Raw genomic sequence first — 130571 nt, forward strand, 5'->3', positions numbered from 1 at the left:
CATCATAACTTGGCCAAGTTGACAGATAAAATTAACCATCCCACCTGACGTTTCACCTCTGTGCTGTTTTCCCTATTCTTTTGCTAGAAATAGGCATCTGCTTACCTTGGATGACTCAACTCAGACACCTTTCCGCAGGAAGCTTTTCCTCAGCCCAACGGCCGCACTCCACGTAGACTTAGACCTGTCCACTCCCCACCCAAAGAACCTTCTGTTGACACCTGTAACACCTCATCTTTGCCTCAGTTTCCTCACATGTGATGATGGTGCTTATAGCGTTGTGAGGGAAAAATGAGCTCATATAAAGTCACTTAAAATAGTGCATTTAATAATTCTTGTCTTTGCTAGCTTATAATTAATTCACGAGGGCAGAAATTTTGTTTAATCCATGTTCTGTTCTAGCGTATGAATAAATACGGTTCAGTCAATGATTTTTCAGAAAGGCTTTACTAAAGTGGAAAAATAAAAATGCAGTATAAAATGAGACTGCCTGGTCTCACGTTCCCTGCCCTGTTTCATAATCTCTCCAGATATCTACAAAGCCCAAAGGGCTAAAACTTTGTTTAGGTTCTGTGCTCCTAAAGAAAAGCGATTTCCTTTATCCCAACAAAATTGTAAAATACTTCTAACACACTTCGTACATGTGCAATGAATAAGGAAAACCGAAGAGTTGATGTCTTTGAATAATGGTGTTGGCGAAAAACACTGAATATACCATGGACTGCCAAGAAAATGAACAAGTCTCTTGGAAGAAATACAGCCAGAATGCTCCTTATAAGGGAGGTTGGGGTGACTTTGTCTTATTTACTTTGGATGTGTTATCAGGAGGGACCAGTCCCTGGAGAAGGACATCATGCTTGATAAGGTAGAGGGTCAGCGAAAAAGAAGATCCTCAATGAGATGAACTGACACAATGGCTGCAGCAAGGGGCTCTAACATAGCAATGATTGTGAGGGTGGCACTGGACCGGGCAGTGTTCTGTTGTACATAGGGTCACTATGAGTTGGAACTGACTTGACAGCACCTAACAACAACAAACACACCTTTGGTAAACTCCCTACCAAAGACCTTTCTTCGTTTCTGGTCAGTTCAGTAATTTTGTTTTTGTGGCAGGGTAGTGGGGTGGGAGAGCAAGCAGTGAGCTGAGGTGAATGGATGTTGAAAGAAGTAATGTCTGGCTGCAGACTCCCAACTTCACGTTGTGGTATGGCATTGTATTATCTATTGTGGCATAACAAATTATCCCAAAAGTTGGTTGCTTAGAACAATTATTACCTCACAGTCTATGTGGGTCAGGAATCTAGGAGGAGTTTTGCTGGATAGTTCTGTATCAGGGTCTTCCAACATATTGCAGATCAGATGTTGGTCAGGGCTACACTCAAGTACTGATGGGCTGGAGGGTTGGCTTACAAGGCTCACTCAAGTGCCTGGCAAGTTAGTACTGGCTCTAGCTCCATCTTGTACCTCTCCAGTTGGAATTCTCTATAGGGCTGCTTCAATGTCCTCGAGACACAGCAGCCGGCTTCCGTCAGAGAGAGTTATCCGAGACAAAACAAGGAAGCCTTGAGGCCTTCTATGAGCTAGTCTCGGAGGTCACATACCATCACTTCCATTAGAAACCAGTCACCAAATCCAGCCCACACTCAAGGACAGGGAAATTATCCTCCACCTATTCCAAGGAGGAACTCATTGCCATCAAGTCAATTCCGACTTACAGTAACATAGGACAGAGTAGAACTGCCCCATAGGGTTTCCAAGAGCAGCTGCAGGATCCGAACTGCTACTCTTTTGATTAGCAGCCAAGCTCGAATACAAAGAATTTGCAGACGTACTTGAAAACCACCACAGGTACTTTCCTACTTCTCAATTTTTCACCTGTTATAATGAATGCTTAGGGCTTCTGAGTTAGGTCCTTAACTCTCCTTCCAGTTCTTCCCTATTGTATGATCATGACGGCTACTGGAATCTCAGGAAGCTTGAAGCCTTTACTAAGAAGTAGTATGACTGGAAAAATTACCTCTCCTTCTTTGGATTGGTGGTGTAAGGTGGGGAGTGAGATTGTGGAGAAGAACTTAGAAAGTCTTGAGTATTAATCTCCTTCCTTCCACCATTCTTTATGACAGGAACTGCTCAGAAATCTCATCCTGAGGCTCCCCTACTACCTACCCAAGTTCCTTTACCTATTTACTTGCTTGTGTCCCACTTAAAATAATTGCCTTTATTTTCCCTTCAGTTTCCCAGACCCACCTCCCTCACCCAAGACAATGGAATTATGTAGGTAAATCGTTCTTTGTGATCAAGAAAGGCAAAGATTAATTACAGCAGCAGCTAGTTCATGGCCTCAGGCAGAAGGAAGGAAAAGCCCCTCAGTTTCAAACATCTTCACCCAGCACTTATTCTGCCTCCACCCTCCCCTCTCTCCCATCTAACTAGTAGAGAAGAGAAGGAAATACTGAGTTTCCTGATAGAAGCAGGCCAGTTTATCAAGTGGGATTTTTTTCAGTTGTGATTAATTTGTATGCATTTTTTACTGTAATTTTTTGGCCAACATTTTAGCATTGTGTCACGGATTGAGTTGTGTCCCCCCAAAATATGTGCATCAGTTTGGCTAGGCCATAATTCCAGGTATTGTATGATTGTCCACCATTTTGTCATCTGGTGTGATTTTTCTCTATGTTGTAAATCCTATCACCATGATGTTAATGAGATGGAATTAGCAGCAGTTATGTTGAGATCTATAAGATTAGATTGTGTCTTGAGCCAATCTCTTTTGAGATATAAAAGAAGCAATCAGAGAGACCAGGGACCTCATACCACCAAGAAAGCAGCGCCAGGAGCAGAGCGAGTCCTTTGGACCCAAATTTCCTGTGCAGAGAAGCTCCTAGACCAAGGGGAGACTGATGACAAGGACCTTCGTCCGGAGCCTACAGAGAGAGGAAGACTTCCCCTAAACTGGTGCCCTGAATTTGGACTTCTAATCTACTAGACTGTGAGAGAATAAACTTCTGTACACTTGTTCACTTCTGGTATATCTGTTCGAGTAGAACTAGATAACTAAGATGCATCGTTAAAGTTCTGTGGCCAGTTTCATTGACTTCAGTTTGCCAGCATGACCAAACTTACTGGTTTGCCTGCAACTTGTCTAATTTATTAGTATTTTGGATGGGAGCATTTTAACCACTATTGAAGATTTTTATTTTGATCACTTTGTGTTCATTACGGCACTTTAGTGTTCTTGCCTTTCGGGTGGAGATATGGGTTCTATTCCCAGCCAGTGCTCCTCCTACGCAGCCACCGCCAGTCCGTCACAGAGGCTTACCTGTTGCTGTGATGCTGAACAGATTTCAGCGGAGCTTCCAGACTAAGATGGGCTAGGAAGAAAGGCCTGGTGATCTACCTCTAAAATTAGCCAGTGAAAACCCTATTAATCACAACGGTTCGATCCCCAACAGATCATGGGGATGGCGCAGGTCCAGGTAGAATTTAGTTCTGCATGGGGTGGCCATGAGTCCGGGCCAACTAACAACACAGGTTGTCTCTACCCCAGCTGAGGCTGCAGCTGAGAATATTGGGGCTGAGAGAAAGGTTTTTTCTGCCGGGAAAGGCTGAAGAGAGATCTGTATGTAGCCCAGAATGTTTGCACACAAGTGTACCTTCATAAAGACCCGGAAGGCTGGGTTCAAACGTCAAATTCCTAGATTCTTTTAAGTTGTGTGCCATCGAGTTGATCCCAACTCATAGCGACTCTGTAGGACAGAAGAGAACTGACCCATAGGGTTTCCTAGGCTGAAGTGTTTATGGACGCAGATTGCAACATCTTTCTCTGGTAGAGCAGCTGGTAGTTTCCAACCTTACTGTTAGCAGCTGAGCACTAAATGCAGAAGCTTGGGAAAAATAGCCTGCCACCACTGGCCCGCTGCCTGCAGCCAAGTTTGAGAACTACTGCACTTTGCATATCCTTCTGCCTTTCCTCCATCCCCATTCACCATCTGTGAAAGTTCTAAGAATTGTACTTCAGCAGAATGCCAGAGACTCTCAGCTTCCTTCCTACCACCCATCACTGGGCCCCATTGCCAACTGGATGGTGAGTAATCCAGCTTCACAATCCATGTGGACATCAGCTTCTAGCTCCATTCTGGTTCCAACTCTCTCAGGTCAGCTTCCCTGGGAAGCACTTAGAGGCAGCGCTTTGCATGCAGATGGTTTAATGGGGAGTGTTCTCTGGCATCAATGGTCAACATCTAGAATCAGCATCTGGAAGGGAGCGAGGCAAGCAGGTTGGATAGAGCAGAGCCTCTCAGCCTCCACACTACTGACATTTTGGGCCAGTTAATTCTTCACTGTGGGGGGCTGTGGTGTGCAGGGTGTTTGGCCTCTACCCAGCAGCATCCTCCATGCCCTGCTCCCAGCTGTGAAAACTAAAATTGCCCCAGATATTGCCTCAGTCAGGCCTCTGGGGAGCTCTTCAGAGGTGTCAAAAATGAGGCAAGAGGGCGAGTCTTTGCACCCTGGTGTTGACCAATTGCTGAGTCCCAACAGCCCTAGGGGAGCGAGCAGAACCTCATGCAAGGCAGCTCGCTCAGACTGAAGGTAGCTCTTGGGAAGGACACAGTGTCCTCCGCCGGGCAGCTGGAGAAACAAACCAGTGCCTTCACTTGAAGGGGGTGTCTGGGTGGCCCACCACAGCGCCCCCTATATTCAGTATCTAGTTGTGTGGTAATTATTTCATCTGCCATGGTGCCCAAGTTTCCATTTCATCTGTCAAATGACAAAGCTTTTCTGCAAAGACATTTGTAAGAATTAAATATAATGCATATAAAGCACCTGCCACTTAATAAAAAACTGTTGCCATTGAGTCGACCCATAGAGACCCTATAGGACAGAGTAGATCTGCCACCAAGGTTTTCCAAGGCTGTAGTCTTTACAGAAGCTGCCTGCCAAATTTTTCTCCCACAGAAGAGCTCATGGATTCAAACCACCAACCTTTTGGTTAGCGGTTGAGCACTTAACCACTGTGCCACCAGAGCTCCTTCTGCTGCTTAATAGAGGCCCAGTAAATGATATATATTAAAAAAAAAAGTTGCCATCGAGTTGATTCCAACTCGTAGTGAACCTATAGAACAGAGTAGAACTGCCCAATAGGATTTCCAAGGAACAGCTGGTGGACTTGAACTGTCAACATTTGGGTTAGCAGCCAAGCTCGTAGCCACTGCACCACCAGGGCCATGTAGATCATGTCCATTTAAAAAAGGAGACAATAGTGTTTCTCACCACCACCTGTCTTCAGTTTGTGATGGCTTTTGTGTTGCTATGACGCTGGAAGCTCTGCCACTGATACCTCATACCAGCAGGGTCACCCACGGTAGAACGGTTTCAGCGGAATTCCCAGACTAAGGATAGAAAGAAAGGGCTGGCAGTCGAATTCCAAAAGTTAGCCAGTGAAAGCTTTATGGCTTTATTGTCCAACTTGCTTGCTTTAGACATGTCATCAGAAGGGATCAATCGCTAGAGGAAGGCGGCATGTTTGGTTGAAGTAGAGGGCCAATAAGGATGAGGGAGATTTTAGGTGAGATGGATTGGCACAGTAGCTGTAATGATGGACTTGAGCAAGCTGTCAATGGTGAGGAAGCCAGGAGTTGTGAGGATGTTGCAAAACTGGGCAGTTTCATCTGTTGTACATAAGGTCACCGTGAGTTGAAGCTGACTCAACAGTAGCTGTTTACCTACCTACCTAATCTTATCTCTCTCTCTCTCTGTTTTTAAGCAGCAGTGATGGTCCATAAATTAACTTCCAGAACTCCTGAATATGTATGAGAGTCATTGTGGCAAACTTAGTGCTACCTGCTCTCTAGCGAGCATATCTCCCCCGGCTTTGTGGAAGAGGATCATAAACCATGAGTAGAAGGAGGATACTTTCTAGGTCTGGGTGTTACGGCATGTGAAGAGTGTTTGGGGTATCACGGAGAGGTTCGAAAGGATGTTGGCATATCTTAGCCCTGTGAGAAGTTAGGAAGCCAGTGGAATCTTTAGAGCCTGCTCCTTTGACCTAGCTGGGCCAAGCTTGCAGGGCATCAACCTGCCTTGATTCACCTTTAAAGTTTCATGCTTTTTACCTTATTCCAGGGAAGCCATAGCTACCTAGAGAAGGAGTTCTTCCCTTAGCAAAACTTGACACTGCCTGAAGTGATGAGGCTGTATAATCTGAGTAAATTAGCAGACTAGAAATGTTTATTTCCAGGCTTCGTTTTTGCTGATGAGGCAATCCAAAGAGCCCTACTTGTGTATACTTCCGGGTGTGTTACAGCTTATACAGTCCTGTACAGACTGGAGGCTAAGGGCACAGGCTCGGTTTCAGATTTCTTCTGTTAGTTATTAGAGGCAGCCAGAAAGCAGAAGTATGTACGAGTTCAAACACAGCAGACTGCAAAAATTAATAACACAAAAAGGAGCCTTACCTCTTAGCCGCCGCTCCCATCAATTAAAAGTGGAGGTTCACGTATTTCTTCATCCACATAGTGAGTTTTGTTGTTGCCGTAACTGCATAATTTTGTTCACTCAAAACAAGCATGCAGTGAACACCTTCCATGGTGACTCAGCTTGTGACGGGACCAAGGATGGCTGGCTACGTCCACGCGTTCCCCCGCCGTGGGGTTCCCAATCCCCCAGGCTCTGAGCTCCAGGAGGACAGGATTGTCTCTTGTCCATCTTTGTAAAGATGTGTCTGTGTTTGTATCTACACAGTGCCTGGCACACGTCTGTACATTTCATCCTAAACACACAGAGCATATTACTCAAGACCTTGGATTTCATCCCAGGGCATCTTATAATAGAGTTCATTTTAAGAAAGAAAAACCCCAGTTGAGCAAGGCTGTTTCTCTCTGTGTGTGTCAATATATATTAGATAGAAAGAAGAAAAAAAAAATAGCCCAGAAAATTCAGTAAAATGTCCACATAGGGGAAGTTTTCTTCTACTTACATGGGGCCACAGGGAGTGCCGTACCTTGAAGTGTACTGCTGGGTAATTCTTTCTTAAGGCTTCACTTGATTATTTTTGCTCTTAAATAAGTCGACTTAAATTACATACTAATCTATTATGTTTATACTAGCCAAACTGTTTACTGAACAGTCTGAGCTTGGGGCCGGGGAGAGGGGGATAAAAACATAGCAATTTAATTTTTTTTAGTCTCAACTGCCTTTAATCATGCTCTGTCAAGTTCTGCTTTCCCTGATGTAACGACACGTGAGAGAGATAGCAAAGTTTTCCAGTCACTCACAATTATTAGAAAGTCCAGTTCAGTCCAAATCAATACAATTTAAATTTTCTGCTTTCTCCCTGCCCTCCCCCAATTTAATGTTCATAGCCTAATGTCTTGCGAGACAAGCCCGAGGAGAAAGGAGTCTTAGACCTCTCTTTTTCTCTTCTATTTTATTTGAGGTGAGGCAGAAAAAACCCATTGCCGTTCAGTCGATTCTGACATACAGCGACTCTACAGGACAGAGTAGAGCTACCCCACAGGGTTTCCAAGGAGCAGCTAGTGGATTCAAACTGCTGACCTTTAGGTTAACAGCCCGAGCTCTTAACCACAGTGCCACCAGGGGAAGGGAGAAGTAGAAGAAGACATGTATTTGTTATTTTTCTAATGTTGCTTTTAATCATAATAACCAAAGACAGCTTGCTATATGCCTGGTTCTTCTGTTCTAGGCAATTTTTACTTAGTTAATCCATTTCGTGTAGGCTTGTTTTTTTTTTGTTTTTGGCTGTTACTGTTTCTCTGGTTGTCACTGACCTTGCTGTGTTGTTGTTAGGTGCCCCTCAAGTCGGTTCCAACTCATAGCTGCCCTAGGTACAACAGAGCTGTCATGGATTGAATTGTGTCCCCCAGAAATATCTGTCAACTTGGCTAGGTCATGATTTCCAGTACTGTATGATTGTCTACCATTTTGTCATTTGATGAGTTTTCCTGTGTGTTGTAAATCCTATCACTATGATGTAATGAGATGCATTAGTGGCAGTTATATTATGAGATCTACAAGATTAGATAGTGTCTTAAGCCAATCTCTTCTGAGATATAAAAGAGAAAATCAAGCAGAGAGACATGGGGACCTCATACCACCAAGAAGTGTGAGGCTCCTGTGCTGAGATGTTCCCAGACCAAGGAAAGACAGATGACAAGGACATTCCTCCAGAGCTGACAGAGAAAGAAAGCCTTCCCCTGCAGCCAGCACCCTAAATTCAGACTTCTAGCCTGCTGGACTATGAATAGCGTGTGTCAACAAAGGACTTATTTTCTCTGAGATGAAGGGCCAACTTATCTCCATTTTATGACCTCTTTGTTTTCAATGTCCAATGTGCTACTTTAAGTGCTTCTTTAAAGATGGTATAAAAATTAAGAAGATTTTCTAAGAACTGTACCTGGATTCCTAAAGTTGTTCACGCCATTTAACTTTTCATTCTCAAACTCACTTCCTTTCCAAATATGTAACTACCTTTATATTATATTGAACTTGCTGTAGGTTGAAAAACTTTTTTAAATTTTAAAATGTTAACATACAGTAAGAGAAACAAATGTATACATAAAGATATGACATATTCATATAACACGATATTCATTGAGACTTTCCTATTGTCTAAAGACTGAAGACAAGTACTACACTTTCTAAAGAAAGCCTAAATACTTTGAGTTCAGATACCCCCTCCAATGTTTATGAAGAGACAGTGCTGCCCAGAAGCCATTACCCTAGTCCATTCCCCTTCCGTGGCGCTACCGAGTGGGTTCAAACCCCCAACCTTTAGTTGGTAGTAGTGCAAACCATTTGCGCCACCTAGGGACCTACTATTAAATACACTGTTAAATACTTTGGGGCTTATAAAGATGTATAAAATATGGTTTTTAGAGTGTTTCCAAACTAGTAGCCAGACATATACACAGGTAAGTATATTGAGATAGGTTTCTATCTATTATGAGATAGATAGAAACCAATAAGTGCCATAACAGGATCAAGGAAGTGCCATGAACATTCAGAGACTAAACTTCTTCCAGCAGGGGTAATACGGGAAGGCTTCGTAGAGGAAGTAGAACTGGAGCTGTCCCTTAAGGAATGGGTAAAATTTACATTTCCTGTGACCAGGAGAATTAGCATTCCAAATTGAAGCGTTACGGTAAGTAAATGTATGTTGTTGTTGGGTAACAGTGAGTTGATTTGGACTCAACTCATAGCTACCACATGTGACAGAGTAGAACTGCCTTATAGGGTTTCCTACGCTGTAATCTTTACAGAAGTAGATTGCCTTGTCTTTCTCCCACAGAGCCACTGCATATGTGGTTTCAGACCTCCATTCTTTCGGTTAGCAGCTGAGCACTTAACCACTGTGCCACCAGGGCTCCTTAAGTAAATGTAAAGTGGAGAGAAAAAAAATGGGTTAAGATAAACTGACTGTAGATAGTTTGATAAAAGGGTGTATTCATTCAAATCACGGTAGGTAGACAGACAGATAGGTTGTGACCATACGAAGGTGTGTGTGTTTGTGGCGTGGAGGATGGCATTGGGGAGAGGGATTTGCATTCCAGGCTAAGGACTTTAGACCTTGGGAGCCCTGGTGGCACAGTGGTTAAGAGCTTGGCTGCTAACTAAGAGCTCAGTGGTTCAAATCCACCAGCCCACTCTTTGGAAACCCTATGGAGCAGTTCTACTCCATCCTACAGGGTGGTTATGAGTCAGCGTCGACTCGACGGCAATGGGTTTTTTTTTTAATAGACCGTGTACAGGAGAAGAGCAAAAGGTTTTTAGCAAGCAGGAGGGAGAAGAGGGAGAGGTGAGTTAGCGTTGTTTGAAAGAGTAATCTGGCAGTAACTGAGGGATGGTGGAGGAAAGAAGAGACTAGAGGGGGATGCAGCCTTTATTTAGCACAGGAGAGACCAAAATTATAGCTCAGAGACGGGACACTTGAGGGAGCAGGGTTCCAGAAGTCATAAAGAGAGACAGTAACAAAAGCCTGAGATAAAAGGATTGAAGTAGTGACAGGATAGCCAAGCGGGCCAGAGAGTAAATGGGAGTTTAAGGATGGGGAGACTCAGGAAGGGTGGTGGCGGTGATGGTGGAGATTAAATGTATTCATTATGGTTAGCTTCTTTTTTTAAAAAAAAAATAAGGTTAGAGATTTGGTCATGGAGAGTGAGGAAGAGTAGGAGAGAATGAAAGGGCCCACTCTGGACATGTTGTCAGGAGGGACCAGTCCCTGGAGAAGGACATCATGGTAAGGTAGAGGATCAGCAAAAAAGAGGAAGACCCTCAACAAAATGGACTGACACTGCAACAATGGGCTCAAGCTTAACAACGTTTGTGAAGATGGCGCAGGACCAGGCAATGTTTTGGTCTGTTGTACATGGGGTCACTGTGAGTCAGAACCTACTTGACAGCACCTAACGGCAACAGGGAGTAAAAGAAAGGCAAAAAAAAAACCAAAAAACAAAAAAACTAAACTTATTGCCTTTGAGCCAATCCTGACTCATAGTGACCCTATAGGACAGAGTAGTGCTGCCCCAGAGGGTTTCCAAGAAGCGGCTGGTGGATTCCAACTGATGACCTTTTGGTTTGCAGCCTGGGTTTGTAACCACTGCACCACCAGGGGGCCAAAAGATATGCAGAAAGGTGTTATAGGCTGTGAGACTGGGTTTGACAAGCTGGAGATTACTGAGGATGAAGGGCAGGTGTGGTGAGAATGAAGGACATGAGGACTTAAAAGGAAGGAGTGTTGAGTGCAGAGGAGAAGTATTGGGTGTCCTGGATCAGACAGACCAGGGTTTACACCGAGTCTTCACCCTTCAATTCTGAGACCTTGGCAAGTCACTGTCTCTGAGTCTGTCTCATCTGTAAAATGACAACATTGCCCACTTATTAGCCCTGTTGAGATAAATGCGATTTTATACACCTTTACCCCCACTTGCTCTGACATATATAAAGTGTTCAATAGTCTTTGCTTTTCATTTTCAGAGCAGTTTTTCAGAGTTTGAGAGGTTGGCAGGCATCCAGACTGAGAGAAGATGAGATTCTAGTCTTCAGCAGGTCAGGAGCTAGCCTTGCAGCTACCATGGTAAGAGGGTGCAGTTTCCTGGGTTTTATTTAACAACAATTGGTGGATGATATGCTCCCTGCACTGTTTAATGGGGCTAAAACTTTAACAAGTTCAGCTATTTTTATTAACGCATTTAATACATTAATCAAATAAAACCACCTGTGAGATGAAGGAAGCTCTTTGCAAAGTTGTATTGAAAAACAATCACTCGTTCCAGATTTAGTTAGGTTAAACCCCCAACTAAAAATAAGTTAAATCTAGTTACAACAGCAACAATAAAGATTTTTTTTTTTTTAAACAAAACTTGCTATTAAACATTCCAAAGCCCTAATCCTTATACAACACAATTTCCTTACAGGCAAATAAAATCAAAATGTCTTTAAGGATTACAATGGGATTTTACCAATTGTTAGAGTTCAAGTCCTTCAAATAGAAGCAAAAGGAAAGACAAGTCCAGACACCGGTGACTCACAGTGGACATGCTTTTAAAAATTAGAAAGCCAGTGCTCAATACTGTGTCCTTTCGGTGGGAGAAAGTGGTTTTTACACAATGATTTTCACTTAGCCGAATACAATATTTTTACCATAATGTATAGTATATTTTCGACACAAAGAAAGCGTTAGATGTTAGTACTGCCTAAAATGAATCCTCTGGCCTATAACATATTAAAAACCAGCTTTTCATCTATTAGTAAAGCTAAGGCACTACATTTTTTTCCCCTAGAATGTAGATTTGTGGAATTGAGATTGAAGAAGTTGATCTTGTGTGATAGTAGGTATGCCTGAAGAGGCATCTCTGAGACTCACATATTCCCTTGGCACTTGACAATGCAAGAAGAAAGCATTCCTCAAACCAAATTCTTCACTCAAACCATGAACATTTCACTGATTTCTTACTAAAATATATATTTTTTCATGGTTCAAGGCCACATGATGAGAAACTATGCTTGCAGACCAAATCCTGTCTGCTGCTTATTTTTGTCAATAAAGTTTAATTGGAACACTGCCACGCGCATTTGTCTAGTGTCTATGGCTGCTCTCATGCTACAAAGGCAGAGTTGACTGGTTATGAGAGAGAACTTATGGTCTGCAAAGCTTAAAATATTCACTCTGGCCCATTACAGAAATCATTTGAAGCCTTCTGACTAATGTGGTGATAATTTGACCTTTGGGGATGAGGCACGTTATAGAAGCCAGACCTTTATTTAGAAAGAGGTCAGAAGTCTATTGAGGAGTATCAAATGCCACAGACAAGTCAAGGGGGGCTTCTGACAACAGACATCTTGCCGGTGACCTGGGGTCCACACTCAAAGCTAGGTACCCAGTCGGTGCGATCCATTCACTTGTTCGGTGAATCCTGGGGATTTGCTTTGCCTATTGAGCTGCAAGATCCCATTACATGAAAGATGAACTCTTAAAAACAGCCTAACTGTGCTCCAGGTTTGTCAAAGGCAGTGAGTGACCTTTTCATCCAGATATGCCTAGAAAAGCAGGAAATGCCTTAGCCATATTTTGTTTTGAATATGAAATGACTAAAATAAGTTATAAATGAGTATGCTTTCGATGTTGTTAGTTGCAGTTGAGTCGATTCCAACTCATGGAGGCCTCATGTGCGCAGAGTAGAACTACTCCGTAGGGTTTCCGATGGCTATAACCTTTCAGAAGCAGATTGCCAGGCCTGTCTTCCAAGATACCTCTGAGTGGGTTTGAACACCAACCTGTTGGCTTGTAGTCCAGCGCTTGACTGTTCACACACCCAGTGACTGACTATGCTTTTTAACATAGAGTCATTGTTCTCACTATCAATATGATCACTGGTATTTTCATTTTTGAGTCAGAATCAACTCAATGGCAACAAACAGGTTTGTTTGTTGTTTTATTTTTCTGGGAGGGGGGGCTTTGTGATTAATCAGTTGAGAAACCAGATTATTACACTCATTTTTCACTTCAACTGCTGTCACTTATGTGCCCACTTCGTGTCAAGTGCAGGGAACCACAATGTGTTCTTTCATCTCATTTTACTTGTCCAACAATACTTTCTCCCCTACATATCCTTGCTTCGCTACAAGCAGGATTGTCAAATGTCTTGCCCTAACAGAAGGGGCTCGCCGGCCCAGAATTTCACTTTATGGTTCTCAGAGACAGGAAGACATGCCATCACCGTTCACGCAGGGAAAGTTATCTGCAGGGTTACATGGAGGCTCCAGTCGCGCAAATTCCAAAGTCGAGCTCCAGGCCATTGTGGGTACTCCAAAGCTCACTGATCCTTTTTAAAGGGGCTTGAGAGGGAAGGAAATAGCAACAGGCAGTCCCAGGGGTGAAAGAAGCCGCTTGGGTTTGTGTTTGACTCTCAAAATAATGTTTAACGAAGAAATAAACAGCAGACACCAGACGAGTCCTACACGGCGCATCTTGGGAGCGCCGGCCAGGAGGTGTTTTTCTCCATGTTGCTTTCAGTTCTCAGAAATGAAAGTAAACAGAGCACAAATCCTTGGAAATAAGATACAATCCCACTACTGCCCTTCAGTGGATATATTCGTGATAAATGAGCAGCAGAACAAGGATTATTTAGGGGAGAAAAGAGGATTCTGGTAGAAACTAGACCAGACATTCTTTCTGCATCTGTCAGTATATTTTGAATGCCTTAAATCAGACCCTTGCACAGGGAATATGTACAGTTGCTCCCTTCATGTTCTGTTGGATTGATTTCACAGACAGTATGAGATATTTTAGTAGCTTTTTCTAGAAGTTAGAACATTTGTTAGCATTTCACAAACCCCAGTATATTACAGAGTATTTTGGTGCTCTTAACATTCTCCAGACACAAGAAATTAGACAGTATTTTAAGGGTTCACAGAGCTATTTGTTTAAAATGATAACAATTTCAGGTGATTTAAAAGTCACAAAAATTATAGTAAGATACCAATATCATTTCTTCATGTACCTCTTTGCAAATGTAAGACAAAGTAAAGTTTTATAATCTTTAAAAACTCATATAGTAATTGTATTTTTGTTTTGGCGTAGCTCAAAGGTGCAGTTCTTTTAAATTATAAATGACTTTGTGTGCTTGAAATCCTAGGGGAAAAAAAAGAAAACCAAATTTAAATATTATGTATTAATTCATATTTAAAGAAATGAGTATAAAGTTATATCTACTGTGAGAATCTCATAGGTACAAGCCAACATATACTTAATTAAATCTATTTTATTAGGAATTAAGTAAATACTGGGACTCAATATACTTTTGAAACTTTGCTCAGAGAGTAAAAAACTAGGACTGAAATTAAAGCAAGAGAAGTCGTGTTTGTGTAAATCTGGTCTCCAATTGTTTTCATTTGTAGATTTCCTTGCATAGAGCTTTTATAAGCAAGCTTTGAAGATATACACAAGAGATAATATATTACACTTGGAAGTCATCTGTGATAGTGTAGACTGGTTCATCAATACCCATTCCAACCACCTTTTCTACTATGAAAAAAAAAAAAACAACTAGCCAAACCTGTTGCCTTCAAGTCTATTCTGACTCATAGCAACCCTATAGGACAGAGTAGAATGCCCCATACAGTTTCCAAGGAGCACCTACCTGGTGGATTCGAACTGCTGACCTTTTAGTTAGTAGCCATAACTCTTAACCACTACGCCACCAAGGTTTCCTTCTCCACTATAGAACTATAAAAAGTGAAAACACAATATCCCAATATCTTTCTCACCTAGAGGTGGCCATGCGTTATAGTTCAAGCAAATGATAGGTAAATAATGTCTGTTGGTATAATCACTTCCCTTTCTCACCCCTGAACCCTACCCTAGTCGTGCAGTGGTCAAGCACTCGGCTGCTGACTGAGAGGCTGGTGGTTTGAACCCACTAGCCGCTCTGCAGGAGAACGATGTGGCGGTCTGCTTCTGCAAAGATTTACAGCCTTGGAAACCCTATGGGGCAGTTCTACTCCGTCCTTCAGGGTTGCTATGAGTCGAAGTCGACCTGACAGCAATGGGTTTGGGGTTTGGTTTCTTACTCTTTGGAAAAGAGATGTAATTGTTGGAAGTACATCAGCCATTTTGTGATCCATAGAATAAAAGCCACAAAGCAAAACAGATGGAGCAGAAAGATGAAAGTTTCCATCATGGATTTGCTGCATCAGACTAGGACTGCTCACCTCAGATTTCATTCTATTAAAAATACATAAATACCTCTCTGTTTAAGCCATCACTGTGGGGTTTCCAGTTATCCATGGCCAAATGCAGCCCTAATTCATGTGGTACCACTGAGGCATCTACTTAGTTTTGCCCAAGTCCTTGGTGAAATAAGGTTCACAACAAATAAATAGACATACACATAAGAAGATTGAGAACCAGAAAAACTAAGTGATTGGCTGAGGTCACACAATGAATTAATAGCTAAGCTGGGACAAGAACTGGGCTCATTTGCTTTTTAATGCAATGTTCTTTTCACATATACATTGCTTCCAACTCTGCTCAAGCACTTTTTTCCTTCTTCTTTTCACAGACTATTAGATAAAGACCAATTTTCTTCGTCTTTTCTTTCTGATTTCCTCTGTTAACCACACTCCCCTTCCTCTTTTCAAGTTGCACGCACTGAAATTTTGTTTTGGAAGGCTCTTTCATCAATAATAGGCATTCCTCTCCCTACCTAAAGTTTAAAATCCCTGTAGCAGTAACCAAAGAATACCAAAAATACAATACTCCAAGAATGAGTAATTTCATTGTGTACTGAGTTGGTGATGAAATCATACCTACAGTATATTAAGTGACTTTAAAACACAGTAATTTGACTTCCCTCCCTAGTGGGTTATAACTAAAGGAAAAAAAAAGTGCTACATAAAATTCTTAAATTGTTTTCAGTTTTATATTGTTAGTGGTAATGTTGGTATTGTTATTCTGAGACTGTTGGTGTGTATTGTGAATACAACAAATGAGAATGACACTTGTGTAGCTGAGACCTGAGATGCTTGCCGGGTACCTTTGAGAACACTAGGCATTCAATTCCTTATTTTGAAAACTAAAAAATAAAAATCAAATATTTATTCTTTCTTCTCGTAACGATTACATCTCAGATTAACCAACCATGGATGAAGAAAAGTTTCTCTTTACAGAAGTATTCCAACTGGTAGATGAAGAAGGAATGAAAGAATTGGAGGATCACCATTTAGCAATGGTAGCAATGAGCATCAGTGGCTGCTAACATCACAAAACCAAACCAAACCTGTCTCCATCAAGTTGATTCTGACTCATAGTGACCCTCTAGACAGGGTAGAACTGCCCCATGGGGTTTCCAAGGCTGTAATCTTTACAAAAGCAAACTTCCAAATCTTTTCTTGTGGAGTGGCTGGTGGGTTCGATCCACAACCTTCTAATTAGCAACCCAGTGCTTAACCACTGTGCCACCAGAGCTCTGACATCACAAAAGACACCCGGATCGCCTATGTAAGTACATAACACCAATTATTAAGTTTTCCTGATTGGGGGAAAAAAAAAGTCAAGCCTGAGTCTGACGAAGCCTCTAGATCTAACTGTATGCAATTTACCGGGGAAAGAGAAACATATTAAATGACATGAGGGGATGCAGTCAGCAATATCCAGGTGGCATTCAGACTGTGGGAAACTCTTCCATAAAAGCAACTCATTTTCTTCAAGAAATTATATTGTAATATTAAAAAGAGAAAAGAGATTTAGGAGACATATCAACCAACTGCAATGTATGGATTTTATTTGGATCCTGATATTAACAAACTTTACTACCAAAAACAAAAAAGTTTCAATCAACTGTGAGAAGCTGGAAGATTCGCTATCTGTTAATATTAAAGTATGAATTTTAAGTTTTAGTTGTAACAATGGTAGTTTGGCTGTATTTTTAAATATCCTCATTTTTTAAAAGGAACACACAAAATATTTATGAATAAAATGATGTGATGTCTGGCATTTGGTTCAAAATAATTCTGGAGATAGGCGTGGAGAAAGTGGGTTGAGATTTAGATGAAACAAGATTGGCCTTAAGCTCATACTTGTTGAAGCTAGGAGATGGATAAATGGGGGCTCATTATAATATGCTATCAACATTTTTTTTATCAACGTTTCTACATTTATGAGATTTTCTATAGCAAAAATAATAATAATAATAATAATGAGCCAGAGAGAATATTATCACTAAGTAAAATGTATTTTTTATGACTCACAAGTCATTGACAAAAATATTAAGATAAAATGGCCTACAGACAAAAACAGTTGAGTAACTGGGATCTTTCAAGTCAATTCAAGAATAGATTGGACACATTGAACGTTAAAGACTGAAGAATAGATGAGTTATGGAATGACATCAAGGACATCATACATGAAGAAAACACGATGTCATTAAAAAGACAAGAAAGGAAGAAAAGACCAAAGTGGATGTCAGAAGAGACTCTGAAACTTGTTCTTGAACGTCGAGTAGCTGAAGTGAATGGAAGAAATGATGAAGTAAAAGAGCTGAACAGAAGATTTCAAAGGATAACTGAAGAAGACAAAGTAAAGTATTATAATGAAATGTGCATTCAGCATTTCTCAAGCTGAAAGAACAGAATTAAAAATTCAAGCCTCTAGTTGTAACACTGAAGGATTCTATGGGGAAAATGTGAAACGACACAGGATTCATGCCAGTAATGCCCAGGTGAGATGGTATCTCATTGTCGTTTTGATTTGCATTTCTCTAACGGCTAGGGATCGTGAGCATTTCCTCATGTGTCTGTTGGCCACTTTAACATCTTCTTTGGTGAAGAGTCTGTTGGTTTCCTTTGCCCATTTTTTAATTGGATTGTCTTTTTGTTATAGAGGTGTTGGATTTTCTTGTTGATTTTAGACATTAGACCTTTGTCTGATTTGTAATAGCCAAAACTTTTTTCCCAGTCTTTAAGTTCTGTTCTTACTCTTTTAGTGAAGTCTTTTGATGAACATAAGTGTTTAATTTTTAGAAGATTCCAGTTATCTTCTGAAGTTTGTGTGTGGCTGGTTTATGGTTCGTATCCTGTTAATGCTGTGTATTAGGACCTCTAGCGATGATCCTATTTTTTCTTCCATGAACCTTATAGTTTTTGGCTTTATATTTAGGTCTTTGATCCATTTTGAATTAGTTTTTCTGTATGGTGTGAGGTATGGGTCTTGTTTCATTGTTTTTTTTTTTTTTTTTTTTTTGCAGATGGACATCCAGTTTTGCCAGCACCATTAGTTAAAAAGACTGTCTTTTCCCCATTTGATGGACTTTGGGCCCTTGTCGAAGATCAGGTAACCCTAAGTGGATGGATTTACATCTGGGTTCTCAATTCTGTTCCATTGGTCAGTGTATCTGTCATTGTATCAGTACGAGGCTGTTTTGACTACAATAGCTGTATAGCAGGTTCTGAGGTCAGGTAGTGCGAGTCCTCCTACTTTATTCTTCTTCTTCAATATTGATTTACTTATCTGGGGCTTCTCCCCTTTCCGTATAATGATTGGTTTTTTCCATCTCTTTAAAGAATGTTGTTGGTATTTGAATCGGGATTGCACTGTACTTGTGAATTGCTTTGGGTAGAATTGTCATTTTCACAATGTTGAGTCTTTTCATGAGCATGGTATGTTTTTCCATTTATGTAGATCTCTTTTGGTTTCTTGAAATAGTGTTTTGTAGTTTTCTTTGTATAGATCTTTTACATCCCTGGTTAGATTTATTCCTAAGTATTTTATTTCTTTAAGGGCTGTGATACATGGTATTGTTTTCCTGATTTCCTTTTCATCGTTCTCTTTATTAGTGTATAGGAATTCAACTGATCTTGTATCCTGCTCCCCTGATGAATCTATTAGTTCCAGTAGTTTTTTCATGAAGTCTTTTGGGTTTTCTATTGATAGTATCATATTACCTGCAAATAGGGACAGTTTAACTTCTTCATTACCAATTTGGTTGTCCTTTATTTCTTTTTCTTGCCTTACTGCTCTAGCTAGGACTTCCAGCACAATATTAAATAGGAGTGGTGATAAAGGGCATCCTTGTCTGGTCCCTGTTCTCAAGGGGAATGTTTTCAGCCTCTCTCCATTAAGAATGATGTTGGCTGTTAGTTTTGCATTACATCAAGAAATTTCCCTTCTATACCTATTTTATTGAGAGGTTTTTTTTTTTTTATCAGGAATGGGTGTTGGACTTTGTTGAATGCCTTTTCTTTATAGATTGAGATAATCATGTGATTCCTTTATTTATGTCATGGATTGCATTGATTTTCTGATGTTGAACCATCCTTGCATACCTGGTATGAATCCTACTTGGTGTATTATTTTTTTGATATGATGCTGAACTCTATTGGCTAGAATTTTGTTGAGAATGTTTGCATCTATATTCATGAGAGATATTGGTCTGTGATTTTCTTTTTTTGTGGTGTCTTTGCCCGGTTTTGGTATCAGGGTTATGCTGCCTTCATACAATGAATTTGGAAGTACCGCTTCCTTTTCTATGTTCTGACAGAGTTTGAGTAGTACTGGTGTGAGCTCTTCTCTGAATGTTTGGTAGAATTTTCCAGTGAAGCCATCTGGGCCAGGGCTTTTTTTGGGGGGGGAGTTTTTTTTTTTTTTTTTTTTTAACCTTTTCAGCCTCTTCTCTTGTTATGGGTCTGTTCAGACTTAAAAATCATTTTGTGTTAGTTTGAGTAGGTAGTGTGTTTCTAGAAATTTGTCCATTTCCTCTAGGTTTTCAAATTTGTTGGTGTATAGTTTTTCATAATACTGTGTTATGATCCTTTCTATTTCAGTTAGGTCTGTTGTAGTGTCCCTCATTTCATTTCTTATTTGGGCTATTTGCATCCTCTCGTGTTTTCCTTTTGCCAGTTTGGCCAGTGGTTTGTCAATTTTGTTGACCCTTTCAAAGAACCAACTTTTGGATTTGTTGATTCTTTCTACTGTTTTTCTGTTCTCTATTTCATTTATTTCTGCTCTGATCTTTATTATTCCCTTCCTTCTGGTGACTGTGGGTTTTTGTTTTTGCTGTTCTCTTCTATTTGTTCGAATTGTGTAGGTAATGTTTTGATATTGTCCCTTTCTTCTTTTTTGATATGTACATCTATTTCTATAGATTGACTTCTGAGGAATGCCTTTGCTGTGTCCCAAAGGTTTTGGTATGATGTGTTTTTATTCTCTTTTGAATCTAGGAATTTTTTTATTCCGTCTCAGATTTTTTCTATTACCTAGTGGTTTTTAAGCAGGGTGTTATTCAGTTTCTATGTAATTGATTTTTTTTTCCTTGCACTTCCTGTTGTTAATTTCTACTTTGATGGCATTGTGGTCAGAGAAGACACTTTGTATTATTTAAATGTTTTGGATTTTGTTGAGGGTTGCCCTGTGGCCTAAGATGTGATCTATTCTGGAGAACGTCCCATGTTCGTTGGAAAAGAATGTGTACTTTGCAGCTGTTGGGTGGAGTGTTCTGTATATGCCTGTGAGGTCAAGTTGGCTGATTGTGCCCTTTAGCTCTTCTGTATCTTTGTCGAGTTTCTTTCTAGATGTTCCGTCCTTTACCAAGAGTGGTGTGTTGAAGTCTCCTACTATTATTGTGGAACTGTCAGTTTCTCTTTTCAGTGCTATTACAGTTTGTTTTATGTATTTTGGAGCCCTGTCATCAGGTGCATAGATGTTTATTATGGTTATGTCTTCACAATGGATCATTCCTTTAATCACTATATACCCACTGCTGTCGAGTTGTTTCCGACTCATAGTGACCCTATAGGATGGAGTAGAACTACAAACCGCCGACCTTTTGGGTAGCAGCCGTAGCACTTATTAATCACTATATAGTGCTCTTCTTTTTATGGTGGATTTTGTTTTAAAGTCTATTTTATCTGAGATTACTATTACCACAAGATGTTTGCTTGATATATATATTTTTTCCATTCTTTGATTTTTAATACATTTACATCTTTGTTTCTAAGGTGTGTCTCTTATAGACAGCATATTAGTGGATCCTGCTTTTTAATCCATTCTGCCACTCTCTGTCTCTTTATGGGTGCATTTAAGCCATTTACATTCAGTGTAATTGTTGATAGGTGTGAGTTTATTGTTGTCATTTTGTAGTGCTTTTTTTTGTGTGTGTGTGATGCTGACGTTTTCATTATTTCTCTTACTGTCCTGTACAGAATTTCTTTTGTTTATGGATTTTTTGTAGATTTTGCTTTTACTGAGACTTTACGTTTTTCTTCTTTATTTTGATGAGTAGGTTTGTTCAACTTTCTTTGTGGCCACCTTGAAATTGACCCTTATCTTCCTAGTTTTGAACCAGTGTATTATTACTCGGTATCACCTTGCCTTCCTCTCCATTAGAAAGTTCTATAACTACACTGTTTATTCCCTCTTTTATTGTTCTGATGTTGTTTTCATTTACAGATTAACCTCTCTGGTTCCCTGTTGAAAATCTTTCGGTTTTGGATAGTCCTTGTGAGTTCATTTCCTAGGTTGGTACCTGGCTGGTACGATCTTGTGTCCTGGGTTCAAGTTGTGCTCTGATGTTTGTTCTGAAACCGAAGGATTCCCTTTCATAATTCATGTAAGTTTGGTTTGGTTTTTACATATTCCCTTAATTTCTGTTTATCTGGAAATGTTCTAATTTCACCATCATATTTGAATGAGAGTTTTACAACATATATAATTCTTGGTTGGCAATTTTTTTCTTCCAAGATGTTGTATATTTCATCTCACTGTCTTCTTGCCTGCATGGTTTCTGCCGAATAATCAGAGCTTAGTCTTATTGTTTCCCCTCTGTATGTGACTTTTCATTTTTCTCGAGCTGCTCTCAGGATTCTTTCTTTGTCTTTGGTTTTAGCAAGTGTGATTATGATACACCTTGGTGATTTTCTTTTGGGGTCTATCCTATATGGTGTTCATTGAGCTTTTTGGATGGTCAGTTTTTCATCTCTTATTTTAGGGTAGTTTTTTGTCAGCAATTCTTTAGTGATCCTCTCTGTGTTTTCCGTTTCCTCCCCCTGTTCTGGATCTCTGATCACTTGTAAACTTTTGCTTTTGATTGTATCCCACATAATTCTCAGGGTTTCTTCAGTCTTTTTTCTGATTTTTCCCAAACAAAGTTGGAGCCAAGTATTTGTCTTCAATTTTGCTGATCCTGTCTTCCATTGTTTCAAACCTGCTCCTCAGCCCTTCAATGACACTGTCCATTTCTGAAATCTTATTGTTTATCTTTTGGATTTCTAATTGTTGTTTGTATATGATTTCTAGTTGTGAATTTATTTTGGCATTTTGTTCCTGTATTATTTCCTGAATTCTTCCATTTTCTGTCTGTATTTTCCATGAATTTGTCTATTTTTTCCTCATTTTTGTCTACTTTTTTGCTTCAACTCTTAGATAGCTCTGAATATTAGAGATCTGAATTCCCTATCAGGTAGTTCTAGTGCCTCTTCTTCTACTGGCAAGTCACCTGGTGTTTTATTTTGGATGTCTACTGGAACCATCTTGTCTTGTTTGTTTTATATGTTTTTATATTATCTGCTGTCTATGGGAGATTCAGTAGTTATTTTCTTCATTTATTGATTGTAGATTTGATTGTTTTGTCCTGCTTTTTTTTTGTTTTATTTGATATGTCTGAGCAGGTGGGCTGTGCGTTCTTTGTTATTTGCTTATCTGTGGACATGATACTTTTCACCTCCTTGTCTAATGGGCAGGGCCAGTCACTCAGCTGTGGTGCAGCAGGGCAGGCACAGCTGAAGAGTAAGGGCTGGGATGGGTTGTTTGTGGCATGTACTAGGGCTGACAGGGCAGGATGGGAGTCAGTGCAGGGCAGGTTCCAGTAGGCTGTGCCTGTGCTGCTCAGGGGTGTGATATTCAGTGCATGGTGCAGGTAGGCAGGAAGGAGGGGAAAGGTTGTGATGTGTGGACAAAGAAATGGCACTGAGGTAGCTGGCCAGTGTGAACAGGGTAAGTCCAAGCACCATGGAGCTGGAGCTGGTGCCTCCCGGCCAAGAGCCTGTGCCCGGCACGAAGCGGCAGAAGCTGAGCAGAGGGAAGAAGGGTAGGGGTGGGAAAGCATATATCGTTGGTTACTGGGTGCTCTGTCTCCTGCTAGGAGCTCTGTGAAGCTGCTTTCCCATATTCCCTGCCACCGATCTCCAGTGTGGGCAGGGCAAATCCAAGCAGGATGGAGCCTGCACTTCTTGGCTGGCTGAGCAACTGCAGCCAGCTAAGAAGCAACAGAGGCTGAGCAGGGGGGAGAAGGGCAGGGGGTAGGAAAGCATATATTGCTGTTTACTGGGGGGTCTGTATGTCTCCTGCTGGGAGCTCCATGAAGCTGCTTTCTCGTACTCCTTGTCCACTGATCTCTGACAGGAGTCCAAGATGGTGAATCCGTGCTGCGTTAGCTGATACGGGGACCTCTGTTTGTATCTCTCCTCGCTCTCCGTTCTCTGTCAGTTTCTTATTCCATTCAGTGCTTGGCTGAGTTCTTTATCTCTTCGTTTGATGCTTAGGGTTCCAGGACTGACGTTTGTCTCTGTTTTACTTAGTTTTTCAGGCCTTTGGTGTGAAGGGACGACATGGTGCTGCTATCTATAGTGCCATGATCTCTCTGCCTTGTTACTCTCTTTTTATCTTCTCCAAAACCATCATTTTGAATGGTCACATATTTTTTGGTATGATGAACTTCCTTTTACATTTCACTTTTAACTTTTGATGACTTATTTGAAAAATAAAGCCTATTAAATGGGCTTATGACCCAGCTAAATACTGATAAGAATTTGGTTCCTCTTGAAGACCCAACTTTCAAACAGCCATGGACCATCTGATACACCCTGCCCATTCCCAAACATGTGGATCCCAGCTGAGACCAACTTAAGCCTTGAATCCCAGTGTAATTCTAACAACTTTGACCAGAGCCTGGTGTCAGTTCAGAAAAATCTCTGAGTGATTGGATTAATTCTGAGGTTCTGTGAAAACTTCTAAGCCATTCAGAATGAATCTCGTGGATTCAGTTTAGTTTCCCAATAATTTTACTTCAGCTCAGATCAGTATCCTAGTGTTGCCCCTTTCTTCTCACTAGATCTTCTAAATATGTGGTTCTCAACTACGTGCAATTTTGCCTCTCCCCCCACCCCACCATCACCCCACTTCCCCAGGGGACATTTGGCAATGTCTGGAGATATATTTGGTTTTCACACCTGGTAATGGTGGATGTGCTATTGGCATCTAGTGGGTAGAAGCCAGGGATGGTGCTAAACATCCTATAATGTACAAGATGGCCCCACACCAAGATTATCTGGTTGAAAATATCAACTGTGTTGATGAAGTTGAGAAGTGCAAATCTAGGGCAAAACTGGAATTGAAGCGGCTGATGAAGGCAATGCAGAGGAAGACAAAAAAAAGTAAAAGGCTCTGTTCTTCTGCTTCAGCACAAAGTGCCTCCTTAATGTTTGATGGGATGGAACTATTTTACTCTACAACTGAGGAGTACGTTCCATAAATTGTAGAGCAAATATGGGATTACATGTTGCTGGTTCCCAATTAAAGAACAATATGCTTTCAAGTGTAGTAATCTACAGAATAAAGTGACTCCTGTGATAAGACAGATCCTGGAGTAGACAATAATGTTTAAAAATTCAAATTCAAGAGAAATTTCAAACATCGGTGACCATAATAACCATCTAAGGAGATTATTTTAGATACTGATGCTCACAACAACCCCAAAGGAAATCTAAGAGAATTCTTGCCACTAAGTACTAAGTACTAAGGAATTCTGAGAGCCATCACTCTATTTCTCAAGAAAGGCCTTAGGCTTCTAATGACACTGGACTCCCCTCCCTCTCATCCATTGTAATCCTAAACAAATACTCAGAATATTGAATATCCATTTGTATTGGGTTGAATTATAGCCCCCCAAAAATATGTCCTCCTGGAGCCTCAGAATTTGACCTTACTTGGAAAAAGATTTTTGCAGATGTAATTAAGGTAAGGATCTTGAGAAATGATCATCTTGAATTAGGGTGGGCCCTAAATCCAATGACTAATGTCCTTATGAGAGATAGAAAAGGAAAAGACATAGAGACACAGACAGAAGGCCATGTGAAGATAGAGGCAGAGATTGGAGTTATGCAGCCCCACGCCATGAAACACCAAGGGTTGCAAACAGCCACCAGAAGCTAAGAGGGAGGCATGGAATGGATTCTCCCTTTGACCCCCAGAGGGTACCAACCCTGAGGACACCTTCATTTTGGACTCTTGAACTCCAGAATGGTGAGAGAATAAATTTGTGGTGTTTTAAGCTACCCACCAAGTTTAATTTGTTATGGCCACCCTGGGTTAATACACCATCCAAGAGCCACCCACCCTGAGCAGTGATGTTATTTAGTGCTTCATTGTAGTGTATACAAATGCAAAAGTGCATAAGGCTCCAAATGTCTAAATTGTATTCCCTACACCTTCTGTGTCAGATATTTATTGCATCTTTTCAAGGGTTCCTGAAATGCTCTCTTCAGCAGCAGCAGAGGCTATTCCAAATCCCCAAACTACGCAAATGTTCTGATTAACCAAAGGAGAGTCCTGGGACCACAGATCTGCTGGAAGTGGTATTAAATGATTGCCTGATCAAGCTGGGTCCCAGCTCCACCACCATTTTCCTATGAAAACATGGGCCTCATTTTCTCGTTTATAAAATGGAGCTGGTAATGCCAGACCTAGCAATATTATGGCGTCAGAATAACAAAGCATCATGAGAGAAAATAATGATATGGTAAAGATCACTTTCTATAATTGCTCTACAGATACTAGGAATTTTATCATGCCACCCTAGACAAGAGAAGGAAGCTAACATTTACTTAGTGTCTTCTAAACACCAGGAATAGACAGTAATACAAAGGAAAAGTCCACCATTGCTGTACAGTTAACTTCGCTTCCCAGCCTTCTTCCCTAAACACATCCGTTCCATAAATACACTTAGAAAGTACTCACATTTTCACTCGTAGTGGTTTTAGATGTAGAATTATTCTTCCTGTTTGTGGAACATAAAAGACAATATTTACCAGATTATCACTTTCAATTCTTGAAACACATACACTCTGTTAGGTAATGTTACCCCCAGACATTTTCCCAGCAGGAAGACAAATATCTATCTTAGCCAGGTAGAACAAAAGCCAGCAATCTCTCATTAAATTTCTTATATTTATGGATAATATTGACAGAGAAAGCCATGCATGAAACATCCATGCATCTAAATGTAACCTAGGTTAGTACAGTAAACCAGAAACCAGACATGGCTTTCAACTTATTAACATTAAACATTTTGGATGCTTAATTTTAAGTTGATTATTATAATCTCAAAATTCAATTTTTTCCATGGAAACAAAGCTGTAGGTGGCAGCTAGGGTTCCAGTCATCTAATTAATCATTCAACACATTTTCAGAGCTGTGGGTTTAAGGACTGGGAGGAGTTGTGTCCAGGAATAAAGATATCACATCATAGATTATTGCCGGGGTTGGTGGAGACACAGTAACTGAAAGGAAGACTAACCCTCTCTCCCAGCAATGCCCACTTTCCTCTTATGGAAGATGATGTCTCTTCTCTGCTCAAAACTCCCCAGTGAATTTCCGTCTTCCTCAATGAAAGTAAAAGTGCTCACTATTACCTGAAGGGAGTGTAGCTACACAATCAGGCCTGCCCTACTTTTCTGAACTCACTTCCTTTGCTAGTGCTGGTCCCAATGACTTGGATTTCATATTTAGACTTGTACTGGGATATCATAAGACCTAGAGACCAGGTTGAAGAGGAAGTCTGGGAATAGGAAATTAATTGCAGTTAGGTCTTCAAATCAAGGTTCTTAAGCCATAGCAGCTGAGAGTAGAGGGGAATGTCCATAGGCTGAATTTGGGTCTCCCATTTCTGTATGTATATGGACAGCCACAAATCAAGGGCATATAAATTGGGGACCCTGGTGATCTCATCCATATCTCATGCACCAATGATTCCCCTAAATTTCTATCTCCAGTTAAGATACTTCTCCACACTCCATAGTCATATATTCAGTTTCTCATTGATTACTTCTACTTGAAAGTTTAATAAGCATCTCAAATATTAAATTTCCAGAATACTCCAGACTTTTTCCACTCACCCCCACCACCATTCTCAGCCCTGCTCCTCCTAAAATCTCCCACACTTCAGTAAATGGTAACTCTATACTTCGTGTAACTTTAGAGCCGTCTTTGATTTCTCCCTTCTCTCATTACCTGCATCCTAACCTCCCACCCCCAAACCAAACCTGTTGCTGTCGAGTTGATTCCAACTCACAACAACCCTGTAGTCCACAGCAGAACCACCCCATAGGGTTTCCAAGGCTATAATCTTTAGGGAAGCAGACTGCCCCATCTTTCTCCCGTGGAGCAGCTGGTGGGTTAGAACCGCCAACCTTTCAGTTAGCAGCCACCTGCTTAACCACTACACCACCAGGGCTCATACCTGCATGCTACCAATCATCAAATTGTTAAAAATATATCCAGAATCCAATCACTTTCACCATCTCCAACACCACTGCTTTGGTCCCAGAGCCATCCTCTCTTGCCTAGATTATCGCAGTCACTTCCTGACTGATCTCCTCGTGTCTTCCCTTTGCCACCTTATAGTTTATTTGCAACGTAACAGCCAGTGTGAGCCTTTTCAGAGGTAAGATGATGCGACACCTGTGCTCAAAGCTCCCCAATGATTTTCCATCTTACTCAATGACTTTAAAGCCAGAGTCCTCACAGTTGCCAAGAGGGAACCCCTCACCATCTGGCCTTGCTTCTTCTGCTCAGCTATTTTCTCCCTTCCCTCACTCTTGCAACCCCATGGGTCCTCTTGCTGTTGTTCCTCAGATACTCCAGGCATGCCTGGCCTCATCATCTCTCCATCTGTTCTCCCCCCTCCGCTGGAATAATCTTCTCATGGTTATGACTTGTTCCCTCACCTCTCACAGGTCTTTCTCAAGCATCACCTTATCAGTGAGGCCTTCCTTGACCACCCTATTTTAAATGACCGTCTTCACTCCTACCCTGTATATTCTCTATCCCCACAACTATTTCATTTTTCTCCATAATACTTATCACCGTTTGACATGCTATAGAGTTTGTTTCCCTGTGCATTTTTTCTATTAGAATGTAAGCTCTAAAACGTGGAGTTTTGTGGGGTTTTTTTTTTCTCTGTTTTGTTCACTTCTTGTCCCCAGTCCTTGTAGCAGTGTTGGGCACAAAACAGGTATTCAATAAATATCTATTCATGAAAAAAAGTCAGTAAAATTTTATTTGACAATTTTCAATTTAGTGAAATGCAACAAATGCCTTTTTAAGAGAAATACCATGGAAATGCCTATGAAGTCAAATTACTGAACATATTTCCTGTCTAGGTAATCAAACATTATTTACAAGTAGGGGTGAGACATGAGTTGTGCTGTCTCTTTAGACGAACTTGAGTAACTTCCCAATGGATTAAACCTACACAAGTAACCCAACTTCCCACATTCTCCATTGAACAAATGATTAACAGAAAATTAGTTGTTACAGAAAAAAGGCATGCATTGGCACTGGGTTTTTTGTGGGTATCTTAAGGAAAGTATACTTACTGAAGGGTGGATTCTTCTGCAAAAGAATAAGTGGATACCATTAATGCAAGAGTTAATACGGCATGATACAGATTCATAGAAAAACAAGTATAGCTTAATTTCTTTTTCTCAATCTTGATCCTCATTTGCCATCTGTACCTTGTAAATCAAGGGTTGGCAAACTTTCTGTTGACAGTTCAAATGGTAAACACTGTAGGCTTTGCCGAGAGGCAACATCAAAGATATTACATAGGTTCTGATAAGAACAAATTTCCAAAAAAACTTTTCTTGATGAAATTAAAAATAATCATCATCATCAAAATTTTGTAATACATGTCTGCTAATGAGACGATTGGAATTCCTTTTGGGGGAGAAGGTTTCTCTCCATTGGAGTTCACAGTTAACGTGCCCTATCTTTTTTTTTTATCACCAAAGAGATTGCAAATGCTCGTCTGTAAAAGTCATCCTTAGCTCACAGGCCATAGAAAAACAGGCAGTAGGCCAGATTTGGCTCACGGGCTGCAGTCTGCTACCCCTGTTCTAAATGCAAGTTCAAGAAAATCATTCTTCTTGGGTAAGTTTTCTGCCATTTCAAAACAGGAGTAGCATTCTTAGCTAGCGGTCTCCTAATACCTAAGCCAACTCTTTAGTTAATTCAAGTATTTCAAGCAAAGTTTGTTTACCAAATCTTCATTAAAAACACTCTGACAGGTATTCTTTGAAAGTATAAAAATGACAAGAATTTTGAAAGAGCAATCTTATCTGTTTGTACTTCCCCTGGTGACCAGCAGGGGGGGCCTCAGCCGAATTCCGTTCATAAAATTACATTACATTGGGCGAGACTGGAGCACCATACACAAGAACAGTTACTACAATTTACAGAGCAGTTATTCTTAATTATAAGGAGTCCGCTTGAAACTATGTTCATGGACACATTTTATGACACATAATACATATTCATGTATATATTATGTACATAACACATTTTATATATAACATTAGAAACCTCTTCTAAATTTAAGTTTGGTATAAAATATTTTAAAACCTAAATTCCAAAACTAATGTTCATGGTGAACCTTAAATTTATTCATACTATAATTTTTTATACATTTATTATCCCATTAAAAAAAATCTACTTTATACACCAGTGCCACTGGAAGTGACAGAATTCTGCAGCTTTTGAGCGCTCAGATAATTTTAAAGATAGGGAGTGAAGACATGCATTAAGAGAATAAAATATGTTATTTTTCAGTCTCACTCATTTACATCAAACCTTCTACATCACTCAATGGGGGTCTGGAGATACAAGAGCTCTAAACTTGGAAAAAACAAAATCCTTGTTCAGAAGCAACTCTACTAATAGCCTCGGTCTGGTATTTCTTGAACAATTCTCTTCTAAATATAGTGCTAAATTTGCATTCCACATTTCACAGTTCTACACTGATAAAACTTTTCACCGATTTATTTCGATGAAATTTCTTATAAAACTAGAAATCAATTTTCATATTGAGATCTACAATTCCTACCCTAAAAACACAAATATCTTAACTACATGTATAAAAAAAAATTTACTCTGTCCCATAAGGTTACCAAGGAGCGGCAAGTGGACTCAAGCTGCCGACCTTTCGGTTAGTAGCCAGGCTCTTAACCACTGCACCACCAGGGCTCCAACTATAAAAATCCATCCATGTGGAGGTGCTCTCACAGGATTGCTGCACTACCAGGGTCCCTCTCACATAGTCTGTGGTGTTCCCTGACATTTTGCAATGAGACTATTCTGCCTTTTCTCCCTATGCCTTCCAAGGTGCTTGATAACTGGCCTGCGTGTCATCTAGGGCATTTTCTACTGCAGAAAATTGATGAAAAATATGCTCTAGACTTTGTTAGAATTTTTTAGGAAAAACTGTGTCTAATAAGAAAGCCGTATCTCCATTAGGAAGTTGCCTATCAAAGAAAGGTAAAATGCACTTACTTGAAAAGTAGCCTTTCCTCTGAGCATAGCACACACCAAGGCCACAAACGGAAATCACTAAGGCCACAATGACTATAGCCGCTATGATGCCACCTAGGTTAAGATCATCTGGAATGTGAAATAAAGCACACATAACTCCAATTAGATGGACAGATGCAGTCATTAAATTGAAAAAGTTCTCCAAGGAAACCCTGATGGCTTAGTGGTTAAGAGTTCAGCTGCTAACCAAAAGGTTAGCAGTTCAAATCCACCAGGCACTCCTTGCAAACTCTGTGAGGCAGTTCTACTCTGTCCTATAGGGTCACTATGAGCCGGAATCAACTGGATGGCAACGAGGGTTTCCATGGCTATACCATATACATGGGTAGTTTCATACTTTTGAAGCCTGTTCAATAAACTCACTTCCAAGACATGGATCAAAACCGACTGACAAATATTAATAAAATTAAGTGCTATGATCCAGAAATAAAATTTATGGCGTTTGTTTATAATTATTATATGTTTGGACATATAATAATTCACAGGATTTATAGAATTGAATCCCACCCATCACCCCCTGCTGTCGAGTTGATTCCGACTCATAGCAACCATGTAGGACAGAGTAGAACTGCCCTGTAGGGTTTCCAGGGAGCGCCTGGTGGGTTCAAACTGCCAACATTTCGCTTAGCAGCCAAACACTTAACCACTACGCCACGAGGGTTTCCATATGATTGAATACTGGGTAATAATTCATAGGATTGACGTGACCTTGCAAGTTGAGTTTAATCTGCTACCACACCCCCTGAAATTAAAGTTCCTCTATAGAATCTGCAACATCAATTTCCTTAACAATGGAAAACTCACTCAGCTTCAAAGAAAGTCTGTACCTTTGTTACTCTGTAAAAGCAAGGGTCAGAAACACCTTCTTTTTTGAATTTATGCATGTGTGTGTGTGTGTACGTGCAAGCACATCCACAAGCCATTAAACTGTCGTTGAGTAAAATAAATTCAGCCCCCCCGAGGCTTTTTCCTATTGCTATTAATTCTTATCTCCTAGATCCTAGGACAATAGGATATTTTCAACTCAAGTTTGAAATCACTATCCTCTTACTAGCCTTTGAAGTTTTTCTGATGCTAATTCTGTTATCCTAGAATTACATTATCAACATTCCAAGCTTAGCATTTTTCCACATTGGGAGCTATACCAAGAATACTTTCATCCACGTCGTTAATAAAATGATGAGCATGACTTTGTTAAGGAAAGAACCACGTTACAGGCTATTAAATATCTCCCTTCATATAATGCATTCATTAGCATGCTCTGGGTCTGGCCTTCGACTATGTGCGAATCCATCTAAACATTTTATTTGGGTCACATTTCTCCATCTTGTCAATAGGGATCTCATGAGCCACACTCTTTTGCCGTTTAGCTATTTCCTATGTATTTACTAATGTCATGCAAATTATCGTCATTTTTTAAGGGAAGAATTTCTCAAAAGGTTCTGGTTTTTCAAAATAAGTATTAATTAGCATACGATTAAATAACTTGGAAAAAATATTTCATAGCATTTATCTCAACAGTGAGGAACCCTGGTGGCAAAGTGGTTAAGGGCTCGGCTGCTAACGGAAAGGTCAGTGATTTGAAACCACCAGCCACTCCTTGGGAGAAAGGTGTGTCAGTCTGCTTCCATAAACATTACAGCCTACTATGTCCCGTAGGATTGCTATGAGTTGGAACAGACTTGACAGCAATGGGTTTTGGGTTATCTCAACAGTAATTTTAGATACTCTAAAGCAGTGTACATTTGGGGAAAGATTTTTTTTAGAAATGTTATTTAAGTGAGTCTGCTGATCATAAAAGCTTTCTGGTCTCAAAGATCTTTCCTAATGCCAAGTGTGTTATTAATTTTCTCAGCTTCTTCTAAAACATTAACTGTAATTGGACCAGAGTAGAAAACATTAAATATTGTTTGGTATAAACTCAATTAATATTTGCTTTAACACAGGGAGGTCTTTGAAATTCAACTATTTACTTGGATACAAAAGAACAGAGAGGAGATAATCCCATGATAATTATAATCCAAAGCAAAAGTAAATCAATAACTGAGTTGGAACTCTTGAGAACCAAACGATTCATACTACTTTCTTTGTAGTAGTCAATGAATTTGACATTTATGAAGGGTTCAACCAAAGGGCTATTATCGGACAAAAACTGCCCTGGCGCTTGTCAATGAATTGAACATCTACAAAGGGTTCAATCTAACGACAAAACCTGACCCCAAAAAACTGCTCTCTCTCGTAAGCGCTAAGTCGTGGCATACACTTCATATTATTTTACTCAATGGAATGGAAGATGGAAGGGTAGTAAGTTAGAGGTAGTTGTTTTTGTCCCATTTGCTATTTACTGTGAGATTTTGAGTAAGTCATACAACCACATTATGCCTCAGAGAAGATACAACATAAGAATACATGTATGAAAAGATTTTGTGTTCTTTCTTTGGGGGGAAAAAAACACTATAAAAGGAAGACACCATTGTTCTAAAGGATGGGGGAAAAAACAGCTAAATTGCTAAATGTGAGTCTCCTAGAGTTGTACAATGGTGCAGTCTTGGAACCATCAGCAGCCTTCTGATACACTTTCTTTCTATACTTTAAAAATGAGCTAACCTTTAGGACAGTTAACAGATTCTGTTTGGGTTACAAGTCTTTAGTGATAATTGACAGAGAAAACTGGACTTGGGATTTCCTTAATTCTTACATATTTCAAAAGTTGTAGATTCTAGATGAAGGACATGAACTCAATTTCGTATGAAACACCTAGGATCAACAGATCAGCATTAAATGAATGCGTTTTTAAGCTAAATTATACCAAGAAAGGGTAAAAAAATAAAAAAATATATATATTTTTTTCAAAAGGGTAGACATGCAAAAGTGACGTTCGAATTAAAGTGGTACTACTGGCAAAACGCAAACTTTCAAATTTTAAGTTATGCATTTATTTACTAGCTGCTAGGAAAAACATAATACATCAAAACCATGACTTCACAGATAACTATTTCTTAAGAGGCTAAAGTAGGCATTTAAATTAAAAATGTCAGTTTAGAGAAAAATATATAACAGTGTAGGCGGTACAAGGTTATGGAAAATCCATGAGGACAGTACATGAATGAAGGATGTAAGGAAAACATTGGATTAATGTGTCAATTTTTAAACACGTCCTGATGAAATTTCCTAATGAATTTATCTTTAAACCTATTTTGATGAGTTTTTGTAATGATAACTCCAAAGAAGCACCGAGAGGGTTACTTTTCTGATCATTTAAACAAATGCTTATGTTTTGACTCTAAATGTCAGTGCTCGAATGAGCTTTGGTGGATAACATGAAGGATATACATCCCCGAGTTAAAAAAAAAAAAAAGTTCTGAGATTTTAGAATACACTATTGAATAGCTTATACTTTAGGATATCTGGACATGTAATAACAATATATTTTCTTTTTAAAAAAATGCTGAGTTTAACAATATGTTGTTGTTGTTAGGTGCCATCGAGTTGGTTCTGACACATGGTGACCCTCTATACATCAGAATGAAACACGGCCCAGTCCTGCACATGTTCAGAATTGTTGCTGTTTGAGCCCATTGTTGCAACCACTGTTAATCCATCTCATTGAGGGTCGTCTCCTTTTTTGAGGGTCGTCTCCTTTTTTGATGACCCTCCACTTCATAAACAATGCAGATTAGTGCACCAATGTCTGCACGCCTCTAAGTGCACTGAAAACATGAAATTCTGACCCTACAAAGCTGAGGATCAGCCCCTGAACCATGGGAAGCCCTTGGTGTTCTATTTCCAGGTACAACCCTCCTGAATGACCTTTAACTCCTCAAGTGCCATCTCTAGCACGTTCCTGTCTATTACATGTCTGTTTCCAAAACATACAGCTTTCCTACAAGGAAGAATTAAACCAAATTTTAAAAAATAAAATAAAACAAACAACATATATTTGTGCTCTGACATTCTCAAAACCTAAAAAGATTCTTGAGTGCAAATTTTATTGGATGCTAAGCAGCTTATTTTGTGAAATATAATATATAATATATGGCAGTTATGTCTTATAGCAGCCTAGATCCATAACTATATTCAAGACATTTTTTTTTGAATGTCTACTCTGGGATAATCATAAACTGAGTATTTCAGGAGATTGAAAAGATCAACAATGGCAACCTGATAACAACAACTAAAATAACTCATGTGTCAGTCTATCCTAATACTTTCAGTTATTGGTTATTTTAATTTTATAATAACCCTTTGCGGAAAGTATATGATTACCGCCACTTTGGGGAGATTGAGACACACAGAGAAATTAAGTAACTTGCCCAAGGATACGTAGTTAGCAAGTGGCAGAGCTGAGTTTCAAACCCTCATACAAAATCCTTGACCTCAAGAAACTTACAGACTGTTTGAAAGAAAGAATGCTATGCTCAGGCTGTCAACAGAAGAGCATATTTTAAAAACAATTATTCAAAAAACTAAAAAAATTGTTAAATGTAATGCTAAATATTCTTGGCTTGCACTATGGATTGAATGGTGTCCTTACCCCCCCCCAAATATGTGGAATCCTAACTCCTGTACCTGTGAATGTTACCCTATTTAAAAATAGGGGTTTTCTTTTGTTGTGTTAATGAGGTCATCCCAGAATAGACTGGGTCTCATAAAAAGAACAGAATAGACACAGACACAGCCACAGACACACAGACACACACACGGAGAAGAGAGACGCCATGCGAGGACCTGTCAACAAACAGGAATGCCAAGGATCACTGGCAGACGCCAGAAACTAGGGGAGAGACCCACAGAAAAAGTAGACGTGGTCAAGACCCTCATTTGGACATTTAGCCTCCAGGTGTGTGAGAAAATAAATTTCCCTCCTTTAAGCCACCCACTGCTGGTATTTTTTGTTATGGCAACACTAGGTAACTAAAACAGCTTGTTTGGGAGATGGGTTAAAAACATCACCTTTGCTCCTTTGTAGGTACTTTTGACGAGCTAATTTTGAACATTCCTTCCTGTTTATTCTCCAAATCACCCAGCCCTTTCTTACCCCATGCTCTCTCCACCCCTAAATATTTACACACCCTAATTGCTAATCAGTTCCTCCTCCCAGTATTTCATACTTACCTACTTGCATTCGTCTCCCAGGACACCTGCGATATCCAACGGAATTACGGGCCTCGCAGGAATATTCTCCGCTGTCCAGTTTGGAAATGGTGTTAAATTGCTATAGGTGGAGGAAAAACAAATACATTTTTTGAGCAAAAAATGCTTTAAGTAGACTCCCAAAATAACCATGTTCCTTTTTAAAGTTAGTCTTTCCTTTTTAAGGACTTAGGACTTTGTATCTTTATTGTGCATTTGAAAATCCATCCTAATCTCAAGGAATAAATAGCTAGGCCTCTTATTAAATCTGTCAGAGAAAGACTTAAATGCATATTACCAGTTTGTTTTTTTTTGTGATACCGAAACGTGAGGATGGTTAAGTTGTTGTGTGCTGACAAGTTGATTCTGACTCTTACCCTACAGGACAGAGGAGAACTGTCCCATGGGGTTTCCAAGGTTTTAATCTTTACGGAAGCAGACTGTCACAACTTTCTCCTGCAGAGTGGCTGGTAGTTTCAAACCTTTTGGTTTGAACCTTTTGGTTAGCAGCCAAGCACTTTAACCACTGCACCACCAGGTCTCCTTAATGGTTAGGTAGGCAGTGGATATTAAAAAAAAAAAAAAATTATAACACATTAAATATGGCAGGTGTTTCTAATTCCTAGGAAACACCCTGTTTATAAATGAAGGCCTCCCTGGCCTAAAAGGGTTAATGCACTTTCCAAGGTCACAGGTGAGTTCCCTGAAGCAGCAAACAGTTACCCCTTCCTCTAAAGACCCAGAGCTACTGCTAGGCAGTGCTTTAGTCTCTAAGGAAATCTTACACCCCCTCCCCAAAAAAAAAGTTGCCATGGAGTCAGTTCCAACTCATGGTGACCCATGTGTTTCAGAGTAAAACTGTGCTTTTTTTAGGGTTTTCAAGGCTGTGACTTTTCAGAAGTAGATCGCCAGGCCTTTTTTCTGAGGCACCTGTGGGTAGGTTCGAAATCTTAACTGGTGAGTTAATACCATTATATACTCGACAGTTCAAGACTTTTTGAAAATTCTGAAAAGAAAAAGTCAGCTCTTGCTCCTTCCACTCTCTTCCAGAGAAACTGAAAGCTGAGACTTTAATATAATAGGTGTCATAGTTTTTATCAGTAGTTCTACGCCTTGGAGAATTTCTCAGACAGGAAGGAAGGAAGGAAAGAAGGGAAGAACGAAAGGAGGGACAGAGGGAAGGAGAGACGGAGGGGAGGAAGAAAGAAAGGCAAGAAATGTAGCCAGTTGTGGGTGCCTGAAAAGATCCCGCCAGGACCAGTACAGAGGGTGAGAGGGATGCTCAGAGTCACTGTTCCAGTGCCTCCTGGTCACAACCTCAGTACTGCAGTCAGCGCTGGGTCCATGCAGACCTTGTCCATGGGAGTCAACAACCTCTGAGGTGTACCTCTTCATTGTCTTCGTTCCTCATGTAATATATGTCCTTAACAGCAGCCAGGGATTTATCTATTACCTCCCTGTCCCCTTCCACTTTTCTGTACCCACAACCTACCTTCCCTTTCTTCTGTATTCTTCAACATGGTGGGGTAAAAAGCTTTTCTTCATTTATTGTCCCTCTCTAGAGCCATCTATCACTTCCCAAAAGTCATACTCTATACCTCTAGAATATCCACCCGAGCTCAGGGCCCAGGTTATGCATAAACAATAAGTTAGACTGAAAACCAAAAACAATCTTCTAGCCCATCTTAACTGGTAATGACAAGGGAGCCATCGTTGCCCACACCCTGGGGTCTCTGTTGTTCATTCCTCACAAAATGACCCCTCCTAGTTCAACCCTGGTGCATTCCTTTGGCGTCACAAGATATTTCAAGAACTGAGGCTAGCTGGAGAAAGTGAATCCGTATCGTTTCAGCCTTGCCTTGGGGCTTTTAGCACCTGCTCTGAGAAAAAAATAAATTTGAATAGTAAATATAGCAAAGTGTGACGGCAGGTTTGCTGCCCAATTTCTCTGTGTAAAATCAGCTGGACCTGCTGACTGTGCCTGCTGACTGCAGAAAGAGCCCGAAACACGGCCTTCCTCAGGAAGCAGCCACATCTGCCCATCAGCTCGATCATTTAACCACATTTTTGGTACGCTTTATTATTTACCAGAGGCTCTGGTTTCAAAAAGTTACTGTGAGCTTCTAGACTGAACTAATGAAAAGAAACATTGCACCCTCCTTTTAAAACTGATTACACTTATTCATATTAAGTTCTTAAGATTTTTGATCATGGTTGTGAAGGTGACTTTGCATTGCTGGAAGTCACACTTTTTAAACGGACGTGATATTACTTTGATTGAAAAAGCTTTAAGCTTAATGATTTTTTTTTTTTTACTTCCACCCTTACCCTCAAAAGTCAGAGATAAGAAAATAAAAATATTTTCATTTTAAAATGTCATTAACTTTAAAAAGCTTATTCACAGATTCCTATCAATACTCTTGTAATGACTTTTCAATTAGAATATTTCAAAGAGGAAACAATTAGAAAATCTTGGCTACATCTATGTCTGGATGGCCCAAACAATTTGCACTCAATGACTGCCTAAAGGTTGGCAGTTGGAACCCACCCAACGGCACCATGGAAGAGAGGCCTGGCAATCTGCATCTGTAAAGACTACAGCCAAGAAAACCCTGCGGAGCAGATCTACTCTGTAACACATGGGTTCGCTATGAGTCAGAATCGCCTCAACAGCTATAGCTTTGGGCTAAATCTAAAGTAAAAGATACTCAAGTCACAGAGTCAACTGTTGATGATCTAGTGTCACGGAAGAGTTTAATGATCCAGACATCAGACCATCCCTTGGCTCTAGTCATTGTTTCCACTGTCTCACTGTCCCTTGCTGTAGCTAGAGATGGGGGGTCAGGGGTGGGCAGGGCATCCTCAAGAGTGTTTTCATAACTTTCCCTAGTGTTATAAAATAGGAGACTGCACTTAGGAACTTTCCAGGCCAGGAAGGTAGCTGTAGCAAACTGCTGGATCCACCATCATGAGTCAAGCTTGGCCTGCTTCAGGTCACTAGTGCAGACCCTGTGAGCTCAGCTCCCCAGCCCTTCCATTCCTTTTCTGTGCAGCTACCACCATCTTCCCTGCTAATTACCCCTTTCCTTTTCACTTAGCCAAATAATGTATCAATTCTTCATTCTCTGCCATTTTAGTTCTAATAATTTTAGTTCCAATAATGCAAGATAAGGCCAATGCTTGAAATGACCTTACCAGAGTTCCAGATTTTGTATTCATTGTGTACGAGCTGTTGGTGCTTTGGGAGCCAAGTTTTGGATTCTCTAGCAAAGGGATGCCATCCTTAAACCACTTGTATTCAGGAGCTGGATTTCCTTCTTTGTCTTGACATCGTAGCTCTACCACAGTTCCACTCAGAGCATATCTGGGCACTTCACATGACGGAGCTGCTGGAGCCACTGAACGATGGAAGTCAAATGGTATCAGTTATTTACAAACTAAATAAGGATTTCGACAGCCATGTAAAGATGTATTTATTGGACACTTGTGCCAGAGATTGGCTATTTTTTCCAACAAACCCATTTCCTTTCTTCCTGGGCACACAGTCCCCTTGCAGCTAGATGGGGTCATATGCATGAGTCCTGGCCAATGGAATGTGGGTAAAAGTGATATATGCCATTTGTAGGCCTGACCCATACAAACCTTCTGCATGATCCTCCAATCTTTCACTCTTTTTTGCCTCCTTGCACTACCGAGAAGGTATCAACATCCTTTGTGATCTTGGAGAGCCATGTATTAAAGATGTTAAAACCTATATTACCTTCAGTTGCTAATGATTTACTGAAGCAGAGCAATAGAACTCCACTTTCCCACTCCCCCACTACCTCTACCCCAACTATTAGACTTTATGTAAGTGAGAAAGAAACTTGTATTATGTTAAGCCACTGAGAGTTCAGGGCTTATTTGTTATAAAAGCAAGCATTACCTTAGCTAATCCTACACCTGATGTCAGAGGATCCTGGCTGAAAGCAGAGAATACCAAAAAGATGTTTACCTGTGTTTTATTGAGTACACAAAGGCATTTGACTGTGTGGATCATAACAAATTATGAATAACATTTCAAAGAATGGGAATTCCAGAACACTTAATTGTGTTCATGAGGAACCTGTATATAGATCAAGAGGCAGTTGTTCGAACAGAACAAGGGGATAGTGCATGGTTTAAAGTCGGGAAGGTGTGCATCAGGGTTGTAGCCTTTCACCATTCCTATTCAATCTTTATGCTGAGCAAATAATCCAAGAAGCTGGACTATATGAAGAAGAACAGGGTATCAGGATTGGAGGAAAGCTCATTAACAAACAGCATTATGCAGATGAGGCAACCTTGCTTGCTGAAAGTGAAGAGGACTTGAAGCACTTACTGATGAAGATCAAAGATGACAGCCGTCAGTATGCATTACACCTCAACATAAAGAACAGCAGAATCCTCACAACTGGACCAATAAGCAACATCATGATAAATGGGGAAAAGACTGAAGTTGTCAAGAATTTCATTTTACTTGGATCCACAATCAACACCCATGGAAGCAGCAGTCAAGAAATCAAAAGACACATTGTGTTGGGCAAATCTGTTGCAAAAGGTCTCTTTAAAGTGTTGAAAAGCAGAGGTGTCACCTTGAAGACTAAGGTGCACCTCACCCAAGCCATGGTGTTTTCAACTGCCTCATATGCATGTGAAAACTGGACGATGAATAAGGAAGGTGGAAGAAGAATCGATGCCTTTTAACTGTGGTGTTGGCAAAGAATATTGAATATACCATGGACCGTCAAAAGAACAAACAAATCTGTCTTGGAAGAAGTACAACTGAATGATGCTCTTTAGAAGCAAGGATGGTGAGACTACGTCTTACATACTTTGGACATGTTACCCAGAGGGATCAGTCCCTGGAGAAGGACACCATGCTTGATAAAGTAGAGGGTCAATGAAAAAGGGGAAGACCCTCAACGAGATGGACTGACACACTCTTTCCAACAATGGGCTTAAGCATAAAAGCAATTGTGAGGATGGCACAGAACTGGGCAGTGTTTTGTTCCGTTGGACATAAGATCGCTATGCGTCAGGACCGTCTCCACAGCAATGGGTTTATATTCAGTGGAAGTCAAGCCTAAGTACATTTTTTCAGACCTGGTACTTAAACTGAAATGCCATTTTGTCTAGAGCTGGCCAAGCTAGAGAATACCTGTTCTAGGAGTTAGGGCTATTCTGGTCCCAGGAATTTGTAAACCAAACCACACTTTATTAAGATCTAATATCCAGGAAAACCCAGAAGTGACTGGGTAGGCAAAATTCTAAGAGGTCCTCCAAGATTACTGGGCCTGGTGTACACATGCCTTCTCGCAGCTATTCAACCAAACACTAATCTAAGTATGGTGAGAAGAAATTTTGGAGATATAATTAATGTCCCAAATCCACTGACCTTAAGATAGGGACATTACACAGATGGTTCTGCCCTAATCACATAAGCGATTTAAAAGCAGAGAGTTTTCTCTGGCTATTCGCAGAAGGTAAAGTCAGAGTTTTTAGTCCCAAAAATGACTCAACTGTCTTTGTTAGACTGAAGATGGAGGGGGCTAAGTGGCAAGGAAGGTAGGAAGCCTCATGGAGTTGGGAGAGTGGCCCCCAGGCTGACAGCCAGCATGGAAATGGGAACCTTAGTCCTATAACCACAAGGAAATAAATTCTGCTAACAAGGACAAGCTTCGAAATGTAATCTCCCCCAGAGCCTCCAGAAGAGAATTTAGCCTAATCTATGTGTGGTAATACCTTGTGACATCTTTCAGCCTTGTAACACCCTGAGTAGAAAACTTATTCAGATCCACAGAACTGTGATCTAATAAATGGGTGTTGTTTTAAGTCACCAAGTTTGTGATAATTTGTTAGCAGCAATAGAAAACTAATATACTGGCCAAATCTCCTGGGGGGTTCTCTCTCTCTCTCTTTCTTTTTAAATTATACTTTGGATGAAGGTTTACACAGCAAACTAGTTTCTCCATTAAACTATTAATACACATATTGTTTTGTGATGTTGGTTGCCAACCCCACGACATGTCAACACTCTCTCCTTCTAGACCTTGGGCTCCCCCTTACCAGCTTTCCTGTCCCCTCTTGCCTTCTTGTCCTTGCCCCCAAGCTGGTATGCCCATTTAGTGTCATTTTGTTTTATGGGCCTGTCTAATCTTTGGCTGAAGGGTGAACCTCAGGAGTGACTTCATTACTGAGCTATAAGGGTGTCCCTGAGACATATTCTTGGGGTTTCTCCAATCTCTGTCAGAGCAGTACTGCAGGATTCACTTGGTTAGAGTTCTTCTATACTAGCATGTTCCAGAAAGAGCCTAGAGGACATTTAAAAAAAAAGGAAGAGGAATTATTTTATTCCCTTTGCTTGATACCTTATACTAATACTAGATGAAGGAGAAGTGGTCACTTGCCTTCACTAGATTGTCATCCTGAGTCTTTAATATCTATCAATGATTCCCATACTCACTAAACATAGGTCAGTAGTTGTGCAAGGGAGCACTGACTTTGGCATTAACTCCATCTGAGTCCAACTACTGGTTCAGAAATTTACCAGCTGTGCAGCCTTGGGAAAAACCATTCAACTTCTATTTCCTCATCTATAACAATCAGGTTGGCAGCAAGGATTAAATGACATATGTGAAAGGGCCTAACACATACGGCTACACCATAAATGCTAATTTCCTTTTTTTGACCAATAATTCCCAATCCTTCCTACCATTATTATTATTTTATTGCTTTTCTATGTCTCGTGTGATCCCATTTTATACAGTTAGAGAAAGACTAGATACCATTATTATTATTTTATTGCTTTTCTATGTCTCATGTGATCCCATTTTATATGGTTAGAGAAAGACTACATATGATAAAAACTATTGCAAAATGAACTCTTGGGGCAATGCTCCTATGTGCAGTGAAGGACCATCAGGAATTCCCTAGATCTTAAAAGAAGAGAGATTTTTGTGATAATGAATTCACAGAGGAAAAGTTTTAGTTGCCTATGAGGAAATGGGAAGAAATAGCCAGGACTTGCAGGAAGGGTGGCATTTGTGGTTTCTGTGACTGGTTGTAACAGTCACAGGTCAAGATAACAGCACCTCACTGGCTCCCAGGGCTGGGGTTGTGGAGATGGGATGGATGACAGTAGTCACACACACACACATGCATATCACCTAATACTTCCAGAGTGATTGTATCCTCTTCCAAGTTCTGGCCTTGTTCAGTTGGGGCACTAACTTCGCAGCGATATTGCCCAGCATCACTTCTTGTAACATTTCTGATCCGTATACTGAAGTCGATCATCTCAGCTCGATTTTTAAAATCACCTTTTAGGAAAAGAAAATGATGTTAATAATAATGTGAGTAACTTATATGCAACATTTTTCTCAAGTCACTTCGTTCAGTGAACAAAAGCATTTATTTTCCTATTAAAAAACTTAATTTTAAAAATATAAATTCTACATGGATGCTTCTATTTTAACTTTCCCTTTTTCTTTTGAATAGCATGCTGTTCAAAAAAGAATTCATTTCCATATTTTCTTTCTAAAGAATTTGGCCTTCATTTCTGCCTCACTTCCTCTTTCTAGGACCCTTGTAAAAACAGTATTGTCTTCATTTGCTAACTCAGAACTGAAACCACCCCTGAAGCCCACTTCTCAGACAAAGATTAGACAGGCCTATAAAACAAACAATAATACATGTGAGGAACGTGCTTCTTAGTTCAAATACACGAGACCAAATGGGTAACTCCTGCCCTAAAGCAAGATGAGAAGACAGGAACGGACAGGAACTGGATGAATGGACACAGGGATCACAGGGTAAAAAGGGAGAGTGTGCTGTCACATTGGGGACTGCAACCAATATCACAAAACAATATGTGTATAATTTTTTAATGAGAAATTAACTTCAGCTGTAAATTTTCACCTAAAGCACAATTAGAAAAAAAATTCTTGTCTTCGAAGGATACGGGAGAGATTGGTTTAATCTGCTAGAACAGTAACTTCATGTGTGACGGCCCACATAACACTGCTATAGAAGAAAAGGTGAGGGGTCTTAAAGACGTTCTTTGGTGATTTTAATACATACGGTGATGTGTACTGAACTACAGTAGTATGTTGTAAAGTGCTGCTGCCATTATTGGCAACTGTAGAAAATTCCAGTGAAGATGGTTGTATTTTTAGCACCTGGTAACCTGTAACCTTGTCTTGACAGATAAAAACCAGAGGGATATTTTAAATTTACTAGGAGTCTTTAATGTTTTCACTGGTTGAAGTCTTTAAAATTAAACATAGTATTTTAAAGTAACAATATGTTTATTATAATTTGGAAATTGTATTTTTAACATTAAGACTTTTTTTTTTAATGTGGATGATTTCAAGCACACACAAAATTAAAGAGCATAATAAAGTAAACCCCAACATTACCTAGCTGTAACACCATCTATCACCCAGCTGTAACAATAATCAACTGATGGCTTGTCTTATTTCGCCTCCACTCCTAACCACTGAACTATTTGGACGCAAATCTAAGACAGTATTTTATCCACTGTTACCAACGTTTTAAATGAAAAGTTCATGACAAATTCAACAGGAAGAATAGAAGTGGAAAAAATGTATAACAACTTTTTAAAAAAGCACTTGATGACAGTAGTTGTAATTATCTTCCTGTAAGTCTTTTTTTTTTTAAGTCTTAACTACCTAAGCTTCTCAGTGATGGCATAGGTTTCTAGAAGGAAGTATGGAAGGAGGCTAAATTATTACTACTGAGCAGCACCCCTCCTCCCCTGCTCCACACCATCTTTTCTTTCTTTCTCTCAAGAATTTAATCTACTGGGCCAGAAAGAACGATGATATCTTGTATCCTCTGGGACTGAGCTGAGAAATGGAAGGTCTAGGAACTCAATGGGGTTCACTTATTTCTGACCTATGTCCTCTATTTCTGTGGCTGTTGAGTTTTAGGTCTAAGTCACTGTTGGTTTCATCTCACACTTACAAAAACACATTTTTAGTAATCAGCCATGTTCTGTTCTCATTTGTAAATTAAAGGATCCAGCTGTACTCAGTGTTCTCTTGTTCCCTCCTCATCAATTCTACAATGTCTTACCTTGAAGAGTCTGTTGATAGTAGACAAAGGTGACACTCCGCCCGAGTTTCTTCCACTCTAATCGTGATGGCAGTGTCTTCTTTGGGTATTTGCAGGCTAAAAGAGCCTCTGGAAACAACAACAAAAACACTTATTTTCTAATTGTCCCTGTGAATTTACATTTCATTTAAGTAGGTAATATTTTTTTTTTTTTTACTTCCTAAGTTTACCCCTTCATACTTTCTATTCATTCACTTATAGATTACCTCAATAGGTACCACGTTGGCTGAACCCCAGATGAACTGGAAGGATTATAGCTCTTCCACACAATAACAGGTGACACTATGCTACTTGCCCTACTTCTCCCAGCCTGACTTTCCATCTGTAAAATGGGATAGTACCTCATAGAGTTGTTGTAAGTCTGAAAACACAATAATAATATTGTTGTATTATTGTAATATTATTGTAATAACAGGAAGTCCTTAACAAATGGTGGCTATGGTTATTTATCTTATTATTCCCAGTCTCAGTCTTCAAGGAGTTCACAGTTTTGCAGAATAGGCAGATAAGATCCTATAATCTCAGTCCAATGTGATGGATGCCAGGATGGAGGTAAGCAGAAGGTGCTTTACACTTAGTGCCTACCAAAGGTCCACCCCAGGCCATGCTGTGAAACCCAGAGAAGCTCCCCCAACATGCTACTTTCCCACTCAGATCCCTTCATTGTCAACCCTCTCTTTTGTTGTTGTTTTTAGCTGCCGTGGAGTCGGCCCCGACTCGTGGTGATCCCATGCACAACAGAACGAAAGGCTGCCCACTCCTGTGCCATCCTCATGATCAGTTGTGGATTGGGCCATTATGACCCATAGGGTTTTCACTGGCTTATTTTCAGAAGTAGATCGCTAGGCCTTTCTTCCTTGTCTGCCTTAATCTGGAAGATCCACCGAAACCTGTTCAGCATCATAGCAACATGCAAACCACCACTGACAGATAGTTAGTAGCTACACATGAGATGCATTGGCCAGGAATCAAACCTGGGTCTCCCCCATGGAAGTCAAGAATTCTACCACTAAGCCACCAATGCCCCCATCAACCCTCTCTCCAAAAAAACCAAACCCGTTGCCATCGAGTCGATTCCGACGCATAGTGACCTATAGGAGAGAGTAGAACTGTCCCATAGGGTTTCTAAGGAGCAGCTGGTGGATTCAAACTGCCAATGTTTTGGTTAACAGCTGAGTGCTTAACCACTGTGCCACCAGGGCTCCAGACCCTCTCTATGGATACATTAATACAAACCTAATATGATCTTCTAATAAACTTGATACTTATGAAATGATTGCCTACAACCTTACCTTGGTCCAGATAAATTGTTAAAAGATTTAATTTTGGCATCGAGCTTAACCAAATCAATGTAGCTAGTTCACTAAGGTCACTTTCTTACAGGAAATTTACTGCAGTTGCGTCATTAAAGAATTTCTGGAATCTTCAGAGGAACCCTCACTTTTGACTGTCCGAGCAAGATGGCTGAAGGGGGGAAACCCGGTGCCAGGAACAGCTTTGAATTGCCAATGGACACTCTGGTTTCAGACAGTCTATCTAGAGTGTCAACTTCATATTTCTGAGATTTTCTCTTCCCCTCATAATACAAATAGTTTGATCTAAAGAGCAAACTGTGAAATGGCTGCTTAATTTCCTTCTACCACAATAGGGGATTTTTTCTTAAGAATCATCTAAGGAAATTGTCTTTAAAAGGCCTGCAATGATTTATAATTCAGATCAGACACAGGATCTTTGGCTAGAAGATGAATTATCTTAAAATCCTTTCCATACCTCTAATGTTGATGTTAAGTAAATTGAATGCCATTTTTGAAAAGAATGCAGGCTATTACATAATACACCAAATGAGAGAGCAATATTTATAATATTATCCCTGGTTTTCTTTAAAAACACACACACACACACACACATAGGCTTGGGCAAAAAGCCTGGAAGAATATATACATGAAAATATTAACTCCGTGGTGATTTCTGTGTGATAGGATAAGACTGTTTTTTTTTTTGGTCATGTATAGTTTCCATTTTTTTTTTTTTAGTTCCACATGTATTGCTAGAAATATAGAAATAAAATAAAAGCTAGTGTAAAATAGAAGAGAGAAAAGGCAAGGTAAAAAAAACATTTTTTTTTCAAAGATGCCTAAAATCTTTTAGGCAGATTTTACATTAAAAAGGACACATCCTTTTACAGACATGTTTACAACTCTGCTACAAAGACAAATGTGTGCTGAGGGACTTGTCTGAGGAAACAGAGTTGCGCTCTGTTTATTAAAGAGAATGGGCGGTGACTTTCCGGAGTCTTGAGTTTTAGATAGGTTTCCTTCCCGTATTTTGTTGAGTTTCCAACAATTAAACACACACCCACACCCCGATTCATTTTTAGCTCATTCTCCATGTCTTAGTCTTAGGTCTTAGGAATAATTTCATACTCAACTAATCACATGGTTTATATATTTAACTAGACACACGTACACAGACATACATCCGCCTGTCTGTGAATTCCTCCTGATTTCCATCCTCAAATCTGCAGAAGGTTTATGAGAAAGTGTAACCAATAATCTTCCTAAGCCACGTTTGATTCCACAGCAGCCGTGCTCTCTTGGACCATGCAAATTGTGGAGAAATGGTCTATCCAATTCTTCCAAAATGTGCTGAGCCCTTTCTGGGTACCAAATGGCACTCTTGGGAAATATCAGTGAACAAAACAAAGCTCGCTACCCTTTTAGATCTTATAACCTGGCAGGGGTGACAGGCAAAGGAGAAGCAGAATAAAATAAGTTAAACAGTATGTTAGAAGGTGGTAAGTGCTATGAAAACAAAGAAAAGAACAGAGTACAAGGAGATTTGAGCATGCTGGGGAGGGCTGCAGGGGTATGACTTTTAAAATTAAGTAGTCAGAGAACTCTTCATTTAGAAGGTGACATTTGAACAAAGATTTATAAGAGGGAAGGGATGTGCCATGTCCTTCTCCGGAAAAGAGTGTTCCAGGCAGAGGACCAGCCAGTGACTAGACCCTACACTGGGGCAGCGAGAAAGTCCGTGCAGATGAGTCAGGGGCAGGACGGGAGAGATGCTGAAGTTGGACATTTTAAGGATTTTGACGTTTAAGGATTTTAAGCTGAGAAATGATGTGGTTTGATATATGTTTTAAAGGATCACTCTTATGCTGACAATAAATTACAAGGGGGCAAGGAGGTTAGTTAAGAAGTTATTGCAGTAATCTGGGCAAGAGATAATGGTAGCACAGACCAAGATGGTAGTAGTGGGAAAAATGGTCAGATTCTGAGTATAATTTGTCAATTTAAATATCAGGCCAATAGGATTTACTGATGGAATTGATGTGAGGTGGGAAGTAGGATCAGATATATGTGTGTGTGTAAATACATGCATGTATGTATGTATATAATTTATTTTCATATTTCTAGGAATATGTGTGGAACTTACATATAGAAACTATACACAACAAGAGGGAAGAAATCATAACTCTATCATACAGAAATCATCAGCTAGTTAACATTTTCATACATATACTTCCAGGCTTTTTGCCCATACCTATGTGTATATTTTTAAGAAAATCTGGGATATAATTACAAATTTTACTCTCTGTCTGTCTCTCTCTCCAAGCACACACATACATGCATATATTTTTTCTTTTACTTTTAAGGTAGGAGAAATAGTAGTATGTCTACATGCTGATGGCAAATCTCCAGTAGAACTTAAACAATACAGGAGAGTGAAGAACGGCCGAAGCAATGTCCTGATGTAGACAAGAAGGGAAGAGACTTATGCCCAAGAGAAAGGACTGACTTGAGATGGAAACATGGGATTGAATTTCATCTACAGTCACAAGCAGGAAGGTTGAGTACATGGCGCAGATTTGGTGGTGGGTGGATGGAGCAGGAAGTCATCGGAATTTCCCTTATTTGCTTTAATCTTCTCAGGAAAGCAAAATCATCAGCTGAGGGAGAATGGGGGGAGGTTTGTGAGTTTGATGACAGGATGAACTATTTGTCCCAGAGAGTGGGTCAGTGAATGGATAAGTGCTGCACGTTGTAGCTGCAGGGCAGCATTAAGGATCCTGTAGAGATTTGTGGTTATGAATTTGAAGGGAAAACAGTAAAGATGGTTGCATATTTTTCTCAAGCCACATCCAGCTGTATGGGTGCAGGTGCAAAGCAGGTGAAGGGTTATTTGGATTGTGGTTTGCCCAGTGAGAAAGGGGCAAGAGAATTGGGGTATATGCAAAGGGATGACTATAACAACTGACCAAAGAATTTCTGCTATATAAGAAGGAGAGAGGGGACGTTAACTGGGTGTTGAGTAACAGAGGACGTTAAGGGGCAGGGCGAGAAAAGTTGCTAAGAGCAATGGATTGGAAGTCCATGAGGGATTAAAAAATTATTGGAGTTGGGTACTAGAGGGAATGAGCCAGAGTGACATGGAGGTTACTGGCACAGTGAAATAGTGAAACTGAGATTTGTAGGGCATTTGAAGATACTGGCAAATGTAAGCTGTAAGATATGACAGTGGGAGAGAATGACGGAAGTCGAGAACTAGCTCACTGGAGGAAAGGTACGTCAACCTTTCCACTTGGAAATCATGAGTTTCTACCTTAGATGACATTTTCAATCTTCGTTCTTATTTCTTTCTGGATACTATCAGTGAATAAAGCACTAGTTCTCTAACTCTGATAACATGAGCATCCCCGGGAGGGTCCTGCCCCCAGGGTTAATAATTCAGTAGGTCTGCGGTGGGACTGAAGATGGCAAGACTTTGGCTTGCTTACTTTGGACATGTTGTCAGGAAAAACCAGTCTGTAGAAATGGACATCATGTTTAGTAGAGGGTCAGCAAGAACAAGGGAAACCCTCAATAAGATATATTGATACAAGAGCCCCACCAGTCCAACAATGGACTCAAGCATACCAAGGATCAAGAAGATGGCACAGGACCAGGCAATGTTTTGTTGTTATACATCAAGCCGCCAGGAGGTGGCACTAACTCAGTGGCAACTAACAACAACAACAATTTTTTATTTATTTTTCTGCTTACTAAGGGGTTCCCTTTGAGACCAGGATATATTTATGTAGTATACATGATCAATCCTTCAAGTCCCTAGAATCAAAATGCTGACACATGCAAAGGGATGATTATAACAACTGACCAAAGAATTTCTGCTATATAAGAAAGTGAGAGAGGGCATTAAAGGGGGGTTGGGGGTGTGAGACAGGACATTAACAGGGCGCGGAGTGAGAAAGGATGTTAATGCGGGGGCGGAAAAGTTGCTACCACGCGGTGGGTACATGTAGCGGGAAGTCATCGGAATTTCCCTTATTTGCTTCAATCTTCTCAGGAAAGCAAAGTCATCTGCTGAGAGAGAATGGGGGGAGGTTTGTGAGTTCGATGACAGGATGAACTATTTGTCCCGAAGAGTGGGTCAGTGAACGGACAAGGGCTGCATGTTCTAACACACATGTGCAATGCACATGCATGGTTTCCAGGAAAGAGCTGGTGCCCAAAACAGACTATTTAGAGACTAGCACCAGCTTTGGTGCCTGCAGTCGTCGTTTTACAGTGGCCGTTATTTTAACCTTAACACAGAATCAGTAATTTGGTGGGCCAGTGGTGGAAGCAGCAGAGTTAGCTTAATGCTACACACGGGCTGAAAGACAGCAGTGGTTAAGCTTCAAGGATCTGTTGAAATTTCTGGACTATTTTTTTTTTTTAGCCTCACAAGGAGAATTCTACCGCCTTTCCATGCAGGACACCAGGTTCACTTGACGGCCAGTGCACCTCAAGGAATGCTAAGGATTGCTGGGAGCCATCAGAAGGTAGGAAGAGGCAAGGAAGGATTCCCCTGGAGCCTTCAGAGGGAGCAGGGCACTGCCAACACCTTGATTTTGGACTTCTAGTCTCTAGAACTGTGATGGAATGAACTTCTGTTGTTTTAAGCCACTTGGTTTGTGGCATTTTGTTACTGTAGCCCTAGAAAACTAATACAGACACTAAAATATTGGCATCATGGGGTCCACATCTGAGAATAAAGAACCAAGTGAACCTGGGCGCTAACTACCATGGACTATCCTCACCTTTCAGCCAAAATCCAGCACTCATTATCTGCATCATTTTCTGTATCTAGCCCTTGGGGTTATTATGTCATAATATGGTAGTTTAAAGCACGGGCTTTGGAGTGAGACCTCTGCTATCGGTTACACCGATGACATCCTTGGGTGGCTCAGTTAACGCTTGACTGCTTAAGCAAAAGGTTGGTGGCCTGAGTCCACCCACAGGCACCTGGAAAGAAAGGCCTGGTGATCTACTTCTGAAAAATCAGCCATTAAAAACCCTACGAGGCACAGTTCTACTCTGATACACATGGGGTTGCAGTGAGTCGGAATCAACTCAGTGGCTACTAGTTACATACCATCACGTGCTGTCGAGTTGACTCCAACTCATAGAGCCCCTAAGGACAGAGCAGAACTGCCCCATGGGGTTTCCTAGGCGGTTATCTTTATGGCAGCAGATTGCCAGGTCTTTTCTCCTGCAGAGTGGCTGGTGGGTTTGAACCACTTACCTTTCAATTAGCAGCTGAGCACTTAACCTATGTGCTACCAGGACTCCTTGGTTATATACTAGGTGTGTGACATTGGGCAAGCTATTTAACTTTTTTGAGCACTACAGCCACATCTGTACAACAAGAAAAATAACACCAATAGTCTCACAAACTTGTTGTAAGGATGAAATGAGATAATGCATTTGCACACTTGGTTAACACTGTACTTTGCATTCAGTACATGTTCCCTAAATGGTCATTACTACTTTCACCCATGAGGACTTTCTCTTTAGTTGTAGTTGTAAGCTTGCTGTCATGAACTGAATTATGTCTCCCCCAAAAATGTGTGTATCTATTTGCCTGGGCCATGATTCCCAGTATTGTGTGACTGTCCTCCATTTTGTCATTGTAATTTTATGTTAAAGAGGATTAGGATGGGTTCTTAACAACCTTATCCAGGTCACACTCCTGATCCATTGTAAAGGGAGTTTCCCTGGGGTGTCGCCACAGGCATCACCTTTTATCTCTCAAGAGATAAAAAGGAAAGGGAAGCAAGCAGAGAGTGGGGGACCTCATACCACCAAGAAAGAAGCACCATGTGTCCTTTAGACCAGGGGTTCCTGTGCGGAGAAGCTCCTAGTCTAGGGGAAGACTGACAAGAAAGACCTTCCTCCAGAGCACACAGAGAGAGAAAGCCTTCCTCTGGAGCTGATGCCCTGAATTTGGACTTCTAGCCCCCTAGGAAAAAAAATAAATTTCTCTTTGTGAAAGCCATCCACTTATGGTATTTCTGTTATAGCAGCACTAGATGACTAAAACACTTGCCTTAACATGATAAAAATCCATACTTTATGTTGTCATCATCATCACAAATTTTAAAATCACTCAAATTTGAACTAAGATATTATCTCTGTTGAGGGCAACAAAGAAGATAATACACACTCGAGTCATATTTTCTCAAAACAAGGCACATGAAAGCAGAAAAATGTACCAGACTCTTTTTTTAAGATGATTATTTCATTGCCAAAAAAATCTGTTTCATTTGGACTGAGAAAAGTTAATACTTTGTTTAGAAAAAGCACCAACAGCAACACGTCACAATATTATCACTTTCAGGAATCATGTCAATAGAATCGTTCCGAAGTTTAATTTTTTCTGTGCTGCTATCTTTTGATTTTATTCTCTGTGTGCAAGGTGAAAATCGCCATATTTTACATAATGCAAAAAGAGAATTCACGCTACCTGATAGCTCTAAAAAATGACCAGAAATTACTTCTGTAGAGAATGTTTACATTGCTTTTAAACTCTGACTTAGAGCTTCCTGGGTTGGACATTCTGTATAAGGCTGCTCATGCCATTTACCAGCCTGTAGAGCTCCCCTGACGCCAAGCTCACCCTGCTTTTGGCGCCACTCTGGGGAGTGACACAGAACAGAAGCAACGAACAGAAGGAATTGATTCACTATGTCTTGATCTTAGAGAGACAAAAGACAAAAAACTGAAGGAGCTGTGTGGAACCATATATACGCAAATCATAAAATATTACAGACTGTCAGTCAAATAAAGTTACTGCATGAAATATCCTAAAATCAAAATGCACAGGAAGATAAAAATGTATTTTTGCTTTATAGAGACTCAAGCTGGAATGATTGAGGCATATACAAAATATAATTAAAATGTAATTCTTAATTGAAAGAAATAAAGGTGAAATGAGAAAATACAAAAGACTTATTTTTTAGTACCGGGAGACTAATATTTGATTGCAATAAATTATGGAAGGATTTTTTCAGAAAATTCTTACAGAAATCAAAAAGTTCTTCAGTGGTTACCATCGATGGGAGGGAAGGGAATGGGGAGTCACTCCCAGATACTTGTTATTTTTGGTGATGGGAAAGGCAATACTGAATGTGGGTGAAGTGGGCACAGCTTAGCCAAAGTAAAATGATAACAATAAGATTTACACAAGATTAAGGGACTTTATTGGTAAATGCTATAATAGATACAATTTGGCAACAACAGCAGTAACAAACAAAAATATGTGAGTGGATGTTTGTTGTTGTTAAGCACCGTGGAAATGGTTCTGACTCATAGCCACCCTATGTATAACAGAACATAGGGTCCTGCACCATCCCCACAATCATTGCTATGTTTGAGCCACTGCATCAACTCATCTCGTTCAGGGTTTTCCTCTTTTTTGCTTACACTTTACTTCAGGGACTGGTCCTTCCAGACAGCGTGTCCAAAGTATGTAAGACGCAGTCTCGCCATCCTTGCTTCTAAGGAGCATTCTTCCAAGACAGATTTGTTTGTTCATTTGGCGGTCCATGGTATATTCAATTGGGAAACCCTGGTGGCGTAGTGGTTAAGTGCTACAGCTGCTAACCAAAGGGTCAGCAGTTCAAATCCACCAGGCGCTCCTTGGAAACTCTATGGGGCAGTTCTACTCTGTCCTATAGGGTCGCTATGAGTCGGAATTGACTCGACGGCACTGGGTTTGGTTGGATGTTGGTATATTCAATATTCTTCGCCAACACCATAATTCAAAGGCATCAATTCTTCTTTGGTCTTCCTTATTCATTGTCCAGCTTTCACATGCATATGAGGCAACTGAAAACACCATGGCTTGGGTCAGGTGCATCTTAGTCCTCAAGGTGACATGTTAGCTTTTTAATACCTTAAAAGGGTCTTTTGCAGCAAATTTGCCCAATGCAATGTGTCTTTTAATTTCTTGACTGTGCTGCTCCCACTGTGGGCGTTGACTGTGGGTCTAAATAAAATAAAATATTTGACGACTTCAATATTTTCTCCTTTTATCATGATGTTCCTTATTGGTCCAGCTATAAGGATGTTTGTTTTCTTTATGTTGAGGTGTAACCCATACTGAAGGTTGTAGCCTTTGATCTTCATCAGTAAGTGCTTCCACTCCTCTTTACTTTCAGCATGCAATGTTGTGTCATCTGCATATCGCACATTGTTAATGAGTCTTCTGTCAATCCTGGTGCCAAGTTCTTCTTCATGTAGTCCAGCTTCCCAGATTATTTGCTCAGCATGCACATGGGGTAAGTATGGTGAAAGGACACAACCCTGATGCACACCTTTGTAGATTTTAAACCATGCAGTATCCCTTTGTTATGTTTGAACGGCTGCTCCTTGGTCTATGTACAGGTTCCATATGAGCACAATTAAGTGTTCAGGAATTCCCATTCTTCGAAATTATATCAATAATTTGTTATGATCCACATAGTCAAATGCCTTTGCATAGTCAATAAAACACAGGTATATTCCTGCTATTTTCTTCTTTCAGCCAAAATCCATCTGACATCAGCAATGATATCCTTGATTCCACATCCTCTTCTGAATCCAGCTTGAATTTCTGGCCGTTCCCTGTTGACGTACTGCTGCAACTGCTTTTGAATTATCTTCAGCATGTGATATTAAGGATATTGTTCAATAATTTCTGCATTCTTTTGGATCACCTTTATTTAGAATGGGGACAAATATGAACTTCTCCAGTCGGTTGACCAGGTAAGTGTCTTCCAAATTTCTTGGCATAGATGAGTAAGCGCTTCTAGCATTGCATCCTTTTATTAAAACATTTCATTTGGTGTTTTGTCAATTTCTGGAGCCTTGTTTTTTGCCAGAGCCTTCGGTGCAGCTCGGGCTTCTTCCTTCAGTACCACTGGTTTCTGATCAGATGTTTCCATCTGAAATGGATAAACATTGGCCAGTTCTTTCAGGTACAGTGACTCCGTGTATTCTTTCCATCTTCTTTTGATGCTTCATGTGTCATTCAATTTTTTGCCCATAGAACTCTTCAATATTGCAACTTGAGGCTTGAATTTTTTCTTCAGTCCTTTCCAGCTTCAGAAATACTGACAGAGTTCTTCCTTTTTGGTTTTCTTACTGCTGGCATTTGCACATTTCATTATAATACTTTACTTTGTATTCTTGAGCCACCCTTTGGAATTTTCTGTTCAGCTGTTTTGCTTCATCATTTCTTCCTTTTGCTTTAGTTACTCTACGTTCCAGAGCATGTTTCAGAGAAACTCTGAAAGCGAGCAATTACACAGGTGGATATATATGCATATATGTGTATAGCAAGTTACATGTGTGTATATACGTGGGCATACATAGGTGTATCTGTAGGCACAGATATGCATGTTTGTGCGTGCTGCACGTATATTCATGTATATAATAAAGTACACAGACAGAACCAAACACTTTGCAGGACTGATTAACTGGGTTTGAAGGCTTTGGACCATAGTCTCATGGGACAACTTGGTCAATTGGCACAACATAGTATATAAAGTTTATGTTCTACATCCTAGTATGGCAAGTAGTGTCTATGGTCTTAAGAGCTTGTGAGCAGCCATCTAAGACACAACTATTGGTCTCTACTTTTCAGGAGCAAAAGAGAAAGAAGGAAACCAAAGACTCAGAGAAGAATCTGGTCTACAGAACTACTTGTCTACACAAACCACAGACTCTTCTATGCAGAGACCATAAGAACTAGATGGTGCCTGGCTATCACTACCAACTGTTCTGACCAGGGACACATAGATGGTCCCAGATAATGAGAGAAAATTTTAAAATGAAACTCTAATTCTTATTTAAAAACAATAAAAACAAGGCCAGACTATCTAAAAGAGGAACCCCTGAGACTACCACCCAGAGAGATCCTTTAAAATTTTAACTGAAACAACTCTTGGAGGTCACCTTTCAGCTAAATAACAGATTGGCTCATAAATAGTATCACCTCTAAGTACTGTGCCCCCTTTTAAAAACAACGACAACAACAGCAAAAAAACAAAAAACTAAATGAGACCCAATGGTCAACATTCACCCTAGAGAAGGTGTGGGGGTGGGAAGGAGGTAGGGAAGCTAAATAAATGGAAACAGAAAAACCAGAATGGAAATATAGAGAACATTGACACGATGTAGAAAATGTAAACAAATGTCAGTGAACAACATGTACAGAAATTGTTAAATGGGAACCTAATTTGCTATGTAAACTTCCACCAAAAACTCAATAAAATATTTTTAAAAAGGAAATCTTTGGCAGCTAAGAAAAAAAAAAAAAAGATAAACAAAATATGGTGCATACATACAATGGAATATTACTCAGTTTTAAAGAGAATTGAAGTCTTGATACATGTCACTACATGGATGAACCTTGAAAACTTTATGCTAAGTAAAATAAGTCAGTCACAAAAGGGTAAATACTGAATGTTCCCACTTATATGAAATAGGCAAATGTATAAAGACCAGAGTTTATTAGTGGTTACCAGGTGTGGGAGGGAGAGAGGGAGAGTCATTGCTTAGGGAGCACAGCGTTTCTGTTAATGGTGGTGGAATAATTTGGAAAAGGGTAGTGGCAATGGCTGTTGAACATGATGAGTATAACCAATGTTATTGAATCACCCATGTAAAAATTGTTGAATTGGCAAATATTTTTATATATACCTTTACCACAGACACACAAAGTACATAAGCAGACACCATGGGGGGAGGGGGAAAAGTAATGTGAGATTAAAGAATACTCTTTCAACATCTAAATTGGATATCATGGCATAAGGACTGGGTGGGGAGGGGACAGGAATGTATAGCCATAGTATTTAGCCTGGACCCAAAAGTAAAAACCACCAGGAAATTGAGAAGCAGGAGATAGGAGAAATTAACTTCACTTCCTTTGTCCCTCCTGAACATCCTGTTCCATCTCTTTTCTCTCCCACTCTGCTCACTTTTTTGGCCTTTCCAGGACCCTCCATGGCAGCTCACCCATCCCTGTTTGTCCCCTGTGTAAATGTTCCGTAGTCCCAAATAACTGCTAATCATTATGTTCCTCTTCCTACCTGTTACAGATTGAATTGTGTCCGTCCAAAAATATGTGTTGAAATCCTAATCCTTGTACCTGTAAATATGACCTTGGTTGGAAAGAGGGGCTTTCTTTTGTTATAATAATGAGGTCATACAAGAGTAGGGTGGGTCCTAGACCTAAACACTAATGAGTTATAAAAAGAGCAGAAGAGACACAGAGACAGACACAAGAGGAAGACAGATGGCAACGAACATCAAGGAATTCCCAGGGCTACCAACAAGGAAGAACCTCTCCCTACAGCCACACCACAAATTCAAACTTTTAGCCCCCAGAACTGTGAGAAAATAAATATCTGTTCTTTAAAGCCACCCACTGTTGGTATTTGTGTTATGACCCAAAGCCAATGCCGTTGAGTTGAATCTGACTCATAGTGACCCTACAGGACAGGGTAGAGCTGCCCCATAGGATTTCTAAGGAGCAGTGGGTAGATCTGAATTGCCAGCCTTTTGGTTAGCAGCCTAATGCTTAACCACTGTGCAATCAGGGCCTTCCAGGGACATAAGACACTACCTCCTCATTTAAAACTAATTCACCAAAAAGAGTGAGTGTCTTATTAGTTTAATCATGTAAAATATTAAAATTCAGAATTAGAATCTCATGAACTTAAATAATTGTTTAAATGATTAGTTACTTAAGACCAAGAGTTTTGAATGATGGGTTGATTCTGATTATAGTATAGTTTTACTTGACATGCACATATAACACTCATTATATGCCAGGAACTATTGTAAGCACTGTATAGACAGCTCACTGAATTTCTCCAGCCCTGGTACCCTTCTTTTTTCTTTCTCTCTTTCCTTCAAACGTATTTCTCTTTGACCCCAAGAAACTAAGACACTCCAGAAGAGGGATCAGGCACTTGGGACCCGTTTCTTAAATGCTCCCAATCCTTGGTTTAAACAAGTGTCATATTTAAGAAATAGCAATACTGGCTTCCTAGTATTAATTGTAGTCTAGGTCAAAGATCCTATGGAGAAAGAGGCCCCGGATAAGTAATGCATTATTGAAAAAGAAGAGCAAAGTGGGAGGCCTCACTCTACCTGATTTTAGAACCTATTACACTGCCACAATAGTCAAAACAGCCTGGTACTGGTACAACAACAGATACATAGACCAATGGAACAGAATTGAGAATCCAGACATAAATCTATCCACGTATGAGCAGTTGATATTTGACAAAGGTCCCAAATCAGTTAAATGGGGAAAAGACAGTCTTTTTAACAAATGGCGCTGGCGTAACTGGATATCCTTCTGCAAAAAAATGAAACAAGACCCATACCTCACTCCATGCACAAAAAACTAACTCAAAATGGATCCAAGACCTAACTATAAAATCTAAAACGATAAAGATCATGGAAGAAAAATTAGGGACAATGTTAGGAGCCCTAATACCTGGCATAAACAATATACAAAACATTACTAACAATGCAGAAGAAAAACCAGATAACTGGGAGCTCCTACAAATCAAACACCTATGCTCATCGAAAGACTTCACCAAAAGAATAAAAAGACTACCTACAGACTGGAAAAAGGTTTTGGCTATGGCATTTCCAATCAGCGCCTAATCTCTAAAATCTACATGATACTGCCAAAACTCAACTACAAAAAGACAAATAACCCAATTAAAAAATGGACAAAAGATATGAATAGACACTTCACTAAAGAAGACATTCAGGTAGCTAACAGATACGTGAGGAAATGCTCACGATCGTTAGCCATAAGAGAAATGCAAATTAAAACCACAATGAGATTCCATCTCACTCCAACACGGCTGGCATTAATTAAAAAAAAAAAAAAAACACAAAATAATAAATGTTGGAGAGGCTGTGGAAAGACTGGAACACTTATACACTGCTGGTGGAAATGTAAAATGGGACAACCACTTTGGCAATCAATTTGGCGCTTCCTTAAAAAGCTAGAAATAGAACTACCATACGATCCAGCAATCCCACTCCTTGGAATATATCCTAGAGAATTAAGAGCCTTTACACGAACAGATGTATGCACACCCGTGTTTACCGCAGCACTGTTTAAAAAAAAAAAAAAAAATTTTTTTTGATGGAAGCAACCAAGGTGCCCATCAACAGATGAATGGATAAATAAATTACGGTATATTCACACAATGGAATACCACACATCGATAAAGAACATTGATGAATCTGTGAAACATTTCATAACATGGAGGAATCTGGAAGGCATTACTCTGAGTGAAATTAGTCAGTTGCAAAAGGACAAATATTGTATAAGACCACTATTATAAGAGCTCAAGAAATAATTTAAACAGAGAAGAAAATATTCTTTGATGGTTACGAGAGGGGGGAGGGAGGGAGGGAGGGATAGGAGTATTCACTAATTAGATAGTAGATAAGAACTACTTTAGGTGAAGGGAAAGACAACACACCATACAGGAGAGGTCAGTACAATTGGACCAAACCAAAAGCAGTTTCCTGAATAAACTGAACACTTCAAAGGCCAGCGTAGCAGGGGCGGGGTTTGAGGACCATGGTTTCAGGGAACATCTAAGTCAATTGGCATAATAAAATCTATTACGAAAATATTCTGCATCCCACTTTGGACAGGTGCGTCTGGGATCTTAAACGCTAGCGAGCGGCCGTCTAAGATGCATCAATTGGTCTCAACCCACCTGGAGCAAAGGAGAATGAAGAACACCAAGAATACAAGGTAATTATGAGCCCGAGAGACAGAAAGGGCCACATAAACCAGAGATGACGTCAGCTTGAGACCAGAAGAACTAAATGGTGCCCACCAGACAAGGAACACAACAGAGAATCCCTGAGGGAGCAGGAGAGCAGTGGGATGCAGACCCAAAAATCTCGTAAAAAGACCAGACTTAATGGTCTGACTGAGACTAGAGGGACCCCAGCGCTCATGGCCCCCAGGCCTTCTGTTATCCCAAGGCAGGAACCATTCCCAAAGCCAACTGTTTAGACAGGGATTGGACTGGACAATGGGATAGAAAAAAGATGCTGGTGAAAAATGAGCTTCTTGGATCAAGTAGACACTTGAGACTATGTTGGCATCTCCTATCTGGAGGGTAGATAAGAGGGCAGAGGGGATCAGAAGCTGTCAGAATGGACAGGAAAAGAGAGAGTGGAGGGAAGGAGTGGGCTGTCTCATTAGGGGGAGAGCAATTAGGAGTATATAAAAAAAAATATAGCAAGGTGTATATAAGTTTTTATATGAGAGACTTAGTTGATTTGTAAACTTTCACTGAAAGCACAATAAAAAATTTTTAAAAATCCTCTGGAAAAATAGCAGTAGGTAGTCAATATTTGAAACAAACTTATTAAAGCCCTTATAAATATTTTTTAAAACTAAAGTAAGTAACGAAATAATCGCTGAAATAGGCCACTTGAATTTGTATTGTGGGTTCTGCGATGTCAGTTTCCGTTGATCAGACCTAGCTGACTAGAAACTTTTAAAGATCCCCCATCTTCCATTTCATAAATTAGGTTTGCTTTTGGTGCTGACAATTTACGTAATAAGAAATCTTCTCTGTGCATCTGGTCTTTCATCTGAATGCCTGAAATTTCCACTGAGCAGACAGAGGACTCTTGACTCAGAGTTCTCGAAGTGGAAAGGGCATGGAGGTTACTGCAGGCAGTCAGTGTAAGCTGAGCGAGAACCTACAACTAGAAGTCCAGGGTAGACAAAATCACACGTGTCATCCTTGGGAGTTATTTAAACAATACGGTCAGTGAAATTCAGTAAGATACCATACCTTGGTACTCTACTGCTGTAATTACGTGATGGTGTTTTGGGGCAGAAACTCCACAGGCCTTATGATCTGAAAGAATAAGTCAGACAGGAGCAATTAAAATAGTATAAAAGTCCATTTTCAAGTATTTGAATGGGACACGACATTAACTGTCTTATCCAACTAACAACAACAACCAAGTCTGGTGACAGTTTTACACAATCCATCAAACATACATTTTAAAGTACCAAAATACAAAAGCAAAACCAAACCACACCTGCCTCTTGCATTTTCTCTATCATGGTTTTGGTCTTTAAGCATTTCCTAAATTAGAACCAACGAATGCATTTGATTCCACTACAGACAGCACGAGAGTCCCTGGGTGGTGTAAACAGTTAAGTGCTCGACTACTAGCCAAAAGTTGGCAGTTTGAACCCACCCAGAAGCACGTCAGAAGACAGGCCTGGCAATCTGCTTCCAGAAGATCACAACCTTGAAAGCCCTATGTAGCAGTTCTATTCTGCATGTGTGGGGTCACCATGAGTTGGAACAGACCAGGAAGCAACCAACAATAATAACACAGACATCACATTCTCACCAACCCAATTGTTAAACAAAAGCTCATGTCCTTAATTCAGCTTAATACTCAGTCCAGTGTCATTGGAAAAAACAAACCAACCAGTTACTATTGAGTTGACTCCAACTCATGGTGACCTCGTCTGTGTCAGAGTAGAACTGTGCTCTGTAGGGTTTTCTACGGCTGATTTTTTGGAACTAGATTGCCAAATGTGTTGCAAAAGACTTCTTTAAAATGTTCAAAAGCAAAAATGTCACTTTGAGGACTAAGGTGCACCTGAGCCAAGCCACAGTGTTTTCAATCACCTCATATGCATGTGAAAGCTGGACAATGAGTAAGGAAGACCATAGAAGACTTGATGCCTTAAATTATGGTGTTGGTGAAGAATATTGAATATGCCATGGACTACCAGAAGAAGAAACGCATCTGTCTTGGAAGAAGTACAGCCAGAATTCTCAGAAAGAAGGATGGCAAGACTTTGTCTCATGCACTGTGGATATGTCATCAGGAGAAGGACATCATGTTTGGTGAAGTAGATCAGCAAAAAAAGAGGAAGACCCTCAATGAGATGGATCGACACAGCGAATGAGCCAGTGGGCAAGCATAGCAACGACTGTGAGGATGGCACAGTATCAGGCAGTGTTTCCTTCTGTCGTATATAGGGTCAGTATGAGTCAGTACCAATTGATGGCACCTAACGACAACAGATCGCTGGGACTTTCTTCTGAGGTGCCTCTGGGTAGACTCAAACCTCTAACTTTTCAGTTAGCAGGCAGATGGGTTAATCATTTGCATGACCCAGGTACTCCTGTATCACAAGGTATTGCCACCAAAACAAAAGCTAATCATTTTTAGTGCTTTATTCAAGGGTACAAATTGCTTTACTAATGTATCCCTGACTCTGCCTATATCATATAGAAATGAGTAATGTCTTGTGCTTCTGACTATGAAATATTCTCTATAATGGATATAAAGTCTATATATGAAGCCACGAGAAAAATACAAGTAAAACATCTTCATATTTTTCCCTAAATCATTTCAATGATTTTCCAGGATGGGTCTATTGGATTCAAACAGCTGACTGACTGTGGTGGCTAGATGGCTAATGTGATCCAATAATTACACAACAATGATGTCAATGATACTGTTACTAATAATAATATCGTCATCATCACAACCTTAAACTTATAAAAAAATTCCATTTTAAAAAGGAACCCCATTTCACATACTTTTTTTTTTTTAATTCAATAAAACTCAGTGTTTAATCAGGGGAGGTAGGTATTATTATGACTTAAACAAGAAAGCAGAACCAGGATTAAAGCTTCTACTTCAATCTTTGATTTGTATCATTTTGTGTGATTTCACTTAATGGATGTCATTCTGCAGTCCAGTTTAGCAACAATGTTTAAAAATAATTTAAATATTAATTTCTCATAAGTATGCATCTTTAAAATATAAATGCCATGAGGACAAGAATTTTTATGTTTTATTTTCTGATATTTTCCAAATGCCTAGAACAGTCCCTGGGGTAAAGGAAGGACTCAATCAATATCTGCTGAACAAATGAATGAACCTATTCCTTACTGTATACTAACGAGAAAAGTCCAGTAAATTGGGTCACATCAAACTGATACTGATGAAGGATTCCTGAAGGCACGAAATTCTTTGGGGAAAGTGTTGTAAAGCATACAATACTGTATCAGTGTTAATTATTTCAAAATCAGAATGATGCAAAGAATTCTTGCTGGTTGTTTTAAGTAAATGATTTATAGTAAAACAACTCAACTGACATCCTGAATTATTGACCCCCCAAAAAATATATGAAATAACATAAGGCCAAATTTATATCGACCATGAAAATCTAACAAAGGTTATTTCTTAAACATATGTTTCTATAATTTCCTAGAAATGATATTTCTCTGCTCGTCCTAACATCTGTCTTCTGTCTTCATATGATCTACTGACTCTGTTTTCACCAAGGCAAAATGATCTATCTGTTGCCAAATCTGATAAACACTGTTCAGTCTATCTTACTGGACCTCTCTATGGCATCTGACTCAGTTGGCTCCCTTGGAGTCTAGGATTCTCCCCTACTCTTCATCTTCCTTTCTGAGCCTGGTGCTTCATTCTGTCTCCTCTGCGGGTTCTTCCTCGTCCTTGGTCCTGCCTATAGATCCCACATCAGCCCACTGCTTTCTGACTTGACTCACTCTCATTGACTCAACTGCCATTTATTTGCCATTTTCCACCCACCACTTAATTATCGTCTATTGAAAACTCCCAAATCTGTATCTCCAGCTCTAATCTCTCTCCTGAGATTAAATCCATAAATCCCTCTTTCTACTGGACATCTTCATTTCCCACAGGCACCACGAACTCATCAGCCTCTACCTTTGTCCTCTTCCTACAATTCCCATCACATGAAAAACATCACAATACACATGGTCACCCATGCCAAATGTTCCTTGGGAGCTGGTGGAAGGAGGCTCAAATAAATCCTGGTTGAAAACAACTGCCCTTAGACTTAAGCTGGTTTGAAGAACCAGGAATGGAAATAAATTCATAGACTGAAGGAGAATAAAGAACCATGAGTTCAAGGATTTCAAAACCTCCTATGAAATCAGAATTTAACTATGTAAGATGACCTATTATACTTCAGGGAAGAAGAGGAAAAACTTTCATGGGACATGATACCTTTTCTTTGATTTGTTCCTCTATATGCATATCTCCAGGGCTTTATCATTCCTAGGGAACATAAGCCACTCTGGAGACGTTTTTCTTCCTTTCGCTCTCTTCCTTAGAAAGCTGGAGAGCAAATCTGATCAGGCACTTAAAAACCTCAGCAACCCAGTGTCCTCAACTGTTCCCCTGTCCTACTCTGTTCAACTATTCAGGTTCTCTGTCTCTAAACTGCAAACATCTCCACTAGGGAAACTGGAAAACCTAGTTTCTATGTGAAGAATGTAGGATTGAATTGATCCTTTTTAGTGTCGGCTCTAAGTATACCCATATAAAGCATTGACTCACGTGGTTCAGTCGTAACAAGGTGTCAGGGGTGCCAAAAAGTAATTGCAAAATAACTCTTTTGCTTGTACAGTCATGTGTCGCTTAACTTCCGTGACACCTTCTGTGAAATAGGACATTACGTGACTTGGATGTTGTGCGAACAACATATTACACATAGGCAGTCCCAGGATTACAAACAAGTTCCATTCCTAGGTCTGTCTTTAAGTCAAATGTGTATATGTAAGTTGGAACAGTTAGGTACAGTTGGTATCCAACGTCAGTCAAGTGTTCTTCTTAGTATACAGTACCAGTGACCCTGTGGGAGAAAGATGCGGCAGTCTGCTTCCATAGAGATTTACAGCCTTGGAAACCCCGTGGGGCTGCTATAAGTCGGAATTTACTCAACAGCAGTGGGCTTCAGGTCTATGCATGAAAAACATTAAAGAAACACTTCTGGATACATTAAAACATCTTTACCATAATAATAGAGGAATAATAATAATAATGTTTCAATACGCATCACAAAGTAGCGCCTGTTTATTATTACGAACCATTGTCTGTACGTCAAATTTTTAATATAACAGGCTTTATGGAGGTTGGCTCTTAACTACAAGTTGTACGTAAGTCTATACATACAACTTATGTTGTCAGGGATGTAGTATATGCTGTTGGGTGTTGCCTGTACAGATGTTATGACTATGTATTTCAAAAACCATAAAGGAATCTGTTATTAGTTTCTGAGGACTGCTGTAACAAAGTAACATGAGGTGGGTGGCTTAAAACAACAGAAATTTATTGGCTCACAGTTTTGGAGGCTACAAGTCCAAATTCAGTGTGTCAGCAGGGCCATACTCCCTGTAGACTCTAGGGGAGAATCCTTCCACGTCTTTTCCAGCTTCTGGAAGCCCCAGGCATACCTTGGCTTGTGGAAACATAAATCCAATCTCTGCCTAGGTCTCCACATGGCTGTCTTCCTTCCCTCTGTGTCTCTTCTGTGTTTCTCCTTCCCTTTTATAAATACTCAGATGGGATTAGGAGCCATACTGCAGTATGAACTCATATTTACTTAACTAACAACATCTTCAAAGATGCTATTTCCAAACAAGGTCACATTCATGGCTACTGGCAGTTGGGACTTCAATGTATCTTTTTTGGGGGACACAATTCAACACATAACAAGGTTCAAGCAATCTTTTTAATCTCCTTTCCCCCCTTTTCCATGCACTCCTGTCACATACTAGTTGTTCTTTCTTTTCTCTCCCTATTCCTCTGAAAACCTACCCCGCTTCCAGTATATCTTTCTTTTCTAGCTTCTCTCCCCTTTGATTTTACTTTACAGAGTCCCAAGGTGGAGTCCAGATCTTCGGAGAGAAGAGGAGGGAAAGAAACTGAGCAGGCCAAGCCAGAATCCTCTTTTTCCTTTTTATTATGCTTTAGTTAAAAGTTTCAGAATCCTCTTAAAACAGCTGGGGAAAAACCAGGACCTCAGATGTTCTTGTTGCATTATGACTACATTTAATGATATGATCCTCCCATATTTTTGCCAATGATTTTGATGCCAAACCAGTATTTTGTGAAACTTCTTTGTAGTATACTTTGAGAACTCCTCTTTTTCCATTTAGTAATGTGTAAATTAGTGCCCTCAGAGAAGCTCCAAGTATGACTGGCAAGACTTGTGACTTTGAAGTACTTTACTACACTTTTTAGATACAAAAATGAAGACTCCAAATCCCTGAAAATCAGCTGAAGGAAAAATCTGGATGAAGTAGGAAAAGATGATCTTTGTTCCCTCCACATCATCCTGTCTTTGAACTTTTCAAACAGCACACTGCCTACTGAGAATGTTTATTTTCTTCAGTAGGCTTAGCTGTCCTTCTGAGGCAAATTTTAGGGTAATCTGAGGTCGGAAGATACTGGGTTGAATCACTTTTCCTCTTTGTCTATGTCAGTTTTTGCCATGCTAAAACTTCCTTTGAGTAAGACTTTTAAATTTTTCAAAAGGCACTTTAAAAGTTCCATGAAAAGTAACAGCAGCTAACTTTAGAAAGTTTATTAATTCCCTCATACATTTTGTATGTATATATATATGTGTGTGTGTTTGTATCTAAAAAGAAGATTAGTTAACTTGGCAAAACTATGGAGGCAAAAGAATTATAAAGAAAAGGGGTTATTTATAACAAATAAGTAATATTTCTTGGTAGCTGAATATTTATCTCTGTGATGTTAAGCCTTGCTTTCTATAATTCTATTTACTTTGAGGTTTGTTTCATGTTAAGTGAAACTATTTAAAATGTGTGGTCATTTGAACTTATTTAAACAGGAACATATGGCTCCAAAGATCTGAATCTTTTAAAAATATTGTTTGTTTATTAAGATGTCTACCTTGTTTCAGTCTTCTAGTCTTAGAATTCTGTTATTTTTTTTTTTAACTTTTACTTAATAACTCTTTTTATTAAAACAAAATATTGGATTTTATATCAATATTTTGTTAACAGATGTTAGGAATAGTTTCTCTGTTCACTGCTTTCTGGAACTGATTTTTATTTTTTCTTCAAATGTCCAGAATAAATTAAATAGTAAAATAAACGAAAAGCTGTCAAGTTGGCCTGCTGGTTGAGGTCAACAATTGTTTTAAAGTTAGCTACAAAACATCTTTAATAGTTATGGATATGTTCCAAAATCACTGGCAGAAGTTGAGAAAACGAGGTTAAGAGATGATTATTTCCATAATTGCTAACAACACTAAGTCAAGTAATTCCAGTCCAATGAAGTCTTTTGTGGTTTCCTGTCTGACCATCCCCCCTCCCCCCAACCTTAAGAATAAATGTTCTTGTATTCCATGTTACTCATCCGAAATAATCTGGTTTTCCTTCAGCCAAAGATTAGACAGGCCCTTCAAACAAAACGAGACTAAACTGGTGTCATCGGTTGAAAATGTCCCCCCAAAAATATGTGTATTAACTTGGTTAGGCCATGAGTCCCAGGATTCTGTAGACATCCTCCATTTTGTGATTGTAATTTTATGTTAAAGAGGATTAGGGTGGAATTGTAACACCCTTACCCAGGTCACATTCCTGATCCAATGTAAAGGGAGTTTTCCTGGGGTGTGGCCTGCACCACTTTTATCTCTCAAGAGATGAAAGGAAAGGGAAACTAGCAGAGACAGGGGACCCTATACCACCAAGAAAGCAGCAGAGGGAGCAGAGCATGTCCTTTGGACCTGGGGTCCCTGTACCTGAGAAGTTCCTTGACCAGGGGAAGATTGCTGACAAGGAATCTTCCCCCAGAGCCAACAGAGAGAGAAAGCTGTCCCATGGAGCTGACGCCCTGAATTTGGACTTGTAACCCGCTAGACTGTGAGAGAATAAATTTCTTTTTGTTAAAGCCATCCACTTGTGGTAATTCTGTTATAGCAGCACCAGATGACTAAGAAAATGGGCACACCAGCCCAGGGGCATGGATGAGAAGGCAAGAGGGGACAGGAAAGCTGGTAACGGGGACCCCAAGGTCAAGAAGGGGAGAGTGTTGACACATCATGGGGTTGACAATGTCACAAAACAACACGTGTGTTAATTGTTAAATGAGAAACTAATTTGCTCTGTAAACCTTCATTTAAAGCACAATTTAAAAAAAGAAAAAAAATCTTAAAATAATCTGGTTTAAGTAAGAATGAACACTAATTTTATACTACAACGTTTTTTTTTATTTACTATAAAAATGTTTAAATCAACACTTTTAATTGAAACAGATGAGGAAAAATTGAAATTCTATAGACATTTTTTGTTTGTTTTAAAAGTACAGAACAACTCGGCTAACTCAGAACTGAAGCCACTCCCAAAATCTACCTTTCAGACAAAGATTAGGTGGGCCTATGAAACAAACAATAACACACATGATGAACATGCTTCTCAGTTCAATCAAGTATATGAGACCAAATCGGCAATTCCTGTCCAAAAGCAAAGATGAAAAGGCAAGAAGGGATGAGAACTGAGTGAATGGACACAGGGAACCCGGGTTGGAAAGGAGAAGGGTGCTGACACATTGTGGGAATTGCAACCAATGTCACAAAACAATTTGTGTATAAATTTTTGAAGGCAAACCTAATTTGTGCTGTAAACTTTCACCTAAAACATAATTAAATTAAAAAAAAAAAAGAAGTACGGAACAGACCATACCATGTATAAAAGCAAGTTATAAAATTTATGGATATAAATTATTTCATATACTTTCGAAAGTAAAATTAGTAGCAATAGGGTTTGCCAATTGCTGATATAAAGTGATTATATTAACAAACATAAAAAATTTCACAGTGCTAAGAGTAACAAATATAATAACACCACCCAGTAATTATTTTGGATAGATATTTATATGGATAGAAATAACCCAATGAGGTAAGAAATAGGAGTTACATTAATTTCTTATCTATCTCATTATAATTTAACTAGATCAGGTGGCAGAGGAGAGAGAGATCCTTCTAGTCCCTCAAACTAGACATTCCAGCCCTTCCTCTTAATGAGACATTGATATTCTCTTTTAGGGGAAAGGAAAGTCACAATAAAAGGGCACGGAGAAATAAAAAATGTACCTGACTTTAGAGCTACCGGTGGCTGATGTCCTGGTGAATAAACAACGACCTAAAGAATTTAAGGATGATTTTGACTGTGAATAAATTTTCCCCTTCAGAACCTAACATCTAAGTAAGATGTGACTCCACTGTGTTAATATCCTCATTTGACAGAGATGAGGATGGAGACTAAGTAGCTTGTTCAAGGTCACAACGCTAGAAAGCAGGGAATACGGGGATCCACAGTCTTCTTTCTCTCTCTCTCAACTCAGCGTAAGGGTTTGTGAGAAAGTGGTACCAAACACAGCACTGCCTGACAACTGCAAGGGCTTCGCATGCATTTTCGGGTTTTAGATCATAAAGATATTATTCAGAGAGCATATTACAAACTGCCATTATCACACAGATAATGTTAATGGGCAAATGATGATGGTGAATAAACTAATTTGAATAAACTCCGCGTGTTTATTATACTGCACTAAAGTTTTATGCCTTCTATTTTTTTTTTTTTTTTTGCTGGTTCTTTAATAATTGCAGTACAAGAGAGAATACTGGTGTTTAGGCATTAGGTATAAAATTGCTTTTAAGTATAAGCTATTGAAAAAAAAACCCTCAAAAACAAACAAACTCATTGCTGCCAAGTTGATTCCAACTCATGGCGACCCCACATGTTACAGAGTAGAACTGCTCCATGGGGTTTCTCGGCTGTAATCTTTATAATAAGCAACATCATGATAAATGGAGAAAAGATAGAAGTTAGCAAGGATTTCATTTTACTTGGATCCACAATCAACACCCAAGGAAGCAGTAGTCAAGAAGTCAAATGACGCATTGCATTGGGCAAATCTGCTGCAAAAGACCACTTTATGGTGTTAAAAAGCAAAGATGTCACTTTGAGGACTAAGGTGCACCTAACTCAAGCCATGGTACTTTCAATTGTCTCATATGCATGCGAAAGCTGGACATGGAATAAGAAAGACTGAAGAAGAACTGATGCCTTTGCATTATGGTGTTGGCGAAGAATATTGAATATACCATAAGCTGCCAGAAGAATGAACAAATCTCTGTCTTGAAAGACGTACAGCCAGAATGCTCCTTAGAAACAAGGATGGAGAGAGTTTGTCTCACTTTGGACATGTTATTAGGAGAACCCAGTCCCTGGAGGACATCATGCTTGGTAAAGTAGAGGGTCAGTAAAAAAAGATGAAGACCTTCAATGAGACAGATTGAAACAGTGGCTCTAACAATGGGCTCAAACATAGCAACAATTGTGAGGATTGTGCAGGACCAAACATTTCGTTCTGGTGTTCATAATGAGTCAGAACTGACCCAACCACATCTAACAAGATCCACCAGCAGCATTTGGTGGTTACATTGCTCATTCTAAATGAACATTTGGCAAGTTATTCCTTGTCAAATAATTTTTGAGATCAAGTATTTCGTATCATTTTCCTGAGTTTAATCAACTGTGGACAAGTAGATGAAGCCAAGTTTTGAAGCCGGGATCTGAATGCTGGTTCTGTATGACCAAGGTGTGAGAATCTGGATATCCCGAACTGAACATCCTAACAGCCTACACACACAGATTACTCAGGAGCCCTTTGGGGGCAGGAGTCCCTGGGGGGTGCAAACGGTTAACGCACTTGGCTACTAACCTAAAAGCTGAAGGTTTGAGTCCACCCAGATTCACCCGGAAAGAAAACCCTGGCCATTGACTTCCAAAAAATCAGCAACTGAAAACTGTAAGAGTTCAGTTCTTCTCTGCAACATGTGAGGCTGCCATGAGTTAGAGTCAACTGAATGGCAACTGGCTTATTGTTTTCTTTGGAGGCAGGGGATAATGAAATCATTATTTGACAGCCATTTGATATTTATAAAACCAATTAAGTGACATATGTAAGAAGATAAAACTCTACCATCTACTAAGCTCCCTCCCACTCCCCACTCCATGTGAATGTTTAATATTATTTTAAACTTTCTCTATACCTTCCGAGTTTTATTTCTTGGCCTTACTGAGTGAATTTCAGGAAACAGTGTAACATATCAAATGTCTTCATTTTTTCTAAAACACAGGCCTGGAGTTATGACATACACTGTGTTTGGCAGGGATTGCCACGGAAAAGTGTCAAAGAGATTTCCTAATCTCACCAATCTGTTAACTTTATAATCTACAAATGAAGTTATCTTTGCATCTCTCAAATGAAGACAGCACTGCTAATGTTTTCAATCTTCTTCTTAATTAGAAGACTGATAAAGTACAATGAATAGGCACATCAAAGGAGACACATGATTGACCAGGAATTTAATGAAGAGTAAGCTTTGGGACGCTTATTTGCATAAACACTTCCCAAGGCCCTGGTGAGGGAGGGGGAAAACCTAGCAATGTGTGCACATTTTGTAAAATTTGCAGGAGTAAGATATTTTTGTGTTATTCTCCTTTTAGAAGGTCCTAGCCTAGACCCATGCCTGCACACAATTATGAGCTTCCTAGATTTGGCCACCCAGGAACCTGGGAAAAAGAATGTGGCCTCCGGGGATCATTCTCTGATCATTTAACTCTTAAAATATTAAAAACTTTAGATGACCAGCTGCTTATGCTGGAGACTTAGCTCTCTATCCAGTTTCTTAAATTCTTAAAATATGAGACTCATCTGAATTTTAATTCTCAATTCTCCTGCTATATGACGACTCATAAAAACTTTAGCCTCTACATTTTACACATATGTTATGAATTACATTCTATTCCCACAAATGCTTACAGAAGAGATTTGAAAACGAAGGGAAAACCTCCCAGCTTATTTTTCCTTTATGTTTCCTTTGATTAGTCTTCAGGAAGCCAAAGGAAAAAGAACCGTTTAGTCGGAAGTGCAGAACATGGGAACAATGGTCTGGCATTGCTTAGCTGCCATATTTCACATCTGTCAGGGAAGAAATAGCTACCGTGATGTCAAAGGTACTCTAAATTAAAGGACTATAATTCCCTTTCTCCTTTGGTAAAGATACTTCTCTGACTCACTCTTCTATTTCAAAACTGGTCCCACGCATCCAACTGATTGCTAACAACAAAATGTATTTATCTACCAGATCAGTCAACTAGACCAGCAAAAGAAACGGTTTAATGAACATCTGGACACTTTCAAAAGGTCCCTAGGTGGCATAAACGTCTAAACTTGGTTGCCTTCTAACAAAAAAGTTGGCAGTTCAAACCCACCCACTAGGTCTATGGGAGAAAGACCTGGCGATCTACTTCCGTAAAGATTACAGTTAAGAAAACCCTATGGGACATTTCTGCTCTGTAACACATACGGTTGCCATGTATTGGAATCAACCTGAGGGCAACGGATTTGGTTTGGATTGGATACATTCACATCAGTGGGGCTTTTAAACCTCATCCTCGATTGATCAGGAAATAAATTATGTGCTATTAGAGATCCACTATTAATTTCTGAAACTCACTCAGATCAAATATTGAAAAGGCAACAAAGGTATTTGGGTCCAAAGATGGTATGTAAGAGTCTAATTGTCATAATATAATTCAGGTGAAAGGGCTGTTTGATATCCTGCATAGCATAGGAATGTCTGGATTTCTGACGGAATCAACCAGGTATTTGGAAATCACGTACAGTCAGTCTTGGCACTTCAATTTTTGATGATGTGGTATGAGAACTGACTACACACCCATTGGGATAAAGAGCGAAATAGTACTGCATCACCACCATCTTCACCAGCTTGGCCTTTTGACAAAACATCAGCTGAAATCAAATAAAAATCATTATTAAAGACCAGTTGGGTGATGACAGGGGTCTATTATAAATGAGATTTAGTTCTTTATTATAGATGGAAATGAATCACTTTTTGTCTTTGGGAAGTCACAAATGGTACAGAAGAAATCACTTGAACTTGGTGTGAAACCCAGTGCTATGAATTACTAGTCATATCACCTTGGAGGAACTACTCTTAACCTTCTGAGTCTCAGCTTCTCTTTCAGTAAAATAAAGCTAAAAATGCCCTCCTTAATTGTTGTAAAGATTAAATTAAATAAAGCACGTAATTATTTAGCCTAGTTCCTAGCACATCATAGGTTCTCTATAGACGTTTGTTTCTCTTCCCCCTTCTCTCAGTCCACATTGACCTTCATCCAATCTGGTGACCCAAATTTAGTGTTTCATAAATGATCCTAAAAAAATCGTGTATTAGGATGGACTACAAAATAGAGAATGAATTCTCAAGGGTTATAATTTTTTCTTTTCTAAATGATTAGCATGATTTCCCCATTACAATGGCTGCTTAGACTGTGTGATGGTTAGTTAATTTTATGTCAACTTGGCTAGGCTCTGGTGCCCAGTTGTTTGGTCAAACCTTAGTGAAGGTATTTTATACATCTGATTAACATTTATAACCAGTTGACTTTAAGTAAAGGTGATTACTCTCCATAACGTGGGCAGGCCTCATCCAATCAGTTGAAGGCTTTAAGAGCAAAATCTGAAGTTTTCCTGAGAAAAAAGAAATTCTGTCTCAAGACTGTAACAGAATCCCACCTATGTTTCCAGCCTGCTGGTCTGCCCTACAATCTTTTGACTTTCCGGCCCCCAAAATCATGTGAGTCAATTCCTTAAAGTAAATCTCTTTACATGTACATGGATTCTCTGGAGTCCTTGGGTAGTACGAACACTTGATGTGCTTGGCTGCTAATCAAAAGGTTGGAGGTTCGAGTCCACCCAGAACACTTCAGAAGAATGGCCTAATGATCTACTTCTGAAAAATCAGCCATGTGAAACCCTACGGTACAGAGGCTCATTCTGACACACATGGGGTCACTGTGAGTCACAATCTACTCACCAGCAACTGATAACTTGTATTAATTCTCGGAAGGACACTGACTGATCAACTGATACAGACCAGGAAGCCCCAGTTCTATCTCTTCTCTTGTCCTTGCTATGTGTGTTTGGGAAGGTTATAATCTCTTTGAGCTGTGGTCATCTGTAAAACATGAATTATGATCATGATACATTTTCTACCTCAAATGACACAATTCATCACATCCTCTCCCTGATACACTTTCTGCAATGGTGTCCAGGACAACATACTTTCCTGGTTTTCCCACTTAGGGCTCTTATCCTTGGTCACTTCCTCTTTTCCACCTTACTTGTTTCCTTAATGATCTGATTCAGACTCCCAGGTACTAAGAGCTTGCAAATTTTTATCTCCAGTCTAGACATCGCTTTTGAACTCAGGACTCAGATCCCAATGCCGATTCAACATCATCACTTGGAGGTTGAACACACATTTCAAGCTCAATTTTCAAACCTCATCTTCCCTGCTCTACCTTCCCCACCTTAGATGATTGGAATTCTTTAACATTCCACTTGCTCTCACTGAAAACCTTGTAATCATTCTTAATGATAATAGCATAGTCCACCATCCAATTCATCAGCAAATCCTATTGGCTCTTCAAAATGCATTCAGAATCTACTGCTATCACCCTGGTCCGAGCCACCATCATCTCTTGCCTGGATAACTGTTATGGCCTCCCAACTGGTCTTCTGCTTCTACTCTGCACTTCCAGAATCTAAGCTCAACACATTCTCTCCCCAAAAGAGATCCTTTAAAAAGCTAAGTCACTCTTTGCCCAAAACCTTGGACCTGATCCCCATCCTTATTCCCATCATCCACCCCCCCATAAAGGTGAAGGTCTTTACATTGGCCTAGAAGGCCCTACACGATCTATCCCCCATTGCCTTTCAAACCTCCCTTCCTCTATTCTCCCCTTCCCTCTGCTCAAGAGACACTGGCCATCTTGTTCCTCCTCAAACAGACCAGGCTCTGGCAGTTCCTCTGCCTAGGAGACTTTTCCTTCAGATGTCTCCTAACTCCCTCACTTCTTCAAGTCTTCGCTCAAATGATATTCCTTAATGAGGTCTACTCTAATCACCCTAATTAACATCCCAACCCCACCTTCACCCCACCTTTCCCTCCCCAATCCTGATTTCCTTTATCCTGCTTTGATTTTTCTTTTTTTCCACAGCACCTATCATCTCGTAACATACTATATATAACGGGTCTGTGCATTGAGGGCAATGAACTTTATTTTCTTTACTGATAATTCCAAGGGCCAAGAACAATGCTTGATATGTAGTAGACACTCAAGAACTATTTGTTAAAGAATGGACATGAAATTAATTGTGGAGAAGATGGAATGGAATATAAAGAGCTACACATCTTTACTTTTTTAAAATTGGGGGATGGGCTATACGACATTACACAATGGAGAATTCTGAAGCAGCCAATTTTGAAATTAAAAACATTTAGTTTATCACAGCATTACTATGGAGAATCAATTTTCATATTTTGCTGCAACAAAAAGTTAAGTATATGAATATATTTAATGCCACAAATGATAGAAGTCAACTCAGAAATACCATTCTGGGTAGTAACCTAAAATATGATTTTAAGAAGCCACAAATCACTGTTCTCGTTTTAAAAAAAATCTTTGTCATTATACAATTAAAAGCTTAGTTAAAAAATTCTAATTTTAATGTCAAAGTGAGAGGTTTTACTTTTTGAAATGAAATTATCTGCTTTTTTAAAGTTTTGATATACAATTTAGAGTAGCATCATAATCAAATTTTGATCTATTTACAGTAACAGATTAATTTTTTGGTGTCTAATACAAGTGTGCTTTGTATCTTAGAAGTTACTTTTGGAGCAATACACTGGGGTTTAAAAAAAAGTTCCACAGTCAATTATGTTCTGAGAATGCTCATCTACAACACCTTACATATTCAATCACTCCCCGTTAAATCTTAACAAACACCCTCGTCAGAGCCATGTCTATTTCCTCAAGAACAAAGGACTCATTTATTTAGTCTTCCTTATCTTTCTCCACAGTCTTCTCTAGTAGGGGAGGTGTGGACAGGAGCATGAGAAGTTGTCTCCTCTCCGTTAAAATGGCTCCCAATCTTCACGGCCCCTCTCACGTCTCACCATCTCTAAGTTTGCCTGGGAAAATTATAAGACCTTCTCCAGACTGCCCACAAAAGTTTCTTCTCCAATTCACTTTGATAAAATTAAATAGAATTTTATGACTAGTCACATTTGATTGCTTTTATTGACACATTCTCTCCTGATTTGTGTCTCTGATGCTTCTTCCATGTGTCCTCTCCCTCAGTTCCTCCACTAAATGTTACTATTTCCTACGGATCCTTGCTGTAGTGGTGAAAACAGAAAGGCTGGTTGTTCGAACCTACCCAGCAGCTCTTCGGGAGAAAGACCTGAAAATCTGCTCCCGTAAAGACTACAACTTGCAAAACCCTATAGGGCAGTTCCACTCTGTCATTTAGAGTCATTATGAGTTGGAACAGACTTGATGGCACACAACACCACTACCGCCACTGCTCCTTAGCATTTGTTTTTCCCATCCTCCATGTTCTCCCTGGATATTTTCTTGTGAGTGCACAGTTTCAACTAATGTTAATGATTTCCATAAGTGAATGAATGGTCAATAATATCTCTCTAGATCCAATTTTTGAAAATTAAAGTAAATATACATACAATAAACTGCATCTATTAAAAGTGTACAACTCATGTACACACTTGTGAAACTGCCACCATAATCGAGACACAGGACATTTCCAACATCTCTGAAAGCTTCCTTGTGCCCATTTACCGTCCATTCCTCCCTCCGCCCCTTTTGTCACTACAGATTAGCTTGCATTTCCTAGATTTTTATACAAATAGTATGTACTTATTTGCGTTCACATCCAAATTTTGAACTTCTTACTTCCTTTCTAGAGTTTCCACAAACCCAAATCCATTGCCGTCGAGTCCATTCCAAACATAGCAACTCTGTAGGGTTTCCAAGGCTGAAAACCTCTAAAGAATCAGACTGTCACACATCTTTCTCTGGTGAAGCTGCTGGTGGTTTCAAACTGCTGACCTTTCAGTTACCAGTCGATTGCTTTAACCACTGTACTACCATGGCTCCTTAGAGTTCCCACAAATACATCCCAGAACAAAGTCTCAGGTCCATTCTCTTGTTTTTTCCCCTCTTCTTGGTTGATGGTACTCATATTCGTTCAGTCACTCATATCTGTTCCTTCCTTCTATTGCAGGACTTACTGCACCTCCCCATACATCCAAAGTCCTCTACTGCAGGACTTAATGGAGCCTTTAACATGCTAAGGAGCATCGTGACTCTCCCAAGGAGGTATATAATTTAGAGAAGGAAACACTGGAGTAGAATAAGACAAAAAGTCCAAGAGAAGACCATGTAGGAGATTTGAGAAGAGGCAGTCAGGGAAATAAGAGAAAAACTAGAGGAGAATGATGTCATGGAAGTCAAGGATGGACAGACTTCAAGGAGAAAATGTCAACAACCTCTGATGCTCCAGAGAGGTCAAGAAAGATGCTGACTGAAAGTAAACCTTAGATTTAGGAATTAGCAGATTATTGGTGATCCAGTGATGGCAACTTCAAGGGCATGGGAAAGGGGCAGTTTACTGTGTGTCGAATGGTCAGGAAGAAAATGGAGATAATACACGTAGGCAACAGTGTTGAGAAGTTTGGTTGTAGGATTATGGTGGGCTCCTCACCCCCCACACTTAAAATTGTAGAGACTTAAGCATGTTTATAGCCTGTGGTGAAACAGCTGGTATTGAAAATAAGTCGAAGATCTATGAGAGAATGGGAAACTGCTGAAGCAAAGGACCCAAGGAAACTGGAAGAATAGGATCATGAACAGAGTAAGAAAGCAGTTTTGGCATACAAGAAGCACAGTCATGGAAACTTGTTATGCACAACCAAACACCTCCTGGGATGAAGATACTAGGCTTGAAGGTGAAGGATCACAGACTCAGGGGACTATCTACATCAAGTGGCATAACGTAGTGCATGAAAACAATGTTCTACCTCCTACTTTGGTTAGTAGTGTCTGAGGTCTTAAGAGCTTGCGAGTAGCCATCTAAGATACAGCTAGTGGTCTCTTCCTGCCCAGAATAAAGGAGAAAGAAGAAAACCAAAGACTCAAGGGTGCATTTAGTCCAAAGCACTAACAGACCACATGAAGTACAGCCTATAGGACCCTTGAGACCAGAGGAACCAGAAGGTGCCCGGCTATTACTACTGACCTCTCTGACCTGGATCACAATAGTGTCATGGACAGAGAGGGAGAAAAATGTAGAACAAAAAAGTCAAATTCATTAAAAAAAAACAAAAAACAGACTTACTGGCCTGATAGAGACTGGAATAACCCCCGACCCAATGCCTCTATGATAACCTTGACTTGGAACTGCAGCCATTCCCAGACACCACCTTTCAGCCAAGCAACAGACAGGCCTATAAAATAAACAATGACACCCAAAAATAACATGCTCCCTAGAAAAACAATTACAGGATACTGAAAGGCAACATTTGCCCAAAAGCATAGATGAGAAGGCAGGAAGGGGTAGGAAAATCAGACAAAAGGGAATGGGGAACCCAGTGCAAAAATGGGGAGACTGTTGACACAGTGTGAGGATTGCAACTAATGTCATGGAACACTTTGTGTACAATTTGTTGAATGGGAAACTAATTTGCTCTACAAACATTCACCTAAAACACAATAAAATATTTAAAAAAAAAAAAAAAAGAAGAAGAAGAAGAAATTAACTTTGAACAGAAGAGACCCCTCTTGCTTTGATTCAGGAGACAAATAGCTAAGGCTGAATATACAAGTATACCTCAGAGATATTGCAGGTTTGGTTCCCAGATAAAGTGAATATCACGATAAAGTAAGTCACATGAATTTTTTGGTTTCCCAGTGCATATAAAAGTTATGTTTACACCATGCTGTAGACTATTAAGTGTGCAATAGCATTGTGTCTAAAAAAACAATTTACATATTGTAATTAAAAAATACTTTACTGCTAAAAAAATACTAACCATCATCTGAGCCTTCAGCGAGTTGTAACCTTTTTGCTGGTGGAGGGTCTTGCCTCAATGTTGACGGCTGCTGGCTGGTCAGGGTGGTGGTTGCTGAAGGTTGGGGTGGCTGCGGCAATTTCTTAAAATGAGACAGGAGTGAAGCTTGCCACATGGATTGACTCTTCCTTTCCCAAAAGATTTCTCTGTAGCGTGTGATGCTGTTTGATAGTATTTAACCCACAGTAGAGCTTCTTTCGAAATGGAAACCAATCCTCTTAAACCCTGCCGCTGCTTTATTGACTAAGTTTATGCAATATTCTAAGTTCTTTGTTGTCATTTCAACAATGTTCACAGCATCTTCACCAGGTTTTCATCTCAAGAAATCACTTTCTTTGCTCATCCATGAGAAGCAACTCCTCATTCTTTAAAGGTTTATCATCAGATTGTAGCAATTCGGTCACATCCTTAGGCTCCACTTCTAATTCTAGCTCTCTTGCTATTTCCACCACATCTGCAGTTACTTCCTCCACTGAAATCTTGAACCCCTCAAAGTCATCCGTGAGGGCTGGAATCAACTTCTTCCAAACTCCTGTTAATGTTGATATTTTGACCACCTCCTATGAATCATGGATATTCTTTTTTTTTTTTTATTAGCTTTTATTAAGCTTCAAGTGAATGTTTACAAATCCAATCAGTCTGTCACATATAATTTTACATACATCTTACTCCGTACTCCCACTTGCTCTCCCCCTCTTGAGTCAGCCCTTTCAGTCTCTCCTTTCGTGAGAATTTTGCCGGCTTCCCTCTCTCTCTATCCTCCCATCCCCCCTCCAGACAAGAGTAGCCAACACAATCTCAAGTGTCCACCTGATATAATTAGCTCACTCTTCATCAGCGTCTCTCTCCCACCCGCTGACCAGTCCCTTTCATGTCTGATGAGTTGTCTTTGGGGATGGTGCCTGTCCTGTGCCAACAGAAGGTCTGGGGAGCATGGCCGCCGGGATTCTTCTAGTCTCAGTCAGACCATTAAGTTTGGTCTTTTTATGAGAATTTGGGGTCTGCATCCCACTGATCTCCTGTTCCCTCAGGGGTTCTCTGTTGTACTCCCTGTCAGGGCAGTCATCGATTGTGGCCGGGCACCAACTAGTTCTTCTGGTCTCAGGGTGATGTAGGTCTCTGGTTCATGTGGCCCTTTCTGTCTCTTGGGCTCTTAGTTGTCGTGTGGCCTTGGTGTTCTTCATTTTCCTTTGTTCCAGGTGGGTTGAGACCAATTGATGCATCTTAGATGGCTGCTTGTTAGCATTTAAGACCCCAGACGCCACATTTCAAAGTGGGATGCAGAATGATTTCATAATAGAATTATTTTGCCAATTGACTTAGAAGTCCCCGCAAACCATGTTGCCCAGACCCCCGCTCCTGCTCTGCTGACCTTTGCAGTATTCATTTTATCCCGGAAACTTCTTTGCTCTTGGTCCAGTCCAATTGAGCTGACCTTCCATGTATTGAGTGTTGTCTTTCCCTTCACCTAAAGCAGTTCTTATTTACTGATTATTCAATAAAAAACCCTCTCCCACCCTCCCTCCCTCCCCCCCTCGTAACCACAAAAGTATGTGTTCTTCTCAGGTTTACTATTTCTCAAGATCTTATAATAGTGGTCTTATACAATATTTGTCCTCTTGCCTCTGACTAATTTCACTCAGCATAATGCCTTCCAGGTTCCTCCTGAATCATGGATATTCTTAATGGCACCTAGAATGGTGAATTCTTTCCAGAAGGTTTTCAATTTACTTTGCCCAGATCCATCAGAGGAATCATTATTTATGGCAGCTATAGCATTTTTTTTATAGCCTTACGAAATGTATTTCTTGAATAATAAGACTCCTTGGTCCATGGGTTGCAGAATGGATGTTATGTTAGCAGGCATGAAAACAACATTAATCTCCTTGTACCTCTCCATCAGAGCTCTTTTCAATAAGCAGTAATAGTTTGAAAGGAATTTTTTTTTTTCTAACCTGTAGTCTCAACAGTGGGTCTAAAATATTCAGTAAACCATGTAGGAGACAGATGGGCTGTCATTCAGACTAGAATAAATTTAGTGTAATTCTTAAGGCCCTAGAATTTTCAGAATGGTAAATGAGCAACAGCTTCAACTTAAAGTCATCAGCTGCATTAGCCCCTAACAAGAGAGCCAGCCTGTCCTTTGAAGCTAGGCATTGACTTTTCCTCGCTAGGTATGAAAGTCCTAGATGGCATCTTCTTCCAATATAACGCTGTTCTGTCTACATTGAAGATTTGTTGCTTGGTGTAGCCACCTTCATCAATTATCTTAGCTAGATCTTCTGGACAACTTGCTGCAGCTTCTACATCAGCACTTGCTATTTCACCTTGCACTTTTATGCTATGGAGACGGCTTCTTTCCTTAAATCTCATGAACCAACCTCTGTTAGCTTCAAACTTTTCTTCTGCATCTTCCACAACATAAAGAAAACAAAAATCCTCACAACTGGACCAATAAGCAACATCACGATAAACAGAGAAAAGACTGAACTTTTCAAGGATTTCATTTTATTTGGATCTACAATCAACACCCACGGAAGTAGCAGTCAAGAAATCAAAAGACACATAGCATTGGGCAAATCTGCTGCAAAAGACCTCTTTAAAGTGTTGAAAAGCAAAGACGTCACCTTGATGACTAAGGTGCGCCTGACCCAAGCCATGGTATTTTCAATCGCATCATATGCATGTGAAAGCTGGACAATGAATAAGGAAGACTGAAAAAGAATTGACACCTTTGAATTGTGGTGTTGGCAAAGATTATTCAATATACCATGGACTGCCAAAAGAACAAACAAATCTGCTTGGAAGAGGTATAACCAGAATGCTCCTTAGAAGCAAGGATGGTAAGACTATGTCTTACATACTTTGGACATGTTATCAGGAGGGATCAGCCCCTGGAGAAGGACATCACACTTGTAAAGTAGAGGGTCAGCGAAAAAGAAGGCCCTCAACGAGATGGACTGACACAGCGGTTGCAACAATGGGCTCAAGCATAACAACAATTGTGAGGATGAGCAGGACTGGGCGGTGTTTCTTTCTGTAGTACACAGGGTCACTATGAGTCAGAACCGACTCGGCAGCACCTAACAACAACAATTAAAATTTTATGGCTTCTTTGAACAGAAATCTAAAAGTAACTTTGACACCCCATAATTCTAACATATTCTCATCTCACCCACATATTAAAGGGAAAAAAATATACTAGTGAAATGCACGTGCACACAGCACAGTGAGTTCTGTAGAGCCTTCCACTTAATTTTTTTTTTCATATCAACTAAAAATGAAGCTTGAAAAAGGAAAAACTGGGTCCCTAAACATAGGCTATGTAATAAATTTCCTGTCTACTGTCACAACCTAAGAATTTAGTAGTCATGAAATGCATGCAATTTGCACTCATTTTAATTCATTGGTTCACAACTCTATCAGAACTTTTCATAAATGTTCGATGCTTCCCCTACTATCCTGAAACAAACTTATAGATAATATAGCATGACACATATAGAGGCAACCCCTGCTTTTCACCACTTTGCTTTTACAAAAGACCTACATTAGTACCTGTTTTTGCTAACCGAAAGAAATCCGAAGAGGATTTTTCTTTTACAAAAATAGGCAAAAATTGAAAAAATACCATTCAATATTTGTTTCTTCCCAGCACGCACCCCGAGCAGCCAGCGAGAATGGTGTCGCCAAACTCCTTCCCTGGGAACTACACAGCATCTCAGTATCAAGGCGCCATAGCTTTTGAACTGTGTTATTTTAGCTTTTATGTGTTACTAGGTATGGTTTGGTAAGTTACTTTTTGGGTCTGGGAACACTCAAAAATTTTTCCTATATAATTTAATGGTAATGGCTTCTTTGCTTTACGCCATTTCAGCTTACGAAAGGTTTCATACGGACACTCTACTTTTGGATGGGGAGGAAATCTGCATATAGAGAGTGAGCCCTGATGGCACAACCATTAAGTTCTCAACTGCTAAACAAAAGGTTGGCAGTTCAAGTCCACCTAGCACTCTGCAGGAGAAAGACCTGGCGATCTACACCTGTAAAGATTACAGCTGAGAAAACCCTATGGGGCAGTTCTGCTCTGTCACATGGGGTCGCTATGAGTCAGAGTCAGCTCGATGGCACTAAACAACAACAAATATCTATCTATGTATCTAGATTTTTTTTTTTTTTATCTAGATATATTCACACACACCCATAAGTATACAATGTGGAAAGCTAATGATAATGTTCTTTTATTATTAAAGAAAAATACTGGGAAAATTTTACAATAAACAATGTCTATTTTAATTTTTTTTATTTTAATTTATAAATGCTTATACTTGAGTATACTGGAAGGTGCAATGAAGAAGTCAGACTGTTTCCTGCACATATATAACGGTAAACTGGATTTAAGAAAAAATCAGTAGCCATTCCAAACAGCATAGGAAAATAAGGAACGGGGTCACTGCAGACATTAGAATAGAATATGTATATTGAGTTACGTATTAAGACTGTACAAAAAATACACTTGTGTTTATGTGTAAAATAGAGTAAGATCAAGGTTGAGATAATGATAAAGCTTTTGCTTATACGAACATGCAATGGGACTTGGGGAAGTCATGAAGGCTGTGTCATGGATTGAACTGTGTCTCCCCAAAAATATGTGTCAACTCGATTAGGCCATGATTCCCAGTATTGTGTGGTTGCCTTCCATTTTGTGATTAATGTAACTTTGCTATGTGTTATAAATCCTAATCTCTGCCTGTGGTTAATGAGGCAAAATTAGATTATGTTGAAAAGGATTAGGGTGGGATGTAACACCCTTACTCAGGTCATATCCCTGATCCATTGTAATGGGAGCTTCCTTGGGGTATGGCCTGCATCACCTTTTATGTCTCAAGGGATAAAAGAAAAGGGAATAGAACAGAGAGAGGGGGACCTCATGCCACCAAGAAAGCAGCGCGGTTAGCAGATTGCATCCTTTGGACTCAGGGTTCCTGTGAGAAGACGCTCCTGGCCCAGGGGAAGATTGATGACAAGGACCTTCCTCCAGAGCTGACAGAGAGAGAAGGCCTTCCCCTGGAGCTGATGCCCTGAATTTGGATTTCTGGCCTACTAAAAAAAAAAAAAAAAGACTGTGAAAAAATAAGTTTCTCCTTGTTAAAGCCACCCACTTGTGGTATTTCTGTTATAGCAGCACTAGATGACCAAGACAGTGAGGAACAGAGGAAAATTCTTTATTGTACAAGATTGTCAGGCACACTGCAAGATATTTAACAGCCTGGTCCCTGCCCAGTAAATCTATAGCAACCACTCATCATTGTGACTATCAAATATGCCCTACAAAATTCCACGATAACCCCTGGAACAATAATACACCTTCTCCGGTTGGAAGACCCTGATTTAATTCTTTGAGCACCCTCTCAGCAGACAGAAACTTGAAAGCTTTGTTTTATAAACTGAGAACACTTATCCAGCTAATGAAATATGACCACAAAATTATTTTATTAAGTTTCATTGGTGGCATGTGTTCTCACAAACTTATTGCCGTTGAGTCAACTCCAACTCACAGCGACACTATAGGACAGAGTAGAACTGCCCCGTAGGGTTTCCAAGGAGCAGCTGGTGGATTTGAACTGCCAGTCTTCTGGTTTGCAGCCGAGCTCTTTACCGCTCTACCACCCGGGCTCCGTAGTCTCACAAAATAAACTACAAACGAGGTATCGGAGAGGACAGGGTTTATTCAAGACTTTTTTTTTTTTTTTTGTACAGTTTGGAGAATTTTCAGTTCTGTTATTTTCTGTCTTACCTCTCCAGACAATTACTCATTGCTACAAATTTAAGCCCAAGGTAATTCTTCCTAACTCACGATACACGGTATTTCAAAGGAAAGCATTTTCAGCTAAGAAAAATTTAACGAATTTTGATGAGTTTAGCTGGGATAATTGGTGTCTCTTGAGTGTCTTTACCTCTCAAGAACGATATGCTTAAAGATATATATATATATATATATATATGTTTCTTTTCAGGCATGTACTAATATATTTTTAAACGATCTTAAATCTCTCTGATCCAAATCTTTCATAAAAATCTTTAAAAGGCAAATGTATAATGAAATCATAGCCCAGATTTCTCCACCATCAAAGACGTAACCCAGACTCATATTAATTAAACTATTAAGTGCCAGAAGCCTAATTAGGAATCTTGGACTCAATGTTTTCAAAGAGTCCCAACTACTTCCTGACTGATCCTGTTTCCATAGAAACTAAAGTTGGGAAATAGTAAAAGACAAAAGAAATTACAAAATGGTACAAAATAAATTAGCTAAGTGAGTTATTTATTTCAAAAGAAAGAAAAAAAGAACTTTATGTTCTACATAACAATTTGAAAAATACATGTGCAAAATTTAAGTTAAAAAAATGCATGATATATAAAAATACTTAAATCTCTGCTTAAGATAATATTAGTGTTTTTCTTTTAATGTCAACTTTTAGAATGAAGGTCAGAATAATCACGGGGACTTTTTCTATTTCCCTTTTAAAGGATCTCTAATGCTGTTTTTTATTTAATGCTGTCAGGGTGACTAAATTGAATAACAAATCCTTCACAATATTGAATATGCTCATGTTTCCCATTTGGTTAGATGATATTTTTAGATCATGAAATATTCATTACAGGCTTATGGATTACTCTTCAGGTTAATATTGCCTTGAATTAAATTGGGTTGTGCCTGTGCAAGACATTTATACATGCTAAGAGACAGCCACACTCTAAATATACTAAATGTCTAAAAGTGCTTTAAAGACAGATTAGAATATTTAGACTGTTGGCCACATTCTAAACAGAAGGTTCAAATTATTATGATAGAAATTATTAGCCATCCTCATTGCAGGATATTCTCCGCTGAATCTAAATCCATACGTAGCAAAACAGAAGCTCTCTCTCTCCTCCCTTTGTGCCTTTATATTGCCTAAGAGAACACCAGAAACCTGGTGGCATAATGAGGTTAAGTTCTGTGGCTGCTAACCAAAAGGTAGGCAGTTTGAATCCACCAGCTGCTCCTTGAAAACCCTGTGGGGCAGTTCTACTCTGACCTATAGGGTCGCTGTGAGTCAGCAGTGGGTTTGGTTTTTTGGGTTTAATTGAACACCAGAAAAGAGCACCTTCATGTCCCCTAAAATCTTCTTAGGTTTTTACCTTCTTCCCTGGTGGCGCTGTGGTTAAGAGCTCAGGCTGCTAACCAAAACATAGGCAGTTAAATTCGACTCGACGGCAACAGGTTTGGTTTGGTTTTATACTTTCCAAACAGTGTATTCTTCACATGTTCATCTCCCACATAAAAAGAAAAAAATGTGGAATTTGGAGTCAGCAGCTCTAACTTTAACTTCTGCTTCTGTGTATCCCTACAAACATTCTAAGCCTCTGTTTCTCAACCATAAAACTGTGATAAATACAGTACTATGTACCTCACTTTCGGGAGGGACCAATCCCTGGAGAAGGTCATTATGCTTGGTAAAGTAGAGGGTCAGCTAAAAAGAAGACACTCAACAAGGTGGATTGACAGAATGGCTACAACACTGGGCTCAAACATACCTACTACTGTGAGGATGGCACAGGACCAGGTGATCTTTTGTTCTGTTATACATGAGATTGTTACGGGTCAGAGCCAATTCCACAGCATCTAAGGACATGTACCTCACAGGGATGCTGACGTGACAATTAAGTAAAATAATTTCCGTGAAAACATTTTGTTAATTATAAAGTTCTATTCAAATGCTAATTTTATTTTTCTTTACTTTTTAATCCCTCAGGTTACTCATTACTTTACCCTGATCTTTTCCCATCATCCCATCCTTCATGGCCTCCAGATAACTGACTTTCCAACATTCCTTCTGGGCTTCCATGATATTGTTTCTGTTGGTTGTCCTCCATTTCTCTAGGCACTTTTTCCTCATTGTTTCTGCTCCTTTGCATTATTTAACTAAGTACATTCTCCAGAGGGCACAGTCCTTTGCCCTCTTCTAATCTTCCTCCCAGTGGTTAAGAGCTCAGCTGCTAACCAAAAGGTCAGCAGTTCAAATCCATCAGCTGCTCCTCAGAAATTCAGTGGGGTAGTTCTACTCTGTCCTATAGGGTTGCTATGAGTTGGAATTGACTCGACCGCAACAGTTTTTTAACCTTCCTCCACATTTCCTCCTAGACCACATCAACAATTTGCTTCTCATTTAACACTTAAATACAGGTGATCCCAGTGTCGTCGAGTCGAGTCGATTCCGACTCATAGCGACCCTATAGGACAGAGTACACAGGTGTTAGACACAGACAAATTCTACTATACACTTCTCATCCTCTTCCCAATGGTCTATAAAGACATTTCTAGTTGGATATTTGGTAGCCTCATGAAATATAATAATCGCTGCTTCTCAGTTTAAATATCATGATTTCTCTGGTTCTTTGGGTTTACAACCTTAGAATTACTGTCTTGGTTTGTTTGATGTCCACTATATTTAATAACCACTAAATCTTAACCCTGGTGGCATAGTGGTTAAGTGTTACAACTGCTTACCAAAAAGGTTGGCAGTTTGAATCCACCTGGCGCTCGCTCCTTGGAAACTCTATGGGGCATTTCTACTCTGTCCTATAGGGTCTCTATGAGTTGGAATCGACTTGACAGCAATAGGTTTGGTTTTGATTTTTTTTAAATCTTACCCATTTCTATTTTCAATGCCTTCCAGATTTAGCGCTTCCTAAACAATCTGGATAGCTCATGCATTAATCCTGGATTCCATTATCTAAAAACTGGGCTGTAGTTGCTTCTTCCTTCCTACGTCCATCCTATAGGTAAGGGTTCAAATCATTGTTTACTCCAAATGCCATAATTGGTATACTGCTTCACTTTTCAAAACTTCCAGGAATGTCCTGTTGCCACTGCACCAAACAGAAGCTCTTTGGCAATCAACTCCATGAACACCAAGCCACCTCTGGAGCCCATTTCTTGTTCTTTTGCAAAATAGGCTCTGTGTTCTAACCAATAAGTACTCTGAAAGAAGCAGTATAGAATTAAAATACACTCTCAACTACATATAAAATAGTTTTATGATCACAGGCTGAATGTGATAAGTTTTTTTCCCCCCATTCAAAAATGTTAAATTATAAAAGACACTAACAATCATTAAACCAACCCTTCATTTTACAGATGTGGAAAACAAGGCCTAAATAAAATAAAAAAGCTTTTCTAAAGCCATAGATATAAGAACAGAAATGACTCCATCTAGGTCTTTTGATCCCAAACTCCATTTTACTTACGTCGTATTTCTTGCTTCTTTGTGAACAAACTTAACACTGATGATTTAAGGTAAAAGGAGGTCCTTTGAACACCCGGTAGGGACATTTTACATGGACATTTAACTTATGAATTCAGTAAGGTACCATTGGCAAATATATGTCAGAAATATAATTTATAAAATTAGTCAATTCAAAAAGTGAAGATTAAACCCCTGAGACTACAGCTCCCGGACACTCTATTAACTCAGAACTGAAACCATTCCCGAAGCTCACCCTTCAGCCAAAGATTAGACAGGCCTATAAAACAAGAACACAGGTGAGGAACAAGCTTCTTCAGTCAAGTATAGGAGACCAAATGAGCAATGCCTGCCCAAAAGCGAAGACAAGAAAGCAAGGAGGGATGGGAAAATTGGACGAAAGGACAGGGAGAACCCAGGGTGGAAAAGGGAAGGGGGAGAGTGCTGACATATCACAGGGATTGCAATCAATATCACAAAACAATTTATGTATGAATTGTTGAATGAGAAATTAATTTGCTCTTTCACATAAACTTTCACCTAAAACACAATAAAAAATAAATAAGAAGTGAAGATCAGCTAATAAAGAGAAATTAAGTCCTGACATATGCTACAACATGGACAAACCTTGAAAACATTATGCTGAGTGAAATAAGAGAGTCACGAAAGGACAAATATTGAATGATCCCATTTGCATGAAATAGAGACCAAAGCTTATTAGTGGTTATCAGGGATCAAAGGGAGGCAGGAAAGGGGAAGTCACTGTTTAGGAAGCACTGAGTGTCTGTTAATGGTGGTGGAATAATCTAGAAAAGTCTAGTAGTAAAGGTTATACAGCACGATGAATGTCATCAATCTCAAGTGTAAAAACTGTACATGTAAAAACTGTTGAATTGGCAATGTTTTGTTATATACATTTTAATTATAATAATAAAGAAAAAGTGCAGGTATATTTTGCCCACCACCCTAGCCAATGTGAACACGCCCCTGAGTTACCTCTGATACTCTTTCAGGCATAAGGTGAGATTGCATTGTCTTTTGAAAAGACACATTTGCAGTCAAAAGATACATTGATGAAAAAATTCTGCTTACAAAAGAAGTGTTTCTGTAGCCCACTACCAAAATTACTTGTCCTTCTATTTCCTGGAACCCCTGGTGGTGCAGTGGTTAAGAGCTACATCTGCTAACCAAAAGTTGGCAGTTCAAATCCACCAGGCACTCCTTGGAAAAGTTTGGCAGTTCAAATCCACCAGGCACTCCTTGGAAACTCTGTGGGGCAATCCTACCCTGTCCTATAGGGTTGCTATGAGTTGGAATCAACTAGACGGCAATGGGTTTGTTTTTTGTTTTGTTTTCCTGGGAGAGAAAGCAATTCCGTTGAGATTTACAGCCTTGGAAAACCTATGGGGAGGCTATGATTCAGAATTGACTCGATGGCAGCAAGTTTTTTGGTATTTTACTTCCTAAACCAAACCTGCTGCCGTCGAGTCGATTCCGACTCACTGCGACCCTATAGGTCAGAGTAGAACTGTCCCACATAGTTTCCAAGGAGCGCCTGGTGGATTCAAACTGCCGACATTTTTGTTAGAAGCTGTAGCACTTAACCACTATGCCACCAGGGTTTCCTTTTTACTTCCTGATAATTAGAAATAAATTTCCCCAAACATTCTAGCCCACATAATGAAATAGTCTGGTTTTGACTGATCTCACCATTACTCACTAGACTTTGGTATCTTACTGTTAAAACATGACACATACAAGAAAGATGCAACTGTTCAAATAATCAGGGATCTGAATTTACATTCTGTTGGAAGGCTATGATGCAATCTTCGTTCCACTCCAAACTAAAGAGTAACAGAATAGGAGGTAAAGTGAAAGCTGCTCCTCCATTAGCATCTCCATTCCCTTGCTCAGGAATTTATAGTGTATTTGGGGAAAGTATTATTCCGCATGGAAACTGCTCCTGACATAAATGGCTACAATGACAGTATGTGCACGTTGCTGACGCAGGCTCCAGGTTGGCTGCTTCTAAACTGGCAGCTAAATGCCTCTACTTCTTCCATTCTTAGCCCACAACCAGTGTCTTCTCCAGAGAATCCTCAGAGCTTTGGGGCCTTCAGGTTAAAGGAACTATGGAAAGTTAAATCATACAAAAAACCCCTATAGAGCTTAGTCTGGAATTATTAATGACAAAGCTTTGAAAATTAAATGAAGACTTTGGAAAGTATTAGCAACCTAGAAATATGCTTGGGTTGATACAGCAAATGCTGGATATGCCCTTGGCATAAAAGGAGATCAAAAGTATTCTCATGTGTGGGTTGAGAGGAATTGATGAGAAATACGTGATTTAATCAGTCTCCGTTAAACAAATACAAGGGGATAAAAACTAAATTGTTAGAACTTAGTCAACTCTCTTTTATATTCACCCTTTCTTGCCTGGTGGTGTAGTGGTTAAGAGCTACAGCCGCTAACCAAAAGGCCGGCTGTTCAAATCCACCAGGCGCTCCCTGGAAACAGTATGGGCAGTTCTACTCTGTCCTATAGGGTCGCTATGAGTTGAAATCGACTTGAAGGCAACAGGTTTTTTTTTTTTTTTTCCTTGCCATCAGTCTGTAAATGTGATAGGCACTCATCTGAGTAGGCATTTTTATATTTTAGGGAATAAAATATTAAAGCCTCTTTCAAAAGAAATAAACCGAAAGGCCCGTGATACATCATGAAAAAAAAAATGTGGCTATTATATACTGGATTTACTAATGGACTTTGCTGTATAACCCATGATCTTGGAGTTTTAATTAATGTCAGGTTTTTAAGGCATTTTCATTTTTCTGTTTGTTAGTGTGGAATACATGAGCTAGACTAAAGGGGGCCCTGGTGGTGCAGTGGTTAAGCACTGGGCTTCTAACCAAAGGGTTGGCAGTTCGTGGAAACCCTGTGGGGCTGTTCTACTCGGTCCTGTAGGGTTGCTATGAGTTGGAATTGACTCAAAGGCAACGGGGTGTTTTTGATTTATACTGTGGGGTTTAGATGCATTTTTCCCTCAAATGGCTATCCAGTTATTCTAACAGTATTTATGAAAAACATTCTCCCTGGTCTGCAATACTACCAATATCACATACTAACTTTCCAAATGAACTTGGGTCAATTTCTAGACTTTATATTCTCTTCCACTTATCTGTCTATTCATGTACCGATTCCACAGTGTCTTAATTATAGAGGCTTTATAAAATGTTGTAATGTCAAGTGGGGCTAGCACCACTTCATTTGTGTCTCCCAAGGTTTTTCCTGGGTATTGTTTATTTTTCCAATATCTCATTCATTTTTATATTTATTCTATGCATGCTTTTAAAATGAATGTAATATGTTGATACAGAAATACAAGTCAATAGTTTATGATAAAAATTTATATTGGAGTATGTGCTCCTGTTTTGGACTGAATTGTGTCACTCAAAAAATGTGTCAACTTGGCTAGGCCATGATTCCCAGTATTGTGTAACTGTCCACCATTTTGTCATCTGATGAGATTTTCCTATCTCTTGTAAACCCTACCTCTATGATGTTAATGAGGCAGGATTAGCAGCAGCGAAATTAATGAAGCAGGACTCAATCTACAAGTTTAGGTTGTATCTTAAACCAATCTCTACTGAAATATAAAAGAGAGAAGCAAGTAGAGTAGAGAGACATGGGGACCTCATACCACCAAGAAAATAGTGCCAGGAGCAGAGCACGTCCTTTGGACCTGGGCTCCCTGCACTGAGAAGCTCCTAGACCAGGGGAAGATTGATGACAAGGATCTTCCCCCAGAGGCAACAAAGAGAGCTCTCCCCTGGAACTGGCATCCTGAATTCAGATTTCTAGACTGTGAGAGAATAAATTTGTTTGCTAAAGTCATCAACTTGTGGTATTTCTGTTATAGCAGCACTAGGTAACTAAGACAGCGCCTTAAAAAAAAAAAAAAGTAAGATATGCACTAAATTGTACATGTGAAAAACATTGGGAAAAATCCTGAATATGTAATCAAAGAAGTCTGAAGACTATTTGTCCAAAGAGTGTACTGTATTTCCAACATGCCAGCATCCTCAAACAATTTTTATGGGGAAGTGGTACACTAGAGCCAAGATTCTTATGATGGGTATAATCTTGGCATTTGCCTAATGCTAGACTGTGAGGAGATGATACCCTTGGGCCCAGATGATGGATCACTTGGATCCAGGGGAAATTTTTTTCAGTGCTAACAGGGGTTACAAATCATGAGCTGTCAAGATCACACAAGATGTTATGATTACTGGACAAGGATGCAGCGGAAAACTATCTTTGTACTGAAAATAAGCATCACTTCATCAGGCCCTGTCCATTTATTTCCTTTAATAAACCACTGCCTATTGTGGAACATGGATTATCATAATACCAACTGAGTGGCAAAGAGATTGGACCCTGAAGGCAAAGTTTAGCATCTACTGCTCCAGAGAGTGTTTTTACAACTCTCCAGTATCCCATGTCCTATTTTTTCTCAGGCAATTCTTAGGGGGTATGGTTTGATTTATCTGCATTTTTTATCAATGTTTACCAGTTCAAGAAGCACTTACCTGCTTCTATGATGTAAAGAGGCATCAAACAACTAGCAAAATTTTCTAAAATTCTGTAAGGCAGACCAGTTTCTATATTACCTTGTAACTCTAGGCTAACAGTAAAATTAAACACTCTTTCTCATTGCCATTGAGTTGATTCCAACTCATAACAACTCTGTAGGACAGAACAGAACTGCCTTATAGGTTGTAAATCTTTATGGAAGCAGACTGCCACATCTTTCTCCTGTAAAACACTCATTAGGGACTATTAATTTTACATATATCCTGGGATCTTTACTATTAAAAATATATGTAATCTTATAAAGCTAAGAAACAAACATTAAACTCCAGAATACTTCTACTTAACTAATTATTAAAGAACTACCTTATGGCAAGCACTATAAGTGCTAGGGACACAAAGATGTGTTGTCTCTACCCTCAACGAATCCATAATCCAGAAAGATGCCCATATAAAAATCATGAGTAAAACCCATTAAGTGCCATACAGGACAAGGAATATACAGAAAGCACTAGAAATATAATATGTGGTAGACTTCAGCTTTGGTGAATGAGTGAGTTGGAGAGGCTTGAGAGAAGAGATGAGGAAATTTTCAGTTCGGCATTCAGGGAGGAATTGCATTGGGTCTCATGGAGAAGATCACAACAATGAAAACGACAGAGAAGAGTGGAGGTTGGGAAGGAGAAGCATTCTATGTAGGTAAAACAGTATAAACGTTTACTTTATCACACACACACACAACACAACACATACAACACAAAAGATTTTGACTTGTTCTGGGACCAAAAGCACTGTACTGGGCCAAAGAATACTATGGCTCGAACCTGTTTCTCTGGATTTTCATCATAACTTACATAGCTGGCTATGTGTTTAGATCTTTGGACAAACAGACACTTGAGTTAGTGTTTATTCCATTGTGTCAGTTCTGCTTCTGATTAGGATCCATTCCTCTTTGAGAGTTCCTCTAGGGCATTTTTAAAAACATAAACACAACTCTCCCTTTTCAAACTTAACACTTTCTCAGTAGTTTGACATGTCCCCTTTTTACTTGTGGTCATTACTTATTCTTTGGTCTCCTTTAAAAATAGCTTCAGTTTGCACTCGTCTGTAAATCTTAGCTGGTGCCAGTGCCTGTCTTCTCTGGGCTTTGGCCCATCTGCTCTTTGCCTTTGGATGTTTTGATTGGATCTTGGTTGGGATTTCTCCCTTTCTCGATTTGGAAGTTTATCTCCCTCTGGTTCATTATGTCACTTTTTCACTATTTATTTTTGGTGATTTTAGCTGGAAGGTAGTCCCTATTGCATTTTGGAGTATCATTTTAAAGGCATCTGCAAGGCGTTAAGGTGAGTTTTATTTGTGAGACCGAGCTTTAGGCCGTGGCTTAATTACTAATAAAAAAAATTTCTTTTTAAGGCGGGTATAGGACATTATGTATAACATGATTTGAATTATTGGATGGTGCAAAATAGTATGCATAGGATGTAGGAGCAGGTATGCTCATATATACTGGTATTAAAAAAAAAAAAAAAAAAAAAACCCGTTGCCGTCAAGTCAATTCCAACTCTTAGTGACCCTATAGGACAGAGTAGAACTGCCCCATAGGGTTTCCAAGGAGCAGCTGGTGGATTTGAACTGCCAACCTTTTTGGTTAGCAGCCATAGCTCTTAACCACAATTTTGGTGAAGTGGTTAAGAGCTATGGCTCTTAAGAGCTATGGCTGCTAACCAAAAGGTCAGCAGTTCAAATCCACCAGGTGCTCCTTGGAAATTCTATGGGGCTGTTCTACTCTGTCTTGTAGGGTCGCTATGAGTTGGAATTGACTCAATGGCAATGGGTTTGGTTTTGGTTTACACAAGAAACTTAAGAGCGGGTTACCTGTGAAGAGTGCTATAGGAGTCAGGAGGGCTGGAAAGGAGATTTATTATTTACTGCATAATCTTTGTATGCTATTTCAATCTACCATATGCATGTATTTTAGTTAAATATACAAGTAAATGCATTTAGCAACTATTTATTTGTGCCTTTGATTGTGTCCAGGGCAGAGGATGTGGCAACTTTTCACAGCACGAGGAAAGCTTGGACTAAAATCAGCAGGTGACTGGTTTCACAAAAATGAGAGCAAGCAAACTGAAAAAGCCCAGCACAAAAGGGGAAGGCCAGCTTATGCTTGTTCACTCTTTACAAAAATAATGACAAATTGTCATGCTGAAATTTTTCAAAAATAAAACAAAACTGAAAATCCAACAAAACAAATGAAAAATTTATGCCCATGGCAGAAGAAAGGATTCTCCAGAAAAGAACCAAAATTCCTGTCTGGAAGCTCACAGGGATTGTTGGTCAGAACTTTGTGAGCCAGCACAGTGGACAGCTAAAAGTGTAGTTCTTGAAATACTTTGACGGGACTAGGTGCATGGAGGTTCTTTGCTTCTCTGCTCACAAAACGTGGTGAGTAACAATTCACCAAATGGAGGATGTTTCCTATCCATTCACTGGGCTGAAGATCTAGAGAACAGAGCTTTGTGGTCATGTTAGCAGAGACTCGTGTAAACACACACATATTCTTTCTTTTTTTTCTCCCTCTCTCTCTCTCTCTCACACACACACACACATGTTCACACACTTAGTGATACAAAGGCCACTTCTCTTACCATGAAACAAAACGACCCTCCTAAGGGAAATTCTGGGAACACATTAAACAATACTTGAAGGAAGACAAACCCAGGGGTGGGGAAGAGACTAATATTGAAAGAAGATAAATAGTGACCAAAAGAGCTACTGTTTCGTGTTTATAAGTTGGGAGCTGAAGAGAAAGCTGGAAAGGTCTGCAGCACACATGATTTAAAAAAGAACACAAAAGAGCAACTTTTTATAAATCCCGGATTAAATTTAACTAGCTAGATTTCAAATATAAAACAATTCTCTGTGATTGAATGTACATGTGCATGACTATAGGACTGTGTTGTGTTTCAATAAACTAAGTAACAAAATAGTTCCTGAAGTAATTCCTTGGATGGCTCCAATAGCATCCTAACGGGTCTCCTCCCATCAGCCTCCACTCCACCCCCCACCCCATCCATTCTCCAGACTTCATCCATTGTATTTTCTTTGAAATGCAAATCTGACTGTGATATTCTGTGTTTAAAAGCCTTCAATGTTTTCTCCTCGCCTTCAGGATAAATTCAAAACCATAAATATGCCCCACAAGGCCCTCCACCATCTGGCCTTTGCTTCCCCCTCCAGCCCCTCCTGGGCCGCCTTCCCCCGTCCTCCATGTTCCAGGCAAGCTGAGCTTTCTTCCGTTCCTCACACTCTCCTCACTTCCCCTGGCCTGAGGTTCTCTGTGTATACAGTTCTGCAACTGTCTCCTCTACCCTCTTCACCTGGCTAACATATTCTTTTCATATATATAATAATACAACTTTATAAAACACGTTTTAAAATAAATTCTTAAAACAATACAAGTAGATCAAGCTGTGAAAAGCCAATTTCAACTCATAATGACCCCATAGGGTTTCCAAGGCAGTAAATCTTCGTGGAAGTAGACCATCAAATTCTTTTCAGTCAAGTGGCTGGTGGGTTCAAACTGCCAACCTGTCCGTTAGCACCAGAGTGCCTTAACCACTGCACCACCAGGGCTCTTCCACCATATACACATACCCAACAATTGGGGTCTTGTCAAAGGATATAAGACCCCACTGGAAAAACTCCCAATGGCCAAAGCCGGAACGATTGGAGCAACAAAATAAATAAAATAGTATTGAATTATAGCCCAAAGTATAAAATAAATATGCATGAGTCCAGACTAATGTAAATAAATCAATCAATCAGGGAAGAAGAACCAAATCTCCCATGGAGAAGAATTCCAAATAATTTATGTACACAATCCAGCCTCAAGAAGGTGGAGCACAACTCTGCTTCTTAAGCATGGGCTGTACGTAGTGGTTTCCTTCCAAAGGGGACAGTATGGAAAGGGGTACAAATTCATATCTTTACAGTGGAAAAACCTGAAAATATCACCTTACCCAGGTGATGAGGGTTAACATTAACAAGAATAGACAGTTCTACTCTGTCCTGTAGGGTCGTTATGAGTCGGAATCAACTTGACGGCAGTGGATATGCGTTATACAAAATATTTGACCAGTACTCCTCATAACTGTCAAGGTCATCAAAAACAAGGGAAGTCTGAGAAACTATCCCAGTCCAAAGGCGCCTAAGGAAAAATGACCACTAAATGTAATGTGGTATCTTGGATGGTATCCTGTAACGGAAAAAGACTGTTGGGTAAAAAAATAAAGAAAATCTTAATAAAATGTGGAGTTTAGTTAATAATAATTTATCAGTATTGGTTCATTACTTATGACGAAGACACCATACTAATATATTAATATACATATTAAGGGAAACTGGGTATGGAGTGGAGCCCTAGTGGCATAGTGGTTAAGAGCTGCAGCTGCTAATCAAAAAGTTGGCAGTTCAAATCCACCAGTCAGTCCTTGGAAACCCCATGGGGCAGTTCTACTGTGTCCTATAGGGTCAATATGAGTCAGAATTGACTTGAGGGCAAAGGTTTGTTTTTTGATTTTTGGTTTGCATATAGAGTATATGAGAACTCATTGTACTATCTTTGCAATTTCTCTGTTAACCTAAAACTCCTCTAAAGTTAAAAAGTTTATTTAAAAAGTAAGTAAGAAAGAAGAGAAAACACTCTTGCAATAACAGACCTCTTGGCATCCCAGGAACAACACAGAAAACATCCCTACAACACTTCCAAATTAAACCACTATAGGAATCAGAAGAGTGTTAGATTTTACCCAAAGCTTGAAGAAGAGGTTATTCTGCCCATTAATTTAAGGCTTTGTTTGCCTCTTGTTTTTTTCTTGGCTACGATTTCAAACTCAGGGTGTCTTGTTTCTATTTTGATTCCTGGGTAGGAATAGCAGAATAAAACTATTTTATCTGTGTTTAACTAGTGACCATTCCAAAGTCTGAGGCTCTTTTTATTTGAAATTTAGGATTTTCAATGTACCACATAACTCTCCCAGTAGTTTTGTTACAGTTTGTCCAGCCTACCTCTTTGTTACTTTCAGGGGCATTTTTTCCCCCACTGTGTGTTCAGCAAGATACCAACTGATAGTTCAAAGCTGCATAATGGTTTTATTGTGAGGGCTTGCCTTCCTGGTTTGATGTTCTACAACATAGGTCAGCACATACCTCTTCACTGTGACAACTTGCACCTTCCTCCCCCTCTAAGGGACACAGCTCACATCAGGTTGAGCTGAGCAGTAATTACTTCGGCAATGAGAGCATGAGAACCAGTCACTATATTATGCTATTAGACTCTCAAACAGCAGGTTATTTTAAGTATATAATGTCAGAACTTGGATAGCAACAATAATATCCCACTCTGAGGGAGTGAGAGAGAGAGGATGTAAGAGAAAGGAAAAAGAAAAAGGAGGACTGGAGGACTTCATTGCTTAAGCGCCAGGGTAGTCTCCACCACTTTTTCTAAAAAGTTAATGCGAAGTAAACAAGAGGAAACGTCTCCAGGATTTTAAATCTATTGAGACCAGAATTCGTGAAAATCCTGTTTAAAAGCGTCCCATGAAATTGGCTTTGGGACGCCTCTCTAGCTACTCCATCATTCCGCTTCTGCATCTTTCTAACAATCACCCGGTTGGTTGGATGTCTCCGGAAGACATGGCAGCTGGCGAGGTCGTCAGACCAGACTTCTCTAACTGAAAGCACACAGGAGCAGGTGGAGAAGACCAAAGTCATTGTCGCTCAGCGGCCATGAGCTCTCCCTGCTCGAACCACTCACAAGTGCGTTACTTATTACCTTTGGGACCGTGAGAAGCCAACTCTGACACCCCTCCTCCGGGTGATGCCATCTTGGGGTCTTATCATCCTTGAAATAATGAGTTTTGCATTCTGCTCACGCCTCTGAGTCTTTGCAAACTTATCCAACTTTGCAAGACGAAGAGAACCTGCTGGTCTGTACCCTTAATGTTCTCTCACCAGAACTGACAAAAGCCGATGCTATTCACGAAAAACCCAAAGACGACCCGCCACACTAGCCCCCGGCTCCGGCCCGGTGTCCCGCCCGCACCCCGCGTTCCCCGCCGGCCGGGTGGAAAGTCCGACGCGCCGCAGCGCACCCTCCTCCCAGAGCCCCGGGGACCGCGGCGGCGAGCTTGGCGCGCAGGGGCTGGGGGTCCAGTCAGGGGTGGGGGTCCCGGCAGGAGTGGGTGGGTGGGCGCGTGGGTGGGGGCGTGGAGGGACCCGCGCAACTTACAGCCCAGGGCGACCACCAGGTAGCGCAGCAGCAGCAGGAGGAGGCGGTGGCGGCTCCCCCTCGCCATCTTCCCAGGGGCCGAGCTGGCTGCTCCTCCGAAGACGAGGGTCCGGGCGGCAGGAGCCCCTGAACTTCTGGGGCGGGGGGGAGGGGGAGGAGGAGGAGGGCCGGGCCCGGATGGGGCTCAGGTCGCCCTTCCCGGGGCGCCTTCGCCGCTGGTTGCAAGGAGGCAGGTCTTCCCGAGCGCGGGGATGAGGGGTCCGGGCTGTCCTTTCTTGGGGGGCGGGGGGTGGTGAGAGGAGGAGGGCAGTGGACGCCGGACGAGGTGGCCGCGGGGGAGGCGAGGAGCGGAAGGGACAGACTGGCGGGTCGCCTCCGCCGCCCGCGCCGCGGGCCTGATCGGCTTTGTGTCTGGCGGGCGCGGGGCTGCCAGCTGTCCCCGGGGCGCGGAGCCGGGGGCGGGGGCGCGGCCGAGAGGGGTCAGCGGGGACTGCGCCTGCCCCGCCCCAAGCCCGGGCTTCCTCTCTTGGCACCAAACTTCTCACTGGGTGCTCAGCCCGGGGGTGGAGATGGGCAGGACATTTCAGGCCCACGGGCGTGGCTGCGATTGAGGTACCCCGAGGACATTGGGGGTTTGTGGGCTCCGCCTCGGACACGAGAGGGAAAAAAAAAAAAAATCAAGACTTCTGAGGGGCCGCGGCCTCGGACCTGAGCAGCAGCCTCGGCCCCTTCTCGTTTTAAGCTCTTTGCTCCTTGGAGAGTTACGGCGTGTTTCGTGTTCTTTGCTTTTCCACGTGTCAGAGTTAGAAGTTCATCTAACGGTGTAAAATATTTATCGTGTTTCTTGCAGTTACATAACTGCCTCCTGCGGAGTTTTCCGCACGTTAAAAGTCTACAGCTGCCCTTTGTCAGGTTTATTTTTGGTAAACTGTGCTTTTAAAAGGGAAACCCATTATGAATGCTCTGTTTGGTGCCTTAAAATGGACCCGCACTTAGACTGCACACACTGCCAAGGCCAACAGGCGATTTTTACATCTGCTCCGAGGGACCAAAGTAGTGCCTGGTGCATTTAAGAGCTTCTCCGTGGACAGGGTTTGAAAAAGGCCATTCCCAGGAGATCTTGTTATACGTCTCTTTTTTTTAAAAGACAGAATCATGGATAAAGTTCCAAGAGAAGATAGTTGATTTAGTGGTGTACACACCAAAAAATTCTGCTGGCTCCGTGGACAAAGGCGACCAGAGTTTAGATCTGCAGAGCTGTGAGGCATGAGGCATCCCTGTTGCCTTGGTGACGATGATGGAAGCTTAGTGACTCTGGGAGGGTGTGTGGGAGGAGGGGCAGCAGACCCAGAGGCCCAAAAAGGAAAGTCAGAATGGCACAAATGTTAGAGCACTCTCGTCAGACAAGGAGAAGGGGCACAGATGTGAGCACCTGCTTATGCTAGCTTTTCTGGACAGTAACAGGGAAAGCTTTTATACTTTGAAAGAAAAGTTGTCAGCGTTGTTACAATTATGTCCCTTTTTTTCCTCCCCAGAGACACAGACGAAAAAAGGTATCCCCCCCCTTTTTTTTTAATTTCTGTGACATCCTGTGTGAGTAATTGATTCACTCAGTTACTGGTCCCCCAGCCAAACCATTTGTCAAATGGCCACACAGTGCCTGATATTGGGGGACAATGAAGAACAAGATGGAGTCTTTACTGGCAATGGACTCAACCTCTTGAGGAAAGAGAGAGCGTCCCATCTGGAAATACTTCTAATGAAGCAATGACAAATGCTAATGATGGACAGAAGATAACAACAGCTGTCTCTTATTGAATGCTTTCTCAGTGGTGTAGGCCCAGTAATGCAGTAGCTAAGCCCCCAACAACTCTGTTACCATTCCCACTTTACAGATGAGAAAACTAGGCTGAGGGATGCTAAACGGCTTCCCCAAAGTCAAGGGTAAGAGGATGATGCTTTTGTTGGGGGGAGAGGAGAGTGGCTCCAGCTAATTTCTTTAAAAGCACAGTTGCCATGGACTCAGTTCTGACTCATGGTGACCCCATGAGTGTCAGAGTAGAACTGGGCTCCACAGGGTTTTCAATGGCTGATTTTTCAGAAGTAGATCACCACGCCTTTTCTTCTGAGGCACCTCTGGGTAGACTTGAACGTCCAACTTTTTGGTTATTGGCCGGGCTCATTAACCGTTTGTACCATCCAGGGACTCTTTATTAGAACTTGAAAATGAGGCAAATTTTGAAAAAGAGAAAACAAAAGAAGGGCATTCTAGGTAGAGCAAAGAGCAGGATCAAAAGCTGGGAAATCTGAAAATATATGACTTGTTTAGAGAAAGCAAGGCTCTGTAGACCTAGAGTACATGTGGAATTGGAGCAGAGGAGGTGGTAGCAACTGAAGAGGAGATATGGATTCTGAAAACCATTCAATACCACATTACAGACTCTAGACTTTATGCAATAGGTAATGAGTTTTGTTTTGATTTTTTGAACACTTGGTAGGACATAGAAAGATCTACATTTTAGAGCTGTACAATTCAATATGGTAACCTCTAGCTCCACATGGCTGTTTAAATTTATATTTAATAACTTTACATTTAATAAAATTTAATATTCAGTTCTCCAATTGTACTACACCGTTTCAAGTGAGGTAGTGGCTACCATATTGGCCGGCACAGATACAGAGCATTTTTATCATCGCAGAAAGTTCAATAGGGTAGTGATATCGTAGAACAATGATTTTTATAGAAACACAGAGGACAGATAGAAATAAGAGAATAAGGCTGTTGACAAGTCTGAAAACTATTGTAATAATTCAAGAAAGACATGATAATGCCTGAGTGGTCACAATGGGATAAGCAAAAAAGCAGGTAGATCCAAATGATATTTCACAAACTTATGTCATTAATTAGATGCAAAGGTGAGAAAGGTTTGGGATGGGTTGACTGAGGAATATCTAGCTGAGATGATAAGCAAACTGCTAGAAAGTTTGACCTTGAGCTCAGGAAACCCTCAAGATTGACTAAAGAAATAAATGTAAACAGCAACATCTTCTAGAATAGTGATCACCAAACCTAGCAGTTCCTTAGAGCCCCCTGGAGATTCTCAGATATGATTCTCAGCTTAAAATTACGTTAAAATTTTGAGTCCCAGGTACTAACCCTGGAGTTTCAAATTCAGCAGCATCTGAAAAGCTGTGTTTCTAACAGGTAGCCTGGTTGATTCTTAAGCAATCAGCCCTTGGACTGGTGTTAGGGAACCTTTCTAGCAGACAGGAGAAGCCATGACAGTGAATGAGCTCAATCACACAAAAAAGTGAACATTTATCTAAGGGTAAATCTACAGAAGTAAATGCAGTAAGAGGTAGGAGGAAGACCCAGAGAAAGAACATGAGAAAGAATAAAGCTTCAGAAGAACTGAGAGAGAACTAGATGCCAAAGATGGAGACATTTAGAGTATCAGATGCTAAAGAGGACTGAGAATTGCCTCCTGGATTTGGTCATTGACCACTGGGACAATAGAGAAAGCCGGCCTCCAAAATACTGTAGAAAAAATGTGCAGACTTGTGTTCTATACTTGAAAAGGCAGCTGATGCACAAGATAAAAACAAATCACAAAATGGTTAAAAACAGCAGCAGAAAGGTGAAAGGTTCAAACCCCTGCTGAGAATTTGCATCTCTGACAACTTCCCAGGAGATGCTAATGCTGCTGGTTAGGGATCAATTCTGAGAACCACTAGTAGAGCAGTGAGTCTCAATATTTATTACAGGTAAGAATCCCCCAGGGATATTGTTAAAATGTAGATTCTGATTCAGTATATCTGGGGCTGGAAATGCAAATTCTCAGCAGCGGTTTGAACCGGAACCAACCGGTTCAAATCCCTGAATAGCAATAGCCAATACTAGTACTTCATTAACGAGTAGTTGCAATGGGCTTCATTATTGCTTCCCTTGTAAGAATCCTGAGGCAAGGAGCATAGGGCGCTTTGTAGGGAGAAATGGTGAGGAAATGCCACGGAAGTTTCTTTCAGTCCCTCTAAGCTTTGTTCTATTCTATGTGGTCATACTGTCCCCCCACCACTCCGTACTTGTCATAATCGCTTTTACTCTGACACTACAAATAGTTTTGTTAGGTGAACTTAAATGGAAACTTGATGTTTCAGGGCATCGTCCCATTTAGTATTCTTTCCACCTACTCGAATTCCGAATTCAAAGACATGTTGAGGAGGTGTCAAGGTGCATTTCCTAAAACCAGCAACAAAGAAAAGGGCCAGGTTTAGATGGAGTGACTTCTCACATCTCAGATTTGGTGTCTCTGTGTTGGATGGGTTATTTTTCCTCATGGGTGTGGAGAAGGTGCTGGAAAGTGTGCCCACACTCTGCAATTTAGAGAAAACAGGGGAAAAAAAGAAAAGTCTTCCATTTCCAGAATCGTATAAATATTCAGAGTAACTAACTAATAGATCACCTAACTGCCCTGATCTCTCACCTTTATCTCCTTGGATCATTTTCTGGGATAACCTGATTTCAACAACCCATTCTGATGTGCTCAAAAGCACGTTTATGCTTCTCCGTAACCCAATTCCAGCCAAGAGAACCTATTCAGAGAGCCCGCAGTGTCTCCTGCATGTAGCCTACAGTATTCTCTCAAAGTGACATCTTAACGCAAGGCATAAGTATAATGACAGTGCTCAAAACTCACTGCCAAGGAAAAAAATCTCATGCCCGTCAACTGGTTCTAATTACTACAAACAGGAACATTCTCTTATTCGCTCTCTTTGCTCCTAAATTCCTTAATATAACTTAGTTCTACCTGCCAATTAAGTGAAGTTCATCAGCAGTGATTCAATTAGTTATTAGAATTCTCTTTCCTTCTTTCTCTCTCTCTCTCTTCTTTCCTTCCTTTCTCTTCCTTTCCTTCTTTTGCAGATTTGTTATCAACTCCATGGTTTGGTTCTTAATTGAGTGATAATTGGATACAATGATTTCTTAATGGGATTTTCTTGGGGGGAGAATTTAGCATTTAACAATCATTTTCTGGGATTAAACAAAGGATGGACCGGCATCATTTTGTCTAGAAGCATAGAATCCTAAAATCTAAAGCTTGGGCCGACCGTCCTTAGAGGCTAATCCCACTCCATCCTCAACATCACCCCTACCCTCCTTCCGTAGTGAGAAGGATGAGGCCCAAAGTTGTTAAATGACTTTCTCAAGATTACACATCAAGAAAAGAAAAGAGCCAGGCCTGGAATGGATACCAGCTATATCTTTCCCGTGCAGTCCCCAAATCAGCATGGGTCCCTCTATTTGCTGGGAGAAGTGTTTGTCTGTTGATATCAGTTATGCCTTACTTTCCCCTAGAGGACCCTTGCCTAGGGCCAACCATCCATCCCATTGCCACTGAGTCAATTCCAACTCATAGTGACCCTACAGGACAGAGTACAGCTGCCCCAGGGGGTTTCCAAGGCTGTAATCTTTATGGAAGCAGACTGCTACATCCTTCCTTAGAGCAGCTGGTGGGTTTAGAACTGCAGAACTTTCGGTTAGCAGCCGAACACTTACCCATAGTGTCACCAGGACACCTTGCCTAGGGCAGCTATACTGAATACATGTTCTTAATTAAAGAGTGAGTGTGAGGGTAAATATTGTCCACGGGTTGCAGGGAGTTATGCAATCTAATGCAACATCTTGGATCTGGAGTGATATAGCCCAGATGAGAACATGCTCAAAGGATTGTCAGTAGATTTAATGAGTCTTCCATTGAGACACTGCTCTCCAGAGTATTCTTAGTGATAATGGTGATATTAATTATTAACATTTACTGGGTAAGTATTATATGCCTGGCACTGTGCAAAGTACTTTACAGGCATTATGTAAATAAACAACTTTATGAGGAAGTGTTGTTATTATTTCCATGTTGTTGTTGTTGTTAGTTACTGTCCATTTGGCTCCGACTCATAGCGACTTACCAGAACAAAACGTTGCTTGTCCAGTACCATCTTCCTGATCATTAGTATGTTTGAGTCCATTATCGTAGCTATTGTATCAACCCTTCTCATAGAAGGTTTTCTTCATTTTCATTGACCTTCTATTTTGCTGAATAGGATGTTTTCTTCTAGCTATTGGTCTTCCCTGATGACATATCCAAAGGAAGCCACTCAGTCTTCTAAGGAGCATACTGTTTGTATTCCTTCTAAGACTGATCTGCCCATTCTGTTGGTAGTCCACAGCATACGTATTCAACATTCTTTGCCAACACCACAGCTCGAACACAATTTCCATCTTACAGATGAGTAAACAAGAGCTTAGAAAAGTTAAGTCCCTGGCATAGGACCAGGCAACTAGGATATAATTGAGCAAGATTTAAACTCAGGTTTGTCTGGCTCCAAAACCCATGCTCTTAACTACAAAAGTATCTGAAAAGATGAATTTGAACGTACTGTATTTTCCCCTTCTTATCTTTTTCTTCAGAGATTCTCTTTTTCTTCATAGATCTTGGATGTTGTCACTTGATCTTTGCAATGACAGTGTCATCATTACTTGTTTTACACTTGATACTTGGAAAATTCTTTCTAATACATTTTCTCTTTGAATCCCTGCAACAGCCCAATTAAGAAGCTGAGGAAAAGATATGATTATGCATATTCTAACAGTCCTATCTATAACTGACAGGTATCGATAAAGGCCTAATAAACCCCGGAAGTTTATTGTTTTGGCGGTAGTGAGGTGGTTGATTGTGATTACCACAGGAAAACTGAGTTTCTGTAACACCACGGGGACAAGGTGCACTATGTTGGGAACTCAGGGATTCTGTGGTCTCTCTGCTCAGTAGTCTTGGTTAAAGGACGCTGCTGCAATGCGATAAAGGACCACCCAGAGCTCAGTTCCTAAAGGAATGAGGTTTACATTCCCCTATCAGGTAAAAACCCCTTCCAGTAGAGATGATGACAAGGGGAAGGGGGACATGGAATGGTTGGCAGGAGAAAGAAACTATGATTACCAATTCAGGCCTTAAGATCAGCTACAGAAGATGGGGCGAAAGCCATTATGTTTATGCTTTATGAGAATTGTTCCTCCTTCTGTTTTCCTCTATCCCTTACTTTTTGTGATAAGTACAGCTGGTGTCTAATATTTTAGATTTCAGGTGAGAGTATGCCCAAACTGATATCATCTGGTTGTGATCTGGCAACTGATGGTATTTGAGTTGGAATATGATGTGAGGGCAAAAGGGGTGGATTATATTGTATGTTTTCTGTTTGTCACTCCAGAGCCACTCTTCATTCTTCTGTACCCTGTTCTGTGCCCTGGGAGTCTGACTTTTAGGGACTGCCTACCCCCCTACCTCCTGGTTGGATTCAGTCAATGGGAGGTGCCAGTGGGAGACTGAAGGATGGGAGGGAAGTGAGTCAGAACATTTATTTCTGTCTCCTCTCTGCTGGATCACTACTGGTTGTCTCTGGTCTCCTACCGAAGGCAGCAGCTCAGGCAGTCCCTACTTTCTCCAGGTCCCAGAAACTGCTGCCTACACTTTCCCCCAATAGTGTCGTCATTGTTGTTAGTTGCTGTTGCATTGGCCCAACTCTTAGTGACCCCATGCACAACAGAAGAAGATGCTGCCTAGCCCTATGCCATCCTCACGAAGGTTGTGGATCGGACTGTTGTGATCCATAGGGTTTCCCTTAACTGATTTTCAGAAGTAGATCACCAGGCCTCTCTTACTAATTTGTCTTAGTCTAGAAGCCCTGCTGAAACATGCCGAGCATCATAGCAACACGCAAGCCTCCATTGACAGGGTGCTGGCTGTGTACCTTCAAGACTAGGGGTGGTGTTATTTGCCTACTTTGCTAGCATAAGAGCACAGAACGTACCTTATTGGTTTTCTTTAACCTTGCCCAGACTTTTTAAACAGTTCATTGATCAAACTGTTAGCCATTTCCTTTCCTTATCTTGGTTGATTCATCATCAGAAAAGAAATTTCTCATCTTTCTTATATCTTATCTTCTCCCTCCTCCCAAATAGTGGGGATACTTGTGCTTATCCCTCCTCATTGCTAAATTTCTGCATGCCTATCACCCGAACCCACTCCTCCATTTGGTTCTTTCAACTATCCTTCTCAGCCAGGTCCTTCTCATTTTTTAGAAAATACTGTTAAATACTTTACATTAGGAAAAAAAAAAAGCAAAACCTATCTTTATCCTCCGGCTACCATTCTCTCTTCCTTTCACAGCTTTTTACACTCACTGTTTCCAAGTCTTTACCCCCATTCATGCCTCAACCCACTCCCATCTTCCAGCTCCACGGTTCCACTAAACCAGCTCTTGAAGGAACATTTTTGGCCTCCATCTTAACGTGATCTCTCAGCAGTTTTGGCCATACTGATCACGCTCTTTATTGAAACAAAGGATTCTCTTCCTTGTAGGTTATCATCCTCTACATGGTCAATAAATATTGAGTACATCTAACGTTTCAGGCCTTCTTTACTCGTTCAGTACGTGCTCTGCTATACAGATCCTTTGCCCTTAGAAACAAGCCAAACACAAATTACTTACAAACTTATATCTACAGCTCAGACCTTGCTTGTCTGCTTCATAGTTACTCCTACATGTCTTAAAAATGTCTCAAAATCAAGAGGATCAAGACTCAATTTTGAGATCCACTTTTGAGATTATTGCTCCTTTAGAAGTCCTATCTTCCAGTGTTCTCAACCTCAGTGAAATGTAGCATCAACTATTTAGTTGCACAAACCTGAATCTGAGGAGTTACCAGTGATATCTCCTTCACTCTAACCTTCCCAGTTACCCTATTCTGTTGATTTAGCTTCCTAAATAATGCAAAAATAAGTCCACTCCACTTGCCCTCTTTCACCATCATGCCCACCTAGCTATCTTCATTTCTCACTTAAACTATTGCAGTAGACCCCTCATACACAATGCTAGCCCCCTCTGATTCACTTTCCACCCTGGAGGGAGAGGGTTGTTTTCTAGACATGCATTTGGCCATGGAGTAGCCCTGCTTAAAATCTTCAATGGCATCTAGCAAAGTTTAGTATAAAAGCAGAATATAAAACAGGTCTTCATCACTTTTCCTCATCATGCCCCCATGGGGCCTTCGCACATGCTGCTCTTTTGTTAAGGAGCCCTGGTGGTGCAGTGCTTAAGTGCTTGGCTGCTCACAGAAAGGTGGAAGTTTGAACCCACCAACGGCTCCATGGGAGGAAAGATGTGGCAGTCTGCTTCCATAAAAATTACAGCCTTGGAAAACCCTATGGGGCAGTTCTGCTCTGTCAATTTGATGGAAATGGGTTTTTTGTTGTTGTTGTTAATGTTTGTTTGTTTGCTTCATTGCCATATAGTTGACTCCAACTTAGGATGACCTTACGTACAACAGAACAGAATGTTGCCTGGTCCTGCACCATTTTTATGACTGTTGGTATGTTTGAGTCCATTGTTGTGGCTGTTGAGTACCACCTTCCAATCTAGGGGGTTAATCTTCCAGCACAATGTTGGACAGCATTCTGTTGTGATCCATATGATTTTTATTGGCTAATTTTTGGAAGCAGATCACCAAGACTTTCTTCCTAGTCTGTCTTAATCTGGAAGCTGCACTGAAGCCTGTCCACCATGGGTGACTCTGTTGGGATTTGAAATGCCAGTGGCATAGCTTCCAGTGTCATAGCAACACACAAGCCATCACAGTATGACAAACTGACAGACAGGTGGTGGTCTTTAGTATTATCTAGCACTTAATGAAAGAAGCCCTGGTTGCACAATGGTCAAGCACTTAGCTGCTAACCAAAAGGTTGACAGTCAGGACCCACCAGCCATTATGTGGGAGACAAGACCTAGCAATCTGCTTCCATAAAGATCACAGCCTAAGAAACTTGTGATGGTTAAGGCTGTGTGTCAGATTGGCTGGGCCATGATTCTCAGTGGTCTGGCAGTTATGTAATGATGGAATTTGGCAGTTGTGTGATGATGTAGTCAACCTCATGATGTGATCAGTTGTAAGGGGGATGTGACCTGTATCTAATATATAGATGGACATTTGGCAAAGCTTGCTTGCCTGCCCTGGATCCTGCATCTGGCCCATCATCATCTGACCTCTGATTTGTAGGACTTGAGTCAGCAGCCTGCTGTATTTTCTGCTCATCTTGGGATTTGTCGGCCTCTGTAGCCTGTGAGCCAGCAGCCTGCTGTCTTATCTGCTGATTTCGGGTTTGTCAGCCCCTGTAGCTACATGAGTCAGGAGAAGCCTCCAGCCTGATGCCTGACCATGGACTTGGGACTTGCCAGCCTCTACAACCTTGTGAGCCATTTCCTTGAGTTCAGTCTGTCTTTATATACGTATATACTTCACTGGTTTTGCTTCTGTAGAGAACCCAGGCTAAGACAGTGACCATATAATCTGACATCTAAACTGGACACTTCTATAAGTAAAGGGGTGCTAACTGGGACAAAAGGCATAAACCAGATACAAAGACATCAAGTGTACGCTGAGCTGGGCTATCTGGTCACCCTATCCTTGAGATACACCTCTGAGCCTGTTATGGATTGAATTGTGTACCTCCAAAATATGTGTTGCAAACCCTAACCTCTATGCCTCTGGTTAAAATCCCATTTGGGTATGGATTACCTTTGTTATGTTAATGAAGCAGGATTAGTGTACGGTATATCTTGAGTCAATCTCTTACAAGATATAAAAGGAGCAGATTAAGCAAGCAGAGATGGGGAAGATAGATACCAAGCCACGTGAAGACTGCCCAGGAGAAGAAACTCAGAAGAGATGGGGACCTTCCTCTAGAGCCCACAGAGAGAGAAAGCCTCCCCCTAGAGCCGGCATCCTAAATTTGGATTTCTAGCTTCCTACACTTCCAGAAAATAAATTTCCATTTGTTAAGGCCACCCATTTGCTGTATTTCTGTTACAGCAGCACTAGATAACTAAGACAAAACCCTAGGGAGCAGTTTTACTCTGTCATTTTTTATAGGGTTACTATGAGTCAGAATTGACTCAACAGCACACAACAACAACAACAGCATTTAATGAAGGATCCCTTGTGGCACCATGGTTAAGAGCCCAGCTGCTAACTGAAACCTTGGGAGTTCAAACCCATGCAGCAGCTCCATGGGAGAAAGACCTGGCAATCTGCTTCTGTAAAGATTATAGCCGAGAACACCCTATGGAGCAGTTTTACTCTGTCACACTGGGTCGCTATGAGTCAAAACGACTTGATGGCACCCAACAACACAGCGTTTAATGAATATTTGCTATGTGGTAGGCATTATATTAAGCTCTTTTCATATTACCTACTTTAATTCTTGCAACAATCCTTTTAAATAAGTAAAACTATTATTTCTACTTTACAGGTTGGGTAATTGAAACAGGGGTTAAGTAACAGGCTTAGAGTCATAACAACTTGTGTGTGGGTGGTAGAGTGAGCCTTGGAATCCCAGCTGTCTGGCTCTAGACTCAATATATACGTATATATATATATATATATATATATATATATATACACATATATGTATTTTTTTTTAATTGTACTTTAGTTGAAGGTTTATAGGACAAACTAAGTTCTCATTAAACAGTTACTACACATATTGTTTTATGACATTGGTTAACAACCCACAACATGTCAACACTCTCCCTTTTCAACCTTGGTTTCCCTATTACCAGCTTTCCTCTTCCCTCCTGCCATCTAATCCTTGCCCCTGGGCTGGTGTGCCCTTTTAGTCTCTTTTTGTTTTATGGGCCTGTCTCATGTTTGGCTGAAGGGTGAACCTCCAGAGTGAATTCATTATGAGCTAAAAGGATGTCCGGGGGCCATACTCTTGGGGTTTCTCAAGTCTCTTGTCAGGCTGGTAAGTCTGGTCTTTTTTCGTGAGTTAGAATTTTGTTCTACATTTTTCTGCAGTTCTGTCTGGGACCCTCTATTGTGATCCCTGTCAGAGCAGTCAATGGTAGTAACTGGGCACCACCTAGTTGTGCTGGACGCAGGCTGGTGGAGACTGTGGTAGTTGTGGTCCATTAGTCCTTCAGACTAATCTTTCCCTTGTGTCTTTGGTTTTATTCAATCTCTCTTGCTCCAGACAGGGTGAGACTAGTAGAGTGTCTTAGATGGCCACTCACAAGCTTTTTTTAAGACCCCAGACACTACTCACCAGACTGTAGAACATTGTCTTTATAAACTTTGTTACGCCAATTGAGCTAGATGTTTCCCAAGAACATGGTCCCCATAGCCTACGGCCCAGTAATTCAGTTCCTCGGGGAGTTTGGATGTGTCTGTGGAGCTTCCATAACTTTGCCTTGTACAAGTTGTGGTGGCTTCCCCAGTATTGTGTACTGTCTTACCCTTCACCAAAGTGACCATTTATCTATTGTCTATTTAGTGTTTTCCCATCTCCACCCCTCCCCACCCTCCTAACCATCAAAGATTGTTTCTTTTTGTGCATAAACCTTTTCATAAGTTTTTATAGTAGTGATCTCATGTAATATTTGTCCTTTTGTGATTGACTTACTTCACTCAGCATGATGCCCTCCAGATTCATCCATGTTGTGAGATACTTTGCAGATTCATCATTGTTCTGCATTGTACCACAGTTTGTTTATCCATTCATCTTTTGATGGGCATCTAGGTTGTTTCCATCATTTTGCTATTGTGAACAATACTGCGATGAACATGAGTGTGCAAATGTTTATTTGTGTGATGACTCTTATTTCTCTAGGATGTATTCCTAGAAGTAGGATTGCTGGATCATATGGTATTTCTATTTCTAGCTTTCTAAGGAAGCACCATATCATTTTCCAAAATGGTTGCACCATTTTGCATTCTCATCAGCAGTGCATAAGAGTTCCAATCTCCCTGCAGCCTCTCCAACATTTGTTATTTTCTGATTTTTTTAATTGTAATGCTGAGGGTGAGATGGTATCTCATTGTGGTTTTGATTTGCATTTCCCTAATGGGTAGTGATCTCGAACATTTCCTCATATGTCTGTTAGCCGCTTGGATGTCTTCTTTGGTGAAATATCTGTTCATTTCCTTTGCCAATTTTTTAGTTGGATTATTTGTCTTTTTGTTGTAGAGCTGTTGGAGTTTCCTGTAGAGTTTAGCTATTAGACTTTTGTCAGATTTGTTATAGCCAACTTTTTTTTTCCCAGTCTGTAGGTTCTCTTTTTACTCTTTTGGTGAAATCTTTTGATGAGCATAAGTGTTTGCTTTTCAGAAGATCCCAGTTATGTAGCTTATCTTCAGGAGTTTGTGTGTTTTCAGTTACGGTTTGTATCCTGTTAATGCCATGTATTAGGGCCTCTAGCATTGATCCTGTTTTTTCTTCAATGATTTTTAGAGTTTTTGGTTTTATACTTAAGTCTTTGATCCATTTTGAATTAGTTTTTATGTATGGTGTTAGGTATGGGTCGTGTTCCATTCTTTTTGTAGATGGACAGCTTTGCCAGGACTGTTTGTTAAAAAGACTGTCTTTTCCCCATTTGATGGACTTTGGGCCCTTGTCGAAGATCAGGTGACTGTAGGTGGATGGATTTACATCTGGGTTCTCAGTTCTGTTCCACTGGTATCTGTCCTTGTACCAGTGCCAGGCTGTTTTGACTACTGTAGCTGTATAGTAGGTTCTGAGGTCAGGTAGTGCGCAGACTCGATACTCTTATTCATTTCATCAATGCTCCTCATTTTCCTCCATCTTCGTCTAGCCCTTCTGCCCCTACTAAACTGCCATTTCCTTAGGAAACTTCCCTGGCCTTCCTGACTAGACAAACTCTTTCTATTCTGAGCCCTCCTAACTCCTTTCTTTTCTTACATCATAGTTGGAATTTTGTACTTAATTGGTTACAGTCAGTCACAGCAGTAGACTGTGGACTACAGGAGGACAGTGTCATTTTTTGCTCATTATTATATCCTCATTGCCCAGCAAAGTCCCTGTTGGTTAGGAAATGCTCAATACATACTTGCCTATAAACCAAACCCAAAAGCCAAACCCATTGCCATTGAGTTGATGCTGACTCATAGTGACGCTATAGGACAGAGTAGAACTGCCCCATAGGGTTTCCAAGGAGCAGCTGGTGGATTCGAACTGCTGACCCTTTAGTTAGCAGCTGAACTCTTAACCACTGTAACACTGATGGGATGAATATATAGATCCATATATCTTTGACAAGAGTGGAATTATACTGCAAGATTTTTCTAATGAAAAGTGTCTTTTCTAAACCAACAGTACTCTTATGCTTCATGATCTCTACATGCCAATCTCAGTGTTAAGTGCTCTGTGTTCATTATCTTATTTGATTCTACAAATGAAAGAACTGAGGTTCCAAGTGAGGCCCAATAAATTGCCCCAGGTCACCTAGCCAACCAGTGGTAGAATGAGGACGTGGTTCTAAGCCTGTCTACGTCTAAGGCCTTACTCTACAACTCTGCTGTGTTGCTTCCACTTTTTTTTTTTTTTTATGGTAAAAATATATATAACAAAACTTGTGCCAATTACAATAAATTTTCACATGTACAAATCAGTGACATTGATTATGTTCATCATGTTGTGAAACCATCACCACTATCCTTTTCCAAATTAGTCTACCCCCATTAACAGAAACTGAGTGCCCCCTATGCAATGACTCCTCCTTTCCCCTTCCATGGTAACCTCTAATAATATTTGGTCTCTGTATCTTTGCCTCTGTACATAAAACCAAAAAAAAAACAAAAATCCTTACAGCTGGACCAATAAACAACATCATGATAAATGATGAAGACATCGAAGTTGTCAAAGATTTCATTCTTCTTGGATCTACAATTAACGCCCACGGAAGCAGCAGTCAATCAAACAAGGTATTGCATTGGGTGAATCTTCTGCAAAAGACCTCTTTAAAACGTTAAAAAGTAAAGATGTTGCTTTGAAGACTAAGGTGTGCCTGACCCAAGCCATGGTATTTTCAATCTCCTCACATGCATGCGAAAGCTTGATAATGAACATGGAAGACTGGAGGGGCTGAGACGTTGGGGCTGTCACTCAAATGGACTAGGAAAATGGGGCCGCCCAAAGTCAAGGGAGAAGAGTTTCATCCTGGTGGGTCTAGAAGGCAGAGCTGAAGCCCAGGGCCAAGGGGCCTCCACCTGGAATCCAGATAGCATGGCCAACAGTCAGAGTCAGAAGGGCAGCACCATTGCCTAGATGGTCTCAGAGAAGGCAGGGTATCTTCAAGCCTTGAGAATAAAAATCTAAATTGTTCTGCTGGGTTTTGGACTTGCTTGATGCCTGTTATCCCTTCTTTTCCTCCAATTTCTCCCATTTGTAGTGTAAATGTCTACCTTGTGCCTGTCTCACCATTGTACGTTGGAAACAGATAACTTGTAATCTAAATTTCACAGGTTCACAGATGTAGAGGAATTTTGCCCCAGGATGGAATATGCCTGAAGTCTCACCCATGTTGGATTTAGATGGTTCAGAAGATGAGATTTTGGATTTGGAGTGGATTTAAGATTTTTGGGATGATGTGATGGGGTGAATGTGTTTTACATGTGGCAAGACATGAATTTTGGAGGGCCAGAGGGTGGAATGTATGGATCGAATCCTGTCCCCACAAGATTTATGTTTTAAATTCTAATCTCTATGCCAGTGGTTATAATCCCATTTGGGAATGCATCATCTTTGTTATATTAATGAAGCAGAAATAGTATGGGGTGTGTCTTCAGTCAATCTCCTTTGAGATATAAAAGAGATTAAACAAGCGTGCAGGGTAGAGATGGGGAAAGAGAGATGCCAAGCCACGTAAAGATCGCCCAGGAGCAGAAGCTCCTCCAGAGCCAACAGAGAAAGAAAGCCTTCTCCTAGAGACAGCACCCTGAATTCAGACTTCTAGCCTCCTAAGCCATGAGAAACTAAATTTCTGTTTGTTAAAGCCACCCACTTGTGGTATTTCTGTTATAAAAGCACTAGATCATTAAGACACATGACTTCCAGATTATATTTTGGATTTTGTTAATTTGTCTTGGAGAACAGGAAAAAAAAAAAAAATCACTGTAGCTTATTTCTTTGAGCCTAGTCCTCCAGGCATAGTTTTGAAGTACAGAACTTAGTATATACTACAACTTCTGGCAGATAAACAGCTGCTTATGATTTATTTGGTGTTTATGACAAATCCGGGATGCATTTTCCTCCAACGTATCTATATAAACATTTATTTATTCATTCATTCATTTGTTTATTTTTGCATAATCAAATTCTTAATGCTAGCAGAATTCTGTACCCCAAAACCTTTCCTTTCTAGCATTTTAACTGCACTCTTTCACCTGTAGAGGTCTTTGGGAAGGGACCCAAGAAGGTGGGTAAACTTGATCTACCTTGCTACAGCAAAAATTAGATGTGATGGTGTCTTTGTTATGTAGTGCTGCTATAACAGAAATATCACAGACAGAGATTTATCCTCTCACAGTCTAGGAGGCTAGAAGTATGAGTTCAGAATGCTAGCTCCAGGGGGAAGCTTTCTCTCTCTGTCACTTCTAGGGGAAAGTCCTTCTCATCAATCTTCTCCTAGTCTAGGAGTTTCTCAGCACAGGGCCCCAGGTCCAAAGGACACACTCAGCTCCCAGCATTTCTTTCTTCGTGGCATGAGCTCCCTCTCTCTGCTTGCTTCTCTCTCCTTTTATCTCTTGTGGGATAAAAGGTGATGCAGGCCACATCCCAAGGAAACTCCCCTTACATTAGATCAGGGCTGTGACCCGAGTAAGGGTGTTGCATCCCACCCTAATCTTGCCTCATTAACCACAGGCAGAAATTAGGATTTACAACACAGGGGAAAATATCATCAGATCACAAAGTGGTGGACAACCACACAGCCTTGGGAATCATGGCTTAACCAAGTTGAAAAACATTTTTAGGGGACACAATTTAATCCATAACAGATGGGCAAGGTACAGAATAAGGCCTTTCCATTCCCAAAGATTTAGGGACTCTGCTGTGTTCCTGGCTTTGTCACCTTAAACCAGGTGGAATGTTGTAGTCTCTCTGGAATGTTTTTTTGGCCCTCATGAAAAGTAGCTAACTGGAAGAGCAGCTGGTTAACATTCAGTTCCATAACCAATATGCTATAAGTGACAGCATTCTGTCCTCCATGCAAGCCAAGACTTATGTTTCTTTGGAGAAGTCAAGGAAGTGTGTGTTTTCTCGTGTCCTAGCTTTAAATCTCTCGTTCTCTTTATTTCACTGAATTTTAAGGCTCTCTTTAGTTTTACAGATGTGACTGCTCCCAGGAATTGGAACATATATCAAAATGGATTTTTTTTCTGGAAGAGTAACATTATAAAGTAGGCCTGGCTACTGATTCCCTGAATTGCTGGGGATCGTCACAGAGACAGTAGTTCAAATGCTTGTCTGTTGGCTTGGAGCCAATGAACATAATGGCGGGAACAGTGGAAACTTTCAAAATGCCCTTTGGGGTGGCTGCTCTTCAACAAGCAGGATGCGAATGTTAGTGCTGGTGCCGGAATTGGTCACCTTTATCATTCCTTCTTAGGATAGGGACTAAACATCCTGGAGCACCGAAATCAAAGGTGGAGATACACTGGCCATTCAAGAAGCAGGACTTATCTTCCTAGACGCATTCCCTGTGAGGCACAGTTGTATAGCCGACACTGCACTGAGGTTGGCTTTAGAGGATCTTAGAAGAAGAACTGATGCTTTTAAATTACGGTGTTGGCAAAGAATATTGAATACACCATGGACTGCCAGAAGAATGAACAAGTCTGACTTGGAAGAAGTACTGCCAGAATGCTCCTTAGAAGCAAGGATGGCGAGACTTCGTCTCACATACTTTGGACGTGTTATCAAGAAAGACCAGTCCCTGGAGAAGGACATCATGCTTGGTAAAGTAGAGGGTTAGAAACCTAGCCAGTGAAAACTTTATGGATCACAAAAATCTGAAACTGATCGTGGGGATGGCATATGACTGGGCAGTGTTTCCTTCCATTTTGCATGGGGTCACCACGAGTCAGGGCTGACTCTACAGCAGATAGAAACAGGAGCTCAACTACTACAAGTATTTTTTCCTTCCCTCCTGTCCCCAGCCACTGAGTGCACATATGCTCACCTTCTCACACACACACACACACACACACACACACACACGTGCTCTCACCCAGGGGTGGATTATCCAACAGGCAAGGTAAGCACAGTGCTTCCCTGGCTTTCCAGATCATCTGTAATGAACAATTTCACATTTTTTCCATCACATTAAAGATCCTGCTTCTAGGTAAGGCTGGCATCTGTGTCTCTCCCAACTCCATAGCACCTTCCTGCAGAATCAAAGTCTCTTTTCAAATTTATGATCCCTAACGTGGACGGATTACCCAGGAAGCAAGGTATGCACGGATTTACTTGTGCCTACTAATAGTGACTAATTTCACATGGATTTCACCACGTCATGCGCTTACCTTGTTTACTGGGTCATCTGCCCCTGGTCTCACCCACTGTTTGAAGGATGCTTAATTATCCAGGTAAATCAAGAATGTTAGAAGAGAAAGGGATTTAGGGAGATAGAAGAAATAAATGCCTTCATTGTGGCATATGAGCTGCGGTTTATGTCCACCTGTTTCTTTTCTTCTCTCTTCTGTTCTTCCTCTTATCACTGCTTTTCTCTTTCCAACACTCCCTTCCCTTCCTTCTGCATTCAAAAGTTCCAACATGTTGACTGTGCCTCTTAATTAAGAAAAAGCTACTGGTATTTGGCCAAATCTGTCCACTGCATTTTTCAGTGAGGCATGTCTTTGGCTTTCGGTCTAACTTGAGCACAGTCTTCATCAATAGTTTATGATTGAAGGAAACTTTGCTTTCTGCTGTCAGTACCCTTCTGGAAGCATCAAAAAATAAAGTCTCAGCTGGAACTTGGATCAGTCCTAACTGGTCCAAGTGTTTTTCTTCTCCTTCTGCTGGTACGGCAAAAGGTGATGGGAATAACAATGGGAGTTCTTGGTACTGGAAATCTCTCTGCTTTTAGCCTAAAAAGTGTTAGCTAAGTATAACTCATCATTTATGTAAGAAAATGTTATTATTATTATTATTTTTAAAGATACACACTGACTGAAGAATTTGGGGTTTTGTACCATAATACCTGTAATTTATATGAAAATGCTTCATTAAAAAAAGATGCAAAATGAGGTAACTTGTTAACGTAGGTGGTGAGTATACAGCAGTCATTAAGTTGTTTTTTGTGTGTTGTGTGTGGTTGAAGTGCTTCATACCTTTAAAAAGTTAATAAGAATTAAAAAATTAAGCTCATCTTGATAGAAAGGAACCAAAGTTACTGAATTAATTTGGCGCCCTCTTCCCCCAGGCTAACTTACTGACTCTTCAAAATAGTAAAATAGATAAAATCGCATTTCTTTGCTGTGTTCCTGGCTCCACTTATTCACTTGATCCAAGGGTGGTGCTCAGCAGCAAGACAAGTTTAATTTTACAGAGAACTGCTCAAGTGCTACTGCTGCTAACCAAAAGGTCGGCAGCTCAAATCCACCAGCCTCTCCTGGGAAACTCTATGGGGCAGTTCTACTCTATCCTATAGGGTTGCTACGAGTCGGAATCGACTTGATGGCAACAGGTTTGGTGTTTTTTTTTTTGTTTTGTTTACTAGGAGTTGGCAAACTGATTCTTTAGGGAGTACAACAGAAATTTTTACACTTCATTGCCTGTATCTTGCTCTCTCCAACTAATCCTAAAAAAAATCTGCTTTCACATGGAGAAGAGCAGAAGGAAAGAAGTGGAGGGGGAGCAGTGAGGGAAGACTTCATGGGATTTTCACTTGAAGTCCTTGTGGGGTGCAAAAGTTTAATGCACCCAGCTGTTACCTGGAAGGTTAGTGGTTTGAGTCCACCTAGAGGCACGTCTGAAGAAAGGCCTGGTGTTCTACTTTTGGAAAGTCAGCCTTTGAAAACCCTGTGGAGCACAGCTCTACTCTGATACACGTGGGGTCACCAGGAGTCAGAGTCTACTCCCCGGCAACTGACTTTACTGGTAGAAGAGGTAAAAAATAAAAACAAAAAACCCACTACCCATCTGTCAGTTTGTCATACTGTGGTGGCTTGTGTGTTATTATGATGCTGGAAGCTATGGCACCAATATTTCAAATATCAGTAGGGTCACCTGCTGTGGACAGGTTTCAGCAGAGCTTACAAACTAACACAGACTAAGAAGAAAGCCCTGGTATCTACTTCTGAAAATGAGCCACTGAAAACCCCATGTATCTGTCATGGAATGAACTGTGTCCCCCCAAAATATGTGTCATCTTGGTTAGGCCATGATTCCCCAGTATTGTGTAGTTGTCCTCCATTTTGTGATTGTAATTTTATGTTAAAGAGGATTAGGGTGGGATTGTACCACCCTTACTAAGATCACATTCCTGATCTCATGTAAAGGGAGTTTCCCTGGGTGTGGCCTGCACCATCTTTTACAAGAGATAAAAGGAAAATGAAGCAACTCATACCATGGAGAAAGCAGTGCCAAGAGCAGAACACACGACCTTTGAACCCAGGGTCCCTATGTAGAGAAGCTCCTAGTCCGGGGGGGATTGCTGACGGGGCCGACAGAGAGAGAAAGCCTTCCCCTAGAGCTGACGCCCTGAATTTGGACTTTGAGCCTACTTTACCTGAAGAAGTAAATTTCTCTTTGTTAAAGCCATCCACTTGTGGTATTTCTGTTATAGCAGCACTACATGACTAAGACAGATGGCAACAGAATATTGTTCAATATAGTGCTGTAAGAGCAGCCCCCTGGGTTGGAAGGCACTCAAAATACAGAGGCCGCAACAATAGATTGGAGCATAACAATGATTGCGAAGATGGCCCAGGACCTAGCAACATTTCATTCTGTCGTACCCGGGGTTGCCACGAGGCGAAGCTGACTTGAGGGCAAGTAACAACAAGTAAATAAAATTAACCCTTCTCAAACAAACATACAATCTTTATTATTCCCTTTTTCTGCTAGCTTTGGGTTTAGTTCATTCCTCTTTCTTCTGGTTCCTTAAGGTATAAAGTGGAAAGCCTGGTGGTGTAGTGGTTAAGAGTTACGGCTGCTTACTAAAAGGTCCACAGTTCAAATCCACCAGGCACTCCCTGGAAACCCTATGGGACTGTTCTACTCTGACCTATACGGTCGCTATGAGTCAGAATCGACTTGATGGCAGCAGGTTTGGTTTGGTTTTGGGTAAGGTATACAGTTAGGTTATTGATTTGAGATCCTTCTTTTTTTTTTTTTTTAAGTAAGCATTTACAGCTATAAATTCAGGAAACAACGGAGACCGTTTTTGGCCTGAAAAAGATTTCATAGTCTAATAGAAACATACCAGTAAGACTGGATTACTCATCATTCTACTTGGATGCCTTTCTTAGCCTCTGATTTTAACCAAAATGCACAGCTTACATTCCTAAACTGCATTCAGGCTTTCAGTGTAGAACTAACAACTACCCAAAGGGTTTATGTAATTTTTAATTTTGAAGAACTACTTACTTGATGACAGTTGTGAAACATTCCCAAACTGTCACATGTAGCAATTCTGCAGTCTGAAACATTGTTACTGGCATTTGCAAGCAAAGCAAAAATTTAAGAAACTGTGGCCAAACCACTTGTTTGTTTGAATGCCAAGCTTCGCTTCTCCACATCACATGCAGTGTCCTGCTGCCAAAAGTTATCAAAATACTCCCACAGTTGTCACAGAGGGGGTTGTTCAGAGTTACTATTTTTTATTCTTATTGTCTCTGTATGTCATTGCCTTGCCACTTCCACTTGGGGATTTATTTGAAGAACCTGAATAACATGCATACAGAGCAGTTAGACGTGAAATAACAGATCGAGAAAATAAGAACATCTGAGATACAACTATAGATATGTAGATATAAATAAAAAACCCATTGCTACTGAGTCATTTGCAACTTGTAGCAATCCTATAGAACAGAGTAGAACTGTTCCATAGGATTTCCCTGGTGGCACAGTGATTAAGGGCTACAGCTGCTCACCAAAAGGTGGGCAGTTCGAATCCACCAGGCGCTCCTTGGAAACTCTGTGGGGTAGTTCTACTCTGTCCTATAAGGTTGCTATGAGTCGGAATTGAGTTTGGTTTGGGTTTGTTTAATCTTCACAGAAGTAGACTGCCACATCTTTCTCCCATGGAGTAGCTGGTAGGTTTGAGCCACTGAACCATCAGGGCTCCTTATATATTAGTATAAAACCAAACCTGTTGCAGTCAAGTCAATTCTGACTCATAGCGACCCTATAGGTATAAGCCTAAAAACCAATTACCATCAAGTCAATTCTGACTTACAGTGACCCCATAGGACAGTGTAGAACTGCCTCATAGAGTTTCCAAGAAGCAGTTGGTGGATTCGAATTGCCAACATTTTGGCTAGCAGCTGTAGCTTTTAGCCACTGTGCCACCAGGGCTTCCTATATAGTATAAGCCAAAAAACAAACAAACAAACAAAAACCTGTTGCTTGAGTCAATTCTGACTCATAGGACTCTACAGGACAGAGTAGAACTGCCCCATAGAGTTTCTAAGGAGGACCTGGTAGATCTGAACTGCCAACCTTTTGGTTAGCAGCCATAGCTGTTAACCACCATGCCGCTAGAGTTTCCAGGAAACCCCATAGGGCAGTATTCGTTACAGCAGCATTAGATAACTAAGACATTTGCCTTCCTAGGTTCTGGTGGTTCCTGACAATCCTTGGCGTTCCTTGCTTGTAGATGTATCACTTTGATCGCTGCCTTGGTCTTCACGTGGCCATCTTCCCTCTTGGTGCCTCTTTTTATAAGGACACCAGCCATACTGGATTAGGGCCCACCCTACTTCAGTATGACTTCATGTTAACTGATCACATCTTCAAAGACCTTACTTCCAAACAAGGTCACATTTACACGTATCAGGGGTTGGGACATCAACATATCTTTTTGGGGGGACACAATTTAACTTGTAACAGAGAGTATAGTTAAGGAAATCATAGTGTAACTTGACTAGGGTCAGAGGGCTCAGCAGTGGAGAGCTGGAGTTGATCCTGAGCAGTCTGAGTCTGGAACCTGCGTGTTACCGCTCACTAGACTACATGTCATGAGTTGTTGTCAGTTAGTGTAGATGGCTTTTGGGTGATCAGGACCCTTCTTGTGTGTTCACCCCAGGCTAGATCAAAATTGGATAATGGAGGGAGGAGGGGAAGTCAGACAATTATCGTGGCCAAAGGACTAGGAATAAGGCAGTATAGTTCAAGAATTTAAAACAATAAAAACTGGGGGAAAAGTTATGGATAATTCAGGAAGAGGGATTCTAGAGGAAAATATGTATTTGTTTCAACAAAAGAGTGTTAACCAAATCCCACTGAGTAGATTCCGAGTCATAGCAACCCTGTAGGACAGAGTAGAACTGCCCCATGGGGTTTCCAAGGCTGTAATGTTTATGGGGGCAGACTCCCTCATCTTTCTCCCACAGATCGGCTGGTGAGTTGGAATGCTGACCTTTCGGTTAGCAGATGGGTGCTTTACCCACTGCGCCATGAAAATTCCCAAAAGAACATTACCTTAACCAATTCTCTTCCCATTTCACAGGAGCTATGAGGTTCCATCCTAAATGAAGGACTCTGAGTGAGCTTGTGCTTAGTCTAATAGACTTCCTCCCTCTGCAATAGGGTGGGGGCCGAGAGAAGAGCTGCTGGAGAATATGTTTGTCCTGTTTCATCAAAGAAAATCCATGTTAACATGTGTTTCAAGGATTACACATTTTTGAAATCCCAAGCAAATGGGAAGAGAATTCTTTCAGCATTCACACAACCCTGAAATGCGGGGGTCGATGGGGCTGCTGCAGGGAGGGACTATTTAGTGTTTTGAGGATTGTGATCGTGTGCCAGTTTCAGGAGTCCTGGCATTTTCCACATGCCCTGGTGTTCCCAACTATTCTAGATGCTACCCTGGCATTCTGTACGACCTTGAGCCAAATACTAGCCTTTCTGTGACTCATCTTCTGTATTAAATAAAGAGGGTTGAACACGTGACATTCACTATCCCTTCAACTTGTGATTTGATCTAGAATTTTCAAGACTTACTGGGTCAGTAGCATTTCTAATAAACGTTCTTTGGTATCTATTAAAGAGGTTAGAAACATACAAATTACGTTTTTAACACTATTCACATGTATATATGTGAATGTATCTACCTACCTACCTACCTACCCACCTACCTATCTACCTACCTACTTACTTATCTACCTACCTACTACTTAGGTATCTACCTATCTACATACCTGTCTACCTACTTACCTACCTACCTACCCACCCACCTAACCTACTTATCTATCTACCTACCTACCTACTTACCTATCTATCTACCAACCTACCTACCTACCTACTTACCTACCTACCTACCTACCCACTTACCTATCTACCTACCTACTTACCTACCTACCTACCTACTTACCTACCTATCTACCTACCTACCTAGCCATTTCGTAAAATGAAGCAGAAAATGTTATCTACAAGAAACTCTAGACCTTGGTGATCTGTATTCCTGGTTCCCCCGACTATTAGGAAGGAATTGATAGGATTTTCTTATGGTGGAAGGAAGAAAGGGATGGTTTAAGGAGGAATGGCAGCTGAAGGAGTAGAGCATGTATACATCTTTATATTCAACTTTTATTTTTCCATAAAGTCCATATCCTGACCCACCAACACACACACCACTGCTACCTGAGACCACAAAGAGTTGGCGAGGGATGATGTGGAAGTAAAGATACCATTTGCCTCGTGGTATCACAAGGTAAAAGAAAGATAAGCCATGGTTTGAACGTGTTTTTTTTCTCTTATTCTTTCAGAGGTGTATACCTATGCACACATATTAGGCCAAGAGGAAGTGAAGGGTGTTGAGTGCTGGTATGGGATAATTGTCTGATACAAATATCTGTGTTTATTATACAGGATGTGTAAAATGCATATCAAACCAGTTGTCATTGAGTTGATTCCAACTCATGGCAACTGTATGTTTGTCAGAGTAGAACTGTGTTCCAGAGGGTTTTCGATGGCCGATTTTTTTGGAGCAGATCACCAGATCTTTCTTCCAAGGACCCTCTGGGTGGACTCAAACCACCAATCTTTCGGATGGCAGCCAACTGCTAACCATTTGCACCATCTGACAAAAATAAGTACCTGAGTCTCTGGGTGGTGCAGTTAACACACTCAGCTGCTAACCAAAAAGTGGGAAGTTCTATTACCACAAAGCGTGGATTCCAGCCACCTGCCACAGAAACCAATACTGAGACAGGGGTGTGGTGAGCAGCAAGGCGGTCTTTATTGTATACCTTTATTGTATACAAGAGACAGAGGGGAATGGGCTCCTCCAAAATCTGTCTGTCTCCTGGAGGCTGCGCAGAGAGTTTTACAGAGATGGGTTTTGGGTCTGAAGAGCTCAAGAAATTTGCTAGTTCCCCCCTGAGGTGGGCACGATAACCACGTTCCAGACATGTTGACCTTCTATAAGTATTCTCAAACATCCACGATGCCATCTTAGTTCCTGTCACCAAGTTGACCCTTTGTTTACTCTCTCTCTCCTCCAGATTTATTGCTTGTTGTTCACTTCTCAAAGAGGAACATAGGTTAATTTCAAACTTTATAGGGTCACGGAAAAGACAAAGGGGTGGGGGGAGGGAAACCGCAAAATCACAAAATCACTGGGGTATGCAAAAGTTAACTAGACAAGCTAGGTGAAATCAATACCATAATGCCTGGGATGTTAGACCTATACACTCTCTTTCCTATGCTGCCCCTTTCAGTTCCAATCCTCCAGAGGCATCGCTGAAGAAAGGCCTGGCCATCTGCTTCCAGAAAATCAGCCACCGAAGACCCTAAGGAGCACGGTTCTACTGTGACACCCATGAGGTTGCTGTGAGTTGGAGTCAACTCAAGGGCAACTGGAGGTGATGGTAGACTTTTGCTGAGCCCCTTGAGAGTTAGTTGTAAGTATAATGATACCTAACACCTAAATATTTCAACATGTACATGCTAAGAACAAGGGCTTTCTCCTATCTGGATACAGTGCTATTATCATATCCAAGAATTATATCACTGGTACAATAGTACTAACATACTGTTCATATTCACATTTCTCTATCACAATAATATCCTTTGTACATTTTTTTTTTTTTTTGATTCAATTTAGAACAGTTCCCCTACTTTTTTGGGTCCTTCTTTCAAGAAACCAATGTTCTTGAGTAGTTTTTTGGGCAGTGTCTCACATCGTGGATATGTCTGATTTCTTTTCCTCCCGGCTCCTTAGATTCAGGTTAAACATTTATGGTGAGAATACTACAAAGGCAATGTTGTTTACGTGATGATCAGGAGGTACAAATAATGTCAGATTGTCCCACCTTCCTCACTGATAGTTTGAGCATTTGGTTAAGGTGGTATTCATCAGATTGCTCCATTGAAAAGAGTCCTTTATCCTTTTGTGTTTAATATACTTAGACTGTGAATAGCTAACGCATTTTTCCCACTGATTTTAGCATCGATTGATGATTCCTTCCTGAACCAACTATGGCACTGGTAGCTGTAAATTGGTGATTTTCCCTGTCCTTCTATTCTCACTGCATAAGAAAGGCCTGCCTGCCTGCTTCCATAAAGATGACAGCCAAGAAAACACTATAGAGCAGTTCTACTCCATAACACATGGGGTTGTCATGAGCTGGAATTGACTTGATGGCAACAGGTTTGGTTTTCTGGTTTTAATATCCCTACTACATTATTGGTGGCATAGTGGTTAAGAGCTACGGCTACTAACCAAAAGGTCAGCAGTTTGAATCCATCAGCCGCTCCTTGGAAACTCTATGGTGTGGTTCTACTCTGCCCTATAGGGCCACTATGAGTCGGAATCGACTTGACGGCAATGGGTTTTTTGGTTACTACATTATTATTATTACAGGGTTGCTATGAGTCAGAATTGACTCAACAGCACTGGGTTTGGTTTTTGGTTTTGGTTACATTATTTTTTGGCATTGTCTTCTAAAGAAAACGTCCCATCCACTTTGCATCCCCATTTATTTTTGAGTATCGTGAGTTGGACTCGACTTGACAGCAATGGGTTTGGTTTTGGTCTCATGGGTTTTTAATGTAGGTAATTTGTTATAATATCTTGTAGTCAACCTTCAGGCAGGAAATGCAAGAGAAACCCTGCAGAGAGACCCTCTGGGGCCTTCTTCACAAAGAAAGAGAGCCCTGTGGAGCAGATGGAGGTGCAGAGCCCCATGACTTAAACTGGACAGGTGGCTTCTCTGCCTGCCTGTAGTTGTCCCGGATGAGGGGCTGTGGAGGACTTGTCCTTTCTTCCTCCTCCTCCTTGCATCAGTATTCTTTTTGTTATTTAAATTTTCCTAAATTTGGACAATGGGAAACCCTTCAAGTCCCCCCCGCCCCGCCCCATGTTACAGAGTAGAAGTGCCCCAGAGGGTTGTAGCTATAACCTTTAGGGAGCCCTGGTGGCACAGTGGTTAAGAGCTATGGCTGCTGGCCAAAAGTTCCACCAGCTGCTCCCTGGAAACCCTATGGGGCAGTTCTACTCTGGTTTTGATTTTGGTTAATCTTTATGGAAGTAATCTCCAGGTTTTTCTTCTGTGGAGCCTTTTGGTGGTATCAATCACTAACCTTTCAGTTAGTAGCCAAGCACTTAACCATTATGACGCAAAAAAAAGAAAAAAACAACTAAACCTGTTGCCATCCAGTTGATTCTGACACGTAGTGACCCTATAGACAGAGTAGAACTGCCGCATAGGGTTTCCAAGGCTGTAATCTTTATAGAAGCAGACTGCCACGTCTTTGTCCCACAGGATTGCTGGTAGGTTCAAACCGCCAGCCTTTCGGGTTAGCACCAAGCGCTTAACCACTGCACCACCAGGGCTCCTATTGTACCACCAGGGCTCCTTGATTAAATGTTGGTTTTCTATCATTTTATTCTAGTTCAGGACCCCCCTAGAAGATCATCTCCCGATGAGTCTGAATCATTGAACCTTATCTGTTTTCCTGACAGCAGTCTGGACCACAAGTGATTTCTTTATTCCTCCCAGGATCCTGCAGACAGTCAGGGCTTGGGAGCTTAGAGGAGATAAGATGGAAAAGGTGGTAAGTCAGGGCCAAGCTACGGAGAGCCTTGGAAGCCAGGCTATGGAGGAGGACTTTGTCTTGCCAAGTAAGTAATGGGGCCCTTTGAAAATTTTGAGTAGGAAATGGTAATGGTGGCTTATAGCAGGTACTGGGGGAAGGATACAAACAACTTGTGTGGGAGGTGGACAGATGTGATTCCTCACTTACGAAGGAATCTGAAAATCAATAGGGAGGTCAATGATAACACCATGTCCAGAAAGAACAACAGAGTCTTTCATGAATTTTAGCTAAGGATTTGTACCTATATCTTATTAAAGATGAATATTAATGCAAGAAAAATAATGTCTGCACAACCTAAGCATTTCTGTAATACTGTTAGAAATTCTTGTCCAAAGTATTGTCAAAAACCCTAATGCACAGACAAATACCAGACATTAGTGTAACCAAAAATAACTATACCTGTTGCCGTAGGGTGGATTCCGACTCATAATGCAGCCGAATATATTTATTGTGAGTTGATACAATTCAAATGGGCAGCGTCAACCCAAAGGTACCGGGAAGGGGGCCCAGAAGGGGGGGAGGGGTAGTGAAAACAGGTTATATAGGTGGGGTCAGGGTAGGGTTGTCTCCTGAAGGTCACTGTGACTCTTAGAAACAGCCCAATGCCTAAGGCAAAATGATCTCTGCTCGGCTGCTTCCTAGGCTATTGTTTGACTTGAAGGTGACTTTATGAAAACCTTTCCTTAAAGACTCAAGGTTCAAGAGAACACCTAAGGGCAGATGGCTTGAGTGAGTCACCCCAACCCCATGGACACAGAGATCTGGATTCCAGGAGAATTAAAATGGTTTCTCAGGATCTAAAGGCTGTAAGGCAGTGGTTGAGTGCATAAGCTCTATAGTTAGAGAGACCATGCCCAATCCGTTCCTCTCCTTGACTGTGTGGCTTGGATAAGTGACTTATTTCTCTGGTTCTCAGATTCTCCACTTGTAAAACTGAAGTAAAAAAAGAAAATAGCAGCTGTTATGGTTTGATCTGCATTTGCCCAAAATATGTGTTGTAAATCTTAACCCCTATACCTTTTTTTTTATACCTACAGTTATGATCCCATTTGGGAATGGGTTTTCTGTTATGTTAAAGAGGCTGTACAGAGTCTGTCTTAAGTCAATCTCTTCTGAGATAGAAAAGAAGATTAAGTAAGCAAGCAGAAATGGGGGGAGATAGATGCCAGGCCACATGAGGGTCAGCAAGAAATCAACGAACAGAAGCTGAAAAGAGACAAAGAGCCTGCAACCCTAATTTGGAATTCGAGCCTCCTAAACTGTGAGAAAATAAATTTCTGTCATTAAAGCCACCCACTTGTGGTATTTCTGTTGTAGCAGCACTAGATAACTCAGACAGGACCTGTCTCATTGGGTTGTTGTGAAGGTAGAACAACACTGTTACAGGGCAAGTCTTCCCGGCTTGGAACCAAGCCCTGTCTAGGTTCTTGCCTTCTACTGACCAAGAACGACCAGAAAGGCTCAGAGGCTCCACACGAACAAAGGTTTATTAGTGACAGAAAGAAAGCAGAGACTTGCAAGGGAGGGACGGAGAGAGCCTCTCCCCAAATGGAGGTTTTCCTGGAGTTTAAAAGGGGTTTCTAGGTGGGAAGGATCTCATGTTTTATTCATTGCTTTGGGGGGAAAAAGGCTGGGCTTTCTGAGAAATAGAGGGGTTAAGAAGTTAGGTGTGTGCCCATCTGGAATCCCAGGTGGAGTCAGTTTGGACAATGTCACGTCAGCACTATGCAGTCTCAGTGGCCACCTGACAGACAAGACTGTAAAGTCGCACCCATTCTCACTGCGCATGTCCCGGGATCGGCTGATTCTGTTCATCTCCGGAAAACAGCTTGTAGGGAAGATAGGTGGAACCTCATGCATCAGAGTCCAGAATGTGGGTTATCTTGTTACGCCACCGGCTATGGTGGAATCCTGAAGAACAACTTACAAGAGAGAGATGCAGGATGCCACCCCTATGGCAGGATCCTGAAAAAACAACTTGAGAGAGATATCTAAGACTTTGTGTGTCACAGGCTGCATGTGTGGGTTGTCTTGTAACATCCCTCACAGGATAGAGTCTCAGATCAATGCGCCGGTTATTCTGGTTTTGAGGCTCTCCACCCTTCTGCCCCGTCTCAATATGATGCCAGTAACTGCTTAGCAAGGGGCCTGGCACATAGTGAGTGCTCAGTAATGCTGGCTGTTAGTTACTGCCATTGCTGGCTTGATAATCATCATTACCTCTTGGATAGTTCCAAAGAATATTTTTTATAGAAAAAGGCTGAGGCAGTGAAAGGTGGATGTAGAACAGTTTTACTCTTTACCTATTAAGGGTAAAGAGATGTTTTAGGGAATTCTTGGCCAAAGAGCCATCTGGGGTAGGTCTTGTTAGCTCGCTGAACCTGCATTTCGTCTTCTGGAAAAAGGCTTGTTATACCAACTGTACAGAGAGGCTGTGAGGGTTGACAAAGCTGGCTCCTTGGTTGGCACAGATTCAGTATTTGTCGGCCATTAGCCTTACTAACATTCTCCCAGTCAAGTTAATTTCTGTGACACCAGTAAGCCCAAATTACCTGCTCCCCAATGTGATTTATGATTAAACTTGCTTAAATTTGATGATCAGTGATTTTGTTTAAATCTTGCTCTAAAATGTTCTGAAGGCGACCGTGTGGTTTCTCGTTGTTGATGTTAGCTGCCGACCGTCTGCTCTGACTCATGGCGGCTCCACGTACAACAGAAGGAAATGTTACCCAATCTTTCAACCATCTTCACAATTGTTGGTGTAGTCAAGTCCGTTGCTGCTTCACTGTGTATTCTGAGTGCCTTCCAACCTAGGGGGGCTCATCTTCCAGGACTCTATTGGGCAATATTCTGTTGTGATACACAGGCTTTTCATTGGCTAGTTGTGGGAAGAAAATTGCCAGGCCTTTCTTCCTAGTCTGTCTTAGTCTGGAAACTCTCCTGAAATCTGTCCACCATAAGTGACCCTACTGGTATTAGAAGTACTGGTGGCAGGACTTCCACCATCACAACAACGTGCAAGCCACCACAGTAGGCAAACTGACAGA

The 130571-nt window shown here is 40.5% G+C and overlaps 1 protein-coding gene across 1 annotated transcript; it reads right to left on the reverse strand.

The window, feature by feature from the left end:
- Positions 1–10672: 10672 nt before the first annotated feature.
- JAM2 (junctional adhesion molecule 2) lies at positions 10673–99881 on the reverse strand. Its single transcript, XM_049858549.1, has 10 exons — positions 99353–99881; positions 61107–61172; positions 44903–45010; positions 42973–43125; positions 38981–39183; positions 35768–35867; positions 30614–30721; positions 28663–28678; positions 26024–26063; positions 10673–14149 (listed from the first exon to the last, which is right to left on the reverse strand). The coding sequence occupies exons 1-10, from the start codon at positions 99417–99419 to the stop codon at positions 14117–14119; spliced, it is 894 nt and encodes a 297-aa protein (XP_049714506.1). The 5' UTR covers positions 99420–99881; the 3' UTR covers positions 10673–14116.
- Between the last annotated feature and the right edge of the window lie 30690 nt (positions 99882–130571).

Source organism: Elephas maximus, chromosome 18 (genome assembly GCF_024166365.1).
Source record: "Elephas maximus indicus isolate mEleMax1 chromosome 18, mEleMax1 primary haplotype, whole genome shotgun sequence".
Classification (NCBI taxonomy): Eukaryota; Metazoa; Chordata; class Mammalia; order Proboscidea; family Elephantidae; genus Elephas; species Elephas maximus.

Excerpts from the sequence above, each read along its gene's own strand:
- JAM2 (XM_049858549.1), bottom strand. The coding sequence starts at position 99,419 with ATGGCGAGGGGGAGCCGCCACCGCCTCCTCCTGCTGCTGCTGCGCTAC. Across the intron at positions 61,173-99,352 it reads CCTGGTGGTCGCCCTGGGCT|ATCATAAGGCCTGTGGAGTT; the intron begins GTAAGTTGCGCG and ends TTATTCTTTCAG. Across the intron at positions 30,722-35,767 it reads TGGGAGACGAATGCAAGTAG|ATGATCTTAACCTAGGTGGC; the intron begins GTAAGTATGAAA and ends TTCACATTCCAG.